A 143,525-nucleotide genomic window follows, 5' to 3' on the forward strand; every position below is an offset into this window, starting at 1 on the left:
AGTCGCAGAGGCTTTTGTTCAACACCTCAATTCTCACCATAAAAGCCCCAACAGATTCTTCAGAGCCTTCTTGACTATTGCCACCAAGCGCATTTATTCTTTTCCCTTTGGTTTCTGAGGATAGAGAAAGTTCAATATTAGTTCAGCGATTATACACTGGAAAGGAGAAATGGGCATATTGTGAAATGGTCCCTACTATCAGTCAAAGAGACACTCGCGCCATCATTAAATGAAAAAACGGCAAATTCCAACTCTGTCTTTTGAGGATGTCTCATTAAAATCCTCTTATCTTAGTGAAGGGTTTCGGCTTCAGTGGAGCAGCAGCTCACATGATAATGACTTTAGTGACATTGCAGCATTTCTGTGCATATTATAATGTCCATCTGTAAAGGTGATTTCAAATAAATGAATACAATTTCTACTGAAGAATCCTCTGGCTTTCGAGTTGAGCCTGAACTTGAGGGGAGATGCCGCACAAAATGAATGGTGCTGAAGTCTCACTGCAATTCGGAAAACAAGTGCAAACCCAATCATGAAAGAGTGCATGTCGTGATTGAGTATATGAATATAAAACAATGTGATTGCTGGGACTGAAATGAGGAAAATTGTAGAAACTAAATTTTATTTCCCTCCACACTGACATCACCAGCATACAGATGATTGTAGTTTTTTATTTTTCAGTTTTTTATTTTTTATTTTATTTTGTTTGAATAAATTAGCTTGTAACACTTTACTTCAAGACCCCAAACTAAACATTTATAGCCAGTGGGCCATACAAGCCTTTAATAAATGGCTTATAACAAACTATAATGTGCGAATATGCAGCTATAAGGACATTTTTAAGTGTTTGGGCTTACTAACCATTAGTACAGTTATAACCTCTCCAATGAATACATTTTATGTCTTATGAATTTATAGCTGAGTTTTAACATTGTCATAGTCATTAACTATCAGTTTCTGCAGCCGCTTATTGGTGCCCATAGGTGGAGGTATAGCTTTTGAAGAATACATAACTAAAACACAGAAATTATAAACTATATTATAGTGTGTTATAAACCATTTATTAAATGTTTACATGCTCATGAATTTACACAGGGGGCATAAAGTAAAGTGCTACCAGTTTTCCATATAACAAATCTGGCGCCTGTTTTTTAAGAGTGAATCATCGGGCAAGCTGTTACTGTACCGTCTGCTAATTTTGACCATATTTCACGCTACGAGAGAAGAAACAGAAATATATGTGGCAAAACTGAAATTCATTAATGATTGTACAGTGAGTGGGCAATGGGAGCCACATTAAACTTGACCTGCTCGGGGGCAACAACAGTAGATATGTACAGCCTTTAACTACTATCTTTGAAAAAAAAACAAAACAAAACAGAAATGCTCCCAACATTGTCTCACAATATATATCTTTTTTGCCTCAAGGAGGTAAAAATATTTCTGAGTGAAAATTCAGTGGAGAATCTGATCATTTACTGTTTCCAACGTGCCTATCATTATGTGACAAATGATAACTAGTGGACGCCGTGCTGTGAGGTTTGAAATGACTCCAATTGGACTAGAACAATACAACTGAATCCAGTTTTCAGTCATTCAGCTCTGCTGCAGATGCCCTGAGCTTTGGGTGAAAAATCTATCTTAATTCAATACTCACATGGCCATTTCTGTAAATTCAAACAGTTAATAGTCAGTGGAATCATTCCTCCTCTTCATACTGTTTAACCCAGTCTGCTAAAGCTTCACGAGAGATTCAGTTCGAATTTAGAAGTCAGATTTGAACAGAATGGTGACTGTGGATTAGTAAGCACAGTAACACCAACCAAGAACTGTATCAAAGCACATATGTTTGGCTGTGTGAAATATTTTAAGACTTACTTGAAGAAAATGTGAACTTGCAAACCTGCCTGCCAACAATAATGTGGCACTTCATCCATGAGGAATATAACAAAATAATCTGGCATGTGATGTGGAGAAAGAAAAGCTGTGATTTTATCTGCTGCCTCCATACATCAGTCTCTCTACAGTCATGCTGCAGCTCATTTCTCATCTTACTCTCTCTGTATAGAAGGTTGATGCCTGCCTCTGTAATTTTCCAAAATGGTTCTGGGATTAAAGAAAGTATCTCCCTATGGATTCCAGTAAGGGCTAGAATATAAACAGTGCTGAATAATATTGTATTACTTACAATAAAAATGTGAGGGGGAGCCAAAAAAAAAAAAAATGTGCAGGAATCAACTCAAACACTATTGTCATCTTGTATCCAAAGACTGCTCTATAAACTAATGAGCCTGAGCCAGCACTGTTTGCATATAAATCAGACTGAAAGGAGTAATTAGGATATTTCCCCACACTTGGCTTTGTGAAATTGACCATAAAAGACTGATGATGTCCTATACTTTAATTGAGTATACTTTTTAAAATGTGATGAATTATAATAATTTCCACCCATGTTCTGTTATAAATAACAGCAACATGTTTTTCCCCCTGTATTTTATTAAACAACACTTATGTACAAATATATTCATTACAGGACATGTAAAATAGTACATCTCAGCACGGTGTAAATGGCTTTGGGTGCATCTAGTACAAATATCCAAACTCCACTATGATACTGTAGGTATTCACACAACACAGGGTAAACACACTTGTGAAATTCAAGCATTAGCAACGTTGATTTTTTTTTTTTTGTACTCAAAGCTTTCCTTTTGTTTGCTCATGATTTATTTTCTATTCTAAAAGATCCATCAAATGACACATTTCATCATGACGTTTGTAGAGACTGTGGTCCTGATCCTACCATGTAAACCTTTCAACTTCAAACCCACCAGATTCAAAGTACAATCATGCAGTTCCCTGAGAGGTAGTTACCACCTTACCTGCTTTGGCTGCCAACCAGGTCAGAGGTAAAGGAGCACTGTCATTTTTTATGTATTACAGCTTTTTACCACAGACTCTCCCGGTCAAAGAGAGTGTCCTGGGACAGCCTGGTTCTCTCCAAGAATTAGAAAAGGGTCTCCGTCGACAAGGTCCTCCTTTGGTCATAGGCAGTCCCTGCACAGTGCCACCTGGCCGACACGATAGTCCCTGCAGGGGCACAGGCGCTGGTATTTGGCACTGGAGCCGGCGCAGCTGAACAGCAGTGGGTCCTGCTGCAGGCCACATTCAGCATGCTCTGCTGAGAAGGCAGGGAAGAGGTGGTTCATCTCTGACTCCAGTCCCTCACACTGGAAGTCCAGCCTGGACATAAAGACAGAGGAGGAGGACACAGTTTACAGTGATTATTTACTTTTATGGTTTTCAGTTTAAAGGGTATTGTTATTCCACTAAAACAACACACTGTTTAATATTAATGTTAGCAGGAGTGCCAGAGTCTACTGATGATTATTCCACTAATAATTTAATATTAATGCTACAGTGTCTTTCTCTAGGACCTCAAGGGGAGAAGGGAAATATAGGGAAAGGGTGAGCCAGAGTCATCTCCTGTACTTTGTGCTGCTGCAAAATGTTGAAACTTGAAGTGCAAATGATGCACAACACCGTGAGGAGGGAAAGTGTGTGGGAGCTCCTCAAGATGCAACAATTGATTTTTAAGACTATACTGACAAGACATTACATTTCACAAAATAATCAATAGTGTGGACGGTGCATCGGGCAAGAAAAAGGTTAAAGTTTCCTCTTGTGTTTAAAGAGGGCCAATGCGTATCACAATCACAACTATAGAGTTGACATTCAAGAATAAAGCTACAGTACCTTCACATTCAAACATGAAATATGAGACTTGGTAGTATTTTGGTAAAACATTATCTGCATGATTTAAATGAACAAAGATGTTTTTTTTTCATGTCATTAAAAAACATCAGAATTATTTAAACAGCATGTTTATCAGCACTATCAACACTTTTCTGTTTTTTTTTTTCTGGCCCTGATTCACGCTGATAAATATTAATTATGCTACATTATGAAATGAAAACTGAACCTCACTGTTTTGTTATATATATAGTGTTATTCTTTTCTGTAGCTGTGTGTCAAAAGGAGCAAATGAAATGATAAAATTTTTGTTGGGGCAAATTGATGTACACAGCCATTTAATAAATTATCAAAATGCAGAAATGTCTTACGCGCTGAAGGCCTCCTTAATGTTGATAAAACGATACAAGGCAGGTTCGCAGATTAGTCCGGCGCTCTGGCACGCCATCACACACGACTGACCCTCCAGCGAAGCCAAAAGCCGCAGTGCGCTGAGGGGAGGCCAGGACGTGTAGGAGCTGGCGTTGGAGGCCCAGGTTAGGAAGCTAGAGTTGGGTAGGAGGATGAAAGGGCTTGGAGGGCTTCCCAGCCAAGTCCTAGATGAGTTTGCTGGAGGAATTGGAGCCTCGGGTGAACAAAAGTCCTGCAGGTGCAAAGATAAAACAACCTGCATCAGAAATATTTTCAGTGTTATATTGCAAACACTTTGACCTGTCAGGTTAAATAAACACTATACTACACTACAGAGCAGTGACAAAGTATATACTCAGCTTAGCAACACATACAATTCCTGGACAGCTGAAACAGAAAATAATAAAGGAACTGTCACAATACAAAGGTACTTATCAGAACTGACAAGTCCTCGTCAATCTTCCAGGAAAATGATATGACTGCTGTTATGCCACCCAATAACAAATGAGGTTTGGAAGCAAAATTAGGCTCTGGTGAAAGCCCTGATTAGATTCCCCCTCCAGCTGGAGCTATTCATAAGACCCAGGTAATAACATTTCTCTGACATGTCCCTCTGGCCTCCAGACCCGTTTATTAAACAGGCTCCTAGTGCCCGCAGGCAATAACCAGGCTTCCAATCTCACCATCTCTGCCGCACCTCTGCTCTTAAACACAGACAACATCCATGATACAAACACACACACACACAGCCACACAACTCATCATGAAAATAAGAAGGTATGGAAAGTAGCAAGGTTAAAAGACAGATACGAACAGCAGGGGTGTGTTGCTACAATTTGCAATTTTTTTCTTTTTATTGCACCAAATGGTTTGTTCTTCTGTGTGTATGTATTTGTATGTGGGGTTCAATCCTAAATAATTCTCCTTAAAGTTAAAGGAGCACATGCAGTCAGATGATCACATAGGTTGGAAAGAACTTTGTTTAACCATATTCTGTACATATTATGTGCTTAATTAGAAGAGAACGCGCAGGCGAAAGTCATTACCTGAGCTGTCTGTTTTAATCTTGCTGTACATGAGAAGTTGTTACTTTGTGTTGCTACTTGATGTAGTTGCACATGCCTTTTCAAAGCAATGGCTGACTGTACTGGAAACATTACCTACATCTCTTCTGAATTAAATTATTCTATAAAAACAATTGTTCATTGTATACAATAATTATTGCAATAATTAGACATTTATAAAAGTGAAATGTGTGAAATGCATTATTTGTGCTTTGCTGCATGTGCCAACATATTGTCATACAAACAAAGCTTTTTTGGTGGGGTTGGGGGACTGAGCTGCCATAAGAGTATATTGTAAGACAGTCGCAATGGAACTGGAGCTCTGCCAGTGGACGGAGGTGAGAGGGAGTCATAGTAGGAGATAACGAGGAAGAGAGATTCAGTCGGAAAGCAGAAAAATGAGGGTGAGAAATGTGAGCGACTCGTGAAGTTAGAAATAAAATTGGAAAAGTCTGAAATTGGGAAAGAGAAGTTTAAGAAAAGTGGAAGAAAAGAACAGGCGGAGAGTCTGATTGGGAGTCTGACCTTGTACACATCAGGCGGGCAGTCACAGTCGCAGTCAGTCACAGCACGCTGAGAGTGTGTGTGTGTGTGTTTCTGACAGCGGGGGAGAGATTGTGTCAGAGCAGAGCAGAGGCTAACACATTTCCTTAACCTGCCACTGCCAGACACACTGACCATCTTTAAATGTACAAATACAGAAGTGTGTGTGTGTGTGTGGGGTATGGAATTGTGTGTGTGTGTGTGGTAAATTTTTTGGGGGTTATATTCTTTGTTTTGGTAGTAGGACTTCTGCATGAATACTCACCCTGGATTACAGAAGAATGCAAAGTAACATCATATCTCGATTACTGATTAATTCCCAATTTCATGTGTGTAAAGGGTTGGATAACAAATCCAATTTTATGTACGAGCATTCATCTCTGTCCTCGAGGAGCATCATTGAGAAAAATTAGTCCCCGTGCCTGCAAAGGCTTTAATAGCTGACCCAGGCAGTGTAGCAGAGGTATAAATATTGTGGCCAAGCAACCAAGAAATCCCAGAAAGGGAACTCTCTAAATACAAGTTCAGTTTAATAGCTCAATACAGATCAATTGAATGGACATGTGAATGCTTTTATGTCAGGAGACTTGTGCAGCTGTGAAAATCCAATTGCAATTTTAGCCCTGAAGCTATTTTCAGTCATTTATCCACACGACCATTTCTTGGAACTTATGAAAACCTTTGTTTAAATTCCTCCAAACACAGGGTGAAAAGAATACAATCATCACCACACATTGGACTGAAAATGCCACTATCAAGGTGACTAAAGATTCAAAAAATAACAAGCGCTGAGCATAGAAAAAAAAAAAAAGAAAAGAGGCTAAATGTGTCGCCTGAGGCAGTGTGGTTGAGATGGTGTGTATCTGTTCCAGGTGATGGACAAAGGATAAACAGCTAAAATGCTTCAGAAACAGCAGGCACCTCCAAACCAGTTCAGACTTCAGAAAAGAGCCAATTAAATCCCTTCTCCTGTCACAAAGAAGACCAGCTCGATGAGCACAGGTGAATACACTCACGCTCTATCTTCCATTCTAGTGTTTAGATGTTTTGCCCTCCCCCAACTCCCCGACTCTGCCTTAGTATTACTGCTGTCAAGACACACTGGTTGGAAAAGATGATGTTTGGTAAGAGGGCAAGGAGAGGCAGGAGTTACCCATGTGTCCAAACAGTTGCACCATGTGTCCAAACAGTTGCACCTGACGATGTATGGCGGACACCAGGTAGAGTCCAAGGAAGCAGATTTACTGTTTGTATCAAAATAACAGTCTGTAAACATGTACACATAATGAAAAATGACTTTAACTTATGAGGAACTTACAGAAATACAGCCACAAACGTTAGTAATATTATATTGAAGGGGATTGCTCATATGGAGCTACAGTATAGAGAGTTTCAGCTTATTGTTTAGTGGTTCCAACCACAACTTTTTGTTTTGCTTCACCGCTCTCATAGTGTGGTTTTAGCTGCTGAAGAGCAGACAGCTGTTGTACTGTACTCTACCTGATCAGCACCAAACAGCAGACAGACACTCTTGGAGACCAGCTGGTGAACACAGTGGAGCATTTAGTGGCTAAAAAGACAGATATTTCCCTCAGGAGTTGATAGAGACCAAAAACAGAGGACAGATATACACCAAATAAATGATAATCTTGCTCCATAGCTGCTGGGTGTGTAAATACACAACCACAATCTTTGTAAAGGATAAATAAAGTTTACAACAATTATTATAAAAAATACTCAATGCAGAAACTGAGTATCAAGTATCAAGTTTAAGGTTGCCTCTGAAAAAATTGTAGCTTTCTTCTACAGTGACCCAGTGTCAACAGAAGAGATGTGCTTACTCTAACCAAAGAAACTCCTCAAACTCTCCTGCAGTACAGTCCACGCTGCTGTCCTGTATGCTCAGCTTGTTCCAAACACGTGTATTTTCCCTCAAACAGGCCAGAATGTGGCTGAATCCACAGCTACCATTTGCTGTCTGCATGCATCACCTGCAGTTCCATTTAATTATATTGGTTGCAAACTACAAATGCAAGGAATACTTTAAAGAATAGTTTGACATTTTTGGAAATGTTCTTATTCACTTTGATGAACACCATATTTAGCAGACAGATACGAGAATGTTCCAGCTCACATTTCACACACATTTCTGGGGTCTCTTCAAACCACCCAACTGTCACCAACCTAACCTGCTGAGAGGCAACATATGCACCAACAAATCATTTCTTTGATATCATTATGACCCAAACAGGCACACCTACTCATTTAGATTAGTTTTGAGACCCACCTGGTTCTGAATGTAGGCATGAACTCTTTCAAGCATCCCCTCACAGGTGTACTCATAAGGCAGGAATGGTTCCACCTGCAAACACAGATGTGCACACAGATGAAGAAACAGTGGGGGAGAGAGAGAGGGAGAGAGAGAAAGAGAGAGAGAAGAGAGAGAGAGAGAGAGAGAGAGAGAGAGAGAGAGAGAGAGAGAGAGAGAGAGAGAGAGAGAGAGAGTCCACAGAACCGAGCCGTTGTAATTACAGGAACTGAGCATCTGATAGTTAATCAAAACTGACATATTCATTAGTGTAATTGTGAAAGGCTTATATCATGCCACAAGCCTCACATTAAAATCAATGACCTAATACATCACAGGCGACAGCTTTGAAAATTGATTTCATTATTCTTAGTGATGACTATATCAATATGTCAAACAATGGATTAATCTGACAGCAGACCACAGGTCATCCTGAGCTGAGGAGGCCGATGTTTTATTTTTTTTTGTGCATTCTGGGCCCTTTGGGTGCAGTTATCGATGCCGTTGTTAAGACCTGTCACTCATTGTCTGATTTCTGATGGCAGTCAGTGGATTAAAATTCACTGAGGGAGCACGGATCAATAGCTTGTCCTGTTCTTTCTAGTATTTTATGCTAACAGGCTTGTGAGAAATGCGAGAGCACAGGAGCGGCAGGAATAAACACTCTTACTGGTGGTGTAGAAAAAGTGTGTGCAGGTTGATGCAGAATGAGACAGGTTTATATTAAATTACTGAATTTTTAAAAGTGTTTTGTGTTTTGATGACATCAGTAATTATGAAATATATCAGGATAGGACACATTCTGTCAAGACCCCCGGTGCAGAATCCCCCTCTGAATGTCTCCCATGATAGCTGAAGTGAGATCTCATTGTTTACTATCAGGCCACTAAAGCACTCAGGCTTTTAAACTGATAAATGGTTCCTTTTAGTGTTGTGTTCCTTTTAGCACTCCCTTATTACTTTATTTCATCTGAGTTTAATGAAATGTATCTGGCACTTCATCAGCTATTCTGCAATGCAATTTGCCTTTTGGGCATCTTTATATAATAGAATCCAAGAGCGAGAGGAAAAAATGCATCATAAATGGAGATTTGAATTCAGCTGCGGAAATTTATATACTTAAACTGACTGCATTGCCTGGCCACAAAAATATGTGTGCAACATTCGTTATTTCATGTCATCTTTGATGATATAGAATAAAACTTACATCCATGTGCCTGAGGTGACTTATGCTGAGCGCAGCCGTGTCCAGAAAAGGGCACAATGAGCCCAGCCGGCGACTAAGATCACAGACATTTTAGTACGTCTTTTTATCAGCTGCCTGTTTCCTCATTTTTCCATCATGCACTGTTGCCATGGTGCCATTAAAAACTGAGGCTACAGTGTTTCAGACAGGCACAGGTAGGTAGCACTTGAGCTCACTGACAGAGGAAGCTATTAACATTAAAAACATTACCATGAGCTTTATGAACAAACATTTACTAAAAATAGCATTTTGTAGTTTGTTAGTTAGAAACTTTACTATCCACACTGTGGAAAATTATCTTTGATTTCGCCACATGGCTAAAAAGACACAATACAGGGCAAATGACAACACAGAACAATGGTGAGTATAAGTGACAAGAACAAAGAAAAAAATAGGTTTAGAAATGTGTAAAAAACATTTTAATTAAAATAAGTTCTAGATTTCTGTGGAGTTCAAAGAGAACTATGCATTTTGTATCCTGATTGCATTTGGCAAGAAGGACTTGTAGACATTTCTATTTGCTTTTATTTGTCTATTGCGCCTCCCTCAAAGTGTGAGCACAAAGGATGAGAGGGAGCCTTTATAATCTGGGAAGCTTTATACTTAGCTTTATTATTATTTAATTCATATCACTCACTTCCATCTGCAGCTTCCCTATAAATTTGCCTGCTATATTTACAGTTCTCTGTAATTTCAGTCTATTCCCTTACATGTCCACTGCTTCTGCTTCCATCTAATCTTTCAAATGTTGGGTGAAACATGCTCATTCAGCCTGTGTGATCAGCATTATTTTTCCTCCTCCAAGGATCCACTTTTTAAGCATTTACTGGAGCCACAACTGGTATGTCTTTTTACCTCTATCAGCAGGGAACACAAGGTCTATTTAACACACCTGGCATGTAGAGGTTTACATGTATCTTGGCACCGCGAGAGCTTTGGCTGTGGCTCTGTGTTACTGTGGTGACAGATTGAGCGCAGCGTGATTGATTAAAATGATCTGCTGCAGACAATGCTTACTGACTGTGGTGCTGGCCTCTGGAAAGCTGCCATGTAAACCCAGGTGTGGGCAGAGTTTACCTACTGAGCCGCTCAATATCTCAAGCAATTAGCAGCGCGGAGAGGAGCAGAGAGGGAGCCAGCTAAGCATTTTGCTCTAATGTCGGATGCCATGATTAAGAGCTCTATTAAAGGCTGAGGGCTTCAAAAGTAGGTCGAACCAGGTGAAGTGTGAATGTAAAGTGTGCGAGAGCAAATTATGCTCTCACCTACTCCATTATGCAGCAGAGTAAAGTGTACAGTGGAAGGCTGTGTATTAGAACATTATTATTTAGTTGAATGGGTAGTGCTGAGTTTGGATGACAAAAGCCAAAAAAAAATGAACATACATTGGTCCTCATGATCTCACGAATGGTTGCATCAAACTCTTCAGAGTTATTGAAGTCGATCGTGATGACATGCGGCCTGCCGATGTACTGCCCTGCGTAGGGATGCTGGGAGGACACCTGAGGGAGGGATAAATGGGATGTATACACAATCACAAGTCTTAACAGCAGATATTAAATGACTGTATTCTGTAATAATGCTGTTAACTGCGACATTATACTATTTAAATTGCTGATCATTCTCATGGCTGAGGTGAAGACAAGTGTATCTACCTTCCTGGAGGTGGGCTTCCCTCTGAAGAAGTCATGATTGAGTGAGCTGTGAGGGGGATTAAACTTGGGTTGTAGGAAGATGCAGCCATTGGCTATGGCCTCCAAAGGAGCAGGACCTTCATATGGAAAGCCAAATCCAATGAACAGCTTGACGGAAAAATTAGGAGGAGGAGGAGATCATGAGTATATACATTGAGCTGCTCATATCCAGGTCAACACTTGTATAAGCCTTAGTTCAACTCTAGGAAAGCAGAAAAACTTTTACAAAGCACTTCATTAAAAACCAGAAATCGTGTATGAAAACATCTGAGCTCATGAATGTGTCGGTAATGTCCCCACCTTGGCCTTTCTAAGGAGCTGCTGCAGCTCCTGCTGAGGCAGCAGACCGTGGTTCTTGACAAAGGCAGGCACCTCTGGAGGACGCTGAGTTTCATAGTACACCGTCCCGTGGATCTCCATGTACCGATGCAGAATGGCAAGGAACTTTTCCTTCCCCTTCCGTGACATACAGGAGAAAATGGGTAAAGCACTTAAAAACCGGCACAGTAAAGTAACTAATTTATCATTGCAAACACTGCAACAGAGGTGGGTCATCTTCATTTGCATTCAAATTAGTATTTTTTCAGTGAACCATTTCCATGTTGGTTAGTCTTGGCTTGACACTGCTCACTTTGTGTTTGGCATATATTGCCATGGCTTTCAAGTCTGTTCCCTCTGATGTAATTTTTTGACCTCCAGTTTGGACGGATTGTTTGGAGGCTTTGTAGCGCTGTCAGGTGGCTTATGTTGCTTTGAAAACTCACATATTAAAGCACAGACATCAGTGACAAATAAATAAATAAATGCTGTCAATACTAATTCAACCAAATATAAAGCAGCATTTTCCACTGAAAAGCCTGATTTTCTGAAATTACTGACATTACACTAAACGTCTCATTCGATTCTGCACAGACAGTACAGTATATCTGAGGATGGCAGTTGTGCATTTATTTATTTTAATTTGTGCTATGTTTAATTTATACACTGTAAATCACTTCCCCTGCAGCACCAACACTCCCTTGACCAGTTAAATGATGCGAACTGATTCATCAGTATTACATACGACCACTCCAGAAAGGGCAGAGGGGAACAGCCCAAAGGTGCTGGGGAGGGCAAGAGAATCACCCCAGCCCGAGCACAAGTTGTCAAATGGAAATGAGGCAAGCAGGTCTAACGAGCTGAAGCTGCTCTTGTTATGACTAACGTCATCATTTTGGTGACTGGTAACTGTCCAGCACTTGTGAAGTTATGAAAAAATAAAATTATTTTCTATGTTGCTGTGTGAAAACAATTTGCTTGAACAATTTTACTGAGGTAGAACCGGATTTGTTCTCATCTCAAAAAGTGCTTCTGGGGGAATGTTATGAATTATTTCTTAATGCGATGTGTTCAAAACATAAAGCATTTATAAAAGTCATCTGAGTGTTACTCAAAGTAATGCTTCTCTCATGCTACTCCTATTGTTTTAGCACTGAATTGAACCCATAGAAAGCGTGACAAAAATTCTTAACTTCATTCAGTCATTTATCTAAAACTTGTTTAAACATTTTGCGTGCTGGTCCTCTATGCTACAGCATAGGTTTGTTTATATTTTGGTAACAGATCTACAGTAGATGCTAGCTGCTATTTGAAGTCACTGTACACAAGTTTGTGAGAATATATTTTGGAGTAACTGTTTCCTGAACTGATGTTGAAAACTTAGGCTCTTACATATAAATTCATGCCCACACAACTAAAGCTTTTTTTTTTGGGGGGCAACAATAAAAGTTGTGGTTTGAGTTTCGGCATTTGGAAAATCAATAATACCAGTGAAAAGCAGGTGTACTTACTTGAAGCTGTGTGGATCCATCAATGATGCATCATGGGATGATGAATACAGAACAGTACAGGGTGCAAACAGAAATATGAAGAGGAGAGAAGTGAGTAGGGAGAGGCAGATGTAGAGGAAGAGAGAGAATATGACATGAAGTATTAGTCATTCTTTCTCTCACAGGACCTCTGCAAGCCCAAAATCTCACATGTGCATCTCAAAACTGAGGTGGAGGAAGGGGCTGCACTCAGTGAGGGGATATCCAGTGTCTGGAGAGACCGCGACACTGCTTGCTTTTAGGTGGAAATCTTTCAGACTCGCAAATGTTCCACTGCAGCTCAAATTGTTCTGAGAAACAGGGAATGCTATGGTAGCACGGGAACAAAGCTGCAGCCAGATTCAAGCGAAGGAAACCTTGGGGGAAGCTGCAGCACACTTCAAAGATACAGTAAGAGTGAGAAACCTTGCTGGTAGCTCGGAGGGAAAATTTCTACAACAACTCTAAACAAAAACAACTGTTCTTCCACCATCCCAGTTCTGGACAGATTCCTAGAGGAGAAAGTTGTTTGGAAATGTAACGTTTAGTGGGTGTTTCACAGGAGTGTGATATTCAAAAGTTCTGTAAACTTTGCTTTTATCCTCCTTTTATCCACAATAATAGCACCTTCTACAGCATCTATATAGATAACAATCTTCCTCAGACAACTTATGTTGTAATTTAAACATGCTATGAATCCACTCAGGGTCAAATAATTTCCTCCTCTCACAGATTAGAAACATTCCACAAAAATGCACTACATTCATTGACAGTTATTGTTACTGTTATTGCAGGGGTTACTGTGTGATACAGACCTTCCACATGCTGGCTTCTTTGCCGTACACAACAGCCATATTGTTAACCTTGTTCCTCTGAATGTTCAGCCTCTCTGTCTCATTCAGCTCCTCTGCCACAAAACCCATAAAAGAGTTGTCTGGAGTGTGGGCTGCCAAGGACAAACAAAGCAATTGACAACGTTACAAGTCCAATTTCATGTCTGGGGAAAAAAAAATGTGATTAAACTAAAGTAACTGTTGTGGAAATCCAGACCACTGTGCATGTAGAGGATAAAGAATAAAAACACTAAAGTGGTGTAACACTAAAAACGGTGCATCTACTGGGGTTGAGGATGCTGTCTATAACTGTAATCTTGATCAGTTTAGTTGAGTCGCACATGAACAGTGTATTTGCCTCCACATCACCTAATTTTAATTGCATACCATCAATAAGGTGAAACAACTTTACACTGGTGAGACTTTCTATTATCTTTTTAACAAACACAGAATTATGGATTGCCGCTTTAGTGTGCCACAGCGTTCAGCTTTCAAGGCACAAAACAACACTATGAATGGCTGCACACACAAAAGGGATATCTACTACACCAGGAGGCTGTCAAGTTGGAAAGCGAAAGAAATGGCATTTTCAGTCAATTTTCAAACCTGAGATGAAAGCTGACATCTCTCACAGTGTCGTGCTTTGTGATAACATTAAGTGTTTTGGAAACAGTGGGGGCTGCCCGTTTTCGCTGAATTAATTGCGGACTGGTACAAACAGCAGAAGAAGTTTCATCTGCCACCAATTTCACCAAATATGCCGTGGACGTGCTTGTGTTTTTCTGCATTTTTGTGTGTGTGTGCAAGGCTGGTGGTGCTCTGGCCACAGCAGGCGGCTTCAGGCATCTGTGCAGGCACAGCTGTTCTGAACGAGTTCTGTGGTGCGTTTGTGCCCCAAAGCCTCGGCTGTGAAGGCCTGAGGACTTTATAAGCTCATACAATCTGTTCCCACTCTCAGTCACATAAACATCGGCGTGCACATGCCTGCGTATAGGCTTCAAACAGACATTTCATCTGATAATTTTCCGATAAGCATATGTGCAGCTTCAACCTCAGTAAGAACAAAGTGAAAATCTGTGTTAGAGGAAAATCAAAGTCCACATACGGAACATGGTCATGTACTGTTGCCCCTGAAGGTTCCAGTAGCCCCAGTTTGTTCTGTAGCCGTGCAGAGTGGCGTACTCCTCGTGGTTGTAAGCGGGCTCAGTGCCGAACGTGTCAATCACTCGGATGTGGCACCTGAGACAAAATAAGATGCAGGCTGAGCTAAAATTACAACAAAGTTGTCTCGCTTTGCTTTCAAATAATGACGTCTCCACTGAATTAGGGAAAAATAATCCCATTAGTTTGATTTATTTCACTAAAGGTAGAACATTCAAGCACAATAAGACTGGTAACAATAAGTCTGCGTAATATTATGCTCAAACAGACCACGCTAACAACATGAATGACAGCTGTGTAAGAAAAAACGATTTTACACTCATTTTGAGTTATGGAGGCTCATCTCAGTGCTATAACAGTGTCTTGTTGTCAGGGTGGTTTGTAAAGCTGTCAGTGGTGATGGATATCCATGTCCCCTGCCAGTCTCCCCCTCATTGAGCTGAACTCAAGGTGAGACGACTGAAGCTTAAATCACAGCCTTGTTTCACAGCCATCACAAGGCCCTCTGCTGGAACAGATCCTGACACCACCTGGACTGGTCTAAGCTCAATTTGAGTCAAACACTTGGATCAATAGTGTTCTCTGGAATGTTAAACTCTCTTGCCATGTGTAAATCTCTTTGGATCGACTGGAAAATGCTTCAGATTTTTGCCGATAAGGTTAAGGCAACACTGCACCAGGGAACAGATTCTGCTGCTTCGACCGCATCAACAGTTAAAGGTCTTAAAACACGCTGAACTGACATCTCTCACCAGATCAAAACCTGAACGGAAACCTGTGATGGAACATTTGCTTTACGGCTAGCAGCTCAAGAAAAGAAAATCAGCATTTTAACAGATGTGAATATTCAAACTTGGAAGTAAAAAAAAATCCATTGACGTAATCCAGTCTGAGAAGATTTATCAATGCCCCGCATCTCTAATAAGTATCAGGGCTGGAGAGGAAATTAAAGTATTGGTCTGTCACTCTTTGACAGCTGAGGAGTGTTGGTCGATCAGCTGACCTTGGACTGATGCTGATTGGAATCAGCCAAGGCGTTTGCTGCTGCCCTGCCAGACTCCGGGTTTTTACAGAATTAAAAAGCAGGAGAATCAGGATGAATTATTGTGAAATGTGTGCTCCTGCCACTGTAACACCCTTCTCTTCTCTTCTCTTCTCTTATACATTAACAGTAAAATATAGGATGCAAACACACTGTAAAACAACTACACCATACATCTAAAAACTGTATTACGCCCCAGGTAATTATGATTATTTTCAGTTTGCTATTAACTTGAACATTTTTTTTATTACTCTTTTTCTTCTTTAAAAATAAATTCTCCCCGCAGAGTTGGAGTTCACAATAAAAATCTGTTTACACAGTTTTTCTTTATTTGGATAAAAAAAAGAGAGAATTGAACACTGTCTGTTCCAGTGCTGCCCATATGGAACAAAAGAACAAAAACTTCCCCAACTGTGTTTCATTGTCAGAGAACAGAGCCTGCAGGCGCTCAGAGTGATGGAATATGTTGGTTTGTTTGAGCATTTACAAATAAATGAGCTGTATTTCATTATAATACACATAACTGTGCACTTGTGTAAATGCTAACGCATCCATTTCAAGCAAATAACTTACGACAACTTTCTCAACACGATGCCTATAAACAGCAGAGTTTGTGACTGTGAGAAAAAGGAAGTGAAATCAGCCCAGAAGTCTGCACCTGGTTCATTGATCAGTGTGTAAAGAGGCCAAATGAGATCCCCAAGAAGGGAAGAATTTTGCTGATGCACAGTGGAGTTAGTGGCCCAGTGTCTACCAGCCTGTAACGCTGGCTGGTCAATAAGCCAATAGTGAAGTATTTCATCAGGAAGGCAATTACTGATAACTAAAATGGATGCAACAAATAAACAGCTTGGCAAACAAACAGAAATGACAGCCTTTGACAAGATTGAGAGAAAAAGAGAGAGAGAAAGAGAAAAAGGACTGACTTGTGCTTCCTCAGTGACAGACCCATGTGCTGCTTCATTTGCTGCAGGCCGTGGTAGTCTGTGTAGATGAGGTCAAAGGGCAGAGGTCCCGTCAGAGGACAGCTTCCTCTTCCTGGAGGGACACCCAAAAACCTGCAAGGAGGGTCAGATGTGCTGTAAGCGTCACACCGAGCCAAATAATGCACACAGCTGTATGAAAACACCCACTGTTCCTCACAGAGGAGGTGAAGAACACAAACGAAAAGAGGAAGAAAAAGCAAATGTTACTCCCTGAGAGAGTTCGAAGAACCATCTCAGAAGTGGAAAGAGGAAATGTTTGGGCAAAAGGTTCTACAGAACTAAAAGCTCGGTCCACTTTTTAGGCTTTTTAGTCCAACACTTTTATACTGATATTCACAGTCACAACATTTCTCCCACTGGTCAATTAAATCCTTCAATAAAAGCCTGATAAAATTGTTGATCCAGTATCATTGTACCTGTGCTGGTGAATGTATTCTTGCAGGGGAATCTTACAGTGCTGCAGTTTTGTGAACATTACTGTGATGACAGAGATGTGATCATTTAACTCTAACGACAGATCATTCCCAACAAAAGGACTATAAAAGCTACAGATCAACTAAAATACTTTCATGCCACCTAAATGCAAACAACCGTTCAGGAGAGTAATTGATTTGGGACCAGTCTCCTTTTCATTGCTGCTGTGTGCATTTTCTCCCATTTCTCTGATGTGTGTTAGTGGGTGCATGTATGAACTAAGGATGACTGAAACAGAGAGAGAGAGAGAGAGAGAGAGAGAGAGAGAGAGAGAGAGAGAGAGAGAGAGAGAGAGAGAGAGTAGGAGGACAGGAAGAATGAAAGAGCCCAATTTCATCATGAAGCATCGCAGCGCTTTCTGCGAGACGAAGGCAGAGCCTTTCAACCAAACAACCCAGGATTCAATGCTGCCAGGCAGCAATGCCTCACACTGAGGAGCCGCCCAGTTCGTCTTGTGCAACTTGTTCCGACTCACACGCAAAAAGACATGCGGCACGCTCATTTAACCATCTCACATCTCTGACAGATGCAGAGGGATGGCTGCTTTCAAGCGTTATTTGCTTATAGTGCCGCCTGCATGTGATGTTCTGCTCTCAAGCATTGTTAGCTCTCTTCCCAGACGTTTATAATAATAATAATAATAATAATAATAATAATAATAATAATAAACAAATTACAATTAAGTGAATGAGGAAAGCACTGAATACAACAGGGCTGCTGTATACATTAATCCAATTTTAGTATCTTTTTACATTGCCTCAGTTTGCTCAAGGGGCCCATTTGTGACTGACATTTATATCCTTTGTCTATTTATGGCATAAATTAAATTTGTGACATTGCAAGTCAGAGCTGCATTGAGATAATGTTCCCATGTTACTTTGCCATCGCTGTGCTGTGAACCAGCCTGGCTTGATCCGTCTTGATATCAAGAGTCTGCTGCCTAAAAAAGTAAAAAAAAAAAAATATATATATATATAAGGAATAAATAAAACCAGCAGTTGTAAAAGAGCCTTTTGTTACCAAAAAAAAGAAGAAAAGACAGGAGATGCAAATTTGTTGCCCGCCGAAGTACAGTGTAGCTTCAGAGTGCTCTGATTCAGCTGGGATCAAGGTAGCACTTTGTTTGAGAAAAACACAATCAAGCGCGTCTGTTTTCATTACAAGAGAAAGTACTGCTTTGTCAAACTTTCTTAAGAGCCACGCAGCACACAAAACAGGACAGCAGAGGAAGTGGATGTGCAGACCCTTAAAATACTTTGTGCACTAAATGCAGTTCAGTGTGTGTCAAGATAATGTGACATGAATTGTTTTGAGGCAGTTTGTAAAACAGACAAGCTCCTCACTTGTGAGGACACTATTCAATTTTTGGAAGTTTAGCCAAATCTTATTCATAACTACTGCTTATGTAATACCAACCGTATGAACCCCATCATTGTCCTCAGACGAGAGTCGAGTCGAGACAATGAGTTAACAGAATGATCTGATGAATACATAGTGTGAAAACATCTGATGTCTAAATGGAATAAGATCCAGTTGTTTGTATCCCGAAATCATCAGTGACTCATTTTGGCTGCATATAGTTTACACACCTACAGTGGAGTCAGAACATACTGTATGATATGCTACACAACATCTATATTTACTGTGCACTATTTTCCATTTGAATGAGAACAAACTGGAGACTACGCTGGAAATCTTCCAGCACCATAAAAACAGTGGGTATGATTTTGTTTTACAATCGCTCATTAGTTCCGGGCCAAAAGATTTTAAAATCAAGGTAAACGAACAGCATTTGATGACATTTCTACAAATCAATGGAGGGACTATTAACACAGCTTAATGCCAACTCACACCAATCACAAAGAAAAGTGAGAGCTCCTGTCTAACAGATAGAGATGATCAAAATAGCACGGGAAATACTAAAGAAAAGACTGTGCTCAGTCACTGTTGGTTGAGAAAGTTCTCAGTGTTGTTGTCCAGCTGGAACCACTTCATGAAAGTTTTCACAGCAGTAGTCACAGACCCATGACCTTACACTCCATCTCCCTCTCGGTACCTGGCTTGGAAACAGATCCTGCACAACTCAGCATCCACACACACACACATACATACACACACAAATACCTGCAAAACAAGAGACTATCGATCTTCTCTTGGACAGTGAACATATTTAGTCAGCACTGCAGCCTTGTGGAAACAGGCATGGCAGCCAGTTCCTCTACAATAGATGGGATAATGAACAAGAGTGTGTCCGACAACGGTGCTTTAAGCTTACACAAACAAAAGGGCTCTTCACTTAAGCTGTATTTCTGGTCTCTATAGTGTGTGCAGTATGCCGCCAGGTGGTCACAGTGCAGTGCAATTGACAGGATCTTACCCCATTAAGGCCCCCGATGCAGGCAAGGAAGTATACAAGGCAATAAAGTTTATTTATATCGATTGCAAAGTGCTTCACACGAGGGAGAAAGGCACAAGGAAATTCTAAAGACAGAAAATGTGTCTGAAAACATGCACACACTGACATGAAGTTAGAAGACCAAACAGAGTAGGAGTGGAAATCCCATATTCTACACAAATCCACTGAAATTAACTCTCCCACGTTATTACCAAATTAGCTCTCACTCACACATGCCACAGAATTTTGTGTATGTAAATTACATTTCCCTTGCTAGTTTGTGTGAGTGCGCGTGCTTATGTGTGTGTGTTTTTCAACCGCATGCGTGTGGTTTCACTTGCCAGTATTATATATATGCAGTATACTGTAGCTGAGCATGTGCTTTTATCAGGATGTGTATGTGCGATTTCACTGTGTGAGTTTGAGTTTGAATTATGGCCTTTATGGGCCCTCATAGTTTAATGCTGGCGTTCATTAATGTGAGAGCAGATGTATTACAGTGACTGAGTGCAGAACTGTACGTGACTCTGCTCCTCACAGATCCACTGAAGGTGCTGCTGCTCAGAGGTTTAATTGGATATATGCAAATCCGGAGAAACTTTAAGGGAAGAGTAAAGGGATTAAAGTGCATTAAGGAGCCAAGAGTGTGGAAATGGGAGTACACACATACTGTCGCACACATACATGCATAGTCTGCATACACATTAAAACACAAACAACTACATCTATCTTTCTCTCTTTATCTCCCTCGCAGATGCACACGCACATGAGATTAAAGGATAAGGCTGGCATTATTTTATCGTTTTATCAGTACCAACAAATCCCATGAAAAGACCAAAACCAACAATGAATTTTATTCTACTTCCAAGTGCTACTGTCAGCGCAGCCACACTCTGATACAGCTCATGCCTCCATGATGTCCAGTGACATTCAAAAACTTGAAAAAAAGACATGCCATTGCCTTATTGTGATGAACATAGCAAATGTAGTTCTTTTCAGGAGTACAAAGAGGCAGCACATCCATGAGCATGTTCAGTGATGTCTGCACGACACAGAGCAACTCCTTCAAACGATGAAAATGCAGCTACAGAGCTGTTTCAGGATAAATCACAGCGACTGTGTTCATCGTGATGAAGGAATATGTCAGCCAATGCAACTTTATGCTGCTAAATGTGTTTTTAATAGGTTCTGGACGACACTGAAGTTGGCACGGAGGCATAAGCTCTATCAGGCTTTGGCTCCGCACACAATCATTTAAAGCAGGATAAATTCAACTTTATTCAATAGAAGGAAAATAATTATTCTTTAAGAAAAGTCAGTATGAAAGCGAGCTCTGTAGAAAAAAAAAGGTGGGTTTTAATGACCTGCTCAGACTTCAGAGAGGAGGAATAAGTTGTGAAAGCAGGATCTTGCAAAATAAAGCTTGCATAAAGAAGAACAAGGGTGCAGGACTTGACACTTGACAACCATCATCGGGCACAATTTCTCTCTTTCACAGCTGGCCACTGGCACCATGGCAACTCACCAGTTTGGGGAAAGGAGAGGAGAGAAAGCCAGAGAAATAAACAAGCGCAAGAGACTCCACACTCACACTGCATTACTTATTAAAGGAAGGACGCATACATCCAACAGGGAGGGGAATTGGCTGAGGCAGATTCCCAGCCACATATAAGGGGCTGAGGCTGGGACCAAGGAGTACGCTGAGGGCTGCCGGCAGGATAGAGGGGCTCACAGTGTGAAGACAATGATATGGGCAGAGAGGAGAGCTGATATGCAACTGCGTGTAAAGCCGGCAGGGGCTGGCAGAGGGAGCTGGGTCTGGCATGCTAATCGATCACTTGAGACAGTGGGAGAACGGGAAAAAAACTCAGATTGTTATGATCAGACACAGCTCATGTGCCACTCTGATGTGCAGTATATGGTTCCAATTTTGTGTTAAAACCGCTGGTGAAAATAGGCGCTGTCACAGCACATGAGAAACACTCTGTGCTTCGTGTTGGACAGCTTTGTACATGCATAAAAAGTAAAGTAACTAGGACTCATTATTTTTGGCTTTTATTAAAAAAAAGGCCTGCCTTTATTGAAAAAAAAACATCAATAATACAAACAATTGGGGGAAAAAAGTGCGATTTGGAAGTTTGCTTTTGCACTGACTGAGAGGGACTGTAGTGCAAAAATCAGCAGCTCGTTTGTGTGTCTTCTCCATTTTTCTCTTCTCCGCTTTCTTTCCGGAAGCACTTTTCTGAGCTGTCAACATCACAAGAGGACCTCATTTTCTTAAACAGTGGTAAACAGGGTCCTTATGCTGCAGAAAATAAAACAATTTTGATTGTGTAGGGACACAAAATCAGTGTGAAAACTGATTCAAATCTTTCTGGGCCTTTCAAAAAATTCTGCATTTTTCTACAAAAATTTGTAAACAGCCAAAAACACTGATCCTTGAGGGGAAGATATATTTAAAAGCAGCTGTCTAAAGTTGTGTTTGTGACAACTAAATGCTCTACAGTAATCAAAAGTAAGAAATATCACACACAAGTTGACTGCAGCATAGAAGCACTGTAGTGTTAACCTCAGTTAATCACTGTACTACTCTGCTGTACTGAAGACAAATCCTTATGATGTTTGCCTACCCTGGCTATTTTTACAGTGCTGCTGTTTTTGCATTTGATCTTGAAGCACAGAAACAAAGTCACATCAATCAGAAGGCTGCAGGGTGAGAGTGCATCAGCACTTATGGAGAGACACAACCTGACACTGGCAGTATAACAAGGCTCTTTGTTGGTGCTTTGAGGAAAAAAAAAAAAAACCCAAAAAACAAAACAGCTTTGATTTTAAGTTTCTTATTTTACACTTCAGAATGCCTGCACATGCCTACCATTACTTCCACTGCTTAGGTTAGGTTTGTGGAGTAGAGACACATTTGACCCCCAATCCGACATTTGTTAAATAATTTCTTCGGGTTGCTGATCACACAATCCAGGCGAGTCTGTATGTTTGCAGCAAGAAACAAGGTGAAATTACCTGGCGGCTGTGTTAATGCACTCTGTCAAGTGCACCACAAAAGCCCACTAGACATAATTCATATAGAAACGCCAGTGGCAAAGCATCTACGCAAAGCAGCACTCACATGCTGCATGTCAAAACCAGAGAACAGGAAAGCGGGAGAGTCTGAGAGAGTTTGTAAAAGCAGTGAAATTATATCAGCATGAGACGGAGAAAGAAAGACAGGAAGAGAGAGAGTTTGAGTGGAGCTGGAACCATCCTGTGAGAGACTGTGTGAATCAAAAATATTGGTTTCTTCCGCTTACTTCTGGATGACAGCCTCCGCTAAATGGCTGTGAGTGTATACAATGCTTCTCCATATTGCTGACATAACATGCTATACCTGACAGCTACCCATCCCCCACCTCCTCCATGTTTTTTTTTCCCTCCCCCTCCTCTGTTTCCTTGCTCCTCAGGTGTTGAGACACCATGCTCTGTCGCCGGCTAATTACCCGTGTCGCTCTGGGAGGAGATGAGGGGAGATCCCAAAGCGGAAGTGACAGCTGTCTTTGCCACTCTGCAAACTGCCGTGGGGCCCTCCCCTCAGAGTGCGACAAGTGCCGGTGTTACCGACAGAAATGATGTCACAGCCACTTCAGCCTCCACCTCAATTACAGTAAATCCAGTGGAGACGAGAGACGGAGGCTGAACTGCGTCTCTCGTTCTTTTATCACTACTGCTCTGCTTCTACGTGAATCTGTCTTTTACTTTTCTCTTCATGACTAAAATTCCTGTCAACAAGGTTCATGTCCACTTTTAGCTGCAGATTGTACACAGACATGGAAATTAATTAGATCTTAAAATTTGTGGTTTGGAATTTATGGTCCTTTTCAAGGTAAAGAATATTTACCATCGTGTGAAATGTACTTACTTTGGCAGTATGTGAAGAAATAAGATTTTGAAACCGTTCCAAGGATTAAATATTGATTAGTTTCTACTGTTGAACCAGACCTACAGTGAAACATGTGCCAAATCTGCAGCACTCGTAGCACCATCAGGACATCCGTCTGACACTCAGAGTAATGCTTTGAATTTCACAGCCTATGATTAGATGATGATTAACAAGACTCTACAGCCATGCTAGCAGCTATGTGAGGCAGCACTCATGCACAGCAGTGCTTTGAGCTAAATGCTAAAATTCAACATTGCCAACAATATTAGGGCAGATGGCAAAGCTGATGCTGCTACAATGAGAAACATTTCTTGAACTGCCATGTGATACATAAAGAAGATATGTATCACGGTTCCCTGATAAAATCTACTAGACAGATATATCATCTGTTGTTCATAGTGCTCTTCTTTGGAAAACACTCAAAAAACCTGTTAGTTAAAATCTAAAATACATTTAGAACTAGGTGGGTTTGTGTGTGCATTTTCGTTTTTCACCAAAAAAAAAGGCTAGAACCAGCTGTTTATCTTGATGATCCAACTCCTAACAACAGTATTGGATCGAAACGTGCATTAATTCTCATTTTCTTCTGAAGATTTTTCTTGAAATTCAGTTAAAAATTGTGCTCCATTTGGATCGAACCCCAACTATTGTTACCGTACTTACTGCGTAATTTCAGCTACACAGGTGATTGGGGCTGAAGGAGCAACAGCAAAAACAAGATGAATAATTGTAATTGTATAATAATCAGTGCATCCCTCCCTCCCCCATCTTGCAGTGTGTGGAAAGAGACATCAGTACTCAGTGTTGAATCTGCAGGGAAAGTAAGATAAGACCTTACTGTGAAAACGCAATGTGTGAGCATAAGTGATTTGCCTAAGCAGAATGGCAAAGGGAAGACACCAGCCAAAGTGACTACTCAGTAAAACCACCAGAGAGCATGAGTGTTGCCAATTAGAGCCAATTATGTGATGCAAACCAACAGACTGACTCCCACTATAACTAAGCTCCCAGCGTGGCTCATCTGTCTTACGGAGAAAACACTAAACATATCAACCATCCTGTCCACATAAGAACCACGGCACGCCATCCAGTGGTATTAAGCTCCTTTCCGAAGCCTGGGTGGGAAAGTGAAGAGCAGGAAATGTAAATAGATACAAGCCTGAGGGGATCTGTAGGAGCACAACCCACATAACGATCTGTCAATTTAATAGCATGTGGGAGAGGACAAGTAAGGGGTACCGAGAAATGTTCCCTTTCTCTATTCATTAATAGTCACAGAAAAGTGATTTATGGATGTTCGGCATCTGCCATTAACCAGCCAATTTAAGAAGCCCGTTAAAAAGAGTGAGATATGTATACTGGGTTGTATCTTGTGAGGCTGCAAGCAAAGACGGGATATACTAAGAGCCTGATAAAATCCACTTAACTATAGTTTACTTAGATTTTCTCTGAGACTGAGCATTTCATTTCCTGAACATCAGCCCCAAGGGAATGCCACTGCACACTTATATAAACGTACATATAGCAATAACATATCTACTGTCTCTCTGCTGCAGTATAAACACTAAAATACATACACACACATATACTGTAAACTAGAATCGGCTTTTGGAAAGTGTAAGCCCTAACCTTAGCTGATGTTTCTTTGTGAGTCTCTGTCAGAACTTCTGCAATTTTCTAAAAAATTCTGATGGTGCTCCCAGAGGAGACAGACTGCAGTGATTCAATACACCATGACACCAATTAGTGGGGTAAATAATAGCACGGCCAACAGAAGCAATCCCACTGCGCCATCTTTCCCACCTCACTGATCTCCCCAGTCTGTTCTTATCAAAGCAGTTTTTCTTCACAGCCTGAAATTTAAGATCAAAGGGCAGCTCTAACTCATCAACGCCTTTACCTTTTCCCTACAGCAATGGATACAGTGCTCAATAACAAGCGCACATTATCATCAGCCTGTCTGCCCCAGCTTCACACCACCCACTGGCAGAAAGGAATCGACAGCAAATCTAGTCTTGTACACAGTCATTTTCCTGACCAGCCAGCGTGAAGCCGGAGCAGTTCTGAAAGATCATGGCACCAAGAAAATGTCCAAGGCAGGACCGGTCCTGTCTGCCTTCTGAACTCTTATTGCACTTTGCCAGTGTGACAATCAATAGTCCTATATTTTTAGATGGAACCATCTCGTCTGTCAGACTGGAAAGCACACTGTGCATATATATGTGTGTATGTGTGTCCGCTGGTATCAGGACTTATGTTTGTGTTGACGAGCGACAAGCCCATTATCACTCCAGAGTCAGCGAGCTACGACAGGAAGGAGGTGCACAAGCTGTAGAGATGCTGTCAAGCCCTCAGGCTGAAACGGCACTCTGCAGGAAGGAGAGGTAGCTTATCTATGTGTGGCCAAAGGTGATCGAAAGCAGTGTGTGGGCAAAAGCGCTCCGATTGGGCTGTTTGATCACTTGCAGAGCATCCAGAAAGAACAACAAAGCATTTTCATTCAGCGAAAAAAAAAAAAAAAAGCCAGAATGGTTGATGATTTGCATTTTCACAAGCTAACGGATGATTTCTCCATAGATGCCTCACAGTATCTGACATAAAATTTGGATGAAAGAAACATCACCTCACAGAGCTGCGCATTGTACCCCCGACTGCAGCAGTTCTGCCTCCAGCTTGAAAGTAATAGGAGAAAATAACAGGATCAGAGAGAAATAAGTCAAATCTTGACTTACCCGTGCAGTTCCTTGAGAGAAACCGAGATCTTGAGGTTGTGCCCCAGCACATGGAGGGCTGTGAGGATGTCGGCCCATTGCACCATCTCGCCCAAAGGACCCCCCTTCAGCACCTTGGGACTGAAGACATCCCCAGACTCCTCAGTCAGAAAGCCCACATGGACGAGAATCTGAATTCAGAATGAGAAAGACAAAAGTCAAGGAGAGAAGAGTGGAGCACACAACAGGACAATGTTTTCTTATTGTAGAGTGTGAAGTTTTGCTATTGTGGAGAACAGGCTATTATTTCCATATATTTTTTTCTATTCAATCTCCAGTCATGCGTGAGGAATAATTGAGATTTTGTGAGAGCAATTTTCACCAGCGCTTCAAAAGATTCACATATGAATAAACTCAGAAGTTTGGCATGGATCAGTGATGTCAAATTTTAAATATAATTGAGTATCTAATGAAAGCAAGGAAGCAAGTGACAGCATATTCACACCAACGCAACTCCCAAGAAATAAACTCAGCTGTGCATGGAGTTGAAATGAAAATTGACCTGCTGAAGGCTAATTGATATGCAGAATCATACATGAGAGCTTTAATTGCTGATGGGGAAGGATGGAATTTCAAGGCTGTTAAATACATAATGAAATTTGATTTTTCAACAGACAGCAGCGTTTAATTTTTTTTTTCCCCCTCAATTACTTTTGTCTTAAAAAAACTTTTATTCATCTGTTAGACCATGCATTTGTTCATGTTTGTTTTAGGGGTGTGGCAGTGAGTGATAACTTGCAGCCCTTCACTTACACATCACCATGAATCCTTCCTACACCTGTTTGAAGAGACATACTTTGTCATACTTCAGCTTCTGTCTAAAAAAAAAAAAAAAAAAAAAAAAAGACTGAAATGTTTTCAGATTTCTCCTACTTTCCTCCAAAATCAGTCCGAATATCTTTGAGGAGACTAACACGCTGAGGTGGCACCTAGATTAAAAACATGTTGATGAGGTTTTGAGAGGTGTCAAGTCATATTAGCATATAAACCATATTTCCCTGACAGCGCTAAATTTGTTTTCAAATGGGTGCTTTTTACACTTTAATCTTAGAACAAGAAATGTTTCAATACCAGTTTTTCAGTTTTTAATATGGATACCAATTTTTTTTTTAATTATTAGTAAGCTATTAACATGCAACTTGCATGCTGTTGGGATTGTCTTGTAAAATAACATGCACTTGTAGTTGTGACACTGTGCCCAGTTCACCAATTCACCATAGATTTAGCATTTTCCTACACTGCTGACACAATAGATTTCCCGAGTGTGTGAGCCACAAAGCTGTTCAGCCTGCAGCGCCGAGCACACATAAGAACCCCACATGTTAGATGTAAAACTCACTGCGCCAGCCAATGATGCCAAATGTGGTTAGGCAGACTTTTGTAGGAGAAGGAGGGGAGGGCCTCATTCACAGAACAAAGTTTTATATTAAGACATCACTTCGTTTGATGCGCACAGACATTGACAGGGTCAAATAACAAAGCAAAGAAAAAGAACATAATGATAATCATTAGAAAGTAATTTTAACAAAAGTAGGAAAAACACAGGCCTCACATTTTGCACTGTCAGGGACAAAGACTGTGAGAAGAATTGTAATCCAAGTGAAAACACCTTTAGTCATCCCTTTTTGAAGTAAAAAAAATAATGTCAGTAATTTCTTTACTGTCAATTTATTTTCATTAGAGGCATGTTTCATTTTCTCAACAACTTCTATTATTCTATTATTATTAGAAGGAAGAGAAAATAATTTTGGGGAAATATTAGAAATGCAGCATTTTCTCTCAGTTGTTGGAGGGGTGTGTTGGTGTCTGTGTTTGATTGACAGCAGCTGGGAGGCTGAGTTCAGGCCTTATGTCGAAGTCTGTTCTCACTTCAAGAACTGAATTAGTGCAGGAGGGTTCAAGTGCTGTGAGGCTTTCAAGTATTAGGTCTTACGCACCTTTCACGCTGTCAGAGTAACGAACATGATATGCTGGAAACAAGTGGAAGTAAAACAATATGCACCATTATCCTATTAAAATATTAAGCTGTCGGCTACACAGAGCTCCCAAGTGGTCTCTTTGGCATTGTTAAGCTTACGGGCTGCGGTTCACTATGTACAGGAAGTGTCTAGGGCAGCAAGTCTGTACAAAAGCTGCTATCAGCGGCAGTTGATTTGAGTACACGGTTTTGTACGGGTTAGTAGTGCTGAACGATCTCAGCAGCGAGCGCACACAGCTATGATAAGCCCTGAGGAGAAAAAGTGTCAGTCAGTCACCACCTGCACTATTTAAAGTAAGCTAAACCTGATCACACAGTCACTCAAGTGAGTTTGTAACACTATTTAGAGTTGTAATGCTTTCATTTAGATGGCTGGCAGTAAACATTTGAAAGCCATGTAAGCAGAAGGCGACAGTTTTTGCCATGTTGGACTTTAAAGTGTGGGCATATGGCTATTTCCTGAAGGCAGTACATCCCACTGTAGACTCGGTATGTAATGAACTCACATACATACCAGTAGAAAAGATTTGGTAGTTTATTCTTCATTAGTATTTCTCTCCTGTTAAAATAACACTCCCCGTTGTGTCCCCTTCTGTGGTTGTGGTTAGGGTTTGTTCAGCTTAGGTTATGGTTAAGCATAGCACAGATAACTGCTTGGGTTTGGGGTGATGCTGAGGTCAGGTTAAGCGTCTCAGAAGACGACTGATTGGGGTTAGGGATCAGGTTTAGTTAAGGTTTAGGTGAGTTGAATAGTTGAATAAGTGACAAAGTAAACCCATTTGCTGTATAGCTTATAAACCATGGGCAGTGTTTTGTTAACATTGGTTGTTGAGGAGTAAGGGCCACAAGAGCATCTAAATGGACCAAAGTGACATTTGCAGCATTTGCCTGACGTTTAATGTGCTGCAAATGAGCAGCTAATTACCTATCTAGCCTGCAAACTGTTGCAGAGCACTTTTCCCCGGCAAATGTTTGTTTGTTCACTCATTCAACAAGCTCAGGTGCAGGGGGGACACGACTTGTGTTCATGTGTGCAAGTTTTAGCAGGAAAGCCATCGTGCGTGTGTCTGTCAGTGTGACCGTCTGCCTGAGACAGGACAGAACACTGACTTCACTGCTTTAGGCAAAGATTTTATTGGCTGCATGGAAACAAGTGTGAACAAATGTGACTTACATCAGATGTGCATGATGAAGCAGACACAAAGCATGCAATTCATTTTCCACTGGGCACATTTGGAACACATGCATCATCCCATCATATTTCATCCTGGACACAAACACATCATCATGTTCAAGTCACTGTGCTTCCAATTAGAGTACAACTTGATGCAATATGACCATCATGTCACTCATGATTCATGGCTAACTCAAACATTGCATGGATACCAAGAAAAGAGTATTTGGGGGTAGAATAGAAGCTGAAAATGGGTTCACAAACGCTAACAGTGAAGCACACGCTAAGAACACAAAGGCAGTAAAGGGAACAGGAAAAACAGCCAGGTTGGCCAGAGATGTTCCATAAAACATCTGTCTTCTCTACAAATCGGTCCATCTCGGTTTCTCAATGTTACTCAGTGTTTCAGTGGTGAAAGCCAAGCCTGCAAGGTCTGGTTAATGGATAGTAACCGTTACTGTCAAACACACCATTACAATAAACAAAGCCCTCTCCCCAGTGAGGAGAAAGCAGGCATTTGGGAAGAGTGTAATGTTATCAACCGAACAGGTGAAAGAAATGAATCAAAACAAGACTTGGTCAAACCTTCGTATATGGCTGGACTGCGTGTGGTCAGTGTATGAAACTGAGGACGCAGATGAAAACTGTTCTTGAAATGCTGTAAATAACTACTTTCAGTGGAGAGTCGCTAAAGCCTGCTTGAAAAATCACGAAATGTAGCTAGAGGGCTTAATATGCCATCATCGTGTCGTATTTGTATTCTGCCTTGTATCGGCTGGTTTCAGCCCTTTGTCTGTTTGCTTCACTCCTACCCTCTGCTTTCAATAATTGAATACAGCCTAATTTTCAATAAGGATGTTCACGTTTATGTTTTTTTCTGTTTCTGTTGTCAGACAATAGAATAAGTATGAAATAGTGACTGAAACGCAGCCCATTAAGGCGACATGTGAACGGGCAGTCACCAAGCCATTTCCAAGCTGCTGCTCTGCACTGCTAAAATCCTAATTTTATAAATCAGGATAATTTTTTTTTTTTCTTCCATTCCTGTTACATTTAAGCTTTTGGAGCCTCAAACCACTTTTCAGGAACAGAGGGATTTATGGAGAGCTGTCCACATGCTCTGGGTAAAACAAGATCTGTAGTACAATACTCAGTCATGCATTCTGATCCCATTTCATTGTGAGATATGATGCTCCATTAAGTCGTGCATACAACATGCATGCAAATGTGTCAAAAAAGGGCCAGAGATGAATAGAGCATTGTGCAAGAGACACTTGAAAAGTGCCAGATTGCTGTTTTTTTGTTTTCATAACTTATCATATGCATATTGTTTATTATGCAGTGCTGGTCTTTAACAGGTGCACATCAGAATTAATGCTAAGAAGTACATGTCCAGAATATGATGTAAGATGTTGAGAAGAAAAAAATATTATTCTGAGGTCAATTATCTTGTTATAATTTTACTAATGATTTAAAGGGGAGCTCCAGCACTCTGACTTTTAGGCTGTAATATGCGTCAAGTTCCGAAAACCTACACTTCCTGTAATGTATCTGGATAGCATCTTTCATTAGATGGAATCTGCCTCCTAAATGCTCACTTCTTTCAAACCCCACACCTCCAGGCTGTCTGTAAGACATTCTAAATCTGAGCTCCATGTCGAGACCATTAGACACCGGTAGGGTTAAGCTCCTCTAGTGTCACAAACAACGATATACAGAAGGCTGAGTTGTATTCCTTTTAACAAGTAAATGTCATGTTATGTCATGTCATGAGATACAGTATATGTAAAGAAATATGATTAGTGCCTGTGGATAATATTGCACAGAAATTTCACATGTTCAACAGATGTGAGGGTCTCTCTCTCTCTGTTTCTCTCTCAAATTACCATATGCCCCCATTTACTGCTATTTATGTGAGTATAAAAAGCAGCGTAGTGAGTCACTTGTAGTGATGCTATGAGGATGCTACCGTGTGTGCCAAGATTTGTGTGTCTGTGCTAGTCATACAATATCCTCGTCAGCATAAATGATCCCACATGTCAGGTGGTGATAAGCAACCTTATATATAAACGTATATGTAGAGTGGATTAGGTAGAGAACCACACTAAAAGCAGCACAAATTATTCACCACAACTGGGGTGGCTAGTGGACTTTATCTTTATAAACGTATTACCATCTGATATACTTGTAAGTATCTCTAATATTTGATTTTTAAAAAATGATGGCGCTGCAAACTGTAGCCACCTCTATAACCTAAACTCAATTAAACCTGCTACTTTTATACCATTTTTCACACCTTCTTCACAGGTTATGAAGATGGAGCTTCTCAGAATACATTTCCAGACCAATAAGGTCTTTATGGCCGACAAATTCCTGGACGATGACAAATTGGATTCCTTTTTCATTACTGAAACATGGCTGGATGCATCTGGTGCATTTACTCTTGCTAAGCTTCAACACCCAATTACAACTTTCTTTACACAGCTAGGCAGGACAGTTGGGTGGCAGCGTTGCTGTCATTTTCTGAAATTGCCTCGCTTGTCGCCAGATTTCACTTGGTGATGTGCACAGCTTTGAATACCCTCCCTTGATTATTGAAGGTGATGTGCCAGTTTTATTTTTGACTGTACAGGCCCACGAGTTTGCAGATCTCTTGTGTAAAATTTGCTCTGATTAGTTCTGATTTTAATATTCATGTGGACAGTTCTGTTTCCATGAATTAATGAGCCGAAACCACCAATTTGGCAGCACACTTGATTAAGTAATCTGTCTTTATTCTGATGTCAGTTACTAATTTTGAAGATGTTGCTATTGCTAATCATTACTGTGCGTTTATGACATAACCTTGGTAACTAAAAGTGTTGATTCACTGAAAATGATACATCAGGGAAAACTCCACTGAAGCATTTATCGACTCATTCTGTTCAATGCCATACCCTTTACCAATGTCACATCAGTTGTGATGATCAGATGATGTATCAGAAAAGTATAAATACTGTTGGACCACTAAAGAACAAGATATTCTCTGGCAAAATGAAAGCCCCGTGGAGAAATATTGCTACTGAAAGTCAGCAAAAACATGACTGCCCTAAGGCTGAGAGGACGTGGAGAAAATTGGGAAAACTACAAAATTCTCCTTAAAAACTATAACAAAGTCACGAAGCTCGTCAGAAAATCCTATTTCTCAAATCTTACCAACACCAAAACTCCTTTTCTTAAACGAATAAACTAATTTGTCCTCGTCAAACTCTTTCCAGTGACTTCTCTACAATAAGTGAAAGTAATAATATTGGAGACTTTACAAAAATTACAAATATCAGGGACAATATTCTCCAAAACCAGCGCTATACAGAAACAGCTCTCGTCACAATTACTAATGACATTATAGGGATTACCACTGATGCACAAAACTTTTCTGTGCTGGTAACGCTTGACCTGAGCTCAGCGTTCAGCACCAGTGACCATAACATTTTAATTAAAAGGCTGGAGAGCTGCGTTGGCCTATTTGAAACTGCACTGCAATGGTGATGACAGAAATCACAATGTTGGGTGCAAGACCACAGAGGCAGCAGGTCTGCACCTACCTGGGGTCCAAGTCTTTCACCATCACTAGCCAAGTCAAAAACCCTGGGAGTTATTACAGATGCTGACCTAAATTTTAATTCCCACTTTAGCAGCATCACCAATCTGCCCTTCCATCGTCTCAGAGATATCTCAAAAATCCATAATTCATCACGCAGGCAGATTCAGAAACTCTCCCCATGCCTTTGTCACAAGAAGACTTTTTACCAGTTTTCCTGCTAAATCCATCCAGCGGCTTCCAGCTTATTCAAAATACAGCAGGCTAGAGCCAAAAGGTTTGACCATATCAATTCTTAAGCACCTCCACTGGCTACTTATCCACTATAGGACTGATTTTACAATTTCGCTTCAGGTGTGTAAAACCACTAAATAGCATGGCCTCTGAATATAAAATAAACCAGGCCGATCCCTCAGTGATGACCGTGATGCTCCATAGATAGTGATGCACTTGATGCCATCGCTGATGTTTTTTAAATATTTGTAATTACCTATTTTCTACTATTTTTTAATCTCTGTGGACCTGAAACAAAATGAGTTGAATGATTGGTTGAATCACTGACTGTGTCAACCACCACTTAAGAGAGTTTAACACTGGGTTATTTTTACCTCTCTGTGTCTGGACCAAAAAACACTGAGCAGCCTGAGGCAAAAAAGACTGCTGGCACCTCACAGGCAACAACAGAAGAACATTCCAACGCTATACAATTCACTGTGTCATTAATACGTGATAAAGGCAAAAATAGCACTGCAATCAAAGGATGAAAGTGTAGCAGCCGTGGAGCACTGAGGCGGCACTATGCTGTGGGTGTTCTGCACAATGTGGTGTTAAATCACGTAACAAAAATATTAGCGATAGATAGTGAACATTTATTGTGTAATTCCTAATACCCGATTTCCCACCTCAAGGCTATTTCATGGCTCCAGCAGGCAGCATTGTTTGACACTTTGTAGAAATGTCCCTGCAAATGTCAGTGATGAAAGTGCACTAAAGCCAATCAAGGCTTGCGAGGAGTTCCTCCCCATCATTATCTACTTATGTTGCTATCTCAATGCACCGTGATTCAAACAGAGAAGCCGAAGATAAAAGAAGAAAATGTTAGTCCAACAAAACGTGACAGCCGTTCTGGTAACTTAGTAGCCTAGAATGGCAACATTAAAGGACTGTCTGGCTGTCTCAGGAGCGTTTGATCCAAAACATCCTGTGGTAAAATTGTTTTATTTTCTTTTGGTGACTAAACAGATGGGTTTACATCAAATTAGGAGCTGAAGAATATGTTTCCAGCTTCAGATAAAGAAAAATAAGAAAGAAAATCTGTTGAAACTAAGAAAAGCTCTTATTACTGGCTCATCCTCTGCAGACTGTTAACCACAACGCTTTGAAAAAAAAATGAAACCACAACACAGACTTGTTCTCTCATCCCACACTTTCATCCTCCACTCTGTGCAGATTCATATTGGTGTGTGGAAAAGCCTCATATTCACCCTTTTTTGCTCTCTCCAGTGGCTGCGCAGCTTGTCATCCAGCCGTCGAGCAGCAGAGGCCCACTGTGCTGCCAGCCTGCGTATGCGTCTCTTCATGAAGCTCAGCGATTCCTTCCCGGTGCCCACCTGCTCCAGCAGAGTCCCAATGTCAGATTGGAAAACAGCCTGCGCGACAGCAGCAATACAAATCAATGGAAAGGATCATAAATGCAGAGTTGTGCAGAAGTTCTGCACAAGAAACAACTAAAGAATGGGCTGGTATTTTATAACTTGGCCAGGAAGCAGAATGGGTGGGATACTAAAAAACATTGTTGTCTACAAGTGGAGCTATTTTCATTGTAGGTGGTTAAGACTGTGTAGAACACAGAGAGCCTGTCATGTCTTATCTGCTGGTGCCCTGGGGTGAGGCCTCTCAGAGCGGTTACCTGAGGGATTCCTAGATCATTCCCATAAATAGTCTGCTCTCATTTTACATATATTCCTCTGCCCACTATAATTACTGCATCACAGCGTAGTACCAGCATGTGAGTATTAATCAGTGGAGTAACTGCATCAGAGAGCACAAAAAAACAAACAAACATGCAAACACAAACCTCTCTTCCTCTCTCAAACACACACCCACTATAAAAGAAACTGAGATTCTCTCATAGACAAAATCAATATGCAGAGCTGTACTGTACTCGCAGAATGCAGGTGAATTATTGCTCTCAAGAGCAACTTGTGTACGGCACAGCAAAATGCAGAGTGCCCAAGGGAAGCCTTGGGATTAGTCTCATTGAATACAGGCTGGCAATTAGAGCAGAAGGTAGAGCTGCAGACCGAATTTACATCAGGGCCTGTCGTGCCTGTTCTCCATTACTCTGGGGAGAAAGTGGGAGGAGGGGACAGAGGCGAACGGTGGGGTAGACCTAAAAGCGATTGTAAACACAATGCATCATGTGTTGATGCCAAAAATAAAAATCAAATGGTGCGGGAGCGGGTGGAAACTCAGAGTGACAGCGAGCACCCAGTGAGAGGTAATGTACAGTAAGTTGTGAAGATTCTTCCAGAAGCAATCAGTAAAAATGTCCCAGTGAACTCCCACTACTTAAAAAGTCATAAAAAAAAAACTCTGTGGCGTCAATTCCAAGCTATCAAATAGACAGCAGGAGTTTCTCTAAAGCTTTTTTTTTTTTTTTAATTTGCCATTTCACCCATTTTCTCCCTAATTTGGTCATGTCATATTTTTACAATATCCCCTGTCACTGCTAAGAGTTGGTATAAGAAGAGTGTAGACTACCATGTGCTTCCTCAGTGGAGTCATCATCTGGTCTGTTTCACCTCCCTGCAAAGATTTTAACTTTTCATAAAGTTTCATACTTTTCCCGCAGATCTCCTCCTCACATTGAACAGGTCTGGAAAAAAAACAAAAACAGCAAGAGTCTGCAGTGCAGCGATGAGAGCATGCTCCCTCATTGGCCTCACACCAGAGAGAAAAGTAGTAAGTGTATCCTTGGCTGATTGAGCGTTCAAGGAACTGGACGAACTTCACTGCAGTGGTGGGGAATTGTTTTACTTCTACGTCGAACTGTTACCCTGTGCTCTGCTGTTATGTTTCTTCTTGAGCAAGCTGTGCTGTTGTATGTTGCAATCAAGCCGGATGATATGGAAATGCATTACCTGTCTCTTGGGCGGAGGCTTCAAGGTGGGTGTAGCAGTCTGGTTCCTCCAGGCCAGTGGGGGGCAGAACCACTCAACTTCACTCAGGTAGATGAGGAAGGAGCAGTCAGAGCCGTCCACTCCATAAAAGGCGTAGCAAGGGTCCGAGGTCCAACGAGCCCGCATCCACTGGAAGGAAAAGACGCAAACTTTTGACATGTTCATCCCTTATGTCATTTAATTTGACTTGTGACAGCCCAAGAAGACAGTGCTTTCATTATTCACTTCATTACAGTTTCACTTCAACTTAAGCTTGTAGGCACTTCCATCTGTTCTGTAGTGGTATATTTAATGTAGGATGCATTTTAGGAAAAATCTGGCTTTTGGCTTTATTAATAACTTCTTATTTGGGTTGGCTACAGGAACCCTGTTAATTGGGAGTTTTTTCACTGCTTTCCACTCATGTTAACAGGAAAGCATCAGCAAAACAGTGTGACGAGGTTGTCCAGCAGTGTAAAATGCTAAAAGTGTTACAGAGAGGGCAGAATAATTTTGTTTTGGAGGTTCAGATCAACTAAATTCACAGTTTTTTTTTTTTTAGTTTTTTTTATGATAAGCTGTGAAGAGTAGGTTTACAAGTAGAGGAGACAGGATAATTAAATAGTGAAAATGAAAATGTTTTGTTATTGGGTTCAACTAACATTAGGCTAGATGGATTTCATGAGGTGGCACAGGCAAAAGCACACACTTGAACTGAACTCCATCCCAGACAAAACACCTCACCCTTTCTTTGGTGAGGTAAACAAACCATTCATCCAATCTTCCCTCAGGGTAGAGGGTTTTCTGTTTTTCGCTGACAGAACTTAAACCATTACCACTTTAAAAACACCTGACTCTGAAGGAAGCTGCCTGTACAGGCCACACAAAGTGGAACAGTGTCTAATTTGCACATAAAACATGCGTAGAACACATTCATATGGTGTGGGACTGACTAGCATATTTATGGAGGCTGACGTCATCCATAAACATGATTGTGAAGCTGAGAATAAACAATGTTGCACCTCGCATGTCTATTTTTATAATGCTACCTCTGCACACGTACGCACACCTCTTAGCTGCTGATATTGAATTTTGAACAAAAGGTGCCTATTTTTCACACATTTTGTCTTCAGCTCTTGAGATTTCCTTACATTTCCTCACCCACTTCCAGGCAATTAATGGAATTAAGCACACAGTGCTGTTTATGCTTGTACTGTAAACACTGCAATTTTCTGCAGTTGCTACTGCTGCTATTTTGAACAACCTATTGAGGTTGTAATTCTTACACTGTCTCTACATACAGTTTGTTTATAAAATCATATTTTGTCTTATTCTTGTTCTTTTCTATGTTTTGCCTCTAACAACCCAGTTCTCCACAAGGGGCCTTTAAACATTCTCTTATCTTATTATACAAAATTTATGTTGCACCAAGGTTGAGTCACCAACAGAGGACAAAGAGATGTTTGCTCTGTGTGTGTGAAATTGTTGGGATGTAAGTGAGATATGAAGACTTACATCCATCTTGCCGGGACAGTCTGGATAACGGGGATCTTTAGGAATCTCACATTGTCCTAATGTTCCGTCCCTAACTGGAGAAAAGAAAAATGCAGGGTATTTATCAAAGCTTTAACACACACACACACACACACACACACACACACACACACACACACACACACACACACACACACACACACACACACACACACACACACACACACACACACACACACACACACACACACACACACACACACACACACACACACAAATCAGCAAAAACAAACCAAAACAATACAAAACAACAACAACAACAAAAAAAATGTCTCTTTTATCCACAGTACATAGACACAAAAGTCAAAGGCAGTGCACATCCTACATATCTACTGTGTTTTTACATCTTTGGCCAAGTTTCGTACTTCTGTCATAAATACCATCGAGCTTCATTCTACTATCTAGAAATTATATCAGTATATCAGATTTTACGAAACCTTTATTTTAGCAACACAAACCCCAGCTCCATAAAACTGACAGATATAAATACATAGAAGTATCACTACCCATGGACATCCCAGTAGGTCATAAGACTAAATGGTTATTATTGATCGATCTGGTCTTTACGGTGTTTCCCTTGGGTGTTAAGTGTGTTTGTCTCTTGCATTACAGTACATATCCGCCTGCCTTTGGGATGAACAGAGATAAATTAGAGAGTAAGACTGGCTAACAAGCTCCTATAAAAGCTCGGGCTCCCCTGCCGAATGGCCAAGTCTCTGCTCCAACCCACTCGCTGGATTTACTATAGATAGATTCGCATTAGTGTGATTCATTAAAAAACATAATCTTCCCCCCTCTTTATCACTCCCCTTTCCTTCTCTTCCTATCTTTCCTGTCTCTTTCTGCTGCTCAGCTGACTCTCCCTCTCTCTCCTTCCTTTTCTTTTCTTCTCTTCCTCTCCTCTCTTTCCTTCCCCTTCATTTCTTCCCCTTGAAGCCCGGCGCTGGTAAGCCTAATTAAAGGAGCAGTTGCAGCTTCTCCACCAGCATCCTGCCAAGCGTCGAAGAGCACAATCACAGACAAATAATTGCTATCCATTCTGTCTGATTAGCATGATAACGGCAGACCTCTCACCACGAAAAGTGCTACTGCCTGCCACTGTCAAAACTTAGCCAGGTTCAGAGCGGGCCTCATTTAAATGATATCAGACATTATGACAACAGACAAATTATCTCACACATTTTAATGAGACAGTGAGTTGAACTGGTTTCAGTCATAAAGTGCAGCGTAGTGGATACAGGAGAGGAATTGAACTGTAAATTAAATTGTGCTGTCTGATTTCTATTCTGTGTCCAATAAAGAAACTGAGAATGAAGGCTAATAAAGAAAGCTGACGGACCCCAATCCCATTAACTATGCAGTAATTCATCATCGTGATTTAAACATCCTGCAGTTGTGTGCTTATGATATGGCAGCAACAATGGAGCCCTGCGCCGTGGCGCACAGGAGCTCCTCCACCCCGACAAACAGTGGCTTGCTCTTTAGACACGTAATGTGCCGTGAATAATGTCTGTCATGTTCTATATGATCAACCAGCGAGTGCTTGTTAGACATGAATTGTGCATTCAAGTGTTAAGACTGGATCCAGGCTTATGTGGGCAGAGCAGGCAAGTGCTTTCAGATTGGATGGATTTGAAATGGACAGAGGGGATTCATCTAAAGGGCTACAGCTATATTTAGCATTCTACAGGTGTGTGACTGGGCAGTGGGCAGGCTGTGTGTGTGTGTGTGTGTGCACGTGTGTGTGTTCAAATCTTACCTCTGTTGCTGGCCATGCTGCGCTGCAGGATCTGCTCCACCCTCACTGCCATGTCAGACATGTTCTGGGCTATGGCCTGGATGCGCTCCACCAGCCCTATAGGCTGAATCCTGATCATGTATGCCACATGGAGACACACACACACAAAGTGGAAGGCAAGATCTAAAAATATTCTAGCAACAACCATCTTGTTGTTGACCTGAATTCTCTTATGAACTGCAATCAGGTATCTTCAAAAGAAAGAGGACAGTATATTTTTTTATAGCTTCCTTCCATCCTGTGGTGTTTGTTGTTTTCCCAACCCTTTACAGTGATCACAAAGTAGTGGAAGAAATGCTAATTGTCTAGAACTTGAGGCGTGAAATCGAAAAAGCTTTTAAACACTGACAGATAATTTATTTGTCGAGATAAAAAAAGGGACTCGGCATATTAAAGCGGGTCCTCGGGGGAAATACTAACAGAAGTCAATTAGATTGTTAGCAAATGTGTTTCACTGCACTTGACCTCTGCGACCTAAAAGCCGTTGGCAAAACAATCAAGAAGCAATATTTACAATGGAGGGGGAGATATGGAGGGATCAAAGAGGGTAAAAAGGAAGGAGGGGTTGTGCAACATACATTATAGTGCTGAATGAAAGTTCTAAGAGATTATGGAAATCTTTAGCACGTCAAAGAAAAAACAGAGCAACAACAAAATCATCTGAATCTTTGTTCAGTCCAGGGCTCCAGTCTTAGTAAAACTTTCATTACACTCCAGATCCTGAATTTATCAAAAACATTTTCCAAAACCTGCTACTTCATGTGTAAAAACAAGCTCATCACACATTAACTGCTCTACAAGGTGCAGACACCAAAGGAGAAAAGACATTTTTCCAAATCTGATCTGATCTTTTTGGGTAACAATGATCCTTCAAAGGAAAGAGGGCAAATGTTTTAACGTTTGCTGCAGCATCTTAGGAATGCACCGCAACTGCCTCCATTAATGGTTAATGGATTTATGCAATAAATTATAAAATATTCTGAAGAAAAAGAATCTGTGAGCTCTTACTGCTATCATGAAGAAAAGAAATTGTTAAAAAGTCAAGTTGGCTTTATCTATTATGCGTGTAGCAGGATGAAGTTGGTGCAAATACAATACAAACACTGTAGAGCTGCAACTCCTGATTAGTTTCATTACAGATTAATCTACTGATTATTTTCTCAAGTATTTGATCAATTGTTTGGCCTATGAAATGTCAACAAATAGTGAAAAATGGCCATCATAAATGCCATGTGTCCAAAGTGATGTCTTTAAATGCTCTTTTTCGTCTGACCAACAGTCCAAATCCCAAAGCTATTCAGTGTACTGTCATAGAAGACTAAGAAAAACAAGCAAATATTCACATTTGAGAACTTGGACCCTGTGAATATGCGCTGCCATTGCTTCAAATATAACTGAAATGATAAAGCAATTATCAAAATTATTGCTGATTAATTTTGTATCGATCATTTGACCACAACAATTACAATTACTTGATTATCGATTGATGTGCCCCTTATTTTGTGTTAGGAAATAATGAAAAATGTCCATCAGTATTTCCCAGAGCTCAAACATGATGTCTGTAGATTGCTTCGTTTGTCTAACCAACAGTCCAAAACCCAAAGATATTAACTTTACTGTCATAAAAACAGGAAACCAGCAAGTGTTCATATTTCAGAAGCTTAAACAGGCAAACGTTTGTCACTTTTGCTTGATAAATGAGTAACTGAGTATTAAAATATTTGGCGATAAATTTTCTGTTGATTGACTAAATGAACTAGAACTAACTAGAGTCTTGTGGTGTGAGTTTCTGTAAAACCCTCCTGGGTGGAGTCTTATCTTAGCAGCAATTTTTGTACATCAACTATAGATAGTTTCCTTCATATAGGTACAGTATGGTATATATTTCTATTGTTTATTTTTTATATTTTCATGTAAACTTTCCATACTTTCCAATTAAGTAAATGTTTAGTGTTCAGGAAGTTTAGTGATCGTCTTATTTTCAGACTGTGTGTTTTATATTTCCTAATTTTACTTTGCTGAGACCGTTTTGCAAAAGAAAAGCTTGTAAATACTTTATGTCTGCAGCTGCTGGTGAATCCCATTAAACTGGTGGAAGACAGTCCTGTGCAGCGTGATCCTTGTCTCTACGCAACTCAGCACAAATTCCAACAACAAAAGATAAAAATGTAAATTTTAACCTCAAACTATTGCACAACAGCACATGACTTCAAGGTCGTGTGCTGCATATGTTATAATCGGCCTATATGAATCAATGGAACTGCTGGCCTTGGCCTGTTTTACACAAAAACAAACACTTCAAGGACTTATTTTAATGAGCTCTCTTGTTATGTAGTAGTCTTTCTGGAATTTATATTGCTCATTAAACATCTCTGAATATGTAAACTCAGAAAACACACAAAAAAACTAATGGAACAGTGGTTCTGGGCCGGATGCAGATCAAGCAGTAAAAGTCTGATTTCACTGAGGCAGTGTGTAATTCTGTGTGTTTGCCAAGGGGAAAGCAATCAAACTGTGCTTATATGCATAACTTAACATAATCCTAAACCCCAATTTCATTTTTCCATGCAGTGCCCTGGAGGTAAGAGGTAGCCAAACCTTTCCTTCTACCCTGTAGACCAGCAGGTCAGCACAAATTAATTGCCAATTACACAGACACACTGTCATCCAATGCAGCAAAGTACAGACAGAGACCAATGATTATTATACAGTGGCACAAAAGCTTTCACAGACTGTTGATCTGTGTGGTCTCACACAGAGCCATCCCATTTTTTATATTGCTGGGAGACCAACCCAAGAGAGGTGATCAGCTGTTGAGGAGCAAGAGGACAACCTAATTACTTCTTTAACATTATACCGGGTGGGCAAAGTTTTTCCTGCTTGCAGACCTCACACTAATCTCTAGGGTCAGCGCCAACCCTGATCTATGCAGAATTTTTTTAATCACCTGAGTGAGGTAAAACGAAGCCAAGGAGTGTCGCGGTGAGACACATTTCCACCACCAAGTTGGTTTAAAAACTATTTGGCCTTTTGTCACCGTAACATTTCCAGTTTAGTCCCTGAGAAGCCAATTGAAGCCAATGATTGTTAGAGCTATATGACTGAGAACATATCCACAGGGCATTTTGCAGAGAAAATTAAATTCTGTAGGTATAATATCAAATAGCAGATAAAAATAATTATATGCAGCGTTTTCGCCTGAGTACAATAAATAGCTCTCCCCGGGCTTCTGAACAGCAGTAGTCAGGTCAAGTGAGGTGCTGCACCTTATTTGCAGTCAGAAACAGACAGCCACATAGTGGCCAGTGATATTGTAAAATTGCTAATATTATTACAAAATCTTTTATCACATTATGTGAGGCGGTTATATTATTGTGTGCGAGAGCGGAGACTCTATTGAAGTGGATTTCAGAGAAGCTATTTCCTGGCTGTGAGGAGGAGGGAGGTGATGTCCGGGAGGGAAGCAGACAGTAAAGGCAGAAACAGGAGGGAGCTTCCTTTCCTCAAACCCTGAGCAGGAGCGGGCATGAGAAAAGGTCTGTTGCCATGGAAACCAGAGAGCACGCACACACACACAACTCTGCAGACAGCTTCAACTTGTCCAGCAAGACCCTTGCTCTCCCTTTTTTTATATATATATATGTGACAGTCTCTTTCATTTCTCCAGCTGCCCAGGGAGAGGGATGGAGTTCGTTCTAACACGTATCATCTTCTTCAACACCAGGCTTCTACGGCACAAAGCGCTTTTCACAGCATGCGTCTGCTCCACTGGGATGCCCCAGGGCTCAATGCTTGGCCTCCTTCCTTTTCTTCCCACTGTATCTCTCAGGTCCACTTAAGCTTCTGTGTGTTTATCTCAACATTACTATGCTAATGAAATTCACCTTTGGCACACAGGCTGGACGTGGAGAACTAGATGGAACCTCAATCTCGACAGCTTTGAGCTGCTGTTCCTTCCCACCCTATTTCAGCACCTTTCTATCACTACCGACAACACTAGAAAAATGTTTTTAGTCTTTACCTTTTTTATACAAGCAGCACTGAAATGTCATACACTCATCCTGGAACCTAGGTGTTAATGAACAGTGCTATTGCTTGCAAGCCAGCTCTCCCCATAAGGAGGCCTGTCGTGACAACTGGATCACATCTGTACAAGCTGAGGCACCTGGGTATTTACCTATCATATACATACTAATTAGTGCATACTGCATTCTGTACACCCTGCTAATACTTCAGTATAGCTGGAGCCTAATCTTAAATAGCACATGGTACACAGTCACACGGGGAGTCCTCTACAAAAACCACACATAAATACTCACCCACTTTTAATTAATTCAATGAATAACTCAAGAAATTATGACAATATATCATTTAGAATTTACATGTTCTGCCTGTGGGTTCCCTCCAGGTACTCTGGCTTCCTTGCACAATCCAAAGACATGCAGATTAGGACTCCAAATTGTCCTTAGGTCTGAATTTGAGTGTGAATGGTTGTTTGTGTCTATATGTCAACCCTGTGATAAACGTGCAACCTGTCCGAGGTGCACCCTGCCTCTCACCCACAGCTGGCTGGGATTACCTTCAGCGCAACCCCACCCCCCATGACCCTTAAAAGGATACACAGTATAGAAAATGGATGGAATTTGAAGTTTACTTTTAAGATTTATTTTATGATAAAAATTAACTTATCCAAATATGAATGAACACTAAATTACTCTCCTTAATAAATAACAGTATTTATTAGGTATCTAGATACATCACAGCAGTCTCCAGCTCCTCAGTAGTGTCAAACTCAAATGACACATGAACAGAAATGAAATGGGGCATGGTGTTACGGTTCTATGGCCCCCTTTTTAGCCAAGCTTGAGCTAAGCTCCTGCATTACCTGCACAGAGGTTTGAAACTACCCCCTCCCCATACTTTTACTCCATCTCTATTACTTACTCAATGTGTGTTTTTTAAAACTGCATATCAGGCTAAGATGAACTAAAACAGTGAGTGCCATTACTTTCCAAGAACACAGTCATTACTTTAACAACCCACTGCAGTTTTCTAATGTTTGTTGCAGGTGGCCTACTGCTGTCTCCCTAAAAACTTTCAGATCCAGCCATAAAGGACAGCAGGTTGCCTTTTGTATTAACTGTATCTTCTGCTAAACCAATGTTGTTGCGCTAATAAGCTACAAAGGGAACATTTTTCTTGTTATTTACAGTGTAAGCAACCGGTAAGCCAGTGTTGTACCTGTCCAGTGCTGAGCTGAGTTCATCCAGCCTGTGGGTGTCTGTAGTGTTGCCCAGTTTAGACAGAGTATCCATCCTCTTCATGATGATCTCTAGCATGTCACTGATTTTCCTCAGCACCCCACGAGACTCTTGGCCACCAAGGACTAAAACAACAACAAAAAAACCCCACAAACAGACAGTTACTGTAGTACATAACTACTATTTCCAATGTAAATCAAACAGGTGGTAAAAAGAGAGAAGATAAAGAATAGAAGAGCAAATGATCGAGGACTAAGTCGCTTTTTATGTAACGACATTTGGGTTTATTCTGTACAATGTAGAACACAAGGTCACAGGAATAAAGCAAACAAATGAATCAGAAAATAAATATTTTCTCTGGAATGATTTTTATTGTACTAGGAGTTTAAATGCACCATTGTACAACACCAAGGCCACATGTTAAATCCATTTATTTTTTTGTTCTGTTTTAGTGTTGGTTTACTTTTAAACATGACTTCAGTCTAGTTTCAGTTTTCTTTTTTTTTTGTCCTTCATTATTAAACCAGCAGCTCACTGGGAACCAGAGCTTCCGCAAAACACAAGAACGGGCAAATTAGTCAGACAGTATTGGCTATTGGTTCTGTCTTCCTGCTTGAGTCAAATTATTAACGACCTGACTGGTGGTAAACCGGAATGATGCTGTTAGCGAACACCTAGTCAATTAACGCGCCAGCAGCTACAGACAATAAGGTCAAAGCCGGTCTTGAGACTGCGTTGCCACTGGGTCGAGGTCCTGACCCTGTGCTGTTTTCTTTGATCACACTAAGCTCTACGCTCAATGCAGAGCGTAATTATTAGCATGCAACTGCACCAGAATTCAAAATAACCAAAGGCTTCAGGTGCACCTTTGCTGCTAAGAAAACACAATTAGCTTCTTGCCTCAGGTCGAAGGTCTTAAGTCGCTTTTGATAAGGAAAATTCCAAGAATCAAGATAAATAATGCCACTCTCGGGACTCGGGAGTCAATTTGTGGTCCAAGCCCCGGAGAAAAAAATAGTTGAAACCAATAACATCCACATGTGAGTCCTGGGAACCTTGAGGGAAAATAAAGCCTCACCTCTCAGTGTTCCCTCATCAATTGCATTAGGCTTTAGAAACTGCAATGTGTGCAGGCTCACTTCGCCCGTCAGAGTTCATTTATCACTGCCCAGGTAAAAGTCACCTTTCACAGAAAAAAGGTATTACTTCACCAGTAAATAAAATAAGGTAAGAGACAAAAATCTCCCGTTTCTTTAGGTTTATGTATCTGTTGTTGAGGTTTGGAAAAGGAAGAGAAGCACTGTGCATCAGGAACAGAAATTCCAAAAGAAAAAAAAGAAAGAAAGAAATTGCAGTGATATACTTAAGCTTAAAAGTGAATTATATTTGGGAAAGCCCAGATATTTCCCCAGATCTCTTTCCTTTACTGTCTGTACGTAGCCTATTTTCTTCTTGGGCTTAACAGAGATTCAGTCCTTTGCGGAGTATCTTAAGTCAAACTGGCCTGGAGAAGCCTCCCTTTGAATAATTCACCAGTTAGACAACAAATTTTCCTTCCACAGACAGAAAAGGAGGAGACTAAATGAATTTCCATTCAGATGTGCAGCTCTATAGCAGTAGTTTAACAATGCATTTAAGAAGAAGAATAACACAGGATAGGAAAGGAGGTAAGATTTAGGAAAGTGTAAAGCACTGCAGGGTAACATATTACTGTGCTGCCTAAACTATCCCAAACCTGTTGCATGTAGGTCTAAACTAGTGAGCACCAAAATCTATTTTAAAAAATCCTAACAAACAATTAATGTACCAATGAAATGTTTATTTGTCAGGATGTTTGTGAAAAAGAAAAGTCTGGAGAGAGGATTCAGAATATTTGTTTAAGTTCAGAGGATCCTCTATCAGCTGCAGTGTACTGGCTGCAGTAAATCTAAACAAAGCCTCTGGGCTAAAGTGTGGGAAGAAGAACTCACATTTCTTCACAGTAATGCTCCTCGCTCACATTGAGCTCGTAAATCACCATTACTGAGACCGAAGACTCTTCCTACTCAGTACATTTTTAGAACTGAGCCTTATGGATGTTTACAATCAACTGTTCATCAGGATGGCTTTTACTCTTGCTTCTTGCTGCCTTTTGGGAGATGTGTTTTGTTTTTTTTTGTTTTTTTTTTGCCAATAGACAGTCCAGCATGTCAACAGGAGTGCAGCAGGAGTTGATAGTATCTACGTGCTAATGTAGGGCCTCCTCTGTGTCATTCCTCATCTGCTGGTTAATAAAGGGCTGGTTTAGCAGCGGCTAATCTCGTTTAACGACTCAATTTCGGAAGTGCCACAGCACAATCGATATTATGAACAAATTCCAATTAGATCACCATTTGTACTGTATTCTGCTGCGTCCACAGCGAAACATCGGCCAGCCAGCTATAAACAGCCGCCCACAGAGACTTGAAGGCGACGTGCATTGCCATGCAGAAAATAGTTCTCCCACAACAGGCTGCTAAAATTTCAGTACTGAAGATCTGTGATGAGGAAATTACCATTGAATACAGCTAATGTCTCTATGTCCTGTCACAGCCACAGCTTTTTATCTCTGTTGTTTGACTGAAAACCAGTAATCCTCCAGTCATTTCAGACCCTGCTGTTCCCTCTCTGTATCGCCGCCTTTCTCCATCACCTGATCCTCATGCCTTCACACCTGCCCTTAATTCTCTCATCAGCTCCCCAAAATTCTGTATTAATCTGCCCTCTAGCTATACTCCTCCAGAAGATTGTCTATCGTGCCATTCCAGGCTTAGTGTCTGAGGCTTTTTTGTTTGGTGAATACTGCTCTTATCATTGACCTTAGCACACTTTACTTCCTCTGTCCTGTCTGCAAGTCCCGCTTTTATGTCCTCACCCTGTTTTACTGAGTCACAGCAGCCAAAGTGTTTCACATGACTGACAGGTTGGTATTTTCTTAAGCTTCAAAAGTCCCCCAGTGAAACCCCTGCTGGTATATAAACCTCATCCTTCAGGCATTTCCAGAGACCCTTCATCTGAGCCAATTATCTGTTTATATGTCCAGGATCCAAGCGGCTTCAAATGTCTGAGTCAAATGGTGAGAGGTGGCGGTGCATTTATTGATCGGTCTGTCTATTGTTCATTTAGATATGGCCTCTCAACATTGAATTCACACATCCAGTGGTTCAGTACATTTAATTAAAATTCCCAGACAAAGTCAAAATCAGCGAGTCCTTGCAGGCTTTGATTTAGATGTTGAAATAGTCATCCTCGATTTATGTTAATAAAACATATTTACAAGGACAGTCTTTGGTAAAATAGATGAGTAACTGACTCTAGAGATAGTCATTTAAGTTACTGTATCAAGTATAATATGTGAACAAAAAATCGGCTCTCTATTGTGGACAATAATCCACCTAAGGTATCTACAAGCGTGACAAAAGGTGGGACTGACAAATCATGCAACCCACACTATTTGCATGATGTCTAATTGTTGTTGTCTTGTCTTTTCTTCTCAAAGATGCAACCCTCCGGGAGGCATTAAAAAAAGTAGCACAGCATCTCAGCACCATGGCTCTCATGCAGTGTGTGGATTGTAGACACTGCTCGACATTATCTCAGGGGGAGGCTCTGACAATGGTGTCTCACTACACTGGTCTAATTCTACCATCAGCTACTCCAATAATCAAATGATATATGAATTAAGGTGCACAAAACTGATTTCCTTTGAAAATAAAATACCTACAGAGTATGAGCAGCTTAGCATGTTGCTGCTAAACACACAACAACACAATATCACCTTATTTCTGCAAGTAAAATGACTAACTTAGCAATGACAAAAATATCCCACACCAAAATCTAACACAAAGACCACTCTGAGTGAAAGCTACTGTACCAAGGTTTTCTCATTTAAAAACACAACCAAAAAATGGTATTTTGCAGGGTCCTGCTAATGCCAATGTGTTCTCATATGTTTTGAGGAGACATAGCTTGTGAAGGTTCATAACAGAAAGCCGATTTCGGTTGTTGGCTCAGGTGTAATGCAGGTGCTGAGCATTATGGGTACGTGGACAGCATAGTATCATGACATGGTAATTAGAACTGTGCTCAGGTGGATTTGTATTTGGTGCATATTATTGATGATTTAATGATGATTAAACCAAATATTTTTTCTTGATTCGCCAAAGGCTAAACGTTGACAAGACACAAAGACAGCAACAACAACAGAATCCAGTGAGAGATAAACAAAAGCTCTGTTACATCTTGGATAAAACTTTGTGTTGCACTGAGCTTACTAAAATGTAAACGTAATGTTTCTACATTTAGTAATTTATGCATTGACAAAATTATTGATTGTAGCAGTGTGTCATGTTTGATTTATATGCAACAATTCCTTCTCCTCCCCACTGGCACCACTGAAAGCTATATAAATAAATCCTGTCATCCCTGATATGCATGCTGGCTGTGTAGTTTTTTTTTTGTTTTTTGTTTTTTTCTAGTGAGGGAGCTTGGGGTCAGACCTCTCCATCTCACCTCTCTCATCTCCAGGATAAATTCATACATTTCCTCCCGCTCTGAACTCTTACACTCGCACATGCACAGCGAACCCTTCCCCCTGTCTTCCTACTCCTAATTCAAATATTCATTACAGAAAGAGCTGATTGAGATTGAGTGTCTCTCTTCTTTTTGGTGCCTCTGAGAGAGCTGCCAAATCCAAAAGCTATTAAAGCAGGAAGACCTCTGTTACGTATCCCACAGCTCCAGCAAACGGGGGAAACTACCTGCACTGCATTTTTTTTTCTGATGTGGAGTAAATGTCTTTCTAGGTCTTCAATTAAAACCTGAATCTGCCTCTTGGCTACCACCTCTCTTCCCCACACCATGCAAACCTACATGTTTTATCAATTCACAGAGGTAAAGCATATTTTCATTTGTTGTTTGGTACATGAGCGGTGTTTTTTTTCCACTCAGGCACAGAGCACAAGGTCTGCTAATATACCCTTATTATTATTATTAAAAACAATCACCACTCAGTTTACCCAGAAGCGCATGAGAGTGATGCTGCACAGTGTCTCAGCGTACAACCATTTTCCAGTACGGGGACTTTAGCAGTTTTATTCTCTTTTATGCTTTCGCTACTCAGATTGTGCTGAACCATAAAATTATGATGAGCATTTGCATAAACATATTTCCTGTTTTCACACAGAAAAGTCTTGCATGGATGCAAAAGAAACAACAAGAATAGAAAATGTTACCTAAACCAAGTCTGGAAGTGAACTTCCTGACCCACTTTGCAGCTCATCCTACACAGTTAACCACGCCTGGTCGACAAAACATATGCTCCAAAAAAAGCTGAAGTCAAGCAGCCTTCATTTTCAGCTATTCAGTGTCAGAGCACAAGATCTCGTCACTAAATTAGCAGCAATGTTTCTTGTGCATTAGTTACTCTGAAATGTGACTGTGTTTCTGTGTGTCGTGCATGTATGAGCGCTGATATGTCCAAGTGCAAGCGCATGCTTCACAGCCACACTCAGATAAAAAGGTAATAATGCTGCAGCACCTAATTTACAGAAACAGTTGCAATCAAAATCGTAGGACTTAATTTCCCACCGCTTCCCCCAGGAGACAATTTAATCAACTGATACTGAAGGTCTACACCAGCACTTCTATGCACACGACGCACGCACAAAAGCAAATCAAAAGCAAACAAATCACTGGTCTTTCCACCAGGTGACAGGAGCTTGTGAAAGAGTGAACAATGAGCAGTCATCTTTTATTCACACCTCTCCTTTGTCAGGCGCGGAGCCAGACAGCCCACCGCACATTCATTTCCAGTTATTCTTAACTACCGCTGAAGTTCCATCAGTAGCAAAGGTCACTTTTATTTTATTCATAACATCTACACACACTGGACGAGAGCACTTCTATTTCAAGCAGATTACTTATCCCATTTTTCATTCAAACGAAGCTCTCAGGTTCTTGGCTTTGATGGACCTGCAAATGCCACACCCTCACTATGAGCGATGTCAGGAAAGACTCGTTTTCACGCGTCACGTAGTGAAAATCGCTGAGCCATGGAAAAAAAAAAAAAGTTCTGTCAGTGTCAGTGGAAAAATTGCATTGAACAGGATGCTGAGCATGATGCTCTTCACATACCTGATGCTGTGACGGAGTGATGGATTAAAATTACGTGGAAAAGGCAGGTTTTCTTTTAGATGTAACCCTGAAAACTTTCAGTGGTCCAGCCGCCAAAGGGTAAGAATCTGCTTTATTATTCTTTCAAGAGCAGTTCAAACATATTTTTACATTCAGCACAGCAAATGTAAAGGGGTAAATGTATGGCTTCTAATACAGGAGGGCCGGTAAGGATTCCAGAAAATGTCTTTAGAGATGCAACAGTTTGTTTGCCTGCAGCAAAACATATTTTCCATCATTTAGAGGAGGGCAGTTAAAAAAAAAAAAAAAAAAAAAAAAAAAAACTCAGGTAATGGAGCTTGCAGGTAGGAATGGAGAGCACATTAACATCTGAACCATTTAGTCTTGCACTGACTGGGGTAAAACCTGAAAGCATCCTTCTCCCTTTGTGGCTAAGCTGCATTAAGACCCCTGTGGTGAAAGGACGCCCTGTGAAGGTGGTCTTCAAACAGCTTATTAGAAAGCTACAGTATACTTCTGCAGCCTTTAAGATATCTAGGATCAAACGCCTCCGCCTTTCATGCTCCCCACTCTCGCAGAAATAGTCTTCCTCTGTCACCCCTCTTACTTCTCCACATCATTAGTTTCCTGTACCTTCAAAAGAAAGTAATGAAGGAAATGCATGCATTTTAAATCTGGACATAGCTTCGTATCCAAATGCAGCTCTGTGTTATTGTGGGCCTCTGGCTCAGGAGTGTAACATTACGTGGTACACAGTGCACACTATAACTCTGCAGAAAATGCAGCCTTTTTTTGGACTGTGGAAAACTGAAAAGCAGGTTTTTGCCAAAAAAAAGTACAAAAACAAGTGAGAGGGACAGAGAGAGAGAGAAAAATGTAAAGAGAAAAGGAAGAAAACAGGTAGAAGGACACACAGGGAGGCAGAAAAAGGGGGAGAGGAACAGAAGGTAGCAAAATAATAATTATATATTTTTCTTCACACCTTCTGCTCTTCAGGCAGTTGTTGCCATTCACAAGGCGAGTAACAAACAGGGTAGTGGTTCCTGTCAGCACAGCCTGGCCATTTTCTTTACCCTTTCACATTCAAAATATAGTGAGTTTTAAGGCGCCACCACTGCTTTTATGTGATTTTTACATTTCATGCATGAATGAATGTTGCACACATGTACGTGTAAAGAGTAACAATGTGGGTGCAGGTGCACGTGTGCGGTTATCTCCTGCAACTCCACAGTGTCCAGCAGCAGTGGCTGGACGGGTACATTAAGTGCTATCAAGGTGCTGCTCCACTGAACAGTTCCTCCCAGTCATTACGCTAATTCCCCGAGCCGCTAATCCTCATTCCCAAACATTCACATGTACGCAACACGCAGTGGACGAGAATTTACAAAGCCTGACTCTCCCTGGTTGGCGGTAAGGCAGAGTTTAATGAGCTAGAGGCTGGATGCCTTCCCTTGACTGCAGCCTGCGAGTGGTTAATTAATCAGACAGCTCTCCTGTCTTCTACTCCGCTCTTTCCCCTCTCACTTATCCTGAACCAGCTTTGCATATACTGTTTCATAAACGGGCATGATCCTTGAGATTGTCTCCCATGATGACACCTGATGGACCTCGCTACACCACTCCCTGTATTACTGCACTTTCAGAATTATTTTCTGAAAACGTGGTAATGATTTTCCTGAGGAGGTGCTCCGACTACGAGTCAGTATACAGTAGAATCGTTCAGCTTAACACTGTCTTTACATCTTACACAAACAAACACAAGGTGACATGCTATTTACAGATTGGCCCAGGGACAGTCCGCATGATTCAGCGGGGATGAAATGATTACTGTTTGCCTCATTTGAATACAAATAAACTGAGATTAGTGTAATATCTGACAAATACAAAGTACAAACAACTGCTGTCCTAGGATGGGTTGTGATAGATAGATGTGTCGCTTCGTCCCCTGCCAGCTGGTATCTGTCACAAAGGATGACACGTAGTGTCAACATTGTGCCAGGCGGCGATAAAAAGGTGAGAGACAATAGTCCAAAAGCTAACACTGACTCTCCCACATGGTTTGTGCTGTAGTGCTTTATATGCAGAAGCACATAGCGCAAACACAGGCAACGTGCTGAGAAAGATAAGTTTCTCTCAGAGATGATGTCTCAGGAAAAAAAAAATGTTCTGATTTCTTTCTGGCATAGCTTTGATTTGTTGATCTCTGCGATGACAAGGTCAGTGCTGCTATTTCTGAACTGCCATATGGATTTTTTAAGATAAGATTTGTCTAAATTTGTCAATCATCTGGTTATTAAAGGGACACCAAACCGTGACCACTTGTGCTTTGTGATAACCATGACTGTCACCCTGAAACGTGGAGCTTTAACTGAGAAACAGATGCAGTACTCAACCATGCTCACATTACCATTAACATCTCCAGCACAGGTTTGTCATTAATAGTATTAATATTTTCAGTGTCATTAGAAATGACTTATTTTTGATTGACCGAATTTCCAGGAGGAATCCCAATTGTAGAATATTTCCACTACATGATAAATTTAGTGTCTGCACATTCATATACACTGCTAACAACACCGTCTTCCATCATGTGAAGCTAGCATCTAGGTCTCTTCTCCTAATGAGAACAATATATAGTGCTACTTCCTGTGGTACAGTGTTGTCAGAGGGTCCAGTAACACAGTTTGTTCCAATACTGCCTTAGTACAGACAGAGGGTTTGTAAGTCATCCACAAAAGGTGGGGCACCTGTAGGAATTGTTTACATAAACTGTCAAAGCTTCACTTACTTCCACTGGTACAGGAAATCTGTAAGTTAATTTATTAATTTCAGAAAACTACTGAAACCTACCTATTGTTGACCTACTTTGGGCTAACTTTGTACCATTTAAGCGTATTCACTGGAACCAAATTTAAATTTTACTAAAAACTCAATAAATGGATGGGGGTGCTCTAAAACTTTTGATCGGTTATGTACACATAGGTCACTATAATCAAGATATAAAGATGCACAGAATGTTAAGATATAATCCAAACCCAGCCTCCACTATTTTCAGTTTCTGGTGCTACACTAAAAAGGAGTTCATTTCGGTCAGAACAAGGTCATGTAGGCACTGAGCAGAGATGAAAGTAGGTGTAAAAAAAAAAAAAAAAAATAGATGGAGCTGTAGATGAGAGAAGAGCGGAGCCTCTCCAGGCGACAGTACCCCCTGACGCACTCCTGATGAGCAAAGTGAGCAGGTCTGTCAGCCCGCTGGCGGCAATCAAGGAAGCCCCACGAAGCTCTCAGCGTGTTCCCAGTCTGTTCATTACCAGTGCGGGGCACAGCCACTGCTGCTGCCGAGCGGCGCTGACGTGTGACAGCGGTCTTACCTTCGGATCGCACAGTGAAGGGGGAATCTCCGGGTCGCTTGGCTGAGAACTGGCCCCCGAGAGAGGTCATTAGAAAGCACAGGCTGAAGAAGCCAATCCCCACCACGAAGATCCTGCAGGAGAGGGGCAGAAACAAGAGGATGAATAAGTCACAGAAAAGCAAGCGACAAGGTTAAAACTCATGAGGCAGAAAGACAAGAAAGCAGAAGAAGAAATTTCACAGCCGAAGTGTGACAGAGTTGATACTACGCCGAGCTCTTTGAGATAACATCATTCTAAATCCTTTGTGCTATTCTATGGAGCACAGACATATTTTCCAAAGTTTATATTGTACCAATCAACCCACGCAAAACCATTACGTAGTCGTTTGACTGTGCCATCTCAATTGAACCATTACATGGATGGCTTTTCTGCATCACACTGTGCTCAGTCAGCAAAAAAAAAAAAAAAAAAAAACTAAAATAAAAACAGGCACTGTATTACAGGCTCATGGCTGCACTTTGCAGAGAGCAGTAAACACACACAGCAAACGTTTCTCCAGCTCTCGAGCTCTGAAACAAAAGCTTTGGGCCGATTAGATGGAAACTGGCTCATCTGCGCGCTCCAGGAGTCATGCTGAGAAAATGTCTGCAAATGTTTGGAAACAGTCCTTTTATGGAGTGGAACAGGACAGATTGTCATGCTTCTGTGTACCACAGCTTGCTTTCTTGAATTTTTATAAGGCAGAAAACTGACAGCAGAGAGGCTGCAGTCACTCAGCCAGAGCCTGAGTGAATGATGAAGCACCATACTACTCTCCAAAATGAGTGGTAATGGTGAAACACTGGGATTTGGTGTGCAGGGAAGCATGCATGCTTTGTGAGGAAACACTAGTATTGCACCTATGATTCTAAGGCCAGACTTCTTCTGTCTCTAGCAGCTACCTGAGAGCAATATGAGAATGGGAGTTGCACATTGGCACTGGAGCACTGACAGGGAATGCACTCCACTGTATTCACCCAGAACGCTGGAAAACATCAGGGCAGCTTATGCCTGAAAGACTGACTGCCCGCACTGGCACGGACACCATCGCTGCCCTTGTGATGACTAATTTCTTAATGCTAATGAGTTTGCAGCTTGTCTTCAACCTATCTGGTCAGATTTGAAAGTTTTAATGAGTTTGTAGCCGCTTGATTTGCTTTCACCGCTTCTCCAGTTGCTGCTGGTCAAACTTTTGGCTGTACGTTACAAACGTTAACTGTGGTACAGCATGTGTCCAGTTGTTCCAATTATTGTCAATGATCTGAACTTTGAAGACTTGTTCTGCAAATAAAAAGACAAATAGACAACTACACCAGTGTATTCATATATAGAGACCTGATCTAATATGCTATACATTACAGATTTGCAGTTTTTGCTGTGCATTTTTCCTCATGTTGCGGCAATAATAAAGAAACTTATTCCATTTCCATTAAAGTAAACCAACGGATTATAAGTCTACTGTCCTTTTGAACGTAAGTCAACACTGAAATAGTTTCAACCTGAGTCAGATCGAAGAGAACATGTTCTTACCTGAACGGTTTGAAAGTGAGAAGACATCTCCTCACCATAATGGAAAGGTCGCTGCTGGTCGCAATCATTTTCCACACACGTAGAAAGCGCCGGGTCCCCTCGTCATTGTGCAAGTCTGTGCCACAACCGGTGTCAAAACCATAACTTTCGACCAGAGTCCCCGAGGGTTGGAGGGACGGTGTGATGAACCGGGTAACTTCCCAGCCCACCCCCTCCGCCCCGGACTGCTGTCTGTCCGCGCTGAGCTGTGAACAACTTCACCTGGAATCCAGCCGGTGCGTCCTGCAGCAGCGGGGTCGATGAGTCCGATTCTGCACAGGAAAAAAACAGGAACACTAAATAAATAAACAAAAATTAGTTAGTGTCCCTTTATCGGCTCTGACTGTGTCCCTAATACTTAGAAAACAGAGCGAAGCACAGGACTCCTGAATTTTGATGGAGCACTGACTGACTCTCTCCGCTCATTAGCCTTTATGAGCAGCTCTTCAGCTGTGGCGCGTTTACTAATAGCGCCATCTATTGATTCTTACTGGAATGTGGGAGTTGAATTATTGTCTGTGCGCAGCCAGAGAACAGCCCATGTATAAGGAAGCAGACAACAATAATAAAATAGTATAAATCCATTTTATTGTAATTCTATTGGAAACAAGTCAAATGCAACAATTAATAATGAATTAAGTGGCAGTGGGGAAAGACTATAAGACTAATACTAACAGTCCTACTATACAAGAAGTCATTTTCATTACAAGATTAATGGTAGGCAATTATTCATCATGACATGAATTGTCTGCGACTGCGCAAATCTGATCCAGTGTCAGATTAATTTAGCAAAACAGATCACGGTGCGAGGTCTTTAAATAAGCATCTGGCACCATTTTCAAACGCAGTACTGTAGCCTAGTGTTCCCTGTGAGGTGTCGGGACACATTTCAGCACCGTGGACAGCTCCGACATGCAGACGGACCAGCAGCCCAGCAGCGACACCCAGCGGACTGGAGACAGAATACACGCTGAACATGGCTCAAGGCTGAATACAAGCGTAACAGTGGCCTAATTTGTTATAATTTATACCCTCCTAATGATATAAAAATATTAGTTTATAAGATGATTAAACCAATTTTAATAGGTTTGATCATTTTTACTTAATTTAAAGGGACATTTCACTACATTTTTAATCAGTATTTATGTATATACTGTTAGGTGAAATACTGCTGTGTGTGTGTGTGTGTGTGTGTGTGTGTGTGTGTGTGTGTGTGTGTGTGTGTGTGTGTGTGTGTGTGTGTGTGTGTGTGAATTAAGAGAGAGAATTAGGAGGATTTCAGTCTTGACTGAACAATCTCAATGTGTTTGCCTCTCCACTAAGCCACTAGGATGAGTCTCTGCCACCAACAGATTGCTTATTAACCTTTGGAACTGATAGCTTCATTATCTGAAATTTAATAGATAATGAGTTGCTATTGTGGCGAGCTACTGCAAACTGGCCCAACACGTGGTCCCTGAGTTGTTGCCATTTTCATTGTTGCTGTTGTCTTTTGTTTTTCTTTTTTTCATGCCTTTATATGAAACACAGAAGAAAATAAAAATGTGACTTGACCTCAGTATACCCAGTGCACCATATTAAAGTCATCAAGGAAGGAGAGAACATCAACTGACAAAAAAAGAATAAAAAAAAGTCATCCGAGGCTACATCCAGAGTCTGCCTAATGGACAGCAAGCAGCAGCATCCTCTGTTGCCACGGCAACTGTTTTCACTCTTACTATGTTGGGTCCTTGGCTCTGCCTGTTGCTGTGATATTGACTCTTGGCCCGTAGCCCACTGAGACTGGCTCTGCTGACATTACAAGCCTGTGCTGAGATTTAAAACGTACCACTGGTCAGATCACTTTCAGTTAGCCCAAAACGACAACATGACTGGTCTTCATGTGACTGACCGCAGGGCTTCATTACAGGGCCGAACGAGAGGAAACCTCAGCAAGAATTTTAATTGCCCGGAAGCAGATTACGCATATGTGTCTGTGCAAACAAACTGACAAAAATATTCCTTTAATTTGAAAGCAGTAACACTCTCAGATGTAAGTATGTGTTCATTGAATCTGTGATAAGCTCTCACACCCTTTTGATTAGAGAATGAATCATAACACAACCTGAAGAGAGTTTAACCAAGGACATTACCACCAGCTGCATCCTCTCAGATTTTCTCACATACTTCACTTTACATTACTCTCATACTTCTTTTCTCTTTTTATTTCCTCTTTATCATTTCATTTCCTCTATTTTTCTTGCCTACATCCAGTCCTGAGTAATTCTGCTTATCTATATTTTACTTTGTTTTTACTTTTCTCCTTTTTCTTGTCATCTTTTCCTGCTTCTTCTTGACCTCTCCACCTCTGCATCATCCTCAATATTTATTATTTCATCGTCAAATTCTGCCATTCTAGCCCACTGTCTTAATCTTTCCATCTCTCTCTCCATCTCTCTGTCTCCTCAGTCTCTACTTCCTCTGCAGTTTCTCTCTCCCTCCCACTGTTTGGTTTGGACTCACAGAAGCAGACGCCCCAGGACAAAGAACTCTTAAAAGTAAAGCCTTTATACTAAACACTGTATTTGTATTTAACAAGAAAGTATACACTTGGGAGAAGCAGAGGCGGAAAATACAGGCTTATGAGTTAGAAAATGGGTAAAAAAAACCAAATGCACTTGGGCTTGTAGCTTTGTGATCAGAGTAGAAATTATAATCATACTGAGTTTTGGAACATCTAGTGTTTTCACTAATGTTTGTCTGCCAGGAATGTGGGAGAGAATCAGGGACTGAAGCCTAAGTAAGGCAGTTCACATTACTTCAGCCCACATAACTTACTTTCTTTGCTGAACTTCACTCAAAGCAGCTGAAAGGCACAAAAGCTGAAGCATCTTCATGAGAAGTAGACATGTTGCTGTCTCCAGTGCCTTCCTCTGGACTCGCCTGCCGTGATGTTTCAGACAGTTACTGTAAAACTGCAAGACAAAAGTAAGTAATATCTTTTAGAGTTGTCAGTAGTTGTTTTTGAAGTTCAGAAATACAGATATAAGAAAAAAAATCAGTTTTCTTCAGAAAATAAGTGAAAATGTTGATATTATGTTTCTGGATAGGAAATCATTTCTGGTGCAACACCTGTCTTAGTGCCTGATCCAAACCTAAGGTGCATCTTGATAACCCAGGTACACATCCAGGAGCTCAAAAACTCAATGTTACACATACACTGTGTTCTTGTCCTTGGCATACCCTCAGTGATCTAAGTTCTGGGTGGTTTAACTGAAATTGCAATCATTGTGATTCTATGAAAGGGATCACATTATCATGTCAGGGATGATATGCTGTAATTTAGTGGTTCCCAACCTTTTCTGACACACCGCCACAGCCTCTAAGAGATGAACACAGTTCCACTTCATGTTCCAATTTACTGTCTTTATCCTATGGAACTGGATGTCAATTATATAAAAGTGAATATTGTTTTTGTTTTTTTTTTCATACAATTTAATCGTCAGTGTTTTTGTAGGTTATTATTATCACAGTAGTGGAAGCTAGAAGTTTCAACCATTTACCCATTAGGCTACTTTCAGTTACTGTTTACCCATTACTTTTATAGTTAGCTTGGCTAACTATTGCAACCATTTAGCAATTAACTGGAGGTCAGCAGCCTCCTGGCTGGTCAACCATAACTGTTTATTCATTACTAGCATTAGTGCTAACATGTTTTAAGTTCTGTGCACATTTGCTAGTTTTATGAGATATTCAGGTGTTAAAGCTGGGTCAATGTGTAGCTTAGTTTAGCTACATATTAAAAATAATATTGTAAATTGTTTTTTAATTAATTGAGTTTCTCCACAATTGTTCTTATTGCTCATGGCAACTGTAGAAGCATATATCCCCTAGGGTTGGCTACAAGTTAAATGTTACAGCACTTTTTATTTAGTAACTTCAGGAACATGAGAGAAATGAATCTAATTCTAGTATACTCATGCAAAAAAGAAAAAGAAAAAAAATCATATCAGACTGGGGGCAAGGTGATTCAGTTGCAGTTAAAAAGCTGATTTGCTGAACAGAGATAATTTTTAGAGCATACCTGAACACGTTTTACTACACAATGAAAGCTAAACTGAAAAGAAGTGAACAAACTCAGACTCAATTACCTGGTTACACTAGAGCACAGCTTTGACGTGTCAGGTTGACATGTCAGGGCACAGTAACCAGCTTGTGGCATTCTTTTAAACCTGCAGCCATTTTTGATGTTGTCTGACTCCAGCCAAGGATGCTTGAAAGACAAGATTTTACATAAACTCCTCATTCCCCTCTCTCCAAGCCTGTTGCACTCACCAGCTACATGCAGTATGTAATAAATGTCTCACAGAGGAGCTCTGTTCCTGCTTTACATTGCCATAAATGTCCACAACACCCATTAATTGTAACTGAGAGTGATGGCACAGCACTTGTAATTCTCTAATGTTGCTGCTGAAAACGTAGCAGCGGCCTTAATGTTCACTCATACAGTTCCATCAAGATCCTGATGCATTAAGGTCTAAATGGCCACAGCATGACATAGCAACAAAAAGATGTGAGTAACTGACATTCTGCAAACCAATGGGTCCAGCAGAGAGGAACTATCATCTTTAGAGCTCAGTCTGAACATGTTTCACTGAGTCCACATGCATTCACAGCAGCTACATAAATAAAAATACCTTTCACACTTTCACAGTAATTAATTTTAAGTATATAGTGGCAGACTTAGCTTGAGTTGTGTTTAAAATGCATTGTCACATCGACACAGTTACACAGCAAGGCTACCGACAGGTGTGTGTGAGGGACTGTACCTGCACAGCTACATCTCTGTACACAGTCTCTCTTTGTCATTTGCACACTCTACACCGCCAAATGGCAGGAAAACAGCCACATCCATCAAAATTTCTTTTCCCAGAGGTTTGTGTATGTAAACAAATCAGAGTTGCATGAAAGGCAAAGCTGGATACATTCACTTTTGGAGGACTGGAGAAATTTTTGGAAAATCCCAATTTAAGTTTTTGGCTGACTGCTGGCCAGGTGTCACAGCCTTTCAAACCTTCAGAGACTTGTTCTATATTTCTGTGGTAGCTGTACTAACAAGCTACATCGCACTTTGTGATTTTCTTAGAAGAATGAAACACATGACAAGATGTTGCTGAACTCTACCCAAATGGCTCCTTTGTACCATCAGGACAAATACTGTCTCCTGTTAGACCCAGACTCCTGCTGTGGTCATGAAGTGCATGTGTCCCTGCAGAACGGCACTATTCGCAGGTTAATATCACCTGAGAAAGTACAAGAAGCTGGAGCCTCCTATCCAGTTAAGATGGAGGGTTAGCTCCCAGGATACGCAGCATCTGTCCCAGAGTGTTTTGTGAGGCAGTTGCTCTGAGAAAAAGGTTTATCCAAAGTCACTGCACACGTGAGGCCTCTGAACTCTTTCAACTGTATTTAACCTGCCATCATGTAGCGCTTGATCTCAAAGGTGAGATAAAGAAATAGTAAAAGAAGACGAAATGACCTCTGTGTGGCATCAGTGTTTTAATACGTTGATACCGTACCATATTCAAGTGTGTAGGCACAACACTGCAGGAAACTGCATGAATGCAAACTGCCTGCTATTCTCAGGTTTGCAAAGCTTTCCACTGCTCTGAACTTTTTAAAAGAGCTCAAATAAAATGAAAAGCGCTTAGAAACATATAGGGTTTGTAAGACTGCACCTGTGTTTGTTGAGCCTTCATGCTGTGCTGTGCAACGGAAATACAAATAAGTTTCAGATTTTTTTTTTTTTTTGTCTCTCACTCTGCAGACCAGTGCTGGAAGGGTAGACTGAAATAGTGCTCAGTTCTCCTGCACACATTTGATCCTGACAGATCAAACAAACCTTTCCCCCGGAGCTTCAGAGCCAATCAGTTTTCTCACTCGACTCCCTCCACTACAGACTTTTTTTGTTCTACTCCTCTTGTCTGTCTTACACCTGTGAGGAACAGGCTTGGCCATAACCCCACACTCAATGCCAACAAAACTGAGCAGGACTGGTTTCAATTCAGAAAAAAAAACTCTGTTTGTGTTTCACCTCATACCTTCATTTCTCTGTCTGTCTTTGCTTTAGCAGCCACACCATCCTCTCTTCCATCTTCCTCCCTCATTCCTCTGCCTGGGTTGTGCTTCTTTTCCTCACATGGTTCACCTGCCTTACCTGCCCACCAGGTGTTCTCTGTGTACTCCCCTGCTTAGCACATCTGCGGCTCATCACTAATCACCCCTGACCTGCACCACCCTCATAACCCAGCTGCTCCTCATCTACAGTTACTGACTGTGTGTAAAGTCCGGAGAATACTTTGTGTGTGTGTTGTCAGTATGTTTCAAGGCTGTATAATTCACCCACAGGCCTGCCTGTCTCAACATGTTGCCAGTTTATTAGTCTCTTCTTGCAAAATAGTTATGAGACACTCTGCTGAAAAGTCATGTCAGAGGTACCACATGTTATCAGAAAATAGACACTTTAAAGATGCTTTAAAAATTATATATTTTTTTTAAGTTCACAGAATTAAAGCAAAATACTTAATAATGTGCTGCCTGGTTAGCTCAGTTGGTAGAGCATGAGACTCACTCACTCTGGGTGGCACCACCTGTGGGAGGGGGAGGCATTTCTTACTTTGTTATTTTTACCCTGCTTGTCATGTCAAACTATAGAGGGATCATCACTGTGCACTGTATTATTTGTTAGCAGATGGAATTACATGAAATTGTGGTAATTATCCACGTGACATTTGTGGCTTGTGGACTTGAGGCTATTTTACTTTTCTAGACAGAAACATGGATCAGTTTCCTTTTCTTCTTTCTTCTTTCATTCTTACCTGTTGTTTTCTTTTCATACTGGATCACTGTAGTATTTGGAGATGTCTGGACAAATACCTTTTCTTCTGAATCTGACCCAAGTTTCTAGTTGCTACAAGCAGGTTATTTTTTTTTTCTTTGTTATCAGCCCTTTTTTCCTCAGTAATGCTCTTTTTCACTGTTGAATGTCAAAGTGGAGAATGTGGTTGGCAACTCTGGGTGGTTTTAAAGGGTGAAAGTAATGTGATTCCAATATATCTTGAGTGCAAGTTTCTGTGAGGAGAAGAAGGATAGATAAAATCTTTTATGTAAATTGTTTACAGGAAAAAATGGATGTGCTGCTGGCAAGACACACAAAATAACCAATAGCCAGTGTAGCAACAAGGAAATGTTCCAAGGACTCTTGGAAATGAGCTTAGTATTCTTTTTATTATTATTAATTTAATTACAGTCTACATTGTTGTTTTGGCTTTGGAGCCACATTCCAGACCAAGCTGTGACAGCTCAACATCCACACACACACACACACACACACACACACACACACACACACACACACACACACACACACACACACACACACACACACACACACACACACACACACACACACACACAAAGTTCAATATTAGTGAAAGCTCCCTGAATAAAAAGTCAGTACTCAGCAAAACTCATCCTTGAACAAACAATAGCTGATCCTGGTGATGTGTTAGTGTTGTGAAGTATTAATCAAACAAACTCAAATGCCATGTTGCTTCTTTGCCAAAGCTGCTTTATGCAAAAAAAAAAAAAAAAGTCAATCTGATACCTTTTCCCAGCAGATCGCACCTTTTTGCCATCTCCTTACAGAAACTATTTGCTTGGGTGAGTCAGAGTGGGATTAAATATTTCGAAGACCTGGTGGTTGCAGGGAAATGATGTACGACATACTGTTTACAATATGACTCAGAGAAATGTGTCTCAAATAACAGCAAATAACATGCTAAAACATCAGAACAAATGATCAAAATCGATATTATGCTATGATATAATATGTTATGATATTATATCCTATGCTGTCATTAGTTCTATCAATGAGGACAGAAATTGTTGTTGTGTTTTCTTTGCTAACTGATGTAACCTGTAATTACTGGCCAGAGTGAATCCGTCTCTTTTACACAAGTGAAAGTAAGATTCAGAGAGTTTCTGATCATAACTACATACAGTACAGTAGTCCAAAAACACTGGAAGACAGTAAGTACTCAACTATGGTATTTAAATACAATTTTACTTATACTTTACTTGAATATTTCCTTTTTATGCCACTTTATACTTTTACTAAAACACACTAATGAAGACTAAACCACTGTTCCTAATCTTTATGTCATGTGACTTGAGTCTATTTGAGGCTCCTTGCTGTGTTTCAGATGAAAGTAACTTGTTAGCAGCTCCACCAAACAGACATTTGCCAGTATTTTACAAATAACAGCAAAGATTAGTGAAAAGTCAATAAAATGTGTATAAATTTGTGAAGCAGAACTTGTTTCTGTAATTGTTTGGAGGAGTTTTGGTCCCAAATTGGGAACGTAAGAAATCAAGCTGGTAAATACTTGAAAATAATACATGTACATTTGCTAAAATAAATGTTCTATGACCTTTTAGGGTTAAAATATAATTTATGTGTTCAGCCAGGATGGAGTCAGTTTACAAAACTGTGAGAATCAAAATTATGTTTCTGAGGTTATTTTCTTTGGCAATTCACTGGTGTGTCTCAGCAGCAATTCCGGGGCATGTCTATTCGTGTTGAGGTGAAAACCTGACACCACATGACTTTCACGTTCTTCTAAAACACTCACTGATGACTCGCTGAATGTTCTTCCATTCATTACATCCCCTCAAGCTCCAACACTTTCAGTGAAGTGGGGTCTAAACTTAAACTACAGAAATCCTTCACTGGATGAAAAACATTTCTTTGCTGCGCGTTCAAGAGAATACCATGGTGAGTGCAGGCAAACTTGTTAAACCTCATGTGCAGTAGCGCTCTGTGTTTGGCTTTTATCTGCTTCATGTGATGTGACAAATGCACAGGTCAAAGCGAGGAGCTTCTCCTCTGGTGTGAGGACACAGCATGTTTTTGGCTGGGTTTCCATCCTCTGGTTCACTTCGGCAGTCAGCATCGCGGGTGAGGTTTTCTTTCGTGCATGAAAAGTGCACGATTCATTTGTTCATTTTTGGCCAGCACTACTATAGCCCCACTATATATATAGTATATATATATATATATATATATATATATATATATATATATCTTTGATCTGTAAAAAAAAAAAAAATATTATTATTATTAATTATTATTTCTTGGCATGGCACTGCCACGCCAAGAAATAGTCTGACATGTAACCTCTCATTATGTTGCTTCGCACAAGTTAAACGAGCAAGATATAACATATTTGTTAGTGAGCTTCAGAGGTGCTGGTAGACAGTTTTTGTCACCCTTGGACAGAGCCAGGCTAAGCTCCCCCTGCTTCCAGTCTTTCCAGGCTACCCAGTACCCCACAGTGGCTTTATATTTCCCATGCAAGTGTGTGAGTGGTATCGATCTTCTTATCCAACTCTTGACAAGAAAGTAAATCAGAATATTTCCCAAAATGTTAAACTATTCTTTAAAGATAATCCTAAATCTATTTGGCCCTATACTATAGTCTAACCTTGTAACCCAGACAATGAATCACAGGCTACTGCAGTAAAATGAGAATCTTTTGAGACTCAAGTCTTTTAATTGATTTGAAGATAGTTACCTGTGGAAAAAAAATATGTGTGTGTGTGTGTGTGTATTAACCGAGTCATCTCTTTTTCACTGATAATTCAGGCAGTCAAGATTTGGATCTAAAGGTCACGTCCCCCAAGGAGGCAACGTGTGGAGAAAATGTGACACTGACATGTGAGGCCAGCTCATCGCAGCAGATGGATATAAAGTTATTATCCTGGCTGGCAAAAAATAAAACTGTGTGTACACTCGCAGATGTCCAAACCAACCCTGAGGTTCTGTGTAAAAGCACAGTAGAGAAAAGTAAAAATCTCACTCTGACTCTCATTAACGTGATGCCTGACGATGAGGGAACGTACCTCTGCAAAATACAATCCAATCTGGGACCACGATCAAGCCAAGCTTCGGTTACATTACAAGGTAAGCAAACTTTTCTCTTTTTTTTTGTCACTGTCTTCTTTCATTTTTCTAAGAGTCATATCTTTACAGATTGCCTTGAAGGTAAGAAGTCCCTCATTAATGAATCCCATGCTCAGTGCTGGTTCAGTGGAGTTTATCCCCGCGGCACCGTCCACTGGTTCCAGGAAAATGTTAATGTAACGGACACTGCCAGCACAAGGGAAGAGGAGGACCAACATGGCCAGTACAAAGTCTATAGTGAAATAAATGTGGAGAAAGGAAACCAGGGGGATACTTACAACTGCTCACTGTGGATACCTTCTAACAGGAAGTATCTTGCCAGTCAACTGCTAAAGTCACCAGGAAGCATGGTCAAAACGCAGTGGATCTGTGTTACAGTGGGGATCATGATAGTGAAATTTCTGAAGTAAATAAACAAAGCATAAACAAAAAACAGGTAGAATTCAGGTTTTGACAGTTTGTCCTGTAGATTTCATTTGGAAAAGTATCAAAATATGGGAAATAAAAACTGAAAAGAAAAGAAGGGAATGAATATTGCAGGAAATTATTCAGGGTCAGGTGTACTAGACTTGTTTATCTATATGCTGTTTTCTATGTTTTGTTCAACGTAATGCACAATATTTGTAGATGTACAATTTCTGTACCATTTTCTTGCACTTGAGTGGGTAACTATCTTCTATCTATCTAATACTAATACAGGTTTTTATGCCCCCAACAGCCAAAATTTGGATTAGCAAATATCTACCTGCAGAAGAGGAAACCAGTCCATTTATTGTTTGGTCTGAATCAAATCTGCATTTTCAGCAGTGAATTTGCAGCACTGAATGGGAACTTATTTTATCACTCATGGCACAGACATTTAAACTTCCCCACTTGATGGCAGTACAGCATTTACTCTATCATGTGCAGTCCAAGAGCATGAACAATACGCTGGAACAAGGACAGCATGCCTTTATGCAGAAGCATACAGATTCTCTGCCTTAACTAACTTTGTGAGGAGAGAGCACTTTGATTAAATAAGGTATAGTTTTCCTGGAAATATACCTTAGAAAACTGCTATGTTTCAGATACAGCATTTTTGTTTCCAGATTTCATATACAGTCATGTTTTACTGGTATTTTCTGCTCACTGTAAACTACAAATGACTTTTTTAGAACATGAATTTCTTCCTGCTGGCCAGAAAGAGGCAGGTTTTCCATGCAAGGGTAATTATGCTCTATATAAAAAAAAAAGGGCTGCTGATTTACTGCTATAACCCATCCTGCATATTGTAAATGCTGTAGAGGAGAGCTCTGTTCAGTGTTCTGAACACTGAACAAGAGCTAATTTGCCCACTTGTACATAGTCAAAAAGATTGTTAATGAAGACATAATTCATGTGAAAGGCTTAGTTTGGTAGTGGAAATTAAAATGAATAGCAGAGATGGAATTCAGCTAAGTATATTTGTATATACTGTACTATATAATTTTGAGGTCCATACTTCTGTTTCACAACATTTCTTAGGTACATTTTGTACTTTTTACTCCACTGGATTTATCTAGCAGCTTCAGTGTTAGTGAAATTACTTATTATATGCTTAGAACCTCTGCAGTGCTTTACTTTTAAACTAACCAGGGTGTACAAAGTGTCTAAAATGGCTACATGTTGACAAATTACATCTTTAAGTGATTATGTAAAGTGTGAAATGTAATAAATGGGACCTTTTCTATATTGTACAAGTTGTTCCTCAAAGTTGCTTTTCTTCACCTGTAGGTGTGTGAACACCTGCTGTCCAGATCAGATGTGTTTGCTCTTCTATGGTGCGACTGTGTGTCTGTGGAAAGCGTGTTTGGTTTTGCAAGTATGATCACTCCTCACTGCACTTCACTGCAAATGTAGTAGCCTCGGACATGTTGAGGTATGCACTCTTTCAGGCAAACTACAGTTAAGTGTTTCCTTCTTGTGTCGCCAGGTTTGAAAAGTACATAATGTGGAATTAGATACGGAAAGGGTTTCTGTCTGGTTTTAGCCTCAGTGTTTGCCGATGCAAATTACATTCAGTTTTTGCTCAGGCAGATGGTGACACTTGATAACAAATGGTCTGTTGTGCTATCTGTGTATTTCAGTAAATTTACTGTTACGCATTTCTTCTTTTGTGAAATGTGCTGCTGGTAGGAAAAAAACTGTTGTAGGTAAATTGAGCAAGCAAGCTGGAACATGTGCAGGTACTGTGTTGCACGATTGTGTTCTCAAGCGTGGGGTTTTCACAATAACTGAGATGGTTCCAAAAAAAGTAATTCAAACAGTAATTCAAACTCTAAAGAAAGTAAAAACCATTAGAGGCAAGTGCTCTCCTGCATTAAATTCTGTGTGGATGTTAAGGTGAATGCTGACACCAGTGACAACCTGTATGGGAGTAAAAAAAAATGTGCTTCTCTAACCTGATGCTGCTCCATACAGTCAGAGAGACGTAAGATGTTTTTCCCCAAGACCTTTGAGTTGGTGAACCAGGCTACTGGAGCAGGAGAGGCCATTAAGAGGCAAGATAACATGACCTGAGAAGACCCTGCTGAGCGTAGATACACACTACAGATTAGTTACTAAGGACAAAACACAGGGAAGATACTGAACTTATTTGCTCCAGAAGCTGACAACAAAACTAGACTCACTGGAGATCAGAGAGATAAGCAAGCAGGCAGCAGATGTTTTCAAGAAATGTGAGTGTAAGGGCAATGTGTGTGTGTGTGTGTGTGCGTGTGTGTGTGTGTGTGTGTGTGTGCATGTTTATCAGCTAAAGGGTATGTGTTGTTTTTTGTAAACTGCAGTGAGTTCAACAAAATCTATAACTTTCATTATGGTAAACACATTTACTGGTACATATTATATAAGCCTACTTGTGGAACTCCACAGAGTTCATGATTTATTATAACAGTACTTATCATCAGTCCTTATAGGAATAGTTGGACATATAGAGAAATATGCTCATTCACTTCCTTCGCTTCCTCGCTTAGCAGAAAGACCCAGAACAATACGCTGTTTTTACACAAACATACGAGAAAAGACACGTTAACTAGTGAGCTTTACAGATGCTCGTAGGCGGATTTGGTCTTTGGACAGAGCTGGGCTAGCTGTTTCCACCTGTTTCCAAGCTTTCTGTTAAGCTAAGCTACTGGGCTGCTGCCAGTAGCTTCAAATAATGGTCATTTTAGAACAGTTAATAGGCATCCACTGTTTTTAAACCATAATCAGTAATATTTCTATGCAAATTGTCTCTTTTCAAGTTGAGAATTTTACCTGCTTGATCAAGATCCATGTGTGGATGTGTCATTTACAAACAAATTAGCAGTGAAACATAACAACGTAAAATCTTAGAGACATTTTTTACTTTCCATTTGGGGACATGTTAAATAAGTGAGATGCCACTGAAGATGGAGACTTGGGGCACTGCGGCTGACACGTTATACTGTACGTCCTCAAGATGTTTACAAGCATTGCTGTAGCATAGCCTTAGGGTCTGCAAAAAACAAGAAGATTGATTTGATGTTCTCTTATCTCCATAAAACACTGTTGCCATGGTGAACTGGAGCTGCTGAAAGTCTTGTGTTAAAAGACAATATATTGGTTTTTCTCTAATATGTTGGTGCTGACAATTGAATGAGTCTCACTGAAAGACCAGCAAATAGATATGCTACTCTTTGAAAGGCACTCTGATTCGAGAAGCAATCCGATTCCTCATCGAACGGAGAGGTCAAACTCAAAACGTCTGGGTGTTATTTATCTGAGGATCAGCTGCATTTGCCTTTATTTGCAGTCAGGGTGCACTGAATTCCTAGAAAAATAAAAAGCACCTCGTGGAACTGGAGCATTAAACAGAAAGGCCGTTCTGTGAGCTAATCATCATATGTATGTAAATATGTTAATATATATTTTTACCAGCAGTAAACACACACCACACTCACACCTATTTAGAATTGCTGTGTGGGAGAAACTGCACCTAGGCCACTTTCCTTCTGTGCATGACAGATAGCTCAGTTTATAAACACCTTCTGTTTTTTGGTTTCCCTGCAGAGCCAGACTGACACAAGGGTACCAGTCCTGGATTTTTTTTTTTTTTTAAATCAACACTTTTCTATGGTAAAACTCCTTCCACTGTGCAAATTGGTGAGAAGACCTATGATCACAAACCTCTCAGATCCCCAGAATCCAGATGCAGTTTGCTGTACATGTGCAACATTTTTTTTCCAATCAGTCATAATTATATGGTATTATCATTATATTCCCACTATATCCCTGTCGGCTATATTATACTATCATAGTATATTATATGCACAATACAGGCTGCTCAGGGGCGCACATGTCCCTGGCTGTTTAAGTGGTAAGATTTGATGACATGATGATAGTCACGGGACTGGATGAACCCAGATCTGAGTTCATAGGTCCTCCTCAACCTTCTTCCCTCGTGAGCGCAAAGTGGATTCTAAGAATAACACACTTCTCTGCATCCTTCAGTGGAACTGTTGTCAGATAATAATTGAGCAAGTATGAAACAGTGATTGAAAAGCAGCCCATTAAGACAACATGCTAACCAGTAGTCACTTCTAAGCCATTTCCAAGCTGCTGCTCTGCCAAAACCCTGATTTTATAATTGCAACATCGCCTGAGAGAATCCCTCACCTCACACATAAGTTAAAGGCAATGGCTGCGATGTGATTTCAGCTATTTTTATGTGTTAAATGATCACTCAGAGAAAAAGTTAGTTATTTTTTCTCTAACATCGAACAGCAGAGAGAGAGGTGTGCTTCTCATTTACGGAGGCAATACTGTCAACTGTTTCTTATGGAAAGCAGTTGAGGCTTGATCAAAAAGTACTTTCTGAAAAAAAAAAAAGTGCAAAAGTGGCCTGAAAACTCACTAAACCTAATGACAAAGTCTTCAAGTTGACAACATCTATCACAGGTGTAATTAATAATATTAAGGGTGGCTGAATTCCATTTAGCTGCTTTGTTTTCAGGATGCTGGTTTTGAGCATCACTATCAGTCATGGTTTACTGAGATAGCTGAATAGAACAGAATCATTATTAATGTTAAAAGGAACATGTTCTTGTCAACATGTGACAAGTCAAAATGCCTGCTGTCTGCTGTACATTTGAGTAATCCAAATGTATGACGCGGCTGAATGATTTTTCAAACCCTGTTCTTAATGCACCTGTGTCATTAATGTGAACCCATTCAGCTAAAAACCTCACAATTTCACTTCAGCTGCTGCCTAAAATAAATTTGACGATTAAAGGCACCATTTTGTGAGTCACAGTGACAATTCAGACATGGAAGTGGGAAGATGAACTGTAACCCGTGATCAGTAAATGTTTTTTAAGTGACAGCAAAAGTGGAGCTGTGCTGCAGGAACACCATCAAAAAAAAAAAAAATCTGACATCAAACACTGAACAGTTATATAACCTTCCAATTATTTTATGTAACTGTGTCTGTTCAGGCTCCTCCTCTTTGCTCTGATACCCTGGCATTCTTCCCTCTGTGGACACTGAGCCTTGTCACTTCATACAGTATATACATCCATTACTTTACTTATTGGATGCACATATAACAGGTCTGCAGCAATGTGGAAGATGTGGCAGCACTGGCAAAAGTAATAAAGAAGACAATCTCTACTAATGAAACAGCTTTTTAAAATAATGCTAGCTGTCTATGACTCATGCAGCGATGATGCAAAACAATTACGAGTAATTTGTCAATTTAATTGGCTTCCATGCCAAAAACAGTTCAGTGCACAACATGTGTGCAAAAAGCTTCTGTTCATCTTAAGCACTACATCATTCTATTACTTTTCATCTTCCTGTTCATTTTTAGCAATGTTTTCTATAACTTTCGAGCAAACTGAGATGCACTTTGATACACATTGGTTTGGTTTTGATGTAATTTTATGATGTTAGGTGCAATGGCGATATTGTAATATTATTTCTTCCTGCATTAAGTGCAAACATACGTTGAATGTAGTGTAACAGGTGTTGCCACAGTAACAACTTATCAGCATCCAAATGAGAAATTATACGTCTATAAAAACATTTTCATCTTCATTTCAGAGCGAGTCCAGCTGAGGTGACACTTCATGTTCAGTGGAGATGAGAATATGAAAGATGGACAAGAGTAAAACAGTTATTTTCTAGCTGCTGCATTGAGTGGCCAATCGACTCAATAACCACAGTCACAGTTAAAAGAGAGTGCATGAGCCACAGTTCGCTCATTTTCAGACCCTCACAATTAAAATGTCATCTCCTGAAAATGGAAGTGAGCCAACAGGCGATTTCATAAATCTACCTCCTACACAGAGAAGAAGTTAACAGCAAAGTAGTGACAGTGTGAGAGGAAAATTAAGAGTGACAGTGACACAAAGGCAATGTCAGATCAAAGCGACAGGTCAGACCTGTTTTGAAAGAATGGCCTTAAAACAACGTATAAAATAAAACTTCAGCAACTGTTGCGCTCATCTTTTATTTCTGGAAGTAAAGACAAAACTGCTGCTTCACCCCAAGTGACACCATCAGATAAAAACCAGATGTGCTCGGTCCACTGGACTTTACAGTCATCCTATTGGTAGACATTGGCTGGTCACATTACTATCCATTATCTCGCTGCATTACACAGTCAAACAAAACCTTGGGTCATGTGCTGTGGAACCCAAACACAGAAACCGATCACTTTGCCTTCATGACACTCGAGAATTTTCACACTTCCACTTTAGAGACAGAGTGCAATGCACGTGTGTAAAGTTGGAGATGAAGAGTGTGTGTGTGTGTGTGCGCTTTCCTCTGTATTTGCGATCTACAGCTGGCAGCTCACTAGCGTTAAGACCTACTCTGGAAAATCAGGTGAGAGTTCAGCACAGTTGAACTCACTGACTGATGAGGAGAAACGTGTCATTGCTGATTCGGCGGCTCTGTGTACAAACAATGGAGACCTCTGCGTGATGATGTGTGTGCTTTGAAAGAACCCCAAAGAGTTCAGTACTAAATACAATTTTTAAAAGACAAAATGAAATGAATAATAATATTAAAATATTACTGAAATTCAACTCATTATTTTGAAATTTCATTCCATCATTTATAACAGTTTGATAGTATAGCCTATTATTTTTAATTCATATTAGAATTTCTTTTTTCAAGATGCCCTTTTTCAAAAGTCAATTCTTATTGAATATTGGCATTTTTCCCCAATGACTACATTTCTAGCACGTTCCCCAGCTGTCTGTGCACTGTGTTTATTTACAGCTGTAGCTATATAGTTGATTCAGATGCACTAACAGGGAAAAGCTGTAATTATGGTTTAACGTCTTTAATAGATACTTTATTTAAAAAAATTACAAGATAGGGAAAAATGCCAGCCTTGGCAGGGACTCCCACCGATTCAGTCGCACTGATGCAAATTTCACCAAGGTTGTTGTTTGCCTGAAATTATCTTCAGTGCTTGAAGAATGCGTTCACCTTGAAGAAGGTCTAGAGAGGCACAACGCAAACCCGGGGCCTTCAAAACAATAGATGGGAGGATATGTTTATCTTGCGCTGGGCAGAATATGCACGGAGATGGAAAACAAACTAAATTCTTGGTAGTTCCCCTTGGGATTTATTACCCAACATTCCCCCAAGGTGGCTTGTTGCATAAGTTGTGAACAGATGATTCTGTTGAGTGAGTCAATTACTTCATTTCAAGTCTGTAAGCACAGTGTGAAGTGAAACACCCCCATAACCCAGAATTTACAGGATATTTAAGTTGGATCAAAAAAGCCACTAGTTTCTCAGTTAACCATGAAGATACAAAAGAAACAGATTTTTTTTTATGGTCATCATTTTGTACAACAAAATGTTTGCAGTGATTGAATGACCTTGGTTGGTCTGCAGCATGATGTGCCAAACAAGATGGGAAATTCATGTACTGCGCTTCACTAGCACTCCTGCCTCTTTAGACCATGGTAAACACATTCAACAGAAAAAAAAAAAACATCCAGATCTTTCAGTTCTGCCATTATTCATTCTGAATGCTAGTTTGTTTGTGAAAATGGGGCAAGTTCAATAATACAAACATGAGAAAATGACACAAATGGTGACAATAACATATAGACAATAACATGTGAGAGCTGGCCTTGGCCTGATAACACACAACGTAAAGACAACTTTGAACTTTCTCATGTATTGGTGTCACAGTGACCTACATATAGCACCAACCCAGGAAATAACTTCCCTCGTTATGATTTTCCTGAATGTCAGCTGGTTCTTTGTGGGTCCCTCCCACATCCATACTGCTGATGGCTGAATGTACGCTTCAGTTAAGGACAAACCCACATACTGAGTCATTATAAGAATAATATACACAGCCAAACAGGCTATCAAGTCATTCATAGAGGTGTGTTTGAAAAGAGTTTTGCATCTGTAATATTAGTTTTGTAGGCTTGTAAATTTTATTTGTACCTGAAATTTCAGTTTTGTAGATAAGTATATTCAGGTCATTGGTCATTGAGGTCACTGCATCTGAATATAATGTTTCTGCCTGTAAACTGTGTTTAGAGAGTTTGTGCATTCAGGTCTGAGCCTTCAAGCTTAATTTAACAAGCTGCGAGGTGAAAAATCTGCATAATGGTATTATGTATAAATCAACAGCCTTATGCTTTCTTTTAAATTATAAAACTTCAGCTTAATAAATACACACTTCACAACACTTGACACACACACATTCTCTTATCTAATCTCAGTGGATATGAAACATTTGTAAGGGCCCAATAAGCTCAGCTGTCGGTGGAAGGTGATCTACAGCATATGTCACAAGAGCAGTTTAAGCAAGTTGATCTCACTCATCTCCATGTTCCCTGCAGCTTATTTTATGCTAATTCTATGCTGATTTCATTAGCATGCACCGTTCACACTGTTTCATACATGTCCATGAGCAGAGATGACACTGAAAAGAAAGGTTAAGGACTTGTGTGGAATTGACAGGTTAATATTCATTATGAAATACACATAAGGCTAAATGTTAATTTTCTTTAACTAGCTTCCAGACATCTGGACATAATTCAATTTAAGTCTGGTGTGGAGTGAAAATTAAGCTTCTGACTCTATTAAACTTTATCATATTAATTAAAATGGACATTATTGTTTGACTGGTGGTGGTAATCAAAAGAAAGAGAAAGAATGCCATGAAGCTTACTGTTTGCTTATCATATAATTATGTTTCTGAATAAATCAAAATGTTCCAAACAATGTTATCACACAAAAAAACAAAAACAAACAAACGTTCTGTTAGTTTATTATGTGCTTCTGTAGTAGTTTGTGGTGAAGGCCACTAGTGGTCCAGATTTGATTTGAGGGTCTATATCATAATTTTCAAAAAGGTCAGGTTGTTAAGCCCCACCCTCACTCAGTAATTGTCCAGTCATAGCTTAGCTATAACTGAGCACACAGGAGGTGTGTCAAAGTCTCCACAGGTTAAAATGATGTGCAAAGTAAGGGCGACACATGGCACTGCAAGGGTTTGTAGGGTGGTGTATTTTTCCAAAACTAAAACTGTGAAGAGCAAAAATGTAAGGAATGGATTAAACTGTGTGTTCCTCTGCTAAACTATGAACCTGAGCATGCCTGGCTAACTAGCCTTAGTGAAACTAGCATTACCTCCATAGACAATTGTCATTAACTATATAATTGTGTAGAGGAACAGGTAATGTTATAAAAGAAGAATTTAGTATAATAATAGCAGCTCAGACATCCTGCCCTTTATTTGGTTTGGGGAAGTTTAAGCTCCAGCTAAAGTTTAATTAAATAGTGATATGTTTTGCCAGTTTCTTCGGTTATTCATCATCTTCATATCCTTCATATCCTATAACCTCTGTGTTGCTTATCCAAGTATGATTTTCTATTTTTCTATGGTAAGCTAAACCATTCAAGGGTAATGTTAGAACAGACAGCATTTTATTACATTTCTATTTACCACATCGTATTAAAGGGACTATAGCTCTGCCGTAGACTGTATACAGAAAGACTTTTACCCTGTCAAAACAATACTGCTCCGTCATTTCCAAGTCTAAGATGCCTTTTAAACTGTGTGTGGAATTGAAGACTCACTGCTAGTTTTGAGAGGTAAATCTGCCACTATTATCACATGCCATGCAGGAACAGAAAGTGGACAAGATCAATTTATCAACGCTTCATTAAGGAGCTTTCATGAGGATGTTTAGGTTGTTTTGTTTTTTTCACATTTATCTGCCAAAATGTAACTTTTACCCAGAAGCCATGGCAGGCAGTGACATCTCCACTCCAGACTTCACCTGTCACAACAGCCTTTAGCAACCACATACATACTAAACCAGCAATACTGGTAAGCAGAGGCATAAAGTCAGGACAAGCAGGGCGCCCAAGTTAAAGGTAAGTGGGGTGCTTTGCAAAATGCCACACCAAAAGTTTGGTGTGGAAAATGTTATGTAAAAGTTTGAAATGTAAAATTAGGTCAAGATAAACAAAAATAAATAAAGAAGCAGAAACAAATGACTGACTTTATGCTGTGATAAATGTATCCACAGGAAAAAAAAATCTGCAGTTCAAGAATATAATTGTACATTTTCACCCTAGAGTCACTGATATGATAAATACACAATTCTGAGAAATCCAGTTACATTTCCTGCCCTATGGGTCTCTAATACTCAGTAACAGCATAATAATAACAGCATAAGTCCAGTTGCTAGGGGAGAGAGAGCAGTGCACTGCTAAACAATAATAGCATTTATTTAAAAAGATAATGATGCTGGAGATGTCAGTGATGTGCACAGACGCTGCCCTCAACTTGTTTTACACGTTTAATATACGGTAGAAACTCCTTGATACCTAATACCTGTCACTAAGGAAACTGAAAAACTGAGACATCAATTCTCCAACTAGAAACCAGCAAACCACTGTTCAAATTAAAAAGGTGCTTGCTGCAGACTGGTCCCTGATGCTTTGGACAACAACTCAGAGCAGGCTTGGAGACTCTTGAATCTCACAGTTCTGAACACATGAAGTCTGCAATGGTCTTTGAGAATGTGGGAAGCCTGGTAGGGTTTGGTTATATATATATGTATGTGGTGGCAGAGTATGTTTTCCACTTTCTGTTTCTTATATCTCCTGACTGTGTAATTTACATGGTGTGTGAGTTTATTGAAGGTCCTGTCAGCAATGGGATAAACTCTGAAAAAGGGATACAGTACATCACACATACTTGTCATTTCACTCAAACCTAAACTAAATACCTGCTGCTTCTCGATGTCTTTTACCTTGCTTGCCCCCACCTCTCCCTTTTTTCGGTGCCACAGGTTGCATAACAAAGTGCTTGTACACCCAGTCCAAACTGTTTTTTTTAGTTTCATCACGGGATGTTCTGAGTGTGTTGAGTGCATGCAAAGGCTCCTCTTCAGTCATCGCTAACCACGACATAGAAAACAAGTTGCTTTTGTTGTCTTGAAACATATTTGTTGGCCTTGAAAAAGAAATGGCAGAGGAGAGTACTCTCTATTGATTGCTGCTGATCAAGTCTTAGAACATATGGAAATATGTCCGGTCAAGAAAACCTAAGACATAATTCAGGTACAAAACCTTAGATAAAAAGTGTTAAATTACAGAAGTTTGTTTTTAAATATCTACATTTAGAATAAAATGTCAACCCCACACAGGTAGAGCCTTTCAACTCATAATAACTACTGCTTCCTCAAACATAGAGAACACCTCCGAGTGCAGTGAGGTGTAATGACACCAGTCACCACAGGCTAACCGCGGTTGCTCCTGCCCCCTCCACCACCACCACCACACCTCTCATTATCCAGGACATGATGTTCCAGAGCCAAAGGACAATGTCAAAGGACATGTAGCCACCAAATGTAGGAGGGAGGAGGTTTGACTATACACTCGTGAGAGTGACCTGCATGTGCGTTCTCATTCTGTCTAAAGTTACAAAGCCACTGATTGAAAAGGATGGATTATGACAAACGATAAGAAATTAGTGGGGCAATGTTAGTGGGCTTTCTGTGAGTTTTCTGGTCTGTACTTCTTACTGACATACTTGTAAAGTGGTATCTGTATTTGCAGAATGAGATTTATTTCATTATGTTTTAATATATATATATTAGAACAAAGCAAGGAATAAAGAGAAAAGTTATTTATCGTTGCATATTTATACTGTTTGAACATATTTCTTTCTGGACAGAAATTAACAAATGCAGGACAAAGTGACATCTGTCTCCCTAATCACATGTGTGCTATAGGGCTTTCAGTTAAGGCCCAAATCCTGAAATAATACAAATCCAATTAGTATTCACGCTCGGCTAAAACCCGCCAAAGTGAATCACCTGTGAAGCAGCAGCTGGTTGTGGAAGCTCTGGCCTTTCATTTTAAAATAATTCAGACAGCTACAGTCTCCATGGGGAAGAATCCATCCAAAAATGTGCTGTCAGATAGCTCCCCGGCCCAGGCCATTATGCATGTGTCACGCTGTTTCTTGTGTGAGACAGATGATGGAGCCGTCCGCAGCATCAGACCTCTGTGTTACATCTGCGTCAGGCAATGTTACTGTTACTGTTCATCCCCAAAAATAATGAGATAGTCCATCAAAGTCGAGCTAATTTAGCCTGAAACAGTTTGAGCTTGTAAAGTGTGGATGTTAGAAATGTGATGTACTAATCAGCCAGTGAAATTCTGCTGTTTCTTATGTGAATAAAGATTTAAAAAAAATTCAAGAACACTGTTTACACTCCTATTCTTCTCGATACGTATCAATTTAATGGCATTAATAGCCTACTGTGGCAAATGACTTTGTCTTTATTCCGTGGGCAAACAAAGTGTGGAGATCTTGTGTCTGCTCAGAGTTCAGAGCAGAGTCCTTAAATTGCCCACTTAGCTCAGCTGTAAAGATCAAATGACTTTACAGCATGGTGCAGGGTTTCTGGGTCAGCCCGTCTATAACAGCTTATAGTACATCTGTGTTTTTTTTTAATGCCATACAAGAACAAGAGAACAACACTCATGTGACTTACACTCCTTTATTAGTAGATATTAGGAGCTGTTTGTTTTGCACTACAAGTTCCTGTATGCAGTACAAACTTTTACTATTCCAAGTATAGACCACTGGCCTTTTCAACATAACGAGTACATATTGGCGGCACTAGACCAACAAAGTCTGATAAGGCTAAATTTTCTGCTCCGCACCCCGTGACTAAACACGAAGCATGACATGACTGACTGACAGGCCAGACTGCCACGCATGTCGACACACCCAGCTGATTAAACACACACAGAAACAAACCACCCTTCCACAAAATATACATTTGTGACTGTCTTACCCAGCTCAAACTCTATCAACTCAAATAATGCCTCTGTACTACCTCATCAAACACTGCTGTGCAACTTAAGTAAATGTCATCTAGTGCCAGCTCCTGAAACTGGATCCTTCAGCTCTCTTGGCATTTTTCTTAGAACACTAAAGACAGACATATGATATGTGTACAGAACACACACCCGTCTCTTCTCTCAGAATTCCTCTTGAATAAGACACTGCTGAGTAGTCTCCGACAAATCATAAATCGACAGAGAACCCGGTCCTGAGAGAGTGTCCTTCCTATGTGACCAAATAAAAGACTTCATGCTCTGAGAACAGCTTGTTCCTCCCATTATCGCAGCCAGTCATCATCATAAACTAACGCCTCTGAGCCAGTGAGAGCGACCAGCAGCTCAATACTGCACCACAGCCAAAGAAAAAGCCAGTTGCAGAAAAATCTCTCAGTGGCCAGAAGAAATGTGCAGGAAATTTGGCGGTTGAACAAGATTAGATGTGCAGCGCTGTGAGGAGCTAAATCCTAACATGCTCACAATGACTGATGTTTAGCAGGTACAATGTTTACCATGTTCAGCATCTTAGTTTAGCGTGTTAGGATGCTAATATTTGCTAATTAGTAAACACAAAGTACAGCTGAGGCTGATGCGGATGTCATTAGTTTTACAGGTGTTATATTTACTGTATAATTATAATTCATTCTTTACAATTACATTTCATGGCAATCCATAATAGATGTTAGGAGTGGGACCGAAGTGGTATCACCGGACATTGCCATCTCTAGCGTCACGCTGCATGGATAAAAAATTAAACAACAAATGAATGCATAATCTGTGAGTTTCATGAAAGTGGCTGAAAATGAATGGTAGCAAGCTTAATGTGGCTTAAAATAACCAAAAGTGGTGAGGTCGTCAGGCCTGTTTTATTTTGGGATTTTTTTGACTTTTGGGATAATTATCACCTACTCTACAGTTTCCCTCAGTGTTTTAGTGTCTTTCTGCTCATTGCTTTTGTTTTACAGCCCACAGCTGTTTTGGTTCACTCTCACTACTGTCATCAGCCAAGTTAGTGAATAGTCAGTGAACATACTTTCACATTTAGCAGCTAAATAGCCAGATATTTTCCTCAGGAGTCAAGAGCAAAAAAAGGGAATATTGGACTTTCAACCATCATGTGGACTGAAACACAGCTCCAAATGAATGCTAATATTGCTCCACATCTGCTAAATGTAAAAACAGGCCAATATATAATATATTAGCAACTGGCCAAAAAATCAATTGTAGCTGCTTTAAAAATAAAGTTAAATTCACCTTCTTGTACACTCAAGGTCCCACTCACCAATCTTTGTATTTTCATTCCTCAAAGTTTCTATTCTTTTTTTTTTTTTTTAACCTTTGAAGCTGTTTTCACATTGTCCTTGTAGAATGCCCTGACCTGAAAGGAAACTATACCAATAAAAATGTACGGTTGAAAGAAAATGAAATATATAGGCTCCCTTGCTGGTACTGTCTTGCTTGTATTTAATGAAGTGAAGAACCTGAGAGATAGAGTTGAATTGCTTGGGGGCTTTGAGCTTTAGCCTCAGGCCAGTTTTGTCTCCAGAGAGGGGAGGATGCACACCTCGGTCACGACAGATGTCAGAAAGTCTATAGTTAACGTCCCCAAGTCCCCTTGCTGAGAGTTTACAGAATGAAAAACATAAGAGTAACATCAGGATATGCACTTAAGTTGTGTGTAAAATTAGATTTACACATACTTGTGACAGAACAACAAAGAGGGAATTAGTGAAAATGTACAATCGAGGTAGCTACGATAAAATGTGATCATTATTCTAAATCACATACACGGTGTTTGGCCAATGAAATATGGTGACATGAAATGTGCTTTTAATTTGCCAATTAGCCAATATACCCCATTACCGACCATTACCATTCTCCTGCGTCAACCGTTAGGCTCAGTAATGAATGACAGCACTAATTAGGCACACATTTCTACTCACGAATCCCTTTCAGCTTTCAGGTAATGGATTTTGTGGTATCATAGCAACAAGTGACAAAGTCTGAGCTGAGGGAGCATGTGAGAGATCTCAGTATGATAGCCGTGATATTACATTATTTTTCTACTTTGTCTGAACTGAATGCAGACCATTCAGCTTCCCACACAGTTGACATCTGAATCCCAGCACCAGTGGGAAAACAATGATACTGAACGCACACTTTTCTTTTTTCCATGGATTACATAATTTCAATGCAAAACTGTATATATCTAAGCATGCACTTTATGTTACTTTAAACTAGATTGCGATTAACGGGCTGTAATGAAAGAGAAATGAGAGAGAAATGTCTAGTGAGACTCTGAAATGAAAAAAAAATGGAGATCAGGCTGTAAAAAAGATATCTGTGCATGAAATAAAATGGCAAATGTATTAAAAAAGAAGGGTTTTATTTTGTAATAACAGATAGGATTTTATGCATTTTCCCTTTTGCAGAGTGAAGTACTACAACCATGAACAATCACGCTTTCTATGACTGTAGTGAGTCTTCCCCAGCGGAAACTGAGATCTTTTATATTCAACAAAACAATCTTGCGTGGATCAAATGACATTTTGTTTCTCAACATCAACAGGAAATTATTGGCACATTGTTCTTGTCTGGGCGGTCCACTGAGAACTGCTTTGAATGTATGACCTTTCTATGATGGCTGCAGAGACAGAATTTATGCCACACAAACTAAACTGACTGAACTCTTATGTTTGCTTAAAGAATAAATTCTTTGCTATTTATTTTATCAAAAACTATACTTGGTTAAAACTTGGTTTATAATTCACCAAAACTGCCATCAAAGAATTGTTCTTTTTAGTACGCACACTTAACAGTTCATTCAAATTTGAGCCTGCAATGTGTAAAAGTGCCTGAATTTTAACTTGCCTCAGTTTTCTTTAAAGGCAATATCTATATCATCCATTTGGAATTTTCAACACTATTTTAAAGATTTGTGTCTCCAATCTTCCTCATTTTCTTCTGGTTAATTTTTTAGATATAAAATGTGTGTTCCCTGTGTGACAATCCACCAAATTTAGTTGAATGATCCTGTACAAATGTTATGAAAACTTCTTTTTTTCCCTTCATCACTTATTTTTTTTTTTTTGACAAATTAAAGTAACACTGACTTCTCTAACCTATTTTTTTCTCTTACTCTACTTGATTTGCATCAGTGACTGTGATTGGCTGCTTTAAGTTCAGAGAGAGGGAGCTACAGCCTTCGCCTGATTGGCTGAGAGCAGAAGGGGCAGTTACAGTGTGTGAACATAAATACAGAGTGCAGCCTGACAGGCTCACTCACATGCACCTGCTATCATCATCCTCTTCAACACAGCTACGTCCAACTCCATCACTACTATCAAAACCATTTTCAGACAAGGATCCACAAGTAAAGGAGAGGAGAATAAAGATAAATAACAGAGGAGATTCTTTCAGTTTGGGAGGAAAAGAGCAACAGGCACCCGCCATGTCTTTTGATCTGAAGGAGAAGACAGAGGTGCGTCTGGTGTTCTTGGGAGCAGCTGGAGTGGGTAAGACAGCCCTCATCCAACGCTTCCTCAAAGACACCTTTGAGCCCAAGCACCGGCGCACAGTGGAGGAGCTCTACAGGAAGGAGTATGAGGTGGGGGGCATCAAAGTCACCATCAACATCATGGACACCAGTGGCAGCTACTCCTTCCCAGCCATGCGCAAGCTCTCCATCCAGAACAGCGATGCCTTCGCCCTGGTCTACGCTGTGGATGACCCTGAATCCTTGGAGGCGGTCAAGAGTCTGCGAGAGGAGATCCTGGAGGTCAAAGAGGACAAGTACACGCCTATAGTAGTGATAGGCAACAAAATTGACCGTCACAATGAACGCCAGGTGTCCAGCGAGGACGTGCTGTCCACAGTGGAGCTGGACTGGAACCACAGCTTCCTGGAGTCTTCGGCCAAAGACAACGTCAACGTGTTGGAGGCTTTCAAAGAGCTGCTCCAACAGGCCAACCTGCCCAGTCGGCTCAGTCCGGCACTGTGCCGGAGACGGGAAACCTTCCCCAAGGAGGGCAACAAGCGGCCCCCTATGAACAAGACCAACAGCTGCCTCATCTCATAATGATGCAGAACTGCTCAATGGGCAACAAGACGAAAAGAGACTGAGAGAGGGTGACAGAAAACTGCCCAAAAGAGAGTGAAAGAACTTTGTTGGTGCGAGCTGACTGCACAGAATCAAACCAAGAGACAGTGTTAAATGTGTTAAGACTCTAAAGAAACGCAGGGTTAAGCACTGCAGCATTGGACACACAGAGATGTCTCTAACAGATGATGAAAACAGATACCACCTCGAAGGCCAGAAAGAATGTGGCTGAACTGCTTGAATAGCGACAAGAGGAAATAGCGCACAGACAATAGTTACTGTGAAAGTCAAAAAAAAGGTGCAGTAATAAAGGGTGACAGTGTATAAGCAGCATTATGTATCATAAGCCCAGCTTTCACTCAAATCTCTGTATGTGATGTTTCATTTTAGGGGGTTTCATGTTATTGGTGTTAAAAAAAAAAGTGCAATAACTGTGAAGTCATGAGTGTTCATGCAAAAGTCTGTTTGTGTCTTCGTGTGATGGTTTTATGAACCAAGTGAACAACAGAATAAGAACTGCTTAACCTGGAAACTGTTTGTCTTTTCTTGTGTAGCTTGTCTGACATGCTGCCCCTTATGCACATGTAAACTATTATTTTGAAATACATGCTGTACATTTACTGCTGTTTCTCACTCTGTTTGACCAATAAATCCTTTCTAATTTGGATTTTTTCCTATTGGATAATAGTTTATTTTTAATGAGAGCGAAGGTCCCTTTCTGTCTGCACCATTTTCTTTTTTTTCAGAAATTAAATGTCATTGTGTTTTCTATGACACCACAGTGATGTTTTACTTATCCACGCTCATTTGACGATAAACAAAACCCCTCTCTACATATTAATTACTTATTTTGACTAATGGGATTTTTCTTTATGTGACAGAACAGACAGAAAGGAAGTGTGGGTGGGGGAAAGCACAGATATTCACTACATTTTTTTTTCTAAATGGCAGTGATTTGGAAAATGACTATGTTATAAGAGTCATTACAGTAACACACAGGACAGCATATAGGGGTTACATGACACCACTTTAAAATCTCAGTAGCCTGAAAAAAGTATTTAAAGTTGTCTGTCAGTGAAGTTTAGATTTATGTCAGATATAAAGACACAATGTATTGACCTAATACGGGAGGAAGTCTTTAGGAAGGCTTCTTCAGATAAAATGTGAGTATGTTACATCTGATTTGACTGCTCATTCTTCACTGAGAGTGTGTTCAGCTGGCACGTATTTGAAAAGATTTGACATTTCAAATTTCTCTGTCTTAGAACTTATTTTAAACATGAGATATATCCCTTTTAATTGTAAGTAAGTCTTTCAGAGCATATGGACACAATTTTGACGTAAAAGCCATTTTAAATTATTATAATTCCACTCTAACTGGAATTTGAGAGTTGAAGACCAAATTATAATATAAAATTGATAACTTCTTGTCTAACCAGAAAAGTGAGTTGTTAATAAAAAAAAAGAAAAAAGAAAGGGATTGGTATTGACTCTAATGTATGTGCCCAAAACTCCCTGGAATGTGGAATTGATACTGAAGGAATTATCATGGTGAAATAAAGTAAACTAAGGACTTGTTGCATTGATCTCACCCACACAAAATCAACTCCATGAGATCTCTACTCTGTGCTGTATTGCCCTCTGGTGGTCATTATGCACCAACAATACAGCCATTTAAAGAAATACTCTCTGTGGATCAATATGAGGAAGCAGCTTTTTCAAACAATAACAAACAGGTATCGACTAAAATGAGATCAGAAAATGACCAGAAATTTACCCTTTTATCCTTATCAACTTCCGCCTTCAACAACGGCTACCGTACAAGGTTAAGTCAAAAAAAGAAACGTGTATATAACTATTCTGATGTTTACTGTATACTATATGTACCTCACTTGTTCTGTACATCTTTACTTTGGAGTTAACAGTCTAGTGGCCTGTGTCTGTTTAGTACAAAGTGTTATGCAGGAAGATCTGCAGGTTTTAACTCAAACCAAACAGGTGGAACCAGACTTACTAAACTAGAAAACAAAATAATGAAGATGATAAGCAGGATGGTTGGCACGATCCTCTCTTCCTCTAATTTACAGACTTCAGGAGCACAATAAATTTGTGACGTAAACTAGTTTGCACGAATGAAAAATACTTCCCATCCGCCTCACTGTAGACATGGTGACAATAACCGTTTACATGCATCAGTTGAACTGTTTCTGACATTTCTGACGTTCTCTAAAAGTATGTGCTGATAAATGGCAACTAAAATTCCCCAACTGCTGAAAGGCCACATAGGCCCAGAGAGGGAGAGAAAAAGGTATGCTTCCTCTTTCAGAGACAAGGTGCATTGTTTCCCTAGAATCAGACAAGGAAGTGACCTGTGATTATCAAATCTCTGGTTCCTCTTTGTGTCCTGTTTAAACTCACAGCTGTCTCCAGCTGGTCCACAGCCACACACTTACTCGTCTTTTCGGCACATGGATGGAGACACAGAGGCAAGACAACCCCTTTTAAAACCCAGGTGCGAGCTAAACTTTTCATTCAGGATGTAATGAGAACTAATATACTTAGATAGTTTTAGATAGGCACTAGAAAATGTAAGAATTTAACTGCATCAACTTTTGTACCCACAGTGAACGCAGCGATGTTGATGTTAACGGGTCAGATTCAGCCTTACTCCACATTATGAAAATCCTCTAGTCTCCTTCCATAAATGGTGAGTGCTTCTGTGTTTGTCTCTGCTCCTGGACTTGGTCAAAGCTCCTCAGTGTTGGTCAGATGCCTGAGAAGTTTTGAACAAGAATAGGATCTCTGACTGTCACTACATCAAGGCTTTGTCTGGCACAAGACAGGTAATCTCTTACAAAACAGCTTGTATCTGGTATGCTGTATGCAAGGTCTGAAATATCAGATATGCATTTTAATTTTTGTCATATTTTGTATTAACATTTAGTTCTGCACTGAAATGGAAGATTATAATCTTGAAGGTAGGTAAGGAATGCTATCACTATATAATCCAGATTAACAAAATAAAGATTTAAACATTTTGCTGTCAATGTGAAATATTTTCCAGTCTAAGGCTTAGAAGAAATATGACTAATATTTAAACCTAAAACCAAATAAAGTTTGACTTTCCTGTAACATATCATACTGTGCATGGATGGAGGTCTAAGTCTGGTTGTTCACCAAAGAACAAGGCGCATGAGGAAAGAGTTTTATTTTCATAGACATTGACAAATGCTGTGGAGGTTGACAGAGGGGTGTCAGGGTCTGAACTATACGTTCTTGACATCAGGGGAAGAGTACATACAGAGAAGACATCATGAAATATGCTAATGACATAAAATCTGAGCTGGAATTGGTTCAGCATTAGATACAGACAACCTCCAACTTTATGCCAACTCGACACCAGCGTCAAATACCAAAAGAGAACAACTTCAGAAGGATTCTAGTATCTATAACAACATTAAACCAATGGTAAAAAGCAAAGGCGTGCAGTACAGCTGTATGGAAGACATTCTCAACAAACTTTTTTTTCCACCAACAAGAACACAAAAACAAGTAATTGTGCATTGGCTTTTAAAGCATATTTCCCTGAGCAAAAGGCTCAAACAGCATAGAAGTATACTAATTTCCCCTTGAGCTTCACTCTGAAATTTATCTCAGAGGGCACAGAAAGGTGCACATTTAAAAGTGCAGGTTCTCACAGGGAGACACCACAGCAATTTAGAGACCCACATCAAGACCATGCGGTTCACATGTTTTTGTCAATTTACTATAAACCGCTGCTGACAAGTTTTCAGTTTTTTTATTGTATTGTTTTCCAGGCAGGCATCAGTTTCCATTCCCTTTAATACAGCATAATAAACAACTTAAAGTAGCCCACCGTATTCGATTCTGTCAAAGTTGTCGCTTCAAGGTAATGCACCTGAAAGCATGGATCAATCCAAAGGCAGTCTACTGATCTGTTAGATTCAAATGCTGAGATCATTCTCAAGTTTCAAGACCTGCACTGCCCTCATGAACAATTCTGTTAAAAATTCACATTTAGATTGACACCAAAAAATAGCAAATGTGGACACCTATCAGGGGGAACGAGAACATGACTCCTGCTTGATTTTAAAAATATATGACCATAGTCTGGGTAACTTACAAGTAAAACAATTGTTTTAACATAACCTAGTAAAGTAGGCAGCATGTATCCCACCACTAGCCAGCAGACTTTTCAAATCCCTCCAGGCTTTCAGTCACATCACCAGATAGTGACCGTAGCTGTGACAAAAACAATAACTAAACCAAAGCAGTTGATTATGATCTGCTTTGAAAAACAATGCAGACTCTGTAGTAAACTAGCTAAAACATGTCCTCCTTTTAGCCATGTACGCAACTAACGTGTAGTGTGGTGTCACTGTCAGATAACAGTTATCATCAGCCAGTTACAATAAGCACAGCATTGTACTATGTATGTTCAGTCAATTTCTAAAGAAGTGTAGTATATTAAAGGGTCAGTTCACCCAGTCACAAAAAACTTACTTCCCACTTACTGCCAGTAATATGCAGCCATTCACTGTTAGACTTCTGTTGCTAGCACAAGAGTGGATGCGAACTTCATCTGTGGTGATCAGATCTTTTAAATACTTGCCTTTCCATAACCCACAGACCTCGCCCTAAACATGGTTGAGTTTTTCTTTGAGCTAAAAACCAAATTTACTGATGATCTGAACACCAAGTTTCACTCACCTCCATTGCACTGGGGTAATAGAAGGAATCTCAGAGGTTGATTTCTTACAACAGCTGCAGGTAAAAGCTAAGCTAAAAGGGTAAGTTGTAATAATTTTGTTGAACTGACCATCTAATAAATACAACATGAATGGATGGCCCATTAATTGATGCAGATGATGAAAAATGTCTTATGCCACATAGGACATTTTACCAAACAGTCCCACAAATGGTGCAAAAAAAGAAACCTGCATAAAAATATAGTTTGGGCACCAATGAACAGGAGTTTGTCCAGTCTTATCTGAGTGGTTTCAAACTACACACCCCATTAAATGCAAGGTAATCACAGTGCTAAGCAGCCCTGATCATGGGGGCCAGCAAGAGTATGGTGTAAAAGCACAAAGTCCTTTTACTGGACACATTTTCTCTTCTTCTTATTTGCAGATGAAGTTCAGTCATTAAATATGAGGTACCACACTGTATGACAAAATATCTTCTTAAATACAAAGCATCTTTTGTTCGTGTTGAAAAAATCAATGAGAGCAGCAAGACAAGGAAAGGACCAAGGCTTCAAAGTATGTCTGGTATGCATCAAAGCTAAAAGTCACTTGTTTGCTCTTTTATCACCCTTAATTAATAAGGATAAGATGCATTTCTCAACTTAACATAAGAAATACATTTTTACAATTTTTTTTTTGAGAAGATAAATAACTTTGGGTGAATCTTAAATTTTGTTTCTTCTTTAGATTCTTTAAATGAATTAGGATACATGTGATCCTGACATACACAATACATGGAACATGGCATTAGCATTTTTTTTTTTTTTTTTTTTTTTTTACAGGACTGGGAAGATGTGCACCTGCCCTCAGTCACGATAAGACCCACCTCAGCCCTCACTGTCTGACACTCACTAGTCGTCCACAGTGATGTTGCGGAACAAGTAGGCCATGGACTCTCCATTGTGGATGCGGCGGATAGCCTCAGCCAGAATCATGCTGACATCCACAGTCTTGATTTTGGGACACTGCAGCTTCTGTACTTCATGGGGTACTGTGTTGGTCACCACCACCTGAACACCCAGTGAACACAGACATTGTGCTTAGACTTAATGAGACAGTTTCTATTTGAATTAAAAAGCTGTTTATCGGTCTAATTTTTCAACTACCTATGCAGTAAATATGAGAAACAAACTAATATCACAAATGCAAATATTATTTATTTAATTACTTAAATGCATTTTATAAAATAAATACAACATTTATACTGTATCTATTGTTTGCTGAGATTTAGGAGGAACTGAAAATTTGACAGAAATGCAGCTTCTGGATGTAATGATCCTTCCCTGCTTCTTGTTCCAACTCATTTCTTGCTCAATTCTGCTGAAAAACCTTTCATTACAAGGAAGTATTTCATAGTTTATAAAGAACTGATGAGAGTTCATCAAAAATTTCCTTTCAGATAAGTTCCTCATTGATATTTAGTAGAGTAGATATTACACAGAGGGATTTCCTTTAAACAAATACTGATAAAGCTTCAACCCTAGAGGGGATACACGCGAACGAAAAAATCTATTCTAGGTGTCCTCACCTCATCAATAGCAGATTCCTCTATGAGGCGTGGAGCATCAGCAGACAGTAAACCATGTGTGGCCATGATATAAATTTTATAGGCTCCTCTCTCTTTCAGGATCTCTGCAGCTGCAACAAAGTCTCCTACATCATCTATAATGTCATCCTGGAAAAAGAAAAAAGAAAAACACAGTCTGTACCTAAGACTTAACAATTATACCTCCTTCCCTTTCTCTTCAGTCATTTCTGTGTCATGGTGTCTCTGACTACTTGGCTTCCTACTTACCTGAATATCCAATATTCACACTCATAGCAGCCTATATAGTACCTGATTGAGAGATTAGAAGATTAATGGGAGACTAGGGAAACTGTTTTTTTCTGTGTTCCAGGTTTTTGTTTTGGTTAGGTTTAGTTCATTCCTTACTGTGTAAGTTGGAAATTTAGGATCATGCCAAAAACATGAACAACACTAATATTTGCTGAAGAGCAGCTACTGTGGCCACAAGTGACAAAACATGTCAAAATGTGTCATCAAGTCACTAAACTGATTTAGTAATGGCTCTTAAACAGCAAAATCAGTCTTAAGCATAAGCATGTTTTATTGCTTATGAATTCAACTTTTAATATGGCAGAGGATGAAAGTGGTACTACTTCTCACTTCAAATGCTCTTCAAAAAGCATTAACATCTAACTTCACACCTGTCCATGTTATAGTTTCAAATCCATACCATGTGTCCTGCAATACATGGCATTTAAAGTGGTGGATTTTAGATTGAATGAATTTTACCACTTAAAGCGAAAACTCCTTGAAGTACTGTTCATGCGAGCTCTGAAACAGCAATAATTACAAGCTGGCTACAGCTGAAAAAGCCAGCTCTACAATGACACTGATAGAAAGGGCACATCAAGTCTTTGCAGCATCTTACCACAATAATGGCAATTCTCCCTCCCACGTCTCCGACTACAGTAATGGGAGGTTTCTCCTTGGCCATCATTACTGAAAATGCAAGCAGAATCGGTTACCTGTGAGATCACATCGAGGAGGTTATGTCTACTACATTTCATCTAATCAGAAAGAAATCTCAGTAGATTGGGTAAAATGGGTTGAGAAAATGTTTTGCGATTTAGGTAAATCTACACCCCAAATCATAGGGTTATAATCAGTAATAATGTAACTTATTTGCAGATATTCCGTTAGAGTAATGCAATGATGTATGAAATTTAAAATGGCAATCAAAGGCTGGCACTTGCTTTGAATATTTCCCCCCATTCTACCCCACCTACCCCTAGGAGATTAAACTGAAATGCTAAACTTAGTACAGCACATGCCATGCAAAAAAAATCAAATGACGGGGTTTTCTGCCCAGGATACCCAATCAGAAGGTCATGTATAACTGCCTGGACACACACAACCTCAGGCCTGGGCTGTGGGCAGGCACATGGCAGCAGTCTGCATATGAACCAATAAGCATCACACAGTCTTATTTCACACAGGGACAATGGTGGCTGACAAGCACTGATGAGGGTTTCTTCATACACACTTGTCAATGTTCTGGGGTCAGTCCTCAGTCGAACATCACTGCTGCCAGCGGCTACTTTTACATGCACACAATAATCAGGTCACATCTCACATGCCAATCACAGGAGATGCTAACAGCTGCATTTCTGAACCACAAAACAAGGAAAATATCATTTAATTATTCGTATCAAGACAGCTTCATTTGTCACTAACAATGCTTCTGAGCCAAGTTGCTGTCCATCACCACAACATGGGGTCTATGAGCAGCTGGAATAACACTATGCAATTGTGCTAGAGGTATATAAACTGTCACAAGAAAGGTTAAATAGAACCATTGCTGCACAACAACATGAAAGTGCTCCACCTTGTGGCAGACTTAACAATATGACATAAGTTCATACCCTGCAACTAAAATAAATAATTCTATAGACTATGTTGTTAATTGAAGCAAAAAAAAATGAAACTAGGATTTGATTAAGGTTTTGTGAAATAACCTAATTTAATGGCTGCATTTTGAGTATTGGTGTGCATGTAAACGTGGTCATTCAAAGGGTATAAGGAAACAAACAACTGGTAAACAATCAGCCAGCGAAGCCGATTGTGAAGGAAAAAGTATAAAGAAGCAGAGAAAGGAGGAGCATGCCTTGCAAAACACTTTTGCTGAATACCGCGAGTCCCACAGCATCAGAAAACCTGGCAGTGTCACATTCAGACTTCTAAAACAGCAAAAGCCACGTTGTTAGCAGTACACACACTTCTCAAAAAATGATGTCGTCTTTACAGCTTGCTGAGATACTGCAACAAGCTACCTGAGAAATGTTTGGTCAGATGTCTTTAAAATTAGTTTAAGATGTCCTGAAATTTTTATCAAGAAAATCCATTAATCAACATTCCTGTGACAGATATGAAAGTCGGAATGGATTTCAATGGCAAAATTTAACAACAGGTTGGCGCTGCATTCCAGAAACTTCTACCACAGAGACAAAAGTGTAATGCTACTCTAAATATTATTGCTGATAAAATAATTTCTGTTTTTCAGCTGAGGCAGCAAACTGAAACTTTGATTTGTGCTGTGTAAATTCAACACGTCAATGTACCAACCCTTCCATTCGTAACGTTTCTCCTTCCCCACATTAGATGTTAGGTTTCAAAAGCATGCTTCATTGTAGCATCACATGCAGTTATGACCAAATGTTAATCAGGTTTGTAAGAGCAGGTTTAAAATGGGTGCATCATGTGTTGATTGGCAAGATGAGTCCAGGTATATAAAGAAAAAAAGAAAAAAAAAGAAAACAAAAAAAATGTTTGCCGTGGTTTTGGTTTGATTTATGGATTTCAAAATAAAATCAGAACACAACAAAACAAAGAGGGTTTTGGCCATCTTGTAGAACTAGCTGTCTGGAATCTGAGAAAGGTGCGGTAAACATGAGCACTACTTATTTCAAATCAAACATGCCATGCAAATAGCATTTAGTATGGAGCACACTGTAGCTGACTGGCCTGAAAAAGTTCTGTCAATGCAAATTGTTTGGGGCACTAACAATCAGTTTGTGCAGTTTTCACAAACTCCCCCCTCCTGAATCCAGACTGTATTTTCACAAGATGCAACACAAACCCTTCATCTACACATGCACGAATTGAGGAACCATTTGAGGAATCATTTCATAGTCAGATATAAGTTAAGTTTACGGCCGTACTTGGGAGCTCTATGCCAGGGAACGGGGCTTGTTGTTTGCCTGCTATTACCAACAAATAAACACCACGTTAACACAAATGCACAAGTATTTGACATGACAAACACATGATGCCAAGACTTGGAAAATCCTCTCGCTAGGTAAACAGAAATAAAAAAAAAAAAAAAAAGGTCACATCAACAAATCAGACTTATCATGTCAAAAATTTAAAACAAAGTCTTCTTATGTTTGAAGCAATTTGTGAGCTTTTGTTCCAAAGGAGGATTTTTTAAGTCGAGGGTAAGAATAGGAACACAAGAATAGATTTTTTTTTTTTTTTTTACCAAATAATAAAGTGAACACGGGACGCAAATACTTTGGAGTCATTTGCCAATGACACAATTTTTTGATATTTTGTCAGTCACATTTACTGTACATGGCCTTACCAGAAATTAATACTGCAAATACGTTGAAAACTATATGCAAGAGTTGCATTTGTATTTCTTTAAAAAAAATACATAAATTCCATTAAATCATGGTATGTACCAAGAAACAGGTAGGGATTATGATTCTATTATAAAGCACGTCAATCTTTGTAAGTTATGAGTTGCAGCTTGCTGATGATGCAGAATGAGTAAAAATAGTGTATCTGTGGAATTAAAACATGCAGCAACACAAAAATCTGTCTCTTGGACAATGGTTGATGGTATGAGAGAAACAGCAGAATCAGCTCCAAGAGCTGTATTAGGTCGTAAGCAGGATTTATATTATGAATGCATTTCAGTGTTGAGATACTAAACTTTAAAGCACTGAAGAATTAAACTAGTAGAAATCATAAGAAATTTCTTGCTAAACTCGACCATGGTATGATAAATAAAAAGAAATCTATCTTTGACAAGCCGTAGGCAGGGTTATGTTACCTGTACAAGTCAAATCTATCAAGCAGTGCACCAAAAAATCTACACAGAAAACCTGAGACACCAGACTGCGCCCTACAAAGATGAGTGTTCTTACAAGGCAGCTCCAGTCCTGTGTGTCCTGTGGTGTTGCGTACACACGGTGGGGAGTGTCTTCCATCGGCCATGTCCGACTCTGAACACTGAGCCTCGCCGTGAATCACAGCAAGACCCAAACGCAGGCGCTCTGCATACGACTGAGCCCTAAAAGAAGAAAGAACACAGAAGGAAAATAGAGAAAGGTCAGAATGTTGCGTTGAAATGGGGCAGACATCTTTATCATTATTCCTCTTTTTAAATTATTTACAGAGCATCAACATCCTTTTCCATGCACATATTGAGTCACATACCTTGCAAATGACATACTCTATCTATATAAAACATATTTGTATGATAGAACAGTTCTTGCATGATGTAATGTTTGTTTATTTCCATCAGTTACCTTTTAGCTGCAGCTGGGGACTTTGCCACAATGATGGAATTTCGGTAATCTGGAATCTGACAGGATGAATGAAAACAGACGTCAGTGTTTCTATCAGACTGATTGATTGAGTTTGCTGGGGTTGTCAACACCTATACTTAAACACCGACAATAAACATTCAGATGCGATTATCACCTCCTCTTGGATGTACTGAATCAAAAAAGGGGAGGCACGCAAATTGTCCACTGGAAAGCTGAAGAAGCCTTGGATCTCCTTCTGATGCAAGTCCATGGTGATGATGTGTGTTAATCCTTTGGGGTAAAGGACAGATGAGTAGCACAGCCTTATTCACAATTAACACAGGTATTTAATCTCAAAAACTAGAAGAGTTTGTATCTGTGGACATGAAATTTAGTCCCTGCAAACTCAACACCAGAGATGGTGAGGAATGAAGAGATTTTTAACACAACCGCAGCTTGAGATGCAGCTTGTTGTCTTTACCTGCTTTAGCTAACATCGAAGCTAACAGCTTGCACACTATTGAGCCCCTCTTTCTCATCTTGCACTGCTTGCTGTAGGGGAAGTACGGAATGACTCCAATGATGTTCTTTGCACAAGAGGTCTTGAGGGCATAAGCCATAACCAGCAGCTCCATGATGGCTGTGTTGACATCTCTGGTTGTAACAAAAACATAGCGAGAACAGTACATCATATGAACTTCATATGAAGTTGAAGTGATCATCTATGGTAAGAACATTTCAAATTCCTGCTGCAGTAAAAATGGCATGTCCTTCTACACTCACCTTGGTATTGTCTGGATGATGAAGATAGTTTGTCCACGAACAGATTCTTTTACATCCACTCTAGTCTCTGTACAGAGAAAAAATAAGACATGATCAGTTAATTTAGAAAAGCTGTGTCTTAAAGTCAGTAGTACCTTATTCTCACTTTCAAGTTTTAAGTTCTATTAAGGAAATGTTCTTCATTTTCATCATTACTTCGTTAAATTGTCAGTGGTGCATATAACACTCATCACTTAATAACTCTAACTCTATTTCCTCAGGCTCTGGGAGAAAATATCTCCATGTATCACACAAATGGTCTTGTGTGCAGAACAAATGGCTCTTTGCATCGCATACTGTTGTGAACAGTGACACTATTCTAACCCTACTTGTAACTTGGGTGTGTAACAGATGCTATGTGCACAAGCCACGTATTTTCTGAAAAGCAGATGTTGATCAGTTCAGCAGCCTAAATGCCAAGGTTCCAGACTCCATTACTTGAAACATTAAGACATTTTTAAATCATGCCATAATATTCTCCTCACCTCTGTTGGATTCCTGAAAGACCACAGACTTCCCCAGTTCAACTCCCAGTCGCCTAAGAAACAAGAGCACAAAATTACAGACACAATGTGAACAAGTGTGAGATATATGCTGCAGTAAGCAACTGCAGGGTCTCTCATGCAGATCAACATGAGCCATTGATCACATCATCCATTCATTCCCAGGCTGACAGATTCTCGCTGGCCATGCAAAAACAGCTGCAGGCACTGAGACCAGCACTCTTCAAGCACTCAGTGATAGCAGCCACATAAAACGCATTACACAATACCATTTGCCAACTATTGTCTGCTGCTGTGGTGAATGCTAAATTCTGAAAGTTGCAGGTCATTGCTCATTTAACAGGCTTTGACAAATACAATTAGACGTTTTTCACAAGCTTAAATGCCTTAAAGCTTGGCCCCGTGTAGGAGAACAGCTCAGTTTACATGAACCAGCAATCACTGACAGCAGTAATGGTGAACATTATGCTTACTCCGTTATCTTCTTGGCCAATTCTGTACATGCTACGGACGAGTTTGCTGAAAAGACGCGGTAACCACTTTTAGCGACATTCATTGTGGCACTCCCGGTGGTTTATTTCACAGACAGTCACCGACAGTCGCGGCACCGTTCATCTACTGTCCGCCGCGTCCGTTGCTAATTTTCAGCTCGTGACGAAGTTAGCCAAACAGCTAGCCACCTACCACACACACTAGCCCAACTGGTGAGCTAATTATACGAAATTATCTTCAGTGTGGGACACAAACCTTTCTACACCATATCTACAAAACAAATATTGATTATTTGCGTTAGTCTGCTGCGTTGTCTAATTGTTCGCAGACAAACGACTGATACCTGTCACTCAGGTGGCACTGTAGCCTAAAACAACTGTCCACACCAGCGGAGCTACGGGATGTCCTTTGGGTCAAACGTCCCGGCTGCGCTTTAGCGGAGCGCCTGCTGTTACACTGTTTTTGTTTAGTGATAACAATTATTCAGTGATGGAAGATGTACTGAGAAGTTTTTCTGAACTAAACGTACACAAACATACACTAAATACACCAATCGTGCAAGTCCTCTTCAGGATTATCTATATTATACTATTATATTATTAGATAATAGTTGATTCATTTTTGTATTTATCAAGTGAGTAAAGCAACTGTTAAGGTGGGACTAATTTTAACTACTGCTACTGCTAGGTCGTTAAATCCGTAATAATACATCATAATAAATTGGTTGATTATTTTTTGTGTTAATAATCTGAATCTGCAAAGAGTGCATGGGTCACGGGTTATATACAGGTTAACACACATGTAAATCATATTTTAATCATGCTTGATATGTTTTTAAATCCAGATAACTCATACAGTTGTGCCAATGTGACTGAAGTATCCCCTTAAAGAGCCTTAAAGAGCCTGAACGTTGAGAACGTTTTTACTGTTTTTTTACACTAAAAAAATTAAAATAAAATAAATACATGAATAAAAATGGCTAGAGAAGTTGCGTTTATATGAAACAATGTAGATATTTCTTTATAACCTAATAATTAGGCTTCTCTCATCTTAATTGTCCGGATGATAGGTGAAATGATCATTGTAGGTTTGTGGTTAAATTACATTTTAAACGTCAGTGATTAGATGCGATCAAATCAGACAGAGAACCAGCCTAAGGTCTGTATTAAATAATCATACCAAACACCTGTTTGTGTGCATGGTGTGGTGTCAGAGACTATTTATAATTGACTTTTTCAAAAATAGTTTTTATGGCAGCACCTTACTGCAACTGTCCACTAGATGTCATTAGTCATTAGCCCTGCATCTGTTGAGTAGAGTTATGCCTTTGGATGTACCACAATAAGATCATGAGATCTGTTTTTCTTCTGGGGAGAGTGGGTTAAAGGTAGAACCTTATTTATATGTTCTGGAGTCTCAGTTTACTGGGTGTGGACAGCAAAAGTAATCATGAATCATTATAAAATATATATGTGGGCTTTCCTGTGGAAAATACAGTGATTAGTCAGTGATCAACAATCATTAACCAAGTCTCCTTGATTGTTTGATCCACAACTACGTAGACCAGCTGGGTTGTTGACAAGCCTAATAAGTGAACTCTGATCTTATTTTACAAAGTTACAATATTTACTGTGTGATCAACTGGTTATAATAATATTTAGCTTTAACTCCTGGGAATTTCAGATGTGCCTGTCTTAAGCAAGTTTTTTTTTTTTTCACAAACTTGATTGTTAATGGTATACTCTCAAGGACTCTGTCAATGTTTAACGTGTGCTTACACTGTTGGCACCTACTGTAGATTGTATCTCCACAGTAAGGCAATAAATACCACATCAGTCATAGCTTTTGTCACAATATCTGACATCTGTTCACCACTCCTATGCGTGGTCTCCTTTCACAGTTAACTCAGAAATTCCTGACTAATTGGTCCTATTCACCCAGCCCATTATGAAACTTAAACAAAGACATTTTCAAGTTTTCAGGTTTGACAACACAAGCGAGATAAGACAATCCACTGATAACCCCTGCCACAACAAAAGTGGGAAATGCATGTGTATGAAAGAGGGCAGTGAGAGCTGTGTGGCCCTCTTGAGTGTCTGTGCATACAGTGAATAAGGGTAAAGTAATGAAACAGACTGAAAATACATTAACATAACCTGTATCTCGTTAGAAGCACAGAAGACACCAAAATGAATTGACGCATGCCCTATTTTTGATGGACGTCACACTGCTTAATTTTCTGTCAGAAAAAAAGTGTTTTTTAGCATTTATGACGGCAGGGCTTTGCGAGAAATTCAATATCATTACAGGTTAATCTCCTAGATAGTCTGGAATGGTAACTCTGGAGGAGAAGGTCAGAGTGTGCTCCTTTATCTTATTTTAACATCATAATCTAACATTGCATCCATGCTCACACGTTGCATGTATTATATCTGACTCTCTCGTGGAGGATTTGTTTCTCATCTCATCATGCTTTCATCAAACACCACTTACAAAGGTGAGGTGGGAAGAGGCAGAAAGAAAGAGAGAGAAAGAGAGAGAGAGAGAGAGAGAGAGAGAGAGAGAGAGAGAGAGAGAGAGAGAGGGAAGGGAGAGGGTAAAAGAGAGAGTACAGAGGCTCCTCCTCATACGCTGCGTGTGTTTCTTGTGTTTTTTCAGCCTGCTCTTCACTCACACTCTCACTCAGCACAGATTCAGTGGTGGAGAGCAAAGATTCTCACTGGGAAAAGGCAGAAAGGGAAATTGATTTTCTTTCTCTCTCATCACGAAAGAGAAGAAAAAGGTAGAAATATAGTGTTTATTTAAGGGGAGCAGGGGGTACTCTCATCAGCACTGCCTTCTGCACGTGCTCAGCTCTGCACAACTGTGTTCCCAGATGGAGAGGATGCAGGGAGAGGGAGAGGTGGACCACCTGGAGCAACCAAGCCCACTGACTGACAAGGAGAGGGTGATGATCCAGGACTCCTGGGCAAAAGTCTACCAGAACTGTGATGACGTTGGAGTGGCCATACTAGTCAGGTATTTTTCTGTATGTATTTTCTGTGGTTTTTCTCTCCTGTTTTAATGTTTACAATTTTTTAAAGCAGGTCAGATACAGAGTTAGGGAAGTATTTCAAAATAAAGGAAAAAATAAAGGCAGAGACGTGACAAATGCAATATGTTTGAGCCATTTTTATATTCATCACCATTTATCATGGTGGTGTATTTACTTAAATGCAGCTTGTTGTTGCTTTATCAGCTGTTGCATGTCACCCAAAACTGTATGCATAGTATCTAAATCCTACTTTATGGACTTTTCATCAATTTTCTCCTTAATTATGCAACTTTAATTAGTTTACCCCAGATAAGGTCAAATTAGCATTTTGTCTCTTTCCCCTCATAATATCACAGCACCTGCTGAAGCCAGAAGGCTTATTGATGCTTTTCTGTCACTTGCAACTTATTTTATCCAATAATCTGCAAAGATATTTTATTTGAATCAAGGAACATCTGAGTCCAGACTGTGGGATCATCCTGTCTCAGAAAGCAGTTGATGCTAAACTTTAATGATCTCATTGACTTTACTAGTTTCCTCTGTGTCCACAGTCAGTCATATTTCTGCATGTGATGTTCTCACCTCTTCTTCTGTTTCTTTATCCTGCTCGTCAAACAGTAGAGGAAAAGAATAAACATTATAATCTATCACTCGGGCATCTTTGGCTCTGAAAGGACTCCCTCCCTTACAGGGCAGGTCATGTTTTGAAAGTCTGTATAGAGAGCCAGGCAACCTACAGCAGCATTAGTCTATCACTCGCAGTCAGACATTCAGAACGTCCTTCTTTTCTCTGTTGTCTATCACAATGTCACATTGTTTTCTTTCGCCATTGTTAGTGTGTGTAATTTTTACCTAATCGTGATGAGCGTGCAATCCCACTGGGGGATTCCTGCTGTTGTTATAGTCACTGTTGTTATTTCTCTTTAATGTTTATACTGAATTCCAAGAAATGACACTGCTGCGAAACTCAACCGTCTGCAGGGATTCTGCAAATGTTGGCGTGAAGGCTTTGATGGTGTTTCACCTGTGAAGCGATTCACTGCATGACACAGCATGCCTTTATAATCCGTTATGATTGCAGGAGGTGAAAGTTGAGATGGAGGTTTGCAAAAACAGAGTGTAATATACATGGACAGTCATCATTGGTAAAATGGTGAATATAAGGATTTAGCTGTAGCACTTTCACAAAAAATATCATTATCCCACTCTTCTTCTTCTATGGTAAACATTTTGAGACTAAATGAATTTAACTCAATTTCCCCTCCACATTCCTTCATAAAGACCCTATGACCTTCAGGAATTTGAGGAATGAGCATTGATTGATAAGCATGACCATGGTAAATTCTCTTTTTGGCAGTAAGAGCAGATCATATCACTCTGCTGATCCTCAGCATTCACTAGAAATATTCCCACTGACTGTCCTTAGGGCAACTGATAAGATCCAAAGTCACAAATTATAGCAGTCTATCTATGAAATTAGAAACTTTCTTTGGAGTCAGCCCCTCAGTTAGTCCTCAAGAAAAGATAAGGAAGGATTAAGAATCCAGTGACCATATAAAATACTAATGAGGCTATTTATATGCAACCACAGGTCATGCAATTACAAGAGAGAAAGATTAAACACCATGGTTCCTCATTAGTTTGCAATGAAACTAGGAATACTTTGCTCTGGCACTTGCAAAGTCCCTCCACCCAGAGCTGAGAGATTAAGACACAGCCTTGCATCTGCCTCCCTTTTCAGATATTTAAATTCACAAGTGAAACTCTAATATCTGGCCATATGCATCAGAACTAACAGAAAAACATTTGCTTCCTTTTTGTGTTAGTTGTTGTAGAGACAAAGGGAGATGGGACATCAGGATTAGATAGCCAGCAACCAGATGCATTGGCCCTCTTCCCAGACTGTGGGAGGGGGGTGAGTTTTTGGGTTCCTCTTTGCTAATTCTCCATGATACCTCTGAGGGTCAAACAGGGGTAAAATCAAAGAAAATGTCTTTGAACTGACTATTTGTTCTCAGAGAGAGTGCAGTGGGAGTTGTGTGAGATGTGCAAGGAAACATCAAAATCTAGACCTGGAAAGTGAGCAAAAATGTCGAGTAGAATATTTATGCAAACTGAAACGTGAAATAGTAGCTGTCTTTGTAGTAATAATAATTGCAACCTTAACCATAAAGTAAAAGGAAAGTATCAGGTGTGCTCAGAGTAGCCTGAGTAGGCAGTGACAATCTCTTTTTTTTCCTCTCGCCCTCTCTAATTAGCACATTTCACCTTTTGTTAGAAATTGTGAAATCATGCAGGATCCAGGGTGCTTTTTTAAGGCATGACAGGAACCACAGAGCAGAATCAGTCAGATGTCTGAGCCAACAGGTTCGCAAGGGGGGTATCCACATATAGTAACAGGGAAGAATATGTGAATCCAGGGCCCAGATTTCTGATATGATTTATGCCATAGCTTTTCAGTTCAGGGAGTGATAAACAACATAACAGCATAGGATACATAATGATTAATTAACAATTAAGGCTTCCTCAGAAGCCTAAACTCTTTAGAAAGAGGAGTCAGCAAACCCTGTGCTCAATTACAAAGAGTGTTGAGTGGCAACGGAGATTAATGTTCCATACCTGCTTTATTTGCTAAAGGATTGGACCAACTTGTACCAACTTACAGCTAATACAGTGAAAAAAAATACGCACACTATGTAGAACAAACCAACATATGCATTTATCAAAGCCAAAACTGATACAGTTTTGAAACAGAGCTCCTCCCAGGCACTATTAGAGTCGGATCGACCTTCACGAGAAATATCTGTTATGGATGTTTTTTATCAGATGCTACAAGATTTTTAGTTTTTCTACAAATGTGAAAGATATTTTTTCCAGGTGTCAATTAGGATAGATGAATACTGATAAAGTCATCAGAGTTACAATAATTGTGTAGACTTCAAAAAGTATGAACTCATAATGAAATAGCCCATAATTATTAAATAGCTACTGTTGTTAATAACTTTTAGATCCAGTTGTCTAGTTATTCAGCCATTTTGCATGGTGATTTCTCAGCAGCTGGATGTTTTCCCCTCACTCTCTTCTTTTCAAAAATATACAGAATACATACCACACAGTTCCTAGATAATAGTTTAAAGCAAACATTTAGAGGGAAAATATGCAGCACTCTCATGCTGATGTTTACTTATGGTATCTTGCCAGCTTCCAAAAAAAAAAAAAAAAAAATATGAACGTGGGCTTGCAGGATGGAGCTGTTGCAGGCTGAAGGGCAATGAGATTAGCGGAGCTTCACAGCAGCTGCTCATACTCATATCTCTCATTTACCACTTACTCTCCTCCTTTATAGGCTGTTTGTGAACTTCCCCTCATCCAAGCAGTACTTCAGTCAGTTCAAGCACATCGAGGAGCCGGAGGAGCTGGAGCGGAGTGCTCAGCTTAGGAAGCACGCTCACAGAATCATGAATGCCATCAATACACTGGTGGAGAGCCTTGACAACTCAGACAAGGTGGCCTCAGTGCTGAAGCTGGTGGGAAAGGCCCACGCACTTCGACACAAGGTGGAGCCTGTGTACTTCAAGGTAAGGTGTGAGTGAATAAAAGAAAGAAGTGACACACGCACACTTGCATATTAGCTCTGAGGGCTGTGATGTTTGTGATATAACAGATATATATTGGTAAAGTACTAATTAGAGCTGCATTAAGTGATTTTTAACTACTAGAAAGTAGACTCCTAAACATAAACTGCAGAAAAACAGAGCTGAATTTACCCCTTACTGCCATCTCTGTGAATTACTGGACCCAGACAATCCAGTAAAAGCGTAAAATAACCTGGGTGGAGCTGAGGTGGAACAAAAAAGAGGAAAGCAGCACATCTGACTGTGAGCTGAAACATCTGTCAGACAAGCATCAGCGTCACAAACTATATCAGTTTGTAAGCCATAATTTCTTATTAATAGAGTCCCAGCCAAGAAGTAAAATGAAGTCACAACATGGCAAATTTATGTTACCCTTGGACAGAGCCAGGCTAGCTGTTTTGCATGTATTCAGTCTTTATGCTAACCTAAACTAAAAGTGCCCTGGCTGTAGCTCTATGTTTACCATAGACTTCAGACACGGGGTGGTGTCGATCTCCTCATCTAAATCTCAGCACAAAATCGAATGAGCAGATTTTCACAAAATGACTGTTTCTTTAATGGAATGTCAGTGTGTCTTAATTAATTACTGCATTTGCTTGTGTGTTGCCCAGATCCTGGGTGGTGTGATACTGGAAGTCCTGGGAGAAGAGTTCCCAGAGGTTGTGACACCAGAGGTGGCCGCAGCGTGGACCAAACTCTTGGCTACGGTTTACTGTGGTATCACAGCCGTCTATGAGGAAGTGGGCTGGTCTAAGCTCTCAGCCTCAACCGGGTGAAGTTTTTGGTCTGGTTTTACTGGACCATGCACACTCAGAGACTTTTTTTTTTTGGCCAGAGCCTCATAAGAGAGAGGAATCAGCTGACTGGGAATACAGTTTAATGTATAATGTAATATAATAATGGGCTATGGAACATATGGAACATACACTTTAATGTAAACAGCAACAAGAACAGGTACCCTTTCTGTGGCTAGAAGTGTGTGTGTGTGTGTGTGTGTGTGTGTGTGTGTGTGTGTGTGTGTGTGTGTGTGTGTGTGTGTGTGTGTGTGTGAGAGAGAGAGAGAGAGAGAGAGAGAGAGAGAGAAGAGAGAGAGACAGAGAGAAAGGGATGAGGGACAGAAGGTAAAAAAAAAAAAAGAAAGCTCTACTCCTTGTTTTTGTACTCTTGTAAAGGACCAAACCTTTTAAAGGAGAAAGCAAAGAGGAAGTACGAACACAGTACGAATACGAACACAAACCCAACAGTGGACAAAAGGTCACATTTGACTTGGATGTGCCTTCTACCAAATGTGTATATCCAGAAACTGCCATATAAATACAATTCTTTTTAAATATTGTAATCTTTTCCTGATATTTCCTTTTATCAGTCTGTATCCACTTGTGTCCCCCTTATGAGCTATGAAGAAGACCGGGACATTTTTACATTTTTAATAGTTAAATGTGATGATTGTACTTTTTTTTCATTATGACTCACCTTTGTATCTGTATTCAACAAAATTTTGAAATAAAAATTACAAAGAAAACCATGTGACTCCACAGCGCAACACTGAATTCTTTTAAACCTGTATCTGCTTTAATCTGATTCCCCTGAATTTCTACATAGGGATGTGTCGACAAAATTAGACCTTTCCTGTCTCTTGCTTGGCCTACTGCTCCCTTATTCTCTGCTTGAGTCAGCAGTGCTAAGTATATGTGGCTCAGCTGCTGAAAGTCCCTATTTATACCCCCATTTATCCCACTATGCTCTCTCTTTTCATAATATATTGTAGGAACACTGCACTTTGCCTGCAGGGATGTCATTAGAGGGCCCGGTATATTTAGAAGCAGTCCCATAATATCTATAACAATGATCCAATGTTTCCCAAAGTAAGTTTAAGTGCAATAATAGTGAATTAGAATTATCCAGATATACGGTAATTTGATTGGTATGTGTTAATCCTCACTGTAAACCCATGCAGTAAAGCTGCCGAAGTAGCACTCAAAGCCTATTTTAACAGGCCCTTTTACAAAATGCTCCCCTTTCTCAACAAAAAAGACAATCTTGAGGTTGATTTGGTGTCGACACTATGGTGGTGAGGTGAGTTGTTTTCAGAATAGAAACAAACACAGCATGCTTTGTTTACCTCCTAGTCCTGCCAGCGAGATCTAACCCCCCTCCTTGATCCTAGTTAATCCTCTGAGCTAATCTCCCCAATCATAAGTGAGAGCCAAGAGGAAAGACAGGAATAGTCAGATTGTTACAGCACAATCTCTGCCTTTTACCACTCAAGCCTTTCAATGGAAGGAGAAGTATCAGTTCTCTGAACCACCAGCCGTCCCAAGGCAGGAGATCCTTGGGGTAGGACCATGTGTACCACTATGATGGTCCTCACCACCATTGCTCTCATCCTGCGGCAGAGGTTCTCCAACAAAATCAAACCGTGAGTACTGACTGTGCACTGTCTTCTGATTTTTAGCAGGTGCTAAGGAATAGTGGTTAATGGAAAATGTCAGTTTTCAATTATGAAACTGAAATAAGAGTGTTTTCGTTTAGATGTGCATTCAGACTATGTTTTACAGTGCCTGGGGAAAAAAGCCAACAAATTCATCAGCTTGAGGTTTGTGAGAAAAGCATTAAATAAATTACATAAAATACTTCCACCCATACCCAAATTCAAGCACACACACACACACATACAAACACAGAAACTGCATGTTTGCTTCATGTGTGGGAGAGTGAGGGAGGCAGAGGGAGAGACTTATCTGCATCATTGATTTGAAATCGCCCCTGTGATTATTTTAAGGTTTGCCTTGAGCAACAGTGTGTGGATTAAGTGGTTTGCTACATAACAACAGTGTATTCCAGCTTTTGTTTAATGGAGAGATGAAGGGAGGGGAAAGCATCAGGGCTCTTGAGTCTATGGCTGCTAATTGACTCAAAGTGCAATCTTCTCAGACCCCCCGGCCCTGCTTCGCCGCTCACACAGCAATGGCAAACAATGCCATGTGGCTACCACCGCACCACGGAGCATGGCAACAGCTAGTCTGCACAATTATGAGCTAATAAACAGCAGAACCCTCTTTATTCTTTACCAAACTGTTTTCAAGTAGTTGTGTGTTTCACTGACCATGACTTGGAAGATATTGTGATGATAAATACGTAGCATTTAATATTGAGTATTGTGTTCTATATCTCCCATCACAGGCAGAAAGAGGCTATTGAGAAAGATGTGCCATACATGAAGAGCAATGGAGCAACAGAAACCCAAAAATGACAACAGTGGGCATCACAGGGTAAGGAAACACAAATAAATCAAGTCAAATTCCAAGCAGTAGAGGTCAAGAGAATCTGACTTTCAGCGCCTAGTAAAGGTTAAGCTTCAAAAAAATGTGATACTTGCAATTCTATTTAACACGTTTCTGCCTAGTGGACACCTGTGTCTTCCAAACTCCACCTCCTCCAGTTTGTAACAGGCTTTCTGGGTAACTCTATGTTTCACAGGTTTAGTGCACTTACACGTAATTAACTCAGTTTTACTGCCAGCGGAACCTAGAGAACATTTTGTGCTGGTCAGCCGAACATGCAACTGAATGAAGAATAAGGTTTAAATCAATAACAACTTAACACTAACTTGGGTTTGAATGGAGCAATTTTTGTCTGTATTTAATACAAAAATGGAAGGTTCTTTCCTGAAAACTTCTTTGGGAATTATAAGGAAATGATAGATGAGTGACATACAGCTTTTTCCAGTGTATTTGCAATCACCAAGCCCAAGCTGAGATAACACTATCACCAGCCAATACTGGATCAGGATACTGGGCTGAGGTGAGATAACCCCGTCATCAGGGTTGTTTTCTCAGACTGACAAAGCTCCTCCAGAGCCACACAGGACATCATGCGACTGTTTTCACAGGCTCAGCAGTAAAAACTTGCCACAGGGATTCATCTGCAAAACCAGTGGAGTGCCCCTTTAAGAACATTAAAAACTTTGGCCTGTAACCTTCCACTTCACCTTGAGAGTGGTGAAAATGCAGACATGAAAATAACAGCAACCTAAATTAAACTGATTTCAGCTATACATCAAAATGCTGCACATAAGCATTACAGAAGACTTTAAGCCAAACATAATCACAGTGGGTGCAAAGGGAGACAGGAAAACATCCAGAAAGACATGAAGACCTTGACAGTTATCTAGAAGTCGTGTGTGTGTGTGTGTGTGTGTGTGTGTGTGTGTGTGTGTGTGTGTGTGTGTGTGTGTGTGTGTGTGTGTGTGTGTGTGTGTGTGTGGGTGTGTGTGTGTCTGTGTGTGTGTGTGTGTGAGAGAGAGAGAGAGAGAGAGAGAGAGAGATGGGGTGTGGGGGTTGATATATAGAAGAGGATCCAGACAAGGGGAGAAAGTGGAGCATTGGAGCATGTTACAGAAGCACAGATGCATAAAGAGCTAAGATGTCTGTCCCACATTTAGCTTTTAAGTACTCCCTGCTACACTGCTAATACTAAATGATTCAGAGGCAGAGCAACAATCCATCATCTCTTTAGAGGGTTATTATAAATACATTACCTCCCTACAACTACACCATTTAAAGCATCTGTGAAAAATTTTGACTTGAAGTGATAAACTGACCATTTTCCCCAACAACTGAATTGAGATTTCATGCCAGTCTCAGGCAGTTGAAGTCTTATCTGTCACTTGCTGCCTGAATCACTTTTATGGAGGCAAATCTATTCAGCTGAGTCAAGGTGATTTAGTCATTTATTTTTTTTTATGAATGATTATTTCTCTACATCAGTCTTTCACTTCCCTTTATGCTCCCCCTCCCATGTAGACATAAAGTAAGACCAGAGAGGACCATCATCCCAAGTATGGGCATCAGGTGAGCACTGTCATGTGCTGTATTTTACCCGGAATAAACCAGAAAATCAGTGGACAAATGTGTATTTACTTGCTTTATTTCAAAAGCAGTAAATCTTGATTTGTCTTCCTTTCAAGACTTATTTCCCTGGATTCTATGAGAGAGTTTTCCTGTATTTTTTGTTGTCTTTTCTCATTCATCTAATTCCGATTCACCTAAACTTAACAGCTCATGCCAAGACTCTCCCACAAGGAGTTTAAAAAAAAAAAAAAAAAAAAAAAAAAAAAAGAGAGGGTGAGAAAAACAATGAGTCCTGTTTTGATCATGGCTTCCTCTGTCTGTCCTGCAGATGCTCCGGAAACAGCAACTGATGGAACTTGGGTTAAATTCCAACTTGGAAGATGAAACCTGACACTTACTATACAATCATCATGACAACTGAATTTACAACATTACTGCTTTAGAACCATATTGTGGCTTCAAAGTTCATTAAACTGTATGACCAGGGTTTAAAGTGATAAAACATGTCCTGTGCCTCCACATAAAAGGCAGCCACAGTCATTTCTATGATTTTCTGTTTTTCTTGTTTTAACAAATATAATGATTTGTGTTAAATGTATGTGTGAGGACAGGATGAGGCTTGACTGTATATATCTTGAAAAGTAGCTTCTCTTAAGATCTCACAAGTGACCTGATTTCTTCTGAAATAGGGGCTGAAGGCATGCATAGCAGGTATGGCTATCCTGTGCACCCTTTAAAGGTGCATGTTGTTCTCACAGTGGAAACTCACCAACTAAATAAAGCCATGGAATGCATTTGTGTGCCTCTCAGTGTTATTCAAGATAGTCCCTCATTTGCACTATGAATTCCCTGATTGTTCATTGAATAGGTATATATTCTTCTTATAATTACATCAGTAAACCACTTTTTCTTTTCCACCACATATTGCTGCATTCTGACTGATTTGGCCAGCATTGCTACCTGCATCCAACTTGCACTTAACATGTCAGTTGACATCACAGTAAATAAAGTACTCTTTCAAAGTCGAGATTGCACTGGAGTGTACTGAACATGTCAGTGAGGTTGGTCTGCTTCTGTGTATACTGACTGTAATTTTGTATCACAATAATTTCAGAGAAAAACATAAAGGTTTTGTTTTGTTTTCTTGCAATTTCTTCCTTTGCCTTTGCTTTTGCCTTCTAAAAACACACCCTAAACTTTGCCATAGGACATACATGTAAGTTCCCAGGTAAAGCATGATCCCATGGCATGAACACTCAGGTTACTTTTTCACTGAATTACTAAGAACTATCACTTGCATGAATGTTTACACATCACTGAGCAGAATCAGATCTAGTCCAACAGACGTTGTTTTGTACTGTTGTTTTTTTAACTAAATTTCTCCTATCAGCTCCCCACTGCTACATCAATTCGGTGACAAGGAAACAAAATATTCCTACATGTACAGGCCAGATGTTTTAAATGGTGATTGTTTACCATGGTCACGGAACAAATCTCTGTGTCGACATGCTGATGAATGGGGAGAAGAACTCATGTGAGGCTGGCATGTATGTCTAATCCCAACACCTGAAACCCCATAAAGAACAGTGTTGTAAGCCCATTTTCGAGCAATGTGCTTACTGGAGGGTGATTTGCCTAGTTATCACTGCGCTGATTAAAAGTGCAACATCAGACCTAGACCTTACTGAATTAAACATAGGCCACAGAGGATAAATTATTCAGCTCTTCAGTTTTGTTGTAACTGATTTGCTTTAACCACATTTCTAAGCTCTGACGCCACCTGGTGGTAAAGCAGTTTGGTAGATTTCACAAAGTAATCGAACAGGAGAAAATGCCACAGGAAGTGCAAAACAAGCAACATAATCATTTAAACACAAGTACAATAAAATCTCATTTTCTGAAATCTTTCCCTAAAGTGTATGCAAGAAGAAGAAAAAACTACTCTACCCACAATGCACCGCGAACTGTAAACAGGAAATGTGCTTTTCGCCGGTCGTACTGTAGTATTGCTGCAGTAAATCGCTCAGAAACTAAAACTAGTGGTTTACCATTCACTTTATATTAAGCTGTAAAGCTAGTCATAAAGTATGCGACAGGAGACTGAATCAGCTTAAGTATTCAATGTGGCCGCGGTGCAATCTTAAATAGATGTGGTATGTCATGGCGGTGTGATTCATTTGAGCGTTACTTTAAGTCAATTGGCCAATTTTAAAATACTAAACGTCGCGACAAAGGCAAAACACGAGCATATAAAAGCATGAAAGATATTATTTGAAGCCATATTAATCTACAGAAGCTACTGTCGTGTATTGCGTCCTTCTACTGAACGATCGCCGGTGTAACAGAGCGGTTACCATTGGAGACAGGAGACGCCTAATCAGATTTGGTTAGCTTTAGCTAGCTAGCTAGCTGCTCTCACATTTAACGTTAGCAGCAGAGATTCAGCATGGTGAGTCAAACTGGAGACACTGTCAACACTTTCATGATTTATCCGAGATAGAAAGATTCTTGAAAAAGCCAAACGCAGTTTGATACAGTTGATTTGCTTGTTTGTTTGTACCCATGAGTTGCGCCAGGTTAATCCATTTAAGCTGTAAAATAATTCACTATATTTCACTGTAATTCACAGGCTACAAAGCCGAAGGACAAACCATCCAAGAGTAAGTTCCTCCAGTGTTTCAACACAGTTTTACTTGCTGTATTATTCAACCTCTGCACGAATTAACTTAAGATCAAGTCAAGGTTTTTAATATAGCTTTGTCTCTGGATCTTCAGTTTATCTGGAGGATCCCCCTACCAGGGTGCATAAACAATATAACAATGTTACATGTACTGAGCAAAAAGAAGTAGCAGAGAAACAGAAGTACACTTTAAAGCCAAGAACTACATAATACCAATGCCACAAAGTACTAGTAATACAGAATAACAGAAAAACACTTAAGTACTATCAGCAGTATAAGCAAAATTACAAGAGTAAGCACAAGAGTAATCAGTAGAGGTTAAGATTGATAGGTTACAGTTTCAAACTTATGGTAAAGTGTATTCCCTCCCTCTCCAATCGGAGATGGCAATTTGCTTGACAGCTTATTTGATGAATAGTAAGTGAGCTCTTCACTTTTAAACCAAACACTATTCTCACTATCACCATGGTGTTACTGTGAAATTGTCATGTTTTGTAATATTTTCTCATCCAGTGAGGGGGATGGCAACTCGCCTTGGACCCTTGAATCGGTAAGTTGGATTTAGAATCAGTATCATAATACAGACTATAAAACACTACTCTTCTGTTTTACAAGTTACATTTATTTTTCTTCTGTAGCTCCTCTGCCACTGATAACATCTTCAGTACGCTAGCGGAGGAGGTAAGGAAGGATGGTGTGGACTCTGAGGTATGTAGAAAAAGATATAAGAAGGGAGACACAGATACATGTAGGCACTCACAGTCTCTTTTATTGACCCTTTGTTCTTCCTTTCATTTCTGTCCAAGGAGTCGGATGTCTCAGCAGCAGATCCCAGTGACATACTGAAGAACATGAAGGTAGGTCATTATAAATGAGTTTTGTTGTTTGTCTGTGCATGGTCACAGGTTCACCTACAGTGCCTATTGTTTTTTTTTCTTTCCATCCTCATACAGGACATGGATGATATGGATGCTGACCTTTTTGCATCAAAGAAAAAGCCTAACTCAGCTCCTGCACAAACAAAGCCTTTTGGTAATGAAGGGCCAAAGAAAGACTCTACTGCATTAGAAAATAACGTAAAACCAGAGGGAGCAGGTAATTCGGAGCAGAGTGTTCTTGCATAAATTATTTTTCGTATTATTAGCTTTGCATTATTAGCGGCTTTGAAGTTTACATTCATAACATCAATCAGAGAGGGCTGCGTCTCCCCCACTTCACTCAGATGAACCTAACACAGGAGGGAAGAAGCCAAACTCCTCCCCTGCACCCGCTCCTTCTACATCTACAGCACGTAACTACAAGAAGTTCAACTTCTCTGGTGAGTGAGCGTCTGTCTTCCATCCCATCTCTGACACTGAGCTTTATATAACTCAACAGGAGAGTGTTGTTTTTCTCAAACTGATGCATTAATTCAGACTGTGGTGATGATGATGAAGGTCTTGGTCAGACACCATACGTTAAAGGTACAATGTACAGTGTGTTTGGCCTGTTACTTGTAGCTGAGTATTATCAGTGGGTAGTTTCAGTGGGTATCTGTGAGGATACAGGAGAACACCCCAGAATAACTATCCGTATAGTGTATCACCATATACCCTTAACTGAGTTATTCACTTGAGTTGCAGTTTTTTAGGTACTAATGCAATCCAATGCAACAAGCCTTGCTTAGCTCACTGCCTTTTGTTTTTAAAAAAACGTGTTTCTAATATTATGATAACAAAAAATAAACCAATAAACCTCCTTTCCTTTGCAGATCTAGATGACCCCCTGGCTGACCAGCTTGATGACTTGCTTCCAGATGAAACCAAGTCTGAATCTAAACCTAGCGTGCAGCAGACCAAACCTGAACAATCTGTGCTAGCTCTTCCAGCATCTCCAATCTTTAAGAGTAAAACATGTGAGCCTTACACTTTCCAAAACTATTTACTCTGTTTCTCCATGTGAACATCAAACACTGAATATGTGTGTTTATTCTTTGTTCATCAGCTAAAGGAGCAAAGACACCAGGTGAGCTTACATTTGATGATGCTAAGGATGATATGATGGATGCACTCGGATTTGACAACGATAAAAGCAGTCCCAAGAAAAAAGAGACTCTGCTTTGGCCCAACAAAGAGAGGTAACAGCTTTGTTTTCACTTTTACTGTCTCATTCTTTTTGTTGTTCTTATTTATAGTGCTCAAATAATAAATAATTACTGCCTTGGTGCTTTGGAGTGCAGCTAGAAACAAACTTTGCTCAGAAAATTATCTTTCTCATATGATTTGCTCTCTACAAAACATCATCTTTGCTTTGCCTTCATGTTGCTTTGTTTTTGCAAAGATGACTCAGTCTTCCTGTCTTGCTTTGTACCATAATATGACAAATGGTAAATTTGTGTCTCTCCCCTTTTCCACTGTAGGAGTGAGCCCCCTCAGAGAGCTCGTACCAGACTGGACGAGATTCTGGAGAATTTGACCCCGTCTCGTCTTCTAGAGCGACCACCCACAGGTGAAAGGAAGGACCAGCCTCTGTCTCAAGAGAAGCAGCAGCAGCAGCAGCAGCAGGAGAAGACCACCAGTGTGAAAGGTAATAGAGCTCTGTGAGTTGTGCGCAAGTACAGTTTTAAAATAATGAAGTAGTTATAGTTAACTTTGTTCTCATTTATCAGAACCAGTTTTAGAAGATGATCTAACATTTGGGTCCTATCAGCCTACTTTGGGGTCCACTCCTGAAGGTCGCCAGTCCCGCAGACAGTCTGTCAGGTGTGTGCGTCATCCATTCTTGGTGTTTTGCAGTAGGCTTTTTGTAAGATGCAACAGCATACATCTTTGACTTCTTGTCATCAGATTTTCCACAGATGATGTCAGTGCCTCTACCCCGGAAAAGAAACCAAAACCCGCAACCCCCACCTCCGCTCGACACCGCAACTCAGCCGACTGGTTAGGCCTCAAGACAAATGGCGATAATATGTTTCTAGAGGATGACACTAAAGAGACCAAGATTTCAACAGAGTCTCCAAAGGCTCCCTCCTCTCCCTTATTGGAGAGAAGGCCTTCTCTGACTGGTAGTCATAGCATGTCTGCTGTCACAATGGCAGCGGAGACCCCAGCCCCGACTGTTAATAGCACCAAACAAACTAAGCCAGAGGTTTCCAAAATCCAGAAGAAAGAAGAGGAGGAGGATGACTGGTTAGCAGGAGCACTGAGCAGGAAGAAGGCTCTCTCATCTTCTGAGACAAAAAAGTCCAAACAGGAAGAATCTTTAGGCCTGGGAGAAGAAGTGGATCTGGAGTCGTTTGTTAGGTACAGCGAAAGCCACACAAGACAGTACAGTACAGTGAGAGAAGAAACTTGTGTCTCAGTACTGAATAAAGATCTGCTCTTATTTTCAGTAAACCAGTCACTTCACAGGCTGCCATAAGCAGAGAGGACACTCTCACATCTGTCAAAGAGTCTAGGTAATATATTTGTTGTGTTAATTTATTAATGCCACTAATGTGACTATTGTCTATTAGCAATTAATGTTGCAATTTTTTTTCATTTTCCTTTTTTTTGCAGTAACACTTTTCTTGGACGGGCCAGCCCTGCTGCTCACTCCACTCCTGTCAGAGAGGAGAGGACCAAGCAAGGTATTCACACAGTTGCGCAGCAGTTCCCCTAAAGAACAACTTTTCAGTTACATTTTGTTATAAAATTACAAGTTCAGGTTGCAAAACAACCTTGTTTTTCAAAGCCATGTCCCTCCCAGACAACTCTGCACATTTACAGTAGAAGCCTTCCACACTCTGACTGTGTTATTCTCACACAATTAGCCATTCTGACAGATTAAAGGTATCATCCAGCATGCTGTGCACTTATGAGATGCATATCTGTAATGTCTCTTGTATTATGTCATGCTCATCATCATCATGACTCAAATCATGAACTCACATTCTTCTAAATCATGTACTCCTCTCGCACAGATACCATTCCCACTTACCCCTCAACTCCACTGCAGTCTCCTTCTATATATACCGAGTGTACACCCACCGCCCAACCCTCCACCTTAATCTCCTCCTCACCAACTGATCCTTTTGCTAAAGTAGACCTTGGACAAACTCTTAGTTTGTCTCGTCCCTTAGATTATCCTCCTCAACTTGCTGGTCCCTTGCCAGTTTCTGCTCCTTGCATTAGCCATCCCCAGCCTCAGCCCCAACCACCGCCTCGGTCCAGTAGTGGATCCGGGGTGCTCAGAGGGCCCAATAATGCTTCGGATGAAACAGCACAACAGCTGCCATTGTCCAACCCTATGTCTACTACACTGCCTGGCACAATGGGGTGTAGGTAATTTTAGGGAAAGATGAAGCAGCTTTGAATACACTATAATGTTTCTCTATTGCTGTAACAGCCAATTTGAGCACAACAGCATGATTGTTTCTCACGTTTGTTTTCTCTCCAGCAGTTCCACTGCAAAACACATCAACTGCTGTCCAGCAACAGGTATTCATGCTTTTTTCTGTAATAGGGTTGTTCTGATTTGTGATATCATTTAATAAGGCCTTCTAACTTCTGCTATATCTTCTGAATAGGTGACATTTTCAGCAGACAGTCTGCAGCAGCTGCTACTACAGCAGCAGCAGGTAAGACATTACTAAACTACTTAAGCACCTCTACTTTCAGATTTATTCAAAACATGGCAACGCCTTTATCACTTGTTTGTTCTTGACTCACCTACCCTCCTCCTCAAGATGATGCAGTCTCAGCTGCTGGGTCTAGGGGGTGTTGGTGATGCAGGGGTCCTGCAGAGACTCAAAGAGAAAGAGCATCAACCTGGAGATTATCAGGCTTTACAGGCTCGCATCATCCAGCTGGAGGGACAGGTATGTGAATGCTTATGTGAGAATGATGGGACAAACACTGCTGATGTATCAGTATTGTATGTGTAGGAGGGAATAATAATCTTCCATACTCCCATACTTCCATACCCAGCTTCACTTTCTTTGCTACCCCCATGTACTTGCCCTGCCTGAAACTAACAACATATTTTATGGTCCAGGTGAAGACTCTGCAGCTGGAGCGAGACCAGAGCCAAATGCTGCTAGAGAGCGTCCAGCAGAGACATAAACAAGATATGGAGCTCATGGAGAACACACACAAGTAGTTTATTCCTAGACCCCATACACAAATATAAACAGTATATATATGTAGTGTAAATGTGCCGCACCTGTGTGCATGTTTAATATACATCCTGCATAATTGCCTTCACTTTGAGTGGCTTATATCTGTTTGCATTCTTAACACATATTGTAAGTATTCCTGTGCACATCCAGGGCTCGTGTGAAGCTGCTCGAGGAGTCGGCAGCCCAGAGGGAGACACGAGCGCGGCAGGAGTACGAAGACCTAATGGAACGCCTGGCCACAGTAACACGATCTGCTGAGCAGGAACGCTCAGAGCTGCAGGCTCAGTACCAGCGCAAACTGGCCCAGGCCCAGCAAGACAGAGACCGCGAAGTAGAGAGACTCAGAGACCTCCAGAGGTAAAGCTGAGGTGCTTTTTCTATCACAGTAGCATCTTTCTCTACCAAAGTATCTAGATGACTAGATAATCCCCAGAACGAACATGTTATATTTAATGACAAATAAATGACCTTAAAGTTTACCATATAGTGTCATATTTGTCCTATTTTGCCATCAAGGAAATCTATTTTAGAGATGAAGAAAGACCATGAGGACCAGGTCCAGAGACTGAAGAGGTTAAAGGACGAGGAGATTGATGCAGTTACAAGCGCAACCTCTCAGACCAGGTAAGTCATTATGAAAGGACAATACCAGTCACATTTACAGTTATATCGTAGCGTGTATCATATCTCTGTGTGCTAAGTATTAACACACAGCACTGACATAGTGCTGATGTTTCTATGATAAATATAGCAGGAGCAAACAACCTCAGTAGAGGAGAGAGAGCCTGAACTTACTTGGAGTGAACTTTTAAGATTGAACTTCCAAACTTGGTCAGGATTTCAGACATTTTTCTAATATCTACTTGTGATGCCACTGTCTTTGTTCAGGTCTCTTACGGTGGTGATTGAGCAGATGGAGCAGTTCTCCTCTCGGCTGGGAGAGCTTTCTTCTCGGGTTGAGAGCACACATGAACACACGGCTCATGGCCTGGAGCTGGGGGCACGGCACAGAGACGAGCAGCTAAGAAGTACCTCATACACACACACGCGCACACACACTGTACAAATGGGTCAAGAAGTTTTCTAAGGGCGTAGTTGTATCAAATTGCAAGGGGGTTAAGGTCATCCTCTAAATGTACTTTTCAGTAATGCAGGGCCGTCTGGCTGAGCAGCAGAAAGCCATGGCTGAGGAGAGAGCTTACCTCAAGGAAATCATTTCCAGGATGGACACTCAGCTCAATGAGCAGCAGAGACAGCTTGAAAAGGTCAGGGCAAAGACACACCTTAAAAACAGACTACTTGCTTTGACACTGCGACTAAAACTACAAACAAACTAAAACTGATGGCATTTTTGCTTTGTATGCCTCAGGAGCGTTGGAAGATGACAGCAGAGCAGGCAAAGGCAGAGTCTACCCAAAGAGGCCTGGAAGAAGAGCGGCGTTCCCTCAGCATGCAGCTGAACATGGAGAGAGAGGAGCTGGAAAGAGCCAAGGTGGGGCTGACAAACAGCCACACCAGTGCAGATTGTAGCTCAAGAGTTCTATTTTGACTCCATACTTCTCCAAATGACCTCTCCTCCCTGTGTCTGTTTCCATCAGAGTGCATTACTGGAGGAGCAGAAGTCAGTGATGCAGCATTGTGCGGAGGAGAGGAGGAAGCTGGCGGCTGAGTGGGCCCACTTCCACGCCCAGGAGAAGCAGAGGCACGAGAGGGCTGAACGAGAGGTCAGCAGTCTCTTGGAGAAGAGAGAGGGCTCCATCATCAGTCTGGCAAAGGTGAGCTTCACTGTGGAGAAGGGAGGTAACTCATCTTTTACCTGCTCCCACGTTAATTGAAAAGGCATATAATTCTAAAACTAGTCAAAATAGGGGTAAAATGTTTGTACTTGCTTATGTCTCTGTTTGTATTGCAGGAACAAGCTGACCTAAAGCTTCGAACTGCAGAGGTAAAACAGAAGGAGATGGCCATGGCACAAGAGCGTGAAGTATTGGAAAGACTAAGGGAAGAACTGGACAGAGAGAAAGAAAAAATAAGCAGCACAGCCCTGAGACTCAAATCACGAGCCCAGGAGGTGGAGGCCTTCAGCAAGGTAAATATACAGAACAGAGACCTACACAAGTAGTGGAGGCAGAACAACATGTAATATCTGACTTTTGCTGTGCTCTTTGTAGCTCGCTGCAGAAAAATACGAGGAAGGAGAACGAGCGTCGCAGGAGGCAAAGCGTGTGGAGGCTGAGCACGAGGCGCGGCTCAGAAATATCCAAATCCAAACAGAGCGGCTGAGGCAGCAAGAACAACGAATCCTTCAGGTATGTGTGTCCGTTAATATGAATATAAGACTGCATGCAATAACTGTACAGTAGTACTTCAGTGCTGTTTTTGGTGCAGGAGCGAATGCAGTTAAATCATCTGCAGAAGGAGACAGAACGGCTGAGGCAGGACCCTCACATCACCTCCTTACCGCAAATTATTCCACCCATTGTACCAGGTGCCTAACTTTTTGTTTTGGAGTCACTCAATAGTAACTAGTGTCTCATACCATTTAAGAGTGCAAACCAGTACAAACTAGTGTGGAAAATGTAACAAGCTTGTGTCATGTATTTTCTTTAATCTGTAGATTCAGGATTGGTGTTGCCAAACACTGAGCTAGCATCGACCCTCAACATTCCCCCTGCTCCTTCGTTTGCCAGCACTCAGTCCATGGCCCTTCAGGCCAGCCTGGCTCTGTGGAAGTACACTGCAGAAAAAGTAAGCACCTCCATTATAACTGCTAGTAAGTTCCTGTTTACTTGCTGGTTTGTAGCTGTGCTCCAAAGAATGGAGTCACATAATTTGATTGGTGCATAAACTTGCACTGGAGTTGGAAAATCTTTTAAGACTGCAAGTATTACGGAGAAATACAGCTCAAATGGATTAGATACATTATACTGTGACATCCACACTCCATGTATCACAGTAAGCAAGCATGGGAGCATTAGCATTGTCATGAGCTTTTGAGGCAGCGCTTGTTTCAAATATTAACAGATGTCTGATTTAATCAACTCATACCCCAGTGGTTTTAAAACTTTAGCTGGAGTGCTAAATGTTGCATCACGTAAACATGGAACTAAGAAGTAATTTTAATTATCTAAGAAGATAATTAAAAGCACAATAGATCATTGACATCAAATGAACACATGTAGGTTGTTGCAGGCTTTAATTCTTAGTATGAAGTCAAAACAGGTACAATTACAGGAAAGTGTTGGGCTCACTCACAATTCCACATCAGCTTTCCAACACATTTAACACACTATGACACTAACACACTCATGCGTCAATGGATGCAAATGTTGAACAACTGCAGACATTTTTATTTAAAATACTGTTAAAGTTTCAAATCTCTGTCTCACATAACTAGTTTTTTTTTTCTGCCCACAGGACCGTGAGTACCTGCAAGACGAGCAGATCTTTCTAGAAAATTTGAAGAAGAAATCCTACAGATCTTCTTTCAACACAGACTGACCAATGTGTGCTGGACACTCCCAACAGGATATGTGTTACTCTTAATGTGCTGAATACTTGAATGTCCCATTGTGCTTGAATTTTGTACAATGTCTTAGTTTTTTATCAATCATTTTAAGATCAAACATTGTTTTTCATTTGCATTCAAATAAATTGAACATATTTTGTATCTTCCTGTGGCATCAAGACTTCTGCATCAGTCCAAAGCTGTTGTGTCCATTTTCCCACTGGTTTCACTGGAAAGTTGCCAAAAAAGAAAATGGAAGAATTAAAATTTTGACACCAAACTCCTGTAGTAACTAAGCAATATCGTTGTCCTACTTCTCCAGTCAAGCCTCAGGTTACCATGACTCCACACTTGAGTTCAGACAGGGATAACTTGTATCATCACTGGCTTGACTTTAGTTAAATGCCGATCTTTTGCACCATTTACCTGATTCGTGTCATCTCAGGACCCACATGACTTCTTATTGTCTCCCTTTGCTGCCGTTACATCTGTAAAGTGAAATTTGACATCTGGATCATTAAGCACCCAAATCATAGACACCAAAACCAAAAGGTGTGACAACATTTCTCAGACCACCGTCAGTTGCCATCGTCAGTTATCGCATCAGACGGCACTTCCTATGCAGCAGTTTTCATCACTGAATCAGTGGCAACCTGAGTCACTATAAACCAGTGAAGTACAAACCTCTTCTCTGTGCCTCTTCCTTCTCAATGCAGTGAATGCAAAGTGGAACATCGAGACCATGAATCTGTAAAAACACATTTCATTAGTGGCAATTCAGCAGCAGCACGTGACTTCACACGTCAGTCTGCAGCAGGTCAGATACCATTGGTTTCCACACGTGTTTTTTTTTTCAGACAGGGATAACAAACTCATCATGTGCATTGCAGAGAGTTGTGAAAAGAAGCCATCACATCACTCATGGTCTGCTTTACCTTTCATTACGATGAAATACGTCACCCCTTTGTTGGCAGGGACATGGGCCTCAAACCAAATCATCCTGTAAAGTAGTAAAATATGCATTCAGTCATGTAAATCAGAGACATGAAGACATTAACGTGTGAGTGAAAGGAGACCACGCGGCTGCCTGTCGCCTCACCCTTAAATTACACGATGCAAATTAACATTTAAATTTAAAGTCATATTATTCTACGTGCCAACTAAATTAAACCGTGTTATCTGACTTTACTAAACCACACACCTAGTCCATTACCAATTTATAACTTGCGCTCAGCATGCTCTCCTTGCACGTGTTTCCCTGGCTAAAAGACAGCTAACAGCTAGCCGGCTAGGCTCATGTCAAAATACCTCCGGACTTTTACACACTAAAGTCTCATTAACCACTCATGTAATCATTACCTGTTCATGGTGGGTCATCTGCAGTGGACTCCACATTGACACTTAAATGTATCACAGAATACGAAAACTTCATCCTGGAGTTGAGAGCTCATCAGCCTCCTCTTCTCCATGCCCTCCATAAGCTCAAGAAGATCGGAAGTCTCGCGTGAAAAGGAATTTATGCTTTGGAAACGTCACATACCACGTGATACATGAGTGGGTGCGGTAAAAGTTAAACGTATTTTTTCCCCGTCAATTCAATTTGACTTTAAAATATATTTTTAAAAAGTGTAACTCTTTAAATCTCTTAATTCTAAAAATATCTACAAAAACTAAAGGAGTGTTATTCTATATTATACGAGTATTATTACTGGAGCAATTCAGTGTAAGCAGCATTTTAATGTTTTAGTGTTGAATAGGAGCCAATTTCAGCTAGTTTATATTTTCTCAAACTATTATTTCCAAGGAACGTGTGCTTACAAATATATATTTTAAAAATCTGAATGTTATCACAATCATACTAATTTTAATTGCGGTTATTTTCAAGTAAACACATTGGCGACCCTGCATCAGGTTTCTTTCCTGTAACTTTTATTTTAGCTGGCAGGATTTCTGGCCAAATAATTCTGGATTTTAAGATTAGGATTAGACAAAGATTCCTGATATACTTGTGAAAGGCTATGTAGCCTACAATGGCTTGTTGCAAATGCTGACTTGAAACTGATAAACAAGTTTAGTAGTTAAAATATTGTTGGTTTGGTTTCACCAGATTGCACCGTAAGAATGTATAGAGGGGGCAGAGTGTTTACTTGGTTCCTCAGGAGGACATGTTGGTGTCAGGACAGTCTGCTGCGCTCTGCTCCTCCAGCTCCATCCCTGCCATTCCCCTTTCAGTCACTAGGGAGAGACTCTGAACTAGGAAAGCTACTGTAGTCGCGCTCAGAGGGTCCCACAGCAGGCTGGTAGTAGGATCAGACCCTGCACCGCTCCGCCATCCGCACACCGGCCTGCGGGACGCGTCGCACTTCTCCGTCCGGGATGGAGAAAGACGCCTCTGAACCGGACCCATCCCGCCAGCGGAACGGGTTCGTGGGCGCGCTGTACGGGGAGTTCATCGACACGCTCAACGACAGGGTCCGGTACTCGGTGAGCTTGACGGAGAGCGCCCTGACCATCCAGAGGATCTGCTCGTCACCCGGCCGGACTAAGGTGGTTTTTAACTTGACCGACTGCATCGGCTGCCGGGCGTACCGAGGGCCGGACAGCTCGGACGTCGGAGCCTACTTTACAGTCTATTTCTACCCGTTCAAGAGGCGCTGGATGAGCGCCGGAGTGGCCCGACAGAGAGTGGAGCAGTGCTTTCGGGTCGCCCTGGTCCAGGACCCGCTCGCCAACCTCCAGGAGGCTGAGAGGTGGGCTCATGCCATCAGAGATGCGTCGGTGCTGCAGGCGCCTCGGAGGGACGGTGAGCACTAAATGGGAACACGGGTCACATCAGTTTGAAGCCTGGGAATTTAAATTTAACAAACAACTTCATATTCAAAATAAACTACAGGCATGTGTGTAACTAACAGAGCAGACGATTAAATAGTATTTTAACGAGAGGATTACAAATACCATGGGAACAGTGATTTAACTTTTTTTTTTTTTTTAAACAGCACCAAAGTCTTGTAAAGTGAGACTTTATGGGGCCAACTGAAAGTAGGCTGACTCCCCTTAAGCCCAACATGATACTTTGACCATAAACCTTCCTGCTGCCTTAAAAAAAAACAGGTTTGGCAGAGAGGAAAAAAACGTTTTATCTGCTGTCAGTAACCTGCTCTACCTGCTGTGAAAGGTGATCTACCTGCCCCAGCAACTGCAGCTGCCTCGCTCATTCAAACAGTCCATGCCAGTGATGAATCTGGATTCACACATTCACACACCCTCACACAAAACTGATCACTTAAATAGTTAGATTTTCAACTGATCCTCTGTCAGCAGAGAGTGTAGCTGCTGCGCAGGCTTCATTATTCCTGCTTAGTATATTCCCCACAGAGATTTTACCACTGATGGGTGGAAAAATCATATCAAAACAAAGGCTGTTTTTCATCCTGCTCTGCAGCAGCTACATCTAATTAGGTCTCATCATGTCTCGCTCTGTTTAAAATGCAGACTTGTCCTCAGGTTCCTTTGTCCTCCAGTCTCATTATCTTCTCAGAGCTCCATCCTGGTGTACAGTGAGACAGTAATTAACATGAATACAGTATGAGAAGTGTTTATGCAACTAATTACCCATATCACTCATTTGAGAGGAAGTGGTGATAGTTTGCTAATGATGAGACAAAGCTGTTCGGGCCCCAAAATGACGCTGTTTATCATTAGGGTACAAACTCTGAGTCCACCCTGTCAGGCCAGGTAATATCCAAAGATACTGCAGCTCCACCTCCAGCTCCAGCACTTCAAAGAAGAAGCGGATATTTGACTTGGCAGTGACTAATTTGGAATGTTGGTTGCCAAAGATGGAGGCAAGTGTTAGTCGCGGGATGAGGAATGAGGTTGCCCTCCTGGTAGCAGCCTCCAGGTGTACACAGCAAACACAGAGAGAGACTGGGCTCTGTGTGATGAGGAACATCCAGCCTCCCTCTGGTCTGCGGCCAGCAGGACTTTGGGTTTCAGCTCTGTGTGCCAGGCAGGCAGGCAGATGGTAACCTAAGAGGTAACTAGGCAGCCCCCTACACCCCCACCCCATCACTGTCCTCTCACTGGACTCATCAAAGAGCTCCAGCCTTTTCAAACCACACATACTAATCAACCAGCTCAGCTGTCTAACAGTTTGTAGCCTCTCATTTCAGATCTTCTTCACTCCTCTTCAACGCAGCAATGATGCGATCATGTAATTAATTTATAAGCTTGTTTTAGCATTCCAGATTCAGGCCAGCCAATAATACAGTATTTAGCAGAATATATTATGTGTTTTAAATGGGTAATGTTGCGCTAATAGATGCAGCAGAATTACTGCTTTTCTGCCTTGTTGCAGAGGGTGTATGAAAGTCAGTGTGATTCACTAATCCCTCATAGTGTATTTACCCCCCTAAGTTAATTGCATGTCATCTCATCTGGCATTGCAGATAGAAAGGTTGGATTAAAAGTGCAACTGCAGTGCAAGATTGGTATTTAGGCAGAGAGCTGTTACTGTGACGCAGCTTCACTGAAGTATAAAGTGAATAAACACGAAATTTAATACATGAAGCTACAGTTTACAGCGTGGTTGTAACTCTACTAATTTAGTTTGTGTGCTGAAATCTGTATCACAGGATTTTTAAAAAAATTCTCACTGCAGCTTAATAGGAATGAATGAGCTGTAAATAATGAAGTGAATATGCTATGATACAGTCCTGCGGACGTTAATGGTCTGCCAAAGTATTTCCCCTGCTTAGAAGCTCCACGGTGAGATTGCATGCAAAGGGGTGAGATGATGGTGACTAGCCACCTGCTAGTGGCTGCCTTCGTTGCTACTGGCTGTATCGTCTTCTGCTGTTCAAACATCTGTTAGGAGCCCGGTTATGTATTTAACATTTATTCTCTGTGGACTTTTACATTCGTTTGATTCTATTTGTGCAGTGATAATGTCATATAGACCCTGAAAATTTACAGGGTGTGTGCCAGGGTCTCTCTACTTCCTCAGTGAAGAGAGCTGAATGCGTCACCAGACGACCTTTCACCCTGACCAGCATCTCGGTCCCTCCGGAGCCTTTGTCTCCTGCTCCCTGACACACGGCTGTGATGGCCTGTCAGTGGCCCCCACAGTCCCCCCCCCCCCCCATTCCACCCCCAACCCCTCACCCAGCCTGGTGATGCCTCAGTGGGCAGTGGTGTTTCTACTCTGCGGACGTCCTCCCCTCCTCTCCAGCAAACATTCACCCAACCCTGGAATGCAGCTTGTTTGCAGACACGTCAGTCCAGTCCTGGATATAATGTCAGTTTCACTGAGGCAGCTTTCACTGAATTGCCCACATATTTATTTCTGCTCTAAGAGTTTTCTTGAATGGTTTTGTGTTTTAACAAATCCCACCTGTGCTGCACAGGATGTGATACTGAAGGCACACCACATCTTTATTTAGTATTTCTCTGCTTAGCGATACACTTGTGTCAACGAGATCTCAGCACATGTGTTAACGCTGACACGTTGTCGCATTCAGTCTGCCTGTCACCTCTCTGCCTGCGTCTGTGTTTACCCACTTGCAACTGTGAAACACACACACACTGCAGCTGAAAGTTTGCTTGCCGGTGTGATGGGCATGTTGTGCCCGCAGGTATCTGACTTCAAGTCACAGACAGACAGTTCACATACACCCTCACACCCTGCATCTATCTTCCTGTCACACACATGCAGACACAGCCCAGGAGGAAAGTCCTGATGAAGACTTGGTTTAGTGAATCTTTTTGGTCAGAAATGAAAAAGACGTCAAATTATTCAGACTGTGGCCTGTATGCACTGTTTCATATGGTACGTTCAAGTAGAAACATTTATTCTTTGATGCAATAGGCAATTGGCCGGTTCACAACTTTGGTCCAGACTGAAACTGAATCTCCACAACTGCTGGGTGGAATATCATGAAAGTCAAAGTCATGAAAGTTTGTACAGATCCACTAATGTCACCATGAAATTTGTGGTTGTAAGCAAAATGTCATCGACATGTTACATTAGGGCACATTACATTATTTTGATGTCAACAGTGTATGAAATCCTGTCTAAAACTGTGATTATATTTCTCAGTTAGAATATGATCAAAGAGTTTGGGGATCTGACAGAATTCCCACCTTCTAAGTTTTTCATTGCAATCAAATTAATAAGCAGTTCCTTGCATGACAAGTGACTTCAGCTCAGCCTTCCAGAGTAAAGCTACATGAGTTTGAATTAGCTGCATGATAATCAGACTGAACTGCTGCTTCACTTCATTATTCATTATTCTGTTTGAATTGCTGCATAAATCTGAGATGTGGACAGCGATTCAGAGGTCTGGAACGACCGGTCAGTACAAAAGAACATTTCTCCACCTTATCTGGTTCTGTGTTTCAGATGTCATGAAGTCCAATGTCAAAGTTGGCAGAGGATTTGTTTTTAAGGAACAAGGATTTCAACTTTACGGTTTGACCTTCTCAAGGACAGCTGTGGGTTTATTGAGGGTGTGCTATTCAGCTCAGCACACTTGAGTGCAAAACCTGATTTTAAAGCGCTTTCACTGTCAAAAGACACTTTCCACTATATTCTGGAAGTGTGGAGAGGACCTTTTGTGTCTGAAAGCCATATTGTGCTCTAATACAAGTAAAAAACAACAATGGTAACCCTGTGTGGGTGAATGGAGGCAGAGTTTGACATGTGCCTGTGTGTTTTCACACTCTCACCTCACTCTTCCTGGTGGGTTCACACCTCTTTCTCTGAGATATTTTTCTGCCTCCGCAGTTTCCCATCTTGGTACAAATGAGGTAGAGGGTGGCACCAACAGCAGTGGTGCATCACAGGTCACAGTACTGGAAACTGGAGGCTCTAAACGGTAGAGAAGAAAAAAAAAACCCACTCAGACAGCTCAGATTTTAGTGAGTCAAACATACATCTGGCATCTTTCTGTATATCTCTTGATTCATTTATTAATTATAAGCAAGACGTGGTGGAATTTAACCATCCATCACATTTTGTGTCTGCCTGATAAGCAAAGTCCACAACGACTGCAGCCAAATAACTATGACGGAAACTGATACTGAAGCTTCTGTCCTCCACACCGCAAAATGGATTTTTTTTTTTTTTTTTTTTTTTGTCCTTTCAGATTCATTTGATATGGTCTCTGGCGAGTCTGTGTCTGCTTTAAAGGTCAAGGGCATCTCCTGTAAAATCCACCTGAAAAAGGGGAATTCACTTTTAAAAGCTACTAATCCCTTTAGTGGCAGCCAGCAAGTGTTTTACAATTAAGTGTTTAAACCTGATCCCCCACTCAGGTGTTTTTTATATGGATAAGAAAAAAAGAATGGGAAAATTACATTTATCCAACCCATACTCAACAGTTGAGATAACCCTGAGCTATTGTCGACATCCAGTGAAGACTCCAGGAAAATACTGGTCACAGCCAAGAAATAGTCCTACTGGAGAACAGCAGTTGTCAATTTACACTTGTGTTTTTGTCTGAAATAAAATAAACCAAAATAGATGAAGTACAGTCACTCCATTACTCTGTCTTTCCTTGAGAAATACAAGCAACAGGAGGATGGGCATGAATACAGTGTCACAGATCTGCTATTAATAATCGGAAAGATCCCGACCGAAAAGCATCTGTAAACCCTCTAGAAAGTAGCATGTCACATTAACATTAAGCATCATCATTTTAAATGCTGTCACATGTCATGCAAATGCTGTCACATGACTACTGTTTCATGTTCTTTTTTTTCATAGTGCATTTCTGTACATACATTCTTTGACATATTTGATCATGCATAAGAAGACCTACTCTTCTCCTCTTGTTTCATCTCTATCCTTGCCTTCACTGACGCCACCCCAACCCCCTCTCTGTCTGTCTCAGGTGTGACGTATACGGAGGTGCGTCGGCCTTGCAGAGTCATGATACTGGTGAACCCTCACAGTGGGCGCGGTCAGGCTCTGCAGCTCTTTACCGGTCACGTACAAGGCATGCTCACTGAGGCTGCTGTTCCCTACACACTTGTCATCACAGGTTAGTAACACGTGTACACATACAGACCTTTGTTATTCATGCATTTAGACCACGCTCTTCCCAAGGTCACCCTGACATGAAATAGGGTTGAGGGGATTAAACTTTCAACCCCATCATGGTACGAGCATGGACAGATAATGAAATTCTCCTACATAAGACCTTCAGACTGAAATCATAGTTATTTTTCAGGTGAACAAAAACTCTCAAACACAAAAAAAGACTGAGTGATGTAATATATGGTCATTTTGTATTTACAAAATGACCAAGTCTTAACCTTCAAACAGCCCTTTAAAGTTGTGATGACTGGTCAAAATGTCCTCACTTTCCCAACATGTCCTTACGTAAGGTCTATTCTCAAATTGGTCCTCACGAAGATACATCTACAAGTACAAACACACACAAACACACACACACACACACACACACACACACAACCACAGTATGGAGTAACTTTCATCAATGCAGCAATTGTACTACCTGTAGTTCTATCCATCTATTTTCTACTGCTTATCTGCTGTCAGCTCATGGTGACAGTAGGTTAAGCAAGGTAGTGCAGATGTTCCTCTCCCCAGCAACGCTTTCCAGTTCTTCCTGGGGGACCCGGAGGCATTCCCAGGGTAGATGAGATATGTAGTCTCTCCAAAGTGTTCTGGGTCTGCCCCCGGGGCCTCCTACCAGTTGGACGTGCCCAAAAACTGTCCAGTGGAAAGCGCCCAGGAATCATCTCTACTTCTGCAGTTATTATGCATTATTTGTGAAATCACAAATTCACAGTGTTCACAGTGACAGTATACAGTGACCACATCTGCAGGTGCTCAAGCACATGCGCACTGATACACATTAAATTCTCATGTAAGTCACCCCAGCTGCTCCACATTCTTCATGAGTTGCTGATGGCTTTTTGTGACCTTAACCAGTGTCATCTGTTGGCTACTGTCATCAGGAGCGCTGAACTCCAAGTGACCCCCCTCTGAATACCAAGGAGCTTCTGGGGAACAGGGAAAAGCTTTAATGGCAAAAGTTCAACTCACAGCGCACCATTTACCCTTTGAGCTTTAATTTTCAGCCACCCTCCACTCCAACCCCAACTCTATTTCACAGCATCAACACTTTGACAGGTAGGAATAGAGAGCTGTCTCTTCTAGCGGCAGCTTGGCAGCACATAAGCTGAATCTCTGATACGGCTGAAAGTGAGACCCAGCATGACAGCGTAAGCAGAGGAAAAGGAAAGAAACCATGTTTGTGCGTGTGTTTATTTGAGAAAGAGTGCTGATGCACATGCAGGCACTTTGTGCGGACTCATGGGACTTAAAGGAAGGTCAGCAGCTGGATGGTGATGAAAAAAGACAAAGTAATTACTGACGTCGACCCAGGCCGAGGAAGAATGGAGTGGAACAGAAAGGAGCGGGGAGAATGTGGGTCACTAAGGGCCTTTGGTGTTGAGATACAGTCGCCAGGCAGATGTGACCATGAGTGGATTAACTGGCACAACATTTGCCCAGCGCACAGCTCCTTGATGAATGTATCGCATAGCCTTTGCCCAAGGAAGGACAAGTACCAATGGAGGCACCTCTTGTGGCAGCATGTACCTTTTACATACTGTATGAAGCATCCAGTGCCCCAAGCTTTATCTTTACCCTGGTTAACCTCAGAAGAAGTCAGTAGAGTGTGACAAGTGGAGGAAAATGCTGCATTTAGAGTGAAACAACTGGAATTTACCGAGGAGTTCGAGGTGTGTATTTACAGAGCCATCTTCTGTGCAGCTGAAAGAAGAATCAACAAATCAGCAGTGAACACAACAGTTGAATTATATGGAAACCATGAGCCCGCACCTCTCTTCAGGTTTAGGCTGATGTTCATGCTTCTATTTGGCAGTGGCCCCTTGAACACGGAAGTGGCTGGGAAGTTAACACACCGGGCTGAGCCCCGGCAGGACTCAAAGTGCTGAGTCAGCTGTGCAGTGCAGTTACTCCCTCTGCCTCTGTCTGTCAACACAGCACTGCATCACTGCCTCCAGCCTCCCCCAGCACACAGCAAATAAACAGCAGCAACACGGGGAGCACCGCTGGGAGAGAGAGGCCCAGGAGAGTGGGGGGGGGGGGGGGGGGGGGGGGGTGGAGGTTGAGCAAAGTGAAAGGAAAGGAGAGGACAGTTTTTTTTTTTTTTTAATTTCAGTTCTGTCCTCAATCAATATCTTAGCTGGAGCGGAAAAATATTTCCTTCGTGATGGCAGCGCATCAATACTCACTAACTTCTTTGCTGTCTGCCTTCCTCTTTCTCTCTAAAACTGTCTCTAGAACACACACAGACACACACAACTACACTGGAGAGTCTCGACTGGTAGGACTGTAGACGATAATGCTGGCAGGATGAGCCCACAGAGACCCCCACTGCCAATAAAACTGGGCTGAACAAATAGCTCGGTCCTCCGCCAGCGCATTAACCAACACCCGCGCGCACACAAATACTGAACAATGAATGCACATACACACATGCAGATATTTGTCGGTCACAGATGTTTGCAGGCCAGCTAAGCTGCCTTGGAGCTGTTGAGTAGCCACTGGATGGGTTAATGTGATATGTCTGGCCTGATAAGGGGAAATTGAATCTCTTTTCTGCCTAATCTCCCTGATCCTACCCCGGAGGCTGGCGATGAAGGGAGCGTGTCTCTTTCTCTGCCCTTGTCCTTGTTTTTAACTTTGTCAGTTTGTCCTACACTTTGCCACATTTTCAGGGTTTTTTTTGTCTTGTATTTTTCTCTCTCATCTCTTACATCCTTCAGAGCACCAGAACCACGCACGGGAGTTGGTGAGGAAGGCAGACCTTTCACAGTGGGACGCCCTGGTTATCATGTCTGGGGACGGGCTGCTGTTCGAGGTGCTTTGACTTTACTCGACCTGTTTCTGTCTGCTAGTGACATGGCTGTCAATCAATCACAGATGGAACTGATATAAACCCTCACACCCCTGTTTCTATTCTTAGCACTTTCAGAATAGGTCTATAAAAATTTAATTTGTATTTAGACATGATAAAAGAGCCCGGTTGCTGGGATTCTAGCAACTAAAAAACCATTGTGTGGATGCCTCTCTGCTCAGCGCTGTATTGTGTATTGTGAATATATAAATCTTCAGCACTGGTGCTTTCAGGTTCCCTGGCTTTACCATACATACACAGAACAGCTGTAGCTACCTGTGAAACACATTTTATAGCAGCTTTTTGTCATATACACACACGCTACTTTGTATTTAGCACCATGGTCTGATTCTGTTTTTCTATTTGTTCTCGCTCATTCAGGTGATAAATGGCCTGATGGACCGGGAGGACTGGCAAGAGGCCATCCAGACCCCTCTGGGTATTCTACCAGGTGGCTCAGGCAACGCCCTGGCTGCCTCCGTCCACCACTACTCACAGTGAGTCAGTTCATTAATGAGTCATTTAAATGCATGGACTAAGAGTGCAAAAGAAGAGCAAAGAAGAACCTTCCTCAGCCTAAAAAAAGAACGATTTATCTGCTTTCTGTGTAATTATGCCAAAGGCTGACTGGGCACATCATTCCTCAGGAGGGAGGAGACACAGTGGAGCAAACTGGAACTGCTTCGCTGTGCAGCAGGAGGTCATTTCAGGCTGCTGATAACTCTCAAAGGAATGATGTAATGGGTTTAGAAACTCGCACATTATGAGTGATTATAGTACAGAGTGCAGCTGTGGAGCCGGTCGACCCAGGATATAATCTCCATCTGCTGGTTGGTTGTTGGCACAACAGCAAAGAAGCATAACAGGAATTTATCTGTCACCCCCAGGGTTGTTACCTGTGTCTATAAGCTGCCAGGATTTTAATTATACTCTGATCAGGTATCGGTCAGACGGAATCACAGTGATCAAGTAAATATTTGAGTGGTGTGAAAGCTATAGTAAAAACTTGTTTAGTGGTAGCTAGCAAATGTTAGTACTAACAGTACTAAGTACTAACTTGTACTAAGATGGTGAACATGGTAAACATTGCACCGATAATTATAACATCAGCATGTTGGCATCCATTGCATGTTAGCATGATGTTGTCAGCATTAGGCTCAAAGCACTGCTGTGCCTAAATACATCCTCACAGGGCCGCTAGCATGCTTACAGACTTTTATTAGGCCTCCATTGCTCAGCAGTGTCATGCTATAATTGCTTCTGACTCTTGATCTGTGTAACCATCCCTCAGGTCGCCTCCAGCATGGAATGAAGAGTTACTATTGAGTTGTGGCTTCATGCTGTGCAAAGGTCTGGTTGGCCCCTTGGACCTAGTGTCGATCCACTTGGCCTCTCAGCAGCGCCTCTTCTCCTTCCTCTCCCTGGCCTGGGGTTTCGTGGCAGATGTTGACATCGAGAGTGAGAAGTACCGCCATGTCGGAGCTATCCGCTTCCTAATGGGCACCCTGGTGCGACTGGCCTCCCTCAGAGTCTATCAGGGCAAGTTAGCATATCTGCCTGTTAAGGAGGCACCAAAACTTCCAAAAGGGAGCATCAAGGCTAACCACCCTCCCTCCACACCTCAGCACCCCTCACTCTGCTCCTCCCTTCCCTGTCAGCTCATCCCTCACTCCTCTCCAAATCAGAACTCTCGCCACATTCACAACAGCACAAATTCCAACCACAACACCATCACCAACTCCTCCAACAACGCTATCACCACCAAGAGACCTGAGACCCAGAGTGATGGCAAGACCAGAGCACTGGTGGACTCTCTTCTTCCTGGCCTGGACCAGCCAGTTCCAGAGAGCTGGACTGTAGTCAAGGAGGAGGACTTTGTCTTGGTGTTGGCTATTTACCAGTCCCACCTTGCTGAGGACTTATGGACAGTCCCCGGAGCGATGGCAGATGATGGACTGATTCATTTGTTCTACGTCACAGCAGGAATCTCCCGTCCAGCCCTCCTGCGCCTTTTCCTCGCCATGGAGAAGGGTGCCCACTTGGCGTGCGGCTGCCCCCACCTGGTATATGAGAAGGTGAAGGCCCTGAGGCTAGAGCCCATCTCTCCACAAGGGATGATCACTGTGGATGGAGAGATGGTGGAATACGGGCCTGTTCAGGCTCAAATCCATCCAGGACTGGCCAGACTCATATGTGGATGAACCTGGATTATCTTAATCTTTTTTCTGGTTGCAGAGCTTTCTAGTTTGGCCTTTTATACTCAATGTCGATTCTTTTATGTATGCTGTGTTTTCAGAAGTGCCAAAGACATTTTATCAGCCTCTGGAAATTCCTCTATTTTTCTACAGAAACAACTTGTCCTCTTAATGTTTGATTCAGGGTCAAAGCCATGGTTGGTTGTTCTTGCTGCTGGCTGGTCCCAGCTTAGGGAAAGAGAGAGGGGGATTTTGTGTGTGTATGTGTGTGTGTGCATAAGAGAGAAATCTTTATGTATGTGTGTGTGCACTCAAGTGTGTGTATGTGTGAGATTGTGCGTGAGGAGCTTTGGAACATAGTGGCGCAGTGCTGTGGCTGAGGAGTGCATTGTGCACGCTGCTGTCGGACCTCATAAGCATGACACACGTGAAGAGAAGCACATTTTCCCGTCCCGGGATACTCCTGGAGAAACCACGCCCCTTGTCCCACTATACTACACCATGCCGCCAATCTCCTTCCTGGGCAACCACTCTATGAGCATCACCTCCCCCTCAGCTTGGTAAAGAGGAGCTTTCTTAGTAAGGAGATATAAATCCCCGAGGGATTTGATGTTGACAAATCTTTAATCTTTGCATAGTTTTTATATAGAAAAAAAAAAACCCTCAAACAATACCAGATCTAATCATACTAAGCATTAGTACCCGGTGAATTTAACCCCCGCCCCCCCACCTTCCTTACTGTGTGTTCAAACTTCCTCCAGCTGCTAATGCATGCATGGAGTGCTGTTGAAGCAGACAGAAACCTGGCCAGCAGAGCTTACACCTCCACCGACAGCTGATCCATTTCCTGTCCTGTCCGTATTCCTGCCCTGCTCGATCTGCAGCCATCATCAAACTGTAGGAACTGCCTCCACTCACACATAAATACACACGCACACACACGCACTCTCACTTTCTTTTCCCCATCCCCCCTCCTCTTGTGCACACATCTTCACATACACACTCGTTCCCTTTCATCTCTGCAGCACTTAGCGAGGGGGAGGGGCATGGTCTGCTACTGTGCATATGATCCCCTCTCCTCTTGCCATCTTAAGATTGTACTCGCTCTCCCTCCCTCGGTTAATGAGCCATCAGCACCTAATGTGTCCTTAATATTGTGCTTTACATCTAAAAAAAGTGTGATAGAGTTGGAGAGGGTTTATTTTAATCATATGACAGCTTTAAAGAGAGTTTCAAACAAATATTAGGCTGGATGAAGCACACTAACGTGGAGAGAGCAGGGTTTCACACGGGGTCAGTCTGTGTTGCATATTGAGAGGCATGCGATCAATGTGAGCTGGACAGAGTCAAGTGCTCTGCTCCGCTGTGTGGCCTTTTCGCTGGCTGTCGGTGCTGTGGTGATGGGCATTAGAGCACTGGAGCAGAGGAGAGTGCAAATGTTAGCATTATCATCAGTGCCCCCTCATCCCCTCTCTCTCTCTCACACACACACACACACACTCTCACATGCCAGACTATTTCAGGTCATGATGACCGCACCAGAACTGTTACACCCACAGGTATGCATCAACTGAAAATCATCACTTAAGAGAGCGAGTTGTCTTTCCTGACCTTAAAAAGAAATTATATTCTTTAATCAAAAAATATATATATATATACAGAATGTCAACAGGGTAATAGAAATCATGCTGTAAGAATGCCGATGCATCCGCTACAAACAAAATCACCTCTTATGCTGTAAGTGAAAAGTCGAATGTTGACAGACTAATGGGGTTCAAGGAAATGCTGATTGCCAGCTTTTCAAAGCTTTGATAAATACATCAGTGTCATCCTGAGTGTATTGCAGTCAATGCAATGACTGATAGCGCACATTATTTTCCTGCTGCTTTTTCTGGAGCTTGTGAAGGAACAATGAGTGATTGGCCTCCACTGAAAGGAGCATAATATTATATTTTTTTCACGTAATGCAAACAGAGGGAAGGTTTCTTCAGGGACTGTATTAAAATTATTGGGGTGTGATGGGGGGCTGAATCTTATGTTTACCTTTACCCAGTATTTTTAACATCTTCTACGGTCCCTTGCTTTAACTTCCTTTTGGGTCAATCCATACAAAACATTAAGATTGAGCAATATGGACCATAAAAAAAAAAGTTCTCAGTGTTTCCAGCGTAGGGCCAATTCATGATTTTATTAAAATATGTTTCGCCTCAAAATGCGACAAGAATGAAAGAATAAAACATGATTGAAATGCAATTTTAAGGACATCATGTGCAAGACAGCGGAGCATTAATAATAGAAGACCTGCACCAGCGGGCTGTTTTCATTATGCACATTCAAAAAAATGCAGGTTATCCCAAACAGTTATGTTGTATTCACAACGACATGCTTCAGCCAGGTGGAGAACAAACACCCACTACACTTATCAGTTATTTTTACGCTGAAAATAAACTCCTTGTGCAAATTTTAAAAACTAGATTTTCACAGCATAAAACATTTTACAGAATGTGCAAGGTCAAAAATTGAAATGAATCAAAATGAATTGGAAAAATCTCACCCACCTATACAACACAGTTAACACATTTACTCTAGTTCTGCAGCTGATATTTTTAAGGTGGGAGCAGGTGTAGGTTAGTAAACAATGTTGTGCTTCCTGCTTCTTTTATGTACTGACCTTTTTTTTTTTAATGTATTAATATTATTAATTTTACAGTAAATTGCACAAGAGAAGAATGGAGTCAAATATAAATCAGGTTTGACAAAAAATGAAAAAGACCACCCAACACACACGCTAATTCTTATACAGTCCCTTAATAAACTGATGTACTTGAAGTTGACCTGAGTTAACATCTGTAAATTTGGGTTTCCATTTTCACTGCAGTGCCGATTTTTGCCTATAACTTAATGTTACATTCTGGTTCTGATTCTGTCATTTACATATGCTGTATGATAATCATAACTACAACTGACGTGCAACATGCTGTACATTCTACCATCTCTGTGTCCTCAGTGAAGTTATCCAGGTGCTATGAATACATTATCATGTTCTGCAGGCTGCACTCATGAAACTGCAGCTGCCCACATGCACTGTTAAATGCATAAAGTACATCTCATTAGGGGTAGAAATAAGCTATGCAAATGCCTTGTCATGGCTGCAGTTATCCAGAGTGAGGGGTCCCTCTGCTGGACCTAACATGTATTACTCATCGAACAACATAGAGCGACAGTTTAATTCTGGAATATATCCAGATATATGTTAAACAATGAAACCTCTTCAAACAGCCACCTCTGTCTTGCATTTTATATTTACAGTAACAACTATGAACGGATTAGTCATAGATTGCAACATAGATTAAGCCCAGCTGAAGGAGACATTGCATTCCTCATACAAATCATCACGAATGAAAGCCAACACCCAGCTTATTGTAACTGATCATAAGAGACATTTACTTGATACCTGCATAGAAACACAGCTGCAAATAATAATCAGTGTCAACATCTGTGCATTGTAACACTACTGTTAACTTATGGTACTATACTGTTAAATTGTTGTATTCCACTGGCTGCTTTAATGTAACAGCAGTTTTTTTTTTTTTTGTTTTTTTTTAAATACAAATGTTAATATTTGTTTGTATCTGTCAATACTGTCATGGCATTTTATAAATGATTTAAGAAAGATGTGTCACAGTATGAGTATGAGCTAGAATGGTACAAAAACCATGATACGAGAAGCCCACTGATATTTTTAGGATCCTATTAGAATCTGTTATTCTCTCTGTACCATGTACACTATGCTTAACTCAGAATCTCGCTGGATGTTTGTGTCTGGCTATTGTATCCGCACTTATCACAAGCCTGAAATAATAACATGATTTACAGGTAGGTGATGAATGTTTCATTCATTGTTTATGTGGTGATATAATCTGGCTTTAGGTGCAGTAGATCAGGGGATACATGTGGTCCGTTTGAATGTGTTCAACTGTTTGTGTTAGTAACAACAACAACAACAAAATTACTGTTATTAAATTGTGTGCCACATATTTGCAGTGCTTCACTTTGAAGTAAGTGGAAATAGGGAGGAAAAAAAAGTTTCTCTGGAAAGTGCCTTAGCCATTATTCAAGACAGATAGGTGGTGCACAGACAGAAAAAACACACAGAGAGAAAAACATATTTCAGGCTCTGATCTGTACGGGGTACAATACAAACACAATGAGAATACACTGATTAAATGTTATTACACCAATTGAACTGGTTGTTGACCACCAGGTATTTAACTTCTCTTTTTATTTTATTGTTATTTCTAGACTTCCTTTTTTTTTTTAAAGCCCAATAAATAAACATATTCATATAGAAAACATTTTTTGTCCCTCTCTCTCACAATTCATTTAATAAATATTAAAGGTGGTTTAATCGGATTGATTCCTAATAATATGTTGCAAACGTATTTGGAGCTCCTTAAAGCTAATACCAGAGATTCTGAGATGAGAACTACAAAAGAGAAGGAGACTTGCAACCAAGCAAATAAATAAAGAACACACAGCAAGTGATGAAAAAAATGCCAACCACAGCCATCATATATTAAACATACCAATATTCAACAAATGAACTATACTAATACTAGGTAGGGCCTCTCTTTGCTCTCAGAATGGCCTCAGTTTTCATGCCATGGATTCCACAGTGTGTGTTGGAAATATTTCTTTGAGACTCTGTTCCACATCAACATGATGGCACCACATAATTTCTGCAGATTTGTGAGCTGCGCATTCCTGCTGCCGATAACCTGCTCTACCACATCCCGAAGATTCTCTGCTGGATTCAGCGAGTGGGGAGGCCACTGAAGTTTACTGAACTCAAACTCAACTTTCGCTTGTGACATGATGCATTATCATGCTGGAAGTAGCCTTTAGAAGACAATAAACTGTGGTCATAAAGGGATGAACATGGCCAGCAACAATACACAGGCTGTGGCATACAAATTATAACTGGCTGGTATTAAAGGGCCCAACTTGTAACAAGAAAACATTCCCCACACACAATCACTACCACCCTGGCCTACAGATACAAGGCAGGTTGGGTTCATGCATTCATTCTGTTGATGCCAAATTCTGTTCTTACCATCTCGGTGCCTCAGCAGAAATTCACATTCATCAGGCCAGGCCATGTATTTCCACTCTTCATCTGTCCAGTTTTGGTGAGCCTGGTCCCACTGCAGCCTCAGATTTCTGTTCTTGGCTGACAGGAGTGGAACCTGACATGGTCTCCTGCTGTTGTAGTCCATCCCCCTCAAGGTTCGACGTGTTGTGCATTATGAGAAGCTTTTCTGCATCTCTCATCAACAAGGTGTTTCAGTCCACAGAATTACCATTGACTGGATATTTTCTGTTTTTGGCTCCATTCTGAATTAAACTCAAGAGACTGTTGTCTGTGAAAATCTCAGTAGATCAGAGGTTTCAGAAATATTCAAACCAGCCTGGCTGGCTGGCTGTCTGTTCGATGTGAACATTAACTAAAGCTCCTGACTTGTATCTCCATGAGTTGCCACACGATTGGCTAATTGGTATATTGCATGACAAAGCAGGTGCACAGGTGTTCGTGATTAAGTGCTCAGTGAGCATGTGGCACCTTAAAACAAAACACCTTAGTAATAAAAGACTTTCTGATTTTATTTCAAATCTTTTAAAACCTGTTTAGATACATAAGTGAGAGGTGAAAGTAAGGAATCATGTCAGGCTAATTCAAAGATGGTGGTGAGCCACACAGGTGTGAACATGTAGCTGTAGTAAAGCAGAGAGTACTTCCTGGTTTCAGGTGTCGGCAGTCAGCAGGTTGTCATCACCACAGTGCACCTCACCTGTTTCTCCACCAGAGGGAGACAAAGGCTGTGTCTAAAATCACTTCTAATTCACAAGTTTACTTTCTGCCATCATGTATATGTATATGTAAGTATATGAATCTAAATAACTCACTTAAAAGTTTACAGTTGTGTAGGAAGTAGTTTACAGAGTTAACACCTCTCTGAACATGCATGAAGGCAGGATTTAATGCAGGGCTGTTTTACTAGACTGCATCAGTTTTAGCTATATAGACTCACAAACCGGCAACTGAACAGACGTTACTGTTGTGGGAGTTCATGAAACTTGATGGCCGGGAGATGGTGACACAGTCTCAGTAAGCAATAGTTTTTAGTACAAGTCTGGGAGAACAGGGACTCTGTGAGTGTGCGTGTGTGTCATCTCATGGCACTTGTTAGAAAGGGTGCAGAAGTATTGTTCCACAGGAAGCCACAGATCATTGTTGTGTGTCCTGCCTTTGTGACGGCTGTTTCGCTCTGTGCTCGTTGTCTCCGTCTCCTGACAGCCACAAACATGAGTCACAGTGAAGGTCACCTCTAAGCTGCCTGTGCCTCATAAATACAAAACACAATACAGTATTGTCAACTTTTAACACATTATGCACACTTTAGGGTGACACTGAGTAATTTCTGACCTTTGTTCTACTGTGCTCACCAGTTGCTGCCATCTCCAGTTCATTTATCCTTCTGATGACAGAAGCCTAAAAGTCTAATTTTCACAATAGAGAGGAGCTGAATGTTTAGAGCACTAATCCTTCACAGGAGGTAATATATCACAGTAGAAACTCCTGTCATAACTACACCGCTTTATCATCAATTTTGTCTTGACAAGAGGTTCAAATATCCTCTGATGCAGCTCCACTCTCGCAGTTGTGCTCTGCATGAATGAGAGGATGGAAATGTGTGAGAATTGTCCGGCAGCTGAGGAGGTTCTGGACAATGACTTTTAAAAGACGGTGTGGTGTAGAGCAGTACAAACTTTTCTTATTACTCTTCTGAGCCTCTGTGAAAAAAGATCCACCTGAAATAGGTCCACTTGGAGAACTTCCATGCATCGCAGATCACACAGGTCACATGCTCAGAAATACGTGTTGAGGATATTTAGTTGAGCCTCATTTATTCACTGAGCAGGAACCTTGTGTTTTTTTTTCCTGGAACAACTTGTTACATATACAATCATACCTGTACAACAAGTCTTCTCCTGTGCCTCCGTGCAGGGGTTGAATACCTTGCTCAAGGGCTTGATAATAGCTACAGAGGGAGGGGATCCGCATTTACTTTCACCTGCCTGGATTTAAAGCAGCAACTTGCTCACCTTAAAGCAGAGGTCTAGGATAGTGGATAGATATAAAAATATAACAAATGGAGAAGAAGAAATTTGGTCAAATAAGTGTTTGAGTACACTGAATTCAGTGTCTGCAGAGTGAGACTAGGCTAAATTGCTTTAGTGAAATTAAGTGGCAAATAAAGCGCCATTCAGAGTCTCTCCGTCTGTCTACGTCTTTAAGTTTGTTCCCTCCCTTCTCTCTTCTTTTTCTTAACCTTTTCTGACAGGCTTAATTAAACGACGCTCCAACAATCAGTTGCATGCCAGAGAAAGGAGTGGACTAGAGTGGTGTCTGTGTGTGTGTGTGTGTGTGTGTGTGTGTGTGTGTGTGTGTGTGTGTGTGTGTGTGTGTGTGTGTGTGTGTGTTTATGTGTGTGACCTTATGCTGTTTTCTTTCAAAAACTTTTTTTCTACCAGGACCCTACCTGCTGCTCTGCCCCAACAGATCCTGGTTCTCTGTCTGTCTCTCTCGTGTCTTTGTCTCTCTGCTTGGCAGCCTGTGGAGCTTGCATGTCACAGCTGTTGTGAGACTGGGACTGAAATATCATCATCTTACAACATCACACTTTCAATAATACAAAACAACAAAGACGATCTCAAGTGCCTTTCAAAATGTGCCAGTTAGCCCTGAGCTAGTCTGCAGACGTCAGAGCAGGTTCTGACTCTACATCCTCTAAAACCACGGCATAAAGTGCCAGTGTGACATTATCTCGTCGAGGGCTAACATGTCAGTCACCCAGGGGGTGAAAGGATCTCTAATGAAATGGCTCTATTGTAAAACATGAAGCTAGGATAATGCCAATAATGTTTATGATACAATTAATCATTTTTCAGTTATAAATTTTGTTGCACCACATTAAAACACTTTACATCTCGAGATTTTGTGAGGCGAACGGAGGACAGTGAGAGGTGGTAATATTCTTACTCAGACAAATCCATCCTTTTGTGAAAGTCATTTGGTCTTACTTCTTTCCCATCAAAAATAAACTGGTGACCTGATTTTTTTTTCTAGCCTATTTGATCTAGTCTTGAGTCCTGTGGTTGGGTTTATTTCTGAATACACTCAGTACTGTGCAGAGTTTGTGGTTAATTCATTCAAGACACTGAATGTAAACTTCAAGACTGTAAAATGAATAAGCCTCAGAATATTCTATGTAACTACAAACCGCTAATATTTACTTCTGGATTCAAGAATGTGCTGCTTTATCACAAGTTTAATGTAATAGTCCTCCTTCCATACAACAGTAATAAAACCAATTAGATATGACATTAAAAGCTGAAAAACCAAAGTTGGCACAAAGCTCTAACCTTCAGAAGGCTCTAAACAAGCCCGTGCACCTGGCTGCCCTGTGAAATATGTAAACTGCCTTTCACACCCTTCTTTCCTGAGGATCTAGACACATAATTCACCTGGGTGAGGTGCAGCTGGGTGACACTGCTTTAAATCCCTTTTTATTTACTACAGGAGGGACTGTGTTCATTATTCTTTAAAGCCAAATAGGGGGTCTGATCCCGTGTGACATATCTATTCGCTCACTAAGTCTATTGGACGCCCTGTCAGCTGGTATTATTTAAACTATACAGCCTCCAGAGTATATGAGACCGTGAGAGAGCTGTCTCTGCAGTCAGCATCTGACTCCACGGTGCTTTGCTCGCTTTGTTTCCCGAGGAAAGCAGACAAGCTGCAGCTACAGCCAGGTGATGAAACTACTGTACATCTACACAGGTTGTGTAACAGGGCGAGCCCTGCAGCTTCTGCAAGCTGCCACGACAAATTTTAGTGTCTTGGTTTTGCAGTTTTAATGCTGCTTCACTGGCCTCTCAACAGTCTTACTCCCATCAGATCTTTACAAACAGGGCCTGTGACTGTACAGACACCCTGCAAAAAAACCTGCTGTATATAACATTCAAAGCTGTTTCTTTACTGACTGTATGGAAATTACATTTTCCTCAAATCTTTGTCCACTGCAAGCTGTCTGTAAGTGGGTTTTTACATGTTTATATGTACACGTTTGGGTTGATGTGACATACCTTGTGAATCATGAAAGCAAACAGCACATAGTCATGCATTCACTGAGCCCCGAATTTCTTTGCTTATGAAGTAAAAAGTGACACAAAAGAAAGACATTATCAACATTTCATCATCACATTATTAAAAACAGCAAACATATACTCTTAAAAAATTGTAAAACTATGGCGTAAAGAATTATGCATTGCAGTCACCACCAGCTTTGTACTGCAACATTTTGGCCCACATTGGATTTATATCTTTCACATACTAAATTTGCATGACAATACCCCCAGCTCCTCATAGTGAAGCCTCTGTCCTCTGATAACTGGCAATAAAGTCAGTGAGGGATCACAAATACTTGCTCCCACTCAGACGCCATAAAATGAACTTTTCTCCAGCTGTTTATAGGACAGCAGCTTTACATTTCCTACACATTCATGCAGACTTACTATCCATATTTAGGTATGGACAGTACGGACAGTAAAGTTTAAAAAAAAGTGAGCATGATACTTAATGTCTTCATCTTCCATCAGACAAGTGTCTTTAATCTAGTCCAAACAGGCTAATGGGACACTTCATTACCCAGAGGACAGAGCATGGAAACACACTAATTAAAGGATGACTCATGTCATGTGTTGGAAATTGTTGACTACACTCCCAGTCCACCTACACCCACACCACCACCAGCGACACATATGCATATACACACTCATATATCTCTCCAATTTCTGTGCATCTACAAGGTAACCAATGTCTGTGTTTACATCTATATGTCCGCATGTGTGTGTGTGAGGTGCTCAGCAGCTGAAGGACCCACAGGGCTATCCACAAAGAAGAGAGATTCAAAAGAGGGCTGAGTCACAGCTTTGTGTGTGAGAGAGAGAGAGAGAGGGAGAGAGAGAGAGAGAGAGAGAGAGAGAGAGAGAGAGAGAGAGAGAGAGGGAGAGAGAGATATAGAGAGAGAGGGAGCCCATTGTGTCATCCTTGTCTGTATTGCGACCCCTGAGGCTGAGTGGAAGTCTGGCATTATCATTTATGATGAGCTTGGAGGGCTCAGCTGAATGGATGATGTTACGATGAGCCCTATGTGGCACTTTGTGTTTGTATCTGAGTGTGTGTATGTGTGTGTGTCTGCTTAGTAACCAAGTCTCTCATCTCCATATAGATGGCCTGAGGGAGAGGGGATGGTTTCTATTTAAATTTGAGTGTGTGCATGTATGGTGTGCTATTCCGAGTATGAGCTACTGCTATCATAGCGTCCAATCATCCACAAAAATAAAACAGTCATGAGAAAACTACCCTGAAGGCTAATGTGTGTGGATGTGGGTGTGTGTGTGTTTCACTGGTAAAGAGATTTGCATGATGTTTGAGATGAGTGGAGAGGTAATGAAATCTTGCAGAGTGTTGGCACCCAGTTCACTGCACAGCTCGCTGACTGTACAGGTTGGACCAAACAGGTCACCTGTGTCTGATACGTGTTCACATCACAGATGGCGTTCTGTTGTTTGGGTTGCTGCTTGCCTGTCCCGTCTAAATACCATCCAGGCTCCGCCTTCCTGCTCAGATAAGAATTTTCTGGCTGCAGTGGAGATAACGCTAAGCAGTAAACACAATCCCAAGACATGAAAGCATACCCACAGAAGTAACATGGGACTTGACAGAATATTCAACAATCCAAAAATGTTCTGTCTTTGTTCTGCAGCTGTTGATTAAATCTCTTCAGCCATGTTCTATATTTCTTTTGCTGTCAACAATCCCATGCAAAGACCTATAATGAACTATGAGGTGTTCCTTCATTTTCATAAACATGGGTACAGCTGTAGTCTGTTTGGAGTCAGTCCCTCATACACAGTCCTACTGCCGTAAATACTCACTTCATCAAACAAAAACTACTAACTTTTTTTTGTAAGTGAAACTCGAAATTTATTTAATTAAATTTCAAGATTTACCTCTTTGGCAGGAATCAAAGGACTTGGGGCTGACTGCCACACACAGTTGACCCCAAGCACTGTGAGACACAATAAGGAAAAATTCAATTATCGTTAGCCCACAAGTATTTACTCAGGTGACTCGACTAGCTCGATC

General features: G+C 40.7%; 7 protein-coding genes, 1 long non-coding RNA gene and 2 other non-coding genes across 15 annotated transcripts; 5 read left to right on the plus strand and 5 right to left on the minus strand.

Annotated features, from left to right (window-relative positions):
* Positions 1-3,041: 3,041 nt before the first annotated feature.
* LOC121198589 (alpha-1,6-mannosylglycoprotein 6-beta-N-acetylglucosaminyltransferase B) lies at positions 3,042-56,123 on the minus strand. 2 transcript variants are annotated; one of them, XM_041062842.1, is made up of 18 exons: positions 56,041-56,123; positions 54,490-54,602; positions 44,946-45,090; positions 39,666-39,775; positions 37,868-37,941; positions 36,335-36,502; positions 34,676-34,840; positions 26,421-26,590; positions 16,826-16,957; positions 14,802-14,935; positions 13,679-13,809; positions 12,846-12,851; positions 11,317-11,472; positions 10,978-11,124; positions 10,708-10,824; positions 8,056-8,130; positions 4,122-4,393; positions 3,042-3,240 (listed from the first exon to the last, which is right to left on the minus strand). In XM_041062842.1, exons 1-18 carry the CDS (start codon positions 56,106-56,108, stop codon positions 3,042-3,044), a joined length of 2,382 nt encoding a protein of 793 aa, XP_040918776.1. In that variant the 5' UTR covers positions 56,109-56,123. The 2 variants fall into 2 exon arrangements, with proteins under 2 accessions (XP_040918776.1, XP_040918775.1); XM_041062841.1 differs by lacking the exon at positions 12,846-12,851 and having other exon boundaries at positions 56,041-56,108.
* Positions 56,124-64,756: 8,633 nt separating this feature from the next.
* LOC121197936 lies at positions 64,757-67,797 on the plus strand. Of its 2 annotated transcripts, XM_041061712.1 has the most exons (5): positions 64,757-64,894; positions 64,984-65,077; positions 65,765-65,836; positions 65,918-66,082; positions 66,152-67,797. In XM_041061712.1, the coding sequence occupies exons 1-5, from the start codon at positions 64,853-64,855 to the stop codon at positions 66,490-66,492; spliced, it is 714 nt and encodes a 237-aa protein (XP_040917646.1). In that variant the 5' UTR covers positions 64,757-64,852; the 3' UTR covers positions 66,493-67,797. The 2 variants fall into 2 exon arrangements, with proteins under 2 accessions (XP_040917646.1, XP_040917645.1); XM_041061711.1 differs by having other exon boundaries at positions 65,765-66,082.
* Positions 67,798-82,768: 14,971 nt separating this feature from the next.
* LOC121198581 (ras-related protein Rap-1b-like) lies at positions 82,769-84,237 on the plus strand. The gene has a single exon (XM_041062831.1). It carries the CDS (start codon positions 82,923-82,925, stop codon positions 83,547-83,549), a length of 627 nt encoding a protein of 208 aa, XP_040918765.1. The 5' UTR covers positions 82,769-82,922; the 3' UTR covers positions 83,550-84,237.
* Positions 84,238-86,766: 2,529 nt separating this feature from the next.
* Positions 86,767-96,646, minus strand: prpsap1 (phosphoribosyl pyrophosphate synthetase-associated protein 1). The gene is made up of 10 exons (XM_041062594.1): positions 96,237-96,646; positions 95,746-95,798; positions 95,222-95,288; positions 94,920-95,092; positions 94,614-94,729; positions 94,439-94,494; positions 94,055-94,200; positions 90,775-90,845; positions 89,868-90,014; positions 86,767-89,349 (listed from the first exon to the last, which is right to left on the minus strand). The coding sequence occupies exons 1-10, from the start codon at positions 96,317-96,319 to the stop codon at positions 89,191-89,193; spliced, it is 1,071 nt and encodes a 356-aa protein (XP_040918528.1). The 5' UTR covers positions 96,320-96,646; the 3' UTR covers positions 86,767-89,190.
* A 2,266-nt stretch (positions 96,647-98,912) lies between these two features.
* On the plus strand, positions 98,913-117,036 carry LOC121198871 (cytoglobin-1-like). Of its 3 annotated transcripts, XR_005896375.1 has the most exons (5): positions 98,943-99,273; positions 102,636-102,867; positions 103,536-103,929; positions 107,249-107,255; positions 117,026-117,036. XR_005896375.1 is itself a non-coding variant. In XM_041063228.1 (4 exons), exons 2-4 carry the CDS (start codon positions 99,131-99,133, stop codon positions 103,698-103,700), a joined length of 540 nt encoding a protein of 179 aa, XP_040919162.1. In that variant the 5' UTR covers positions 98,913-99,037; the 3' UTR covers positions 103,701-104,408. The 3 variants fall into 3 exon arrangements, 2 of the variants coding, with proteins under 2 accessions (XP_040919162.1, XP_040919161.1); XM_041063228.1 differs by lacking the exons at positions 107,249-107,255; positions 117,026-117,036 and having other exon boundaries at positions 98,913-99,037; positions 99,131-99,273; positions 103,536-104,408; XM_041063227.1 differs by lacking the exons at positions 107,249-107,255; positions 117,026-117,036 and having other exon boundaries at positions 103,536-104,408.
* LOC121198870 (fas-binding factor 1 homolog) lies at positions 109,788-119,153 on the plus strand. Of its 2 annotated transcripts, none has more exons than XM_041063225.1 (29): positions 109,788-110,226; positions 110,407-110,437; positions 110,972-111,008; positions 111,097-111,166; positions 111,265-111,315; positions 111,412-111,553; positions 111,681-111,776; positions 112,209-112,352; positions 112,442-112,574; positions 112,857-113,023; positions 113,106-113,199; positions 113,284-113,739; positions 113,829-113,894; positions 113,995-114,065; positions 114,875-114,915; positions 115,005-115,050; positions 115,162-115,295; positions 115,472-115,572; positions 115,746-115,952; positions 116,112-116,219; positions 116,484-116,623; positions 116,742-116,860; positions 116,965-117,087; positions 117,194-117,370; positions 117,508-117,684; positions 117,767-117,904; positions 117,984-118,083; positions 118,213-118,343; positions 119,013-119,153. In XM_041063225.1, exons 1-29 carry the CDS (start codon positions 110,224-110,226, stop codon positions 119,094-119,096), a joined length of 3,387 nt encoding a protein of 1,128 aa, XP_040919159.1. In that variant the 5' UTR covers positions 109,788-110,223; the 3' UTR covers positions 119,097-119,153. The 2 variants fall into 2 exon arrangements, with proteins under 2 accessions (XP_040919159.1, XP_040919160.1); XM_041063226.1 differs by having other exon boundaries at positions 112,209-112,343.
* LOC121198873 lies at positions 118,777-120,601 on the minus strand. The gene is made up of 5 exons (XR_005896376.1): positions 120,463-120,601; positions 120,039-120,103; positions 119,788-119,851; positions 119,530-119,591; positions 118,777-119,332 (listed from the first exon to the last, which is right to left on the minus strand). It is a non-coding gene; the product is annotated as an uncharacterized LOC121198873 (long non-coding RNA).
* Positions 119,426-119,495, minus strand: LOC121199153. Its single transcript, XR_005896409.1, has one exon. It is a non-coding gene; the product is annotated as a small nucleolar RNA R38 (small nucleolar RNA).
* Positions 119,669-119,745, minus strand: LOC121199154. Its single transcript, XR_005896410.1, has one exon. It is a non-coding gene; the product is annotated as a small nucleolar RNA SNORD49 (small nucleolar RNA).
* A 762-nt stretch (positions 120,602-121,363) lies between the features above and the next one.
* LOC121199057 (sphingosine kinase 1) lies at positions 121,364-134,390 on the plus strand. The gene is made up of 5 exons (XM_041063512.1): positions 121,364-121,906; positions 126,996-127,145; positions 129,928-130,022; positions 130,440-130,555; positions 131,350-134,390. The coding sequence occupies exons 1-5, from the start codon at positions 121,480-121,482 to the stop codon at positions 132,257-132,259; spliced, it is 1,698 nt and encodes a 565-aa protein (XP_040919446.1). The 5' UTR covers positions 121,364-121,479; the 3' UTR covers positions 132,260-134,390.
* Positions 134,391-143,525: the final 9,135 nt, after the last annotated feature.

The sequence above is a fragment of the Toxotes jaculatrix genome, chromosome 18, assembly GCF_017976425.1.
Source record: "Toxotes jaculatrix isolate fToxJac2 chromosome 18, fToxJac2.pri, whole genome shotgun sequence".
Classification (NCBI taxonomy): Eukaryota; Metazoa; Chordata; class Actinopteri; family Toxotidae; genus Toxotes; species Toxotes jaculatrix.

What these genes read in the sequence shown, in the direction of transcription:
- LOC121197936 (XM_041061711.1), top strand. Translation starts at nt 64,853, where the DNA reads ATGAAAAACATTTCTTTGCTGCGCGTTCAAGAGAATACCATG. An exon ending in TTCGGCAGTCAGCATCGCGG is followed by an intron (nt 65,078 to 65,764) that starts GTGAGGTTTTCT and finishes CTGATAATTCAG; the next exon opens with GCAGTCAAGATTTGGATCTA. An exon ending in AGCTTCGGTTACATTACAAG is followed by an intron (nt 66,083 to 66,151) that starts GTAAGCAAACTT and finishes ATATCTTTACAG; the next exon opens with ATTGCCTTGAAGGTAAGAAG.
- prpsap1 (XM_041062594.1), bottom strand. Translation starts at nt 96,319, where the DNA reads ATGAATGTCGCTAAAAGTGGTTACCGCGTCTTTTCAGCAAACTCGTCC. An exon ending in TTCAGTACATCCAAGAGGAG is followed by an intron (nt 94,495 to 94,613) that starts GTGATAATCGCA and finishes TCATCCTGTCAG; the next exon opens with ATTCCAGATTACCGAAATTC. An exon ending in GGAGAATTGCCATTATTGTG is followed by an intron (nt 90,015 to 90,774) that starts GTAAGATGCTGC and finishes TTCTTTTTCCAG; the next exon opens with GATGACATTATAGATGATGT.
- LOC121198589 (XM_041062842.1), bottom strand. Translation starts at nt 56,108, where the DNA reads ATGATTGCGACCAGCAGCGACCTTTCCATTATGGTGAGGAGATGTCTT. An exon ending in CTGTCACTGAGGAAGCACAA is followed by an intron (nt 14,936 to 16,825) that starts GTCAGTCCTTTT and finishes ATTTTGTCTCAG; the next exon opens with GTGCCACATCCGAGTGATTG. An exon ending in AGCTCCTTAGAAAGGCCAAG is followed by an intron (nt 11,125 to 11,316) that starts GTGGGGACATTA and finishes TTTTCCGTCAAG; the next exon opens with CTGTTCATTGGATTTGGCTT.
- LOC121198581 (XM_041062831.1), top strand. Translation starts at nt 82,923, where the DNA reads ATGTCTTTTGATCTGAAGGAGAAGACAGAGGTGCGTCTGGTGTTCTTG.
- LOC121198871 (XM_041063228.1), top strand. Translation starts at nt 99,131, where the DNA reads ATGGAGAGGATGCAGGGAGAGGGAGAGGTGGACCACCTGGAGCAACCA. An exon ending in GGAGTGGCCATACTAGTCAG is followed by an intron (nt 99,274 to 102,635) that starts GTATTTTTCTGT and finishes CCTCCTTTATAG; the next exon opens with GCTGTTTGTGAACTTCCCCT. An exon ending in TGGAGCCTGTGTACTTCAAG is followed by an intron (nt 102,868 to 103,535) that starts GTAAGGTGTGAG and finishes TGTGTTGCCCAG; the next exon opens with ATCCTGGGTGGTGTGATACT.
- LOC121198870 (XM_041063225.1), top strand. An exon ending in CAAGAAGTTCAACTTCTCTG is followed by an intron (nt 111,777 to 112,208) that starts GTGAGTGAGCGT and finishes TTTCCTTTGCAG; the next exon opens with ATCTAGATGACCCCCTGGCT. An exon ending in TATTCCACCCATTGTACCAG is followed by an intron (nt 118,084 to 118,212) that starts GTGCCTAACTTT and finishes TTTAATCTGTAG; the next exon opens with ATTCAGGATTGGTGTTGCCA.
- LOC121199057 (XM_041063512.1), top strand. Translation starts at nt 121,480, where the DNA reads ATGGAGAAAGACGCCTCTGAACCGGACCCATCCCGCCAGCGGAACGGG. An exon ending in GCAGGCGCCTCGGAGGGACG is followed by an intron (nt 121,907 to 126,995) that starts GTGAGCACTAAA and finishes TGTCTGTCTCAG; the next exon opens with GTGTGACGTATACGGAGGTG. An exon ending in GGGACGGGCTGCTGTTCGAG is followed by an intron (nt 130,023 to 130,439) that starts GTGCTTTGACTT and finishes TCGCTCATTCAG; the next exon opens with GTGATAAATGGCCTGATGGA.